The 126268-nt window shown below is 44.0% G+C and overlaps 7 protein-coding genes across 10 annotated transcripts; 4 read left to right on the top strand and 3 right to left on the bottom strand.

Moving 5' to 3' along the window:
• Positions 1-16464: 16464 nt before the first annotated feature.
• Positions 16465-21116, bottom strand: LOC139054588 (uncharacterized). 4 transcript variants are annotated; one of them, XM_070531803.1, is made up of 10 exons: positions 21048-21116; positions 20236-20323; positions 20012-20055; positions 19759-19857; positions 19309-19380; positions 19000-19079; positions 18787-18826; positions 18550-18597; positions 18377-18459; positions 16465-16776 (listed from the first exon to the last, which is right to left on the bottom strand). In XM_070531803.1, the coding sequence occupies exons 8-10, from the start codon at positions 18582-18584 to the stop codon at positions 16526-16528; spliced, it is 369 nt and encodes a 122-aa protein (XP_070387904.1). In that variant the 5' UTR covers positions 18585-18597; positions 18787-18826; positions 19000-19079; positions 19309-19380; positions 19759-19857; positions 20012-20055; positions 20236-20323; positions 21048-21116; the 3' UTR covers positions 16465-16525. The 4 variants fall into 4 exon arrangements, 3 of the variants coding, with proteins under 3 accessions (XP_070387904.1, XP_070387902.1, XP_070387903.1); XM_070531801.1 differs by lacking the exon at positions 19759-19857; XM_070531802.1 differs by lacking the exon at positions 19759-19857 and having other exon boundaries at positions 20948-21057.
• Positions 21117-25097: 3981 nt separating this feature from the next.
• LOC139053314 (uncharacterized) lies at positions 25098-28902 on the top strand. The gene is made up of 5 exons (XM_070530365.1): positions 25098-25170; positions 26962-27043; positions 27115-27371; positions 27452-27618; positions 28828-28902. The coding sequence occupies exons 1-5, from the start codon at positions 25098-25100 to the stop codon at positions 28900-28902; spliced, it is 654 nt and encodes a 217-aa protein (XP_070386466.1).
• A 3095-nt stretch (positions 28903-31997) lies between these two features.
• On the bottom strand, positions 31998-35870 carry Mthfs (methenyltetrahydrofolate synthetase). Its single transcript, XM_065441599.2, has 4 exons — positions 35612-35870; positions 35375-35508; positions 35154-35281; positions 31998-32318 (listed from the first exon to the last, which is right to left on the bottom strand). Exons 1-4 carry the CDS (start codon positions 35726-35728, stop codon positions 32101-32103), a joined length of 597 nt encoding a protein of 198 aa, XP_065297671.2. The 5' UTR covers positions 35729-35870; the 3' UTR covers positions 31998-32100.
• Positions 35871-36135: 265 nt separating this feature from the next.
• LOC135909610 (G kinase-anchoring protein 1-like) lies at positions 36136-74065 on the top strand. The gene is made up of 10 exons (XM_065441598.2): positions 36136-36713; positions 37228-37314; positions 45687-45764; positions 52405-52600; positions 56257-56390; positions 58214-58315; positions 62868-62931; positions 66845-66915; positions 69900-69971; positions 73713-74065. The coding sequence occupies exons 1-10, from the start codon at positions 36540-36542 to the stop codon at positions 73734-73736; spliced, it is 1002 nt and encodes a 333-aa protein (XP_065297670.1). The 5' UTR covers positions 36136-36539; the 3' UTR covers positions 73737-74065.
• A 3556-nt stretch (positions 74066-77621) lies between these two features.
• Positions 77622-96083, bottom strand: Pmvk (Phosphomevalonate kinase). Its single transcript, XM_065441602.2, has 5 exons — positions 95889-96083; positions 94914-95001; positions 82431-82494; positions 79160-79451; positions 77622-78000 (listed from the first exon to the last, which is right to left on the bottom strand). The coding sequence occupies exons 2-5, from the start codon at positions 94997-94999 to the stop codon at positions 77864-77866; spliced, it is 579 nt and encodes a 192-aa protein (XP_065297674.2). The 5' UTR covers positions 95000-95001; positions 95889-96083; the 3' UTR covers positions 77622-77863.
• LOC135909613 (schlafen-like protein 2) lies at positions 84221-90998 on the top strand. Its single transcript, XM_065441601.2, has 7 exons — positions 84221-84614; positions 85500-85599; positions 86162-86289; positions 86667-86763; positions 88807-88968; positions 90581-90642; positions 90732-90998. The coding sequence occupies exons 1-7, from the start codon at positions 84412-84414 to the stop codon at positions 90775-90777; spliced, it is 798 nt and encodes a 265-aa protein (XP_065297673.2). The 5' UTR covers positions 84221-84411; the 3' UTR covers positions 90778-90998.
• Positions 96084-96220: 137 nt separating the features above from the next.
• LOC135909612 (uncharacterized) lies at positions 96221-117004 on the top strand. The gene is made up of 11 exons (XM_065441600.2): positions 96221-97223; positions 100133-100244; positions 100313-100372; positions 100451-100506; positions 101497-101641; positions 102223-103152; positions 103926-104037; positions 107662-107797; positions 109511-109628; positions 113544-113653; positions 116852-117004. The coding sequence occupies exons 1-11, from the start codon at positions 96532-96534 to the stop codon at positions 116928-116930; spliced, it is 2550 nt and encodes an 849-aa protein (XP_065297672.2). The 5' UTR covers positions 96221-96531; the 3' UTR covers positions 116931-117004.
• Positions 117005-126268: the final 9264 nt, after the last annotated feature.

The raw sequence follows: 126268 nt of genomic DNA, 5'->3' as shown, positions 1-126268 counted from the left end.
AAACTGACGAGCAAGCGGTCGGCTTAAATTTGTGTACACATGCTTCGTTTGCTACAGAGCGCATCACCACGTCACAAATTTCGATCTCGTAACGCGCGTTCCTGACGAGAAGACGGCGTAAGTCTTCGTAGTTTGCAATTGCATATTTGCAATATAATGCGTACTCTAGCTTGAACGTCATGTCGGTCTATTTTATTAGTCGTTTTTTCTAAGTCTCCTTTCTACAGTGACTTCTGACATTAAATCAAACTTTGACAAAAACTTGCTCTGTGTCCGTGTGAAGGAAACAAGAAAAAAAGAAAACACACACGCACACGAACACACCAAATTATTCACTTTCCACGCAATGTGGGAGGCGATGCTCTGCGAATCATTTCATTTGCAGGTGTAGATTGATATCCAGCATCGTTTGTGGTTCTGCAAAGCGTTACCAGATGGAGCAACAAGACGACGATAGTTAAAGTCCGATAGGAAGAGAGGTTGCAAGCCCTGTATATATACGCCCTGTATATATAATGATCCCCAAGCCGGTACCATGTCACATGCACAATGTTTCTTCCCTGTCTTTAATTTCTTTCTCTACTCGTTCTCAGATGCGCTGATGTCAAGAACACGTCTGAAAGTGCTAGCTGCCACAGGGCAAGGACTGGGTAAAGTGGGCCGATCCCGCAGGCGGTGGGTGAAGCGTGACACAGCGCCTCAACGAGCTATAGCTGCGTCGAGGAAAGTACGGGCGAAACTGCCGTACTGATGCTTTTATAAGCAGCTGTGCAACGTGACGCCCGCCCCAGTCGTCTTTAAAGCGCTAGTTGGCGTTGGCACGAGAGAGTAAAACTCTTGCTTGGGCTAGTTGGTTAATGCTTGAATTAGTAAAGGCAAGGCGCAGAAGACCAGGACTGGTATATATGGTATAGCTAAGGCCGAGCTTCGGAATTGACATCGGTGTCACGTATAGGGAAATTGCCGGGGTGCCTACATCGTCCCATGATCTGCTATGGTCAACGTAGCACCTTGCATGGCCTGAAGTAAATTCTCGGACAAGTCTATCTGTCTGACGATTTATCCAAAATAAAAAAAAAGGATATTCAGTTTTGTTCGGCATTAAAGCGTGAGGAGGCGCCCCACGATATATTGACGCTAAACGTCTTTAAAATCGGTCAAAGTGCGTCGCTTGCTAAAATCGCATGTAACGAAATAAAGTATTATACTGCTTGAATATTTGCACCCATGCTACCCACGCGCCTTACTTTGGTATCATTGTGTAGAGGAAAAGAACCATTACTCGATCATGCACGTGTCGCTTGCGCAGATGGCATTGTTGTCGCGCCACGCATGATGCAATCGGAGCTAAATTGTATAATTTTGCTCGGCGTTCAGAGAGGCACAAGGCATAGTTCGGCAGTTATATGTTTGTCGATCCTAGCGGGAGTTGTCTCATTTGAAATAACTCACTCAGCCATAGTAGTCCTTTGTTCATCGTGAGTTATAAAGCCTACAAGTGTGCAACTTATTTTCAGAAGTTTCACGCTTGCTCGGTTATACATGCAGGCCCCAGAAATGGCGTGAAGAGACTCGGGCAGCACGACAGAGAGATGCTAGTGCGCGCCTATTTCGAATAGAAAGCACGATTGCAAGATTAGACCATAGGGGGTAGCTTTATCATAAGTTAAGCATGTAAGCTGAATAAACGTCATGCCCTTTTCTTTGGTATCCTTGTGCAGAGCAAAAAAGTCATTACTCGACCATGCATGTGTCGCATTTGCAGATGGCACCGTTATCGCGACGTCCATGATGCAATCGGAGCTAAATTTAGCCCGTCGGGCGGCGTTCACAGAGGCGTAGCTCGGCAGTATACATTTGTCCATCCGAGCAGGATTGGTCGCGTTTCAGAAGGCGCACTGTGCACAATTATAAAATTCATCAAACTAGCGCTATTTGTTACAAACATTTCAAACTTCCTCGGCTTTGGCGCACCTGCATTCGACACGTACACCCGTGAGCAATAGTATACGGACCAACGATTGCGCGATCAAGCTCATTTTCTCCTGCGTCTGGGAATGCAACTCGACATTAAAGACTGCATTCAAACTCGGCATTATGAATTTACTATTGCACTCGTCAGTTTCCGTTATGTGTGTTAATTACGAAGAAATTCTGTTTTTTCGGCGATCGTATGGTCCCTATATATACTTTTGTGTACGTATAGCGCCCAGAAATGGCGTGAGGACACTCGGCCAGTAATACAGATGTGTATTCAACCCCTTTGACCACGGCGGAACGTGTCCGTCCTGATAAGGAGCGCAAACAAAGACAAGCGCGGTAGCCAACCGTCTACGAGGGCGGCGGGCTCGAGCGAGGAACTTGAGATTCGAGCGCCACCAGGGTGCACATTTCTTTGCCAAACGCCCTCTGTACAACAAATGGGCCCACTACAAATAGGGCCCGCTATCTGTGACATAAGTTAAGCATGTCAGCTTTCTAATGCGCGAATAATTGCAACTTGGGTACTTACGTCATTTTTTGTAGCCTATGGTGTCCTGTCCACATACCCTCTGCTACAAGCACAAGCCCTTTCGTGAACTCCACTGCGGCTGTGTCACTGATGCAGCTTTCCTGATTTCTTATTTTTAGCGCGGCAGATTTATACCGCGGACAATGTTTGCTCACATAATTCTACGGTGAACTCGGTGCTCCGGCTGTCGCGTGTGAAGCACACATATCTTACCCACACACACGCGCACACACATGCATTTATGCTCCTCATAATTTTAGCAAGTATATATGTCTCCTATTTCTCGAACCACCTCAGTTCCCCGATGGTGCGATGTGACGAATCAAGGTTTCCGACGCAAGTTTAAACTATTTACGCAACATATATTGCATACACTTGACAGCTGCTGAGCTGGTCTAGCATACGGTCATAATTCAAAAATTACGAAGAACATACTTCTGGGAGCTGAAGTTTCGACCGATTATTGTACATGCTATACCCACCGTGTTTGCTCAGTGGCTATGGTGTTGGGCTAATAAGCAAGCACATGGTCGCGGGATCGGCAGCCGGCCACGGCAGCCGCATTTCGATGGGGGCGAAATGCGAAAACACATGTGTACTTTGATTTAGGTGCATGTTAAAGAACCCTAGGTGGTCAAAATATCCGGAGTCCACCGCTACGCCATGCCTCATAATCAGATTGTGGCTTTGGCACGTAGAAACCCATAATTTTTTTTTTATTGTGCATACTACGGTAGCAGCACTGTATACGTCGGCGGTATTGCGATCGCGACACAGCGTTAACTTCACATACCAGTCGGCCTGTTAGTACGTTGTGCTGTAGAGTCTTACTGCGTCCTTGGTCCCAGATTGTTGATGAATTCTGTACCAGCATAGTTGGCTATCAAACGTGGCCCGCCTATTGCTGACATGCGGACGGCCGAGAAAATCGGCAGCCAACCCTTTCCCAGCGTTTTGCCAATAGTCGGCCATCTTTCATCATGTTCCGTACCGACCCAACAGAATTCCGTCATTCATACTCTCGATTTCATGAAGGTTAGAAACTGCGAAGGCTCTCAGCCGCCTGCTCTACCAAGAACCATTGCAACTTTGGCAAATACAAATTCTAGGTTCTTGTGAACAGTCGCACTCTGTAAGGATCCTCGCAGTATCTACACAAGCTCCAATTAGTTCCTGCAAGGGCCTGCCTGTGGCAATTGTTGAACGTCACCTGCATACGCACACAGGATATCTGCCAAGTTGACATTTCCAAATTCCCCGAGTTTCCCAAGTTTTGCCTGAGTAGCTTTGAAAAATTTCCGCAGTGACACAGAACTTCATTCTACGTCACGACAGGCCGAGACCATGCCACCCGATGCTGTCACTCTCCAGTAAGCATGTTAAAAAATGAAAAACGAGTTAATCCGGTTTGAATAGCAAGTAGTAGTGTTTATTTTGTTCGAAAAGAAAACAAAAAGGAGGGCTTAGTAGAATGCACAGCGAATAAAGTATCTTCGAAAAAATAGTAAAACCCATTGCAAATTGAGTCGAACATTTTCAAATACGAATAAAAAGGAAATGCACGCAGAAACAAATATTTTCGAATATGAGCTATATTTATGAACTGATAGCGAGCTCAATGGTATGAGGCCCGAACTTTGCCACAAGTGAGATTCTCTCTCAGCAGCTGGAAAGTCAACTTCAACTGTCTTATCAGCCTGCCTATAAAGCCTGAGTGTTGCGTTTCACTTCTTTAAATAGTTTATTTTGGTTTGGATGAGGGACACCTGCATCTCGGCGTCAGCCAACACTTTGTTTTGTTTTTGTTTGAGCTCAAGCTCCTTCAAAGAAGTGGCAGCACGCTTCCTTTCCCGTTCATTCCTCAATGCGTAGATCCTTTCGGTTCTCATCCTCTTTCCGCCGTGCGTTCTCCCCACGGACGATTTGAAGCACCCTCTTGGTCAGTCGTATAGTTAACTTTCGATTTTTCGGACACCCTACGACCTCGAGAATGTCCGAAAAATCGGGCAGTTTGAAAAAAATGAATGCCTGTCTTTTACTGTCCTCAAGAATTAAAATAGCCACAGGCCCGTCCTAAAACACTCTGAAGGCCTGCCAGTACACTTATTAGGCATATTGGGGCTCGTACTGTGACAAGAGACGGCGGGTGCACGCGTGTATAATTAAGGAATACATACTGGGTCCCGTGACAATTGCCCCTTCCCACACTTGTTACGCTTCACCGCAATACTTTGCGTATGCTTTACCGGGTAACATTGTTATATTGAGGCGAAGCTTACTTTCAAAAACCCGCATATGAAAACGAGCTTGGAAGCCAGTGGTGAGGATTACAGAGGCTGAGTCGGTGCCATTGCTAACAGCGGCGAATTGATAACAGTGGCGAGCGTCGAAGTAGCTAGGCTTAGCGTTGCCGCGGTGGTGGCTACGACTGCCAGCGGATCTGCGTGCGAGATTGTCGGTTCGAGGCGGCGAGATTATCAAAATGGAGGTGGTGATGGCTTTGGTTAATGCCGTTTAGGAGCTGCGGTCATGGCAAAAAGTCCGGAAAATCGGATGGCGAAGGGTTCTTGCGTCCGAAATTTCATACGTTTTTATACATTGACTCTATGGGGTACGCGGTGGTGACGCGAAGCCGTCCGAATTATCAGGCATCCAGAAAATCGGTCATTGACTGTGCACTGGCAACTCCTCCAGCCGACGATGCGGCGTTAAAGACGATAAACAGGAGAAATAAACTCATTCATTCATTCATTCATTCATTCATTCATTCATTCATTCATTCATTCATTCACTCATTCATTCATTCATTCATTACGATTCCTCTCTGTTACTCGAGTCAGCATTAGCGTGACTTCCGTTTCCTTTCAATCAAATTATGACTAATTTTCCCTGATAGAAGCACAGATTCTCTGAGTTCTTCCTGAACATCTCTCGACTATTCAAAGTCCCTGAGAATTCCCAGTCTTCCCGGTTTTCCCAGTTGGTAGACACCCTTGGCCGGCTCACACACAAATCTTGGCCGACACAGAGGGCACCAACGCGTGCAAGTGAGTTTTAGTAGATGCTGCTGTTACATCTGTCAAACACGATCGATTAATCGTTTTCGGTGGAAGTGCTCATGCAAAGCTGTGAGAGAGAGAGAGAGAGAGAGAGAGAGAGAGAGAGAGAGAGAGAGAGAGAGAGACAACTTCATGTAGTCGCCTGCAGAACGACACCATGACTAAATGGCGCCGTGACGCGAGCCCTGACGTCTTCTCAGCGGGTGGTCTCTACTCAACTCCAGCGCGTGTTACTCCCGCGGTTGGTCGCCCTGTGGGGCAACGTTCCGTCGGTTTCACTCGGCCTTTGTCTTTCAAGAGCCGCCGAGACCTGCTGGACGGCCCAGGTTTGGCTTTCGTGGTCGTAGCATTCCGCCGCAGCCGCGAGTCGCGGAGGAATCGTTGTACTTGTCGAAGCCTCATTGGGGACTAAACGTAACAGCGCAAACATATAAGACGAGCCACAAAAAGAAAGACACGACACACACAGCGCCAGTGTGTGTCGTGTCTTTCTTTTTGTGGCTCGTCTTATATGTTTGCGCTGTTACGTTTAGTTCAGAAGTATGTACCAACTAGGCCCAAATGAAGTGTTGCTGAAATTCCTCATTGGGGAACTTGGTGCAATCCCATAGGATGTGCGTCAGGGTGGCCCTCTCCCGCTGGCACACGCGGCACACATCACTCACATATAATTTAGGGTATAGATGAGTCATTAATACTGGCGTGGGTAAAGAACCAGTTTGCAATTGTCTGAACAGCACCGCCTCCGCTCGGCTCAGCCCCGGGTGCGGGGGTGGGAAAGTCCTTCGAGCCAGGCGGTGGAACTGGGTAAGTTCGTTGAACGTCGTCATGCGGTCCTTGGCACTACACCACGTTGGACGGTCGGTTGCAGCGGCGCGGTTGGTTAGCGCTCGCGCCACTGCGTGTGCCGTCTCGTTGTGGTTATCGTGCTTCTCGGACGCATCGTTGCCCGCGTGCGCCGGGAACCACTTGATTCTAACACACCGATTCTGTCGTTGCAGGTCAGCCGAGCACAGAACGCGCACAGCCTCACCACACACTTTGTCCTTTGCATAATTCCGCACTGCACTTCGGGAATCGCACAACACCGTCTGGCACCCGGGGTCGGCAATGGCAAGGGCAATGGCCACCTCCTCCGCCTGACACGCCTCGCGGACCCGTAAGCTCGCCGCTGCCCTCGTCGCGCCGGACGACGCCTCGATGACGGTAGCTACGAACGCAGCGCAGTCTCCTTGGTATTCTGCCGCATCCACGAACCTTGCGTGCTCGTCCTTGGCATGAAAGTCGATGAGGGCCTTGGCCCTCGCCGCTCCTCTCTCCTTGTTGTACTCCGGGTTCATGTTTCTCGGGATGAGGTCCACCCGAATCCGGCGCCGGGTTCCGTCCGGGACAGAAACGTCGCTACTCGCCGCTTTCGCTCCGGGCGTGAAGCCCAAGTATTGAAGTATGCGCCTGCCGGCTTCGGTCATAGAGAGCCGCTCCAGCTGGGCGGTCCGTTGCGCTTCCGCAATTTCGTCGAGGGTATTGTGTACCCCAAGGCTCAGGAGCTTGTTGGTGCTCGTACACTCGAATAGTCCGAGCGCCGCCTTGTAAGCTCGGCGTATCAGGGCGTCGATTTTATGTAAAGCTGTAAAATTGCTGCCAACAAGCAGGGCGGACAACTTGAGGATTAATGGGGCTTAATGTGGCAAGGGCCAGTTCTGGCCAAAGAACGCCAAACACACGGTGCAATGAGTTAACAATGGCACATGGAGACAAGGATGTAATGTGGCTGTAAAGGGGCCTAAAATCAGTCACTCTATAAATGGGTAAATCTTATTTTGTTATAGCGCAAGCTTGACAAGGACAAAAGAAGGTACATCTGACACATCTGTACATCTGTCCTTGTCAAGCTTGCGCTATAACAAAATAAGATATGCCGTACCAACAAGCCCCTATTGCTATCCTCATCGACTATAAATGGGTAAAATATATATTTGCTTAAGATATGATCATGACAAGTGAGGTGTGCTATGACCATAAATATATGTTGCGAAGTGATAATAAGAAAAATGTAAGGATGTGCAAGTAGCACTAATGCCTCGCCCTGCCAGGCCCTTGAGCGCAAGGGCCACGAAGCATATGCTCTGAATAACATAAAAAATTGTCAGTGAGCCTTACCCGTCTTTTTCATTTTCCTGTGCTGCCCTCTGCCGCACGCCGCTGAAAACGTTTTGGAAGGGTGCTGGGGCTTTCGTCGGTTGATTTGCGTAGCTGCGCCCACGTTGAGTGCGCGTCGGTTGTGCGTTTCGAGGATCGCGAATCATTATTAATGGCTTCTTCGAGGCAGCATGTCGTCCCTAGGAGCCATGTAGCACTCACCAACTACCGGGTGAGCAGGCCTGAGTGCGCTGTTGTGCAAACAGTGCAGCCGATAAAGGCACGCTGAGTTCCGTTTGCCGACATGGCTGCCTTGGAGTTTGTTGTCGCTGATTTCTGCACTTGGAGCTCGCTTTTTGTGTTCTTTCTACACATTATTTAGACATTTCGCATATTCAAGAAGTCTTCGAGCGCAGCCTTCCGCTTCGGATTTATCAAAGCGGCATGTGCACTTGTTTACATCGACACCTACAACCGCAGATCGTTGTTAGCGTCAAATATTGCGGAAAAGGTGCGTCGCTGATATGAAATAATGTCAAAACCTAGCAAAATATGCATATCTGCGCATTTGTGCCGTGTTCTTTCACCCTGAGACGAGTCAGTATGAGCGGCCGAATCACTTAAACAACGGCAACTGTGATCCACTTCATACAATTATTATGGGCTGTTAAATTATTGCTGATTGTCGCTTTTCTTTAACTCCATCATACTTACAGTTTGCGCGTGCCATAAGGTATTATTAGAGAAAAATGTGCTCGCATAAGTACTCATTAATAGGCCGTTTTGTTCTCTTGCGAAAACGCGGATGCCATCACTGACACTTTTTGTATAACTGAGCGAGGCGGTTGTTTATGCTGCTGTATACCGAATACACCATCTCTTGTTTCCCGTTGGACGCAGAGGTAAACAATGCATCTCTGGAATTGAGAAATGTGTCGGTATAACACGTACAAACCCACCCATCATAGGCGTATATACCGGGGGGGGGGGAGGGGGGGCAGCAGTGGGAGTACTTGTCCCTCACTTTCAGGGCAGGAAGGGCATGCCCCTCCCCGCACAGTCGGAATTAAAAAGGAAAAGTAGGCCATTTATCCATCCCACCCTATGCTGACACACTTGTGAAAGCGGGCACTGTCGGCTGCATCCGTGACGTGCCTTGCAAGCCTGCATTGCTGAGAAAGCTGTCGGTAGGCTGTCCAAAACAAGTTTTATCTACCATCACTTGCATCATCCCGTGTTTGTTGGGGACGTCTAAAATAACCATCTTTGAAAACACAAAATCAAATTCATTTTTATAATTTACCGATATTTTATCAGCGTTGTTACTTTAGCGATTTTGACGCTAGATTTAGTGACGTTTTTGTCTGTTTACGGCAATGTTTGCTATTTAGCAATTAGCGACTTTTTTTATGACTTCAATGAACAGTTGCGAACATTTTAACGACTTATAAGTTAGAAAGATTGCTTGGAAAATGGCCTTCAAGAAAGCGCTTTTATATTCAAAAGCCACATTAAGTGGCCGAAACTCGCTGTACGATGCATATATGCTCCGTGATCATGATGAACCAACGATTGCGTTCACATTGGTAGCCTTCACATTGTGATTGCGCTTCACAACACAGTGGCCATCACAGCCTTGACACTGTAGTCCCAAAATTAAAGTTTTTTTTATTATTTTCAAAACCTATTTGAATGCGTTTAAACGATGCGGGTTCAGCGGTGTCACTAAATCCATTCGTTTGGTAAACGCTTGGCAAGCGTGTCAGAGAACTAATTTACCAAAACCAAGTGGAATAAATTTTATGTTCAGATTAAGAACTCAGCAGACGAATAAGACATATCGACTGTGTAAAAAAGGCGTAAATATTGAAACGGTTTAGCTCGTTCACCCGCGACTGAACAAATCGCTTCCGTTTCTCACGCCTTTCAGACCAATCAGTACTTCACGGCGGCTTTCAGCTAGATCGAGGGCGAGAATGTGGTATTTAACCTGTACATTATCATCTTCATCATCATCATCAGCAGCAGCAGCAGCCTGGTTACGCCCACTGCAGGGCAAAGGCCTCTCCTATACTTCTCCAACTACCCCGGTCATGCTCGGGTACCTGTACAAAGCTCGGGTAATTGTCATTGTCATGTTAACAACATGCGGCCAAGCGGGTTCCACAGAATATATAGTTCTACTACCACGAATGTCAAGAAGCACAAAAGCTAGGGACAATATGCAGACTAAATGCATTTTCATGCTAGACAACCTACGTTGCTTGTGTTCTTTTGAACCATACTGTATTTGTTCCCTTCCAATTTGAAGATAATGAAAAATTTAAGCTGTCATAATCCAGTATGTAAATAATAGAGGTAGGCGATTAAATATCGACTTTTTCAAATACGAATCGAATACGAATAGTAAGCATCTAATGTCGAATAGACAAGTGCAGACGTAGCTATTTACAGCAGGAATATGTGTTTCAATGTAGTTAGGAACACGCTTGCACTGAATAGACAATCAACTATCACGCAAAATTAAGATCGTTTTAAACACAAGATCACAACAGTTATGAATAGCCGCTTGACACCTTTAAGCCTGGTGGCGAACAAGCTTTCCGAGAATGACAGGCATTTGAAACTGACTAACTTTTCAAAAACGCATAATAAATAGTTCAAAAAATGTCAGAGGTATTATGGAAAAGGAAAATAAAACGCTAAGGGGGTATTTGTGTGCCCTAGACAGAATACAGAGCCTTTTACAAGAAAAAAAGAATCACTGGTTTTGACGTAAGAGATAAAACTCCTACATGACTAGGCTGCAAGAAAGACTAATTGGCAGGCCATAAGCACAATACAGCCTATTGTCAAGTATTGGACGAAAAGAGGGGAACCAAGGGACCCGATTTTGTAAGGGCACCATTTTTGTAAGAACACTCGCACGTATTTGTTACTACGAACCATATGAACCAACAGATAATGAGGAAAGGGAAAGCATAGGATAAATTGTTTGTAGTGTCTAATTGATGTGCAAAAGTGAGAAGCTAATGGGAAATGGAGGAAAACTCAGCTTGCTGACGGTGAGAGCCTAATCCACAACCTCTGTACTACGCGCGCGCTGCACTGAGAATCGTGCTAAGGCGACGTCAATTCCCACGTCCATGCATCCTTTCGTATTTATGTACGTGTACAAGATGAAACCCAAGGAGCGTTAACCAGCGCCACACTTCCACCGAAGAACCGAAAACAGAGCTTGCATTACCGATTTGTTTCTGCATTGGTTCGAAAACTTTGTCGCTGTTTTACTTCTGATAATTATAGTTTGCGATACTTTGTTCAGCAGGTGGAGAACAGTCAGCCGATTTGTAAATTCGGTGGTTGCGAAATATTTGGTTAGTTTTGATATTCGAAAATACCGAATAGCTCATTTTCGAATACGAATAAAATATTACGCACCACCTATACATATTCGAAACTTCGAGATTCGCCTATCCTATAGCAAACACATTACTAAAGCTAAAGCTCTCTATACCATTTTGGGTAAATTCATTGCGTATTCCTTCAGCTGCACGAACACTAGACCAACATGACACGTCTAGGTAAATTATTTACTTCACGCTAGCTTATATTAGAGTGTTTCAAAACACCCTGCATTCTTAAAATTCGCTTCACAGTTATAGCGAGAATTTTCGTGACTTTCTTTGTCTCACTTCAGTGACACGCTTCCTAAAATGTTGGCAACACTAGACTCTAATGGCTCATAATGTACGTTTGAAGAGCAGATCTGTCGATGACAAAGATAACTTTAACTGACGCATTTTTTTTAGCCTTCTATATTGCAATGGCAATAGGGTAATCCGCAAGGGAGGCGATCTTTACTGTATACGTGCCAACTGGTCCCGCTCTGAGTATATGCATTCTCCGTCCAGTCGGGAACGCGAACTTCCGTATAATCTCCAATCAGTATTTTCCAACAAATCAACGTGTCATTAACACATTAAATAAAAGAACGTGTCATCGTTTATTGGCCTGTGGCCGCTAAAGCAGCATCTACCTAACCTCCCTCCAAACCGCACTGCGCGCCGGCTCGCTCCGCTCCCCTTGAAAGGAGCCCTCCGTGTCGGGCGTTGTGGTGAAGCATAGGAAGAACGAACATGTACATAGAAGTCAAAGGGGAAATCATATGCAGGGTGGTGCAGCTGCCGTTGTTGGCGTGGCTTCAATGCGGGCAGAGTACAGCATATATATATATATATATATATATATATATATATATATATATATATATATATATATATATATATATATATATATATATATATATATTATTACCATCATCCCCATCGTACGTACGTGGTGGGTGTCAGCGCGCATGCGCGATCTGGCGACGCTCTGCTGTAATTTAGAACGGACAAAGCATTCCCTTGTGTGGTAACTATAAAATATCACGCCACCACCGCATGATCGATAGACCCCAGAGACCGATCTCCCTAGAGCTTTCACTTTGTCTTTGTCCGCCACAAGATTGTCTGCTGTGGAAATTAAGACTGAATCATCGCGACGGAACATCACAAGTCGCGGTAGGCGTCGAAGACCCTAGCTATAGCGAAATTATTTTTGAACAGCTCCGATAGTGTCCATGCAACAATGGTTGCTTGCGTACTGTCAAATGCTCGTATGCTGCGGCATAAAGCTCACGGCACGGTGCGAAAACGTGCTCGGAGCGAAAGCGAAACGAGGACATATGCATGCAGACGCGAAGTCGGTCACCGCGAACCCGTGCGATCGCTGCATTGCAGCTTCATTCTGTTATGCTGCATTTAGTTACACAGACAGCCATCCCACTATAAGAACGTATTTCACATAGTTTTCTCAGCGATTGCTTACGTTTCACGCAAACCGGTTCGGTGGAATCGATTGCGGCGACCGCTCGCAGTGTCCCAGCTTACTGTACGTAGTAGGCAAAGAGATAGCGTTTGTAAACCATTCTGTGCTTTCTGTTTGTCCAACATGATTATTTTATAGGTAAAATACTGCCATTTCGAGAGTAATTGCAAAATTGTTCAGGAGGGCTGCCGCGTAGTATGTTTATTTAACGCCGACGCATGTGAGGCGCTTCCGACAGATGGCGACTCCAAGTCGTCCTCGCTAGAGTCACTAGAAAAAAATTAAATTTTTTCTAGTTACTCTAGTCCTCGCCCCCAATACCGACATTGTTATAGTGACGGCCCCGTCGGTGTAGTGTTGTTGTTAAAGCGACGGGCCCCGTCACCGTAGTGTGGATGTTAAAGTACCGGGCCCCGTCACTGTAGCGCAGATGTTAAAGTGCCGGGCCCCGTCACTGTAGTCACTACCAAACTTTTATTGTACAACCAGCACTTTATGATGGCCGGGCCAAAGCCTCCCACGAAGGGACGTCGAGGGCTTGCCTCGCCGCCGCCTCGCGGGCGTGCTGGGTCGCCCAGGTTTGGTCGTCGAGGGTGGAGCTCCGTAGAGCGCCTCATGCAACCTCGACGAGAGTCGTGGTGTTAGTCTGTGTGTACTGTGCTGGGCACTCCCACAGCATATGCGGAAGCATAGCCGGGTGAATGCCACAGCACCGGCAGTTGGGCGTAGTGTACACGTCTGGAAATATAAGGTAGAGGCGGGCGGGTGAAGGGTACGTGTTTGTTTGTAGCAGACGCAGGGTGGTAGCCTGCGCCCAGCTGAACTTGGGGTGAGGCGGGGGAAGGTTCGGCGACTGAGGTAAAAGGCCTTAACGAGATCGTTATAAGTTGTCAGATTGTCCCTGGTGTCCAACTCATCTCCAGTGACCCAGGCGCGGTTTAATAGGCCTAGCGCAATGGAGTGGGTGACCGCTTTGAGATTGGGGAGGTGTGGGTGGACGGGGCCCGCATGGGCCGGGATCCATGTTAGGAGCTAGATTATGCTGTTTTTAGAGTGTGGTGCCTGGTAGAGGATACGAAGAGCTTGGGGAGAAATACGGCCTTTGCTGAAGTTCGTGACGGCTGAGCGAGAGTCACATACGATGGTGTGACAGGTGGGATCTAGAGTGGCCAGGGCGATGCACTTCTTCAGCCGTCTCGGCAGTGGGGGTAGTGACGCTGGAGGCGTGGTGTAGGACTCCATCGCGTGTGGCGACGGCCACAAATCGTGCGCCATGGGAACAATTGGGCTGCATCAACAAATGTGACGCCAAGTACGTGAGCAAGGGCTTTTATGATAGCTACGGCCCGAGCTTGGCGCCGGGGCCTGTTATATTCAGGGTGCATGTTTCTAGGGATAGGGTTTATGTAGATCCAGCTACGGATGTCGGTCGGGATCGGTTCTTTGGGGCCCTGTTGCTGATGGTAGGTGAAGCCAAGCGTGGATAGAATAAAGCGTCCCGTTTCAGTAAGGGTGAGCCGTTCAAGCTGAGCGCGTTGTTGGGCTTCAATGAGTTCGGAAAGGTTGTTGTGAACTCCCAGTTGGTTGAAGAGTTCAGTGCAGGTGCAATGCGGGAGGCCAAGTGCTTGTTTGTAGACCCCTCGTATAAGGGTGTCGAGCTTGTTTCGCTCAGCCCGGTACCAGTTGAGGTACGCAGCAACGTAGGTAATCTGACATAAGACAAAGGATTGGACGAGATTGGACGAGGCGGAGAAGGCTTTCTTTTTTGAGTCCCCCTCGTCGGTTAGAGATACGTTTAAGAAGTCGTAGGATGTTTTGAGATTGGGCACAGATCTTGTTGAGAGCCAAGGCGTTGGAGCGGCTGGTAGAGACGGTGAGACCGAGAACCCAGATACTAGGGACGTGTGGTATAGGACTGCCATGTTGAAGGCGTAGGGTGATGGCGTCACAGGGTCGGAGATCAGATTGGTGTTTGGGAGGGCGACCCCGCTGAATGGGCTTGTAGAGTAGAAGCTCAAATTTAGCCGGCGAACAGCGCAGTCCGGTCCCTTGGAGATAGGCTTCAACCGTGTCAATCGCCGTTTGGAGGCCTGACTCACTTGACCATCACTGCCTCGGTACGACCAGATGGTGATGTCGTCGGCGTAGATGGCATGGTTGATATTGTCGACTCGTTGTAGTTGCTGGGCAAGGCCAATCATGACTACGTTAAAGAGCATGGGAGAGATAACTGAACCTTGCGGGGTACCTTTGCTGCCAAGGGCAAGCTGGTCTGATCGTAAATCCCCGGCCGAGTGGGTAGCCGTATGTATTTCCTTTTCCTTTTCGGGATAGACGCCTCCTCGCATTTTTGTCGTTTCTACTTAGTGCCTGGTATATAACAAAATCTTAGAAACTTGATATCCAAATTTATCAGAGATGCTCTAACAATTAAGAGAAGCATAGCCTCCTGGACAAGCATCGCCATTCCAACGTGCTCTTTGCAAAAAAAAAAAAAGGCAGCATTTCACATTTGGCCTACTGTATATTAGTAGCATACACAGTAACTCTCTGGCGTGATATTTGCAGCGCGATGCACTGTAGTGCTGAAGTAAAATGCACAAAGGATTAGCGAAAGAAGGATGTAGAGCTAACCGTTGGTTCTTTTCATTTGCACACTTCAGTGCTTTGTGCTCCAAAAATCACCATTAACTTCGATGAACTCGCCCACATCGCTATTCGTATACAGTGACTCTACTATGGACATACACAGCAATTATCAGCCTACACAAACATCCATAAGGTATTCGAGAACGATTTCAAGAACAGAAAATTTTCGAGATTACGAATAAGTTGCACATTTTTCTAGGCAAACGAGTCTTTTGGGGCGTGTAAAATTGTTAAAATATGGGCCCCACACCAGCAATCCCTTGTCACAATGCTTTGACATGTGCAGTGAACCAGCACTATGCAATCTGAAGAATCTTGGGAGCGTAATAATGAAATAAGGTTTTAAAAAAAATAGGTATGCCTTGCTAAAGAACCAAATCAAAAGATGCACGATTTTGTGAGAAACGTGTACAAATTTTTACTTTAGAAGATATATTTTAAAAAAGCTATGCTTTCTGGCATGTAAAAGAATTGCATAAAAAATAACGGGTTCTGACAAAACACGCAAAAAAACTTTAAAGTATCGTACTGCAAAGAAAAAAAAAAGACATTCAGGACAGCTTTAAAATTTCCCGGACTTATATATAGTTATCTTACCTTGGGTTTAGACTTTTTGGGCCTCTATTGCCATCGCCATCACATTTCAGAAGGCTCATGGAGTCTTTAGTTGCCCCATGCCAAATTGCATCACTGAAGCACTCATTTAATGCGAGACGCTTGACAGAATGCAAATATCTAAAATTTTCTTCCAGTGCAGACTTCAGAATATGTTTCAATAGAATTCCTTAATCATTCCAGTCCATTGGGAACTGTGGCTTTCGTGCATTCATTCCCAGCAAACTGTCCTTCCCCTCTGCACTGATGTGAACTTCACTAATCTGTAGCTACTAGTATAATCTCTTGTTCCTTCGTTTCAAACACTGCGCACCTCCACTGCAAGAGCTTTTGTTCCTCCGCTGGAAACATGCCGAGGATGCCCACACATACTTGCAAATACTCTTTACTTGCTTATACTTAATGCTAAAAACTGAACAGTCCAGGCACCTGTTTCGGTACTTTCAGCGACACTGGACAAGGTCCGGTGTTGTCCTTTTGAAGAAACAACGCAGCACCTGTTCTAAGCAATGCTATCTGATGAATTGCGCATGTAAGCACAGATTCAAACATCTTTGAAAAAATACAGGGTATTCAACTTGGCCTTATGCTTTAAAGTGAAACTATTAAGATATGCAATTCAATATGAACATACCATTACTCAGTATCTTTTATTTACATCTTTGGCAACAATGGTAATTCAATCGTAACCATAATCTTCAAGCTTGGAAAAAGCATCTCTGAGTGTCTCGTACACACGAGTCTTAGACATGCCAATGAGTTGAGCCATGCCACGGATGGTCTGCGTTGGATACATCTCCAAGGCTCCGACCACCTTCTGGATGCGCCACCTCTCCCGATGACTAGGAAACACTTCCATGCACTGTTCGTCGGTCAGCCGCCGATATGCCTGTATAAATTGGGACCGATGTGCCTTCGAGAATCGCCACACTGCATAAGGAAAGAATGAGCCTCAGTCTAGCTCATCCTATCTTTCGAAATGTGAGCACACATTTTGGGGGGCACTTATCTGGAGACTATTTCTGTGAACCTTTTCTTGGTAACTGTTCCAACATTATCATCAAAGGTGATAACCTATTATCCTTTGGTGCTTTTAGCTGCATAATAGGGCCCAGTAGTATGACGAGTTATAAGAACGAGGTGGTGGCACGCCATTATGAGCCATACACAGCTATCTTGCATAGTGGCAAAAAATATCAGCGAATGTTCTCAACAGCTTTCTCTTGATTGCCATGACTTTTTTTTCCCACACTGTCCTTGCTCCTATGATTACAAAATCCCTACCATCCAGATAGTGTTCACATACCGCAAGACTGAATATTACAAAATTCCAGAGCAAAATTCTGAACCTTATTTCTTACCAGCTTTTTTTGTGCATGCACAGGCTAACTGTCATGGCCGACTTTCTTTTATGTAATGCATACGGAAAATATCTTTTTCACTCTAAAGCCAGAAAGAGCCTACACGAAGGAAAACTATTAAAGCAAGAGATTTTCTCAAGCAATTTTGGGTACACAACTTTCAGTATGCCAAAACTAGCCAAAGAAGCAGAATTAGATCACATGAAAGGAACTGTTGAGCAGGGTAAAAAAAAAGAATCTATTAGCATTACCTCCACAAATAATTTATGTAACTATGAGAATGGGCAGTGGAAGTGCATAGCAATTTATGCAGGACGAGCATGTTTGTCTCCCACAATCAACACATTTACATTACAGCAAGGTTACTCTGCGTTTGCTTAAACCTGTACCATGTTAATTTGTGCAGATAGTGTCATCCACATTAAGTTACAAGTACACAACTCTAAAGTGCTCCAGCAACAAAATGCAAAAGAACAATATTTAAAGTTTCATTCTCTAACAGTGACACCATGTCTAGAAGCCACAAGTGTAAATTTAGCAAACAAGCACAATACTTATGAGGGCAGAATGCGCAGCACCTACCACCAGTTAATATTGACAGCAGAATGCGTGCAAACAGAGCTGAGACAAAGGCCCACCCAAGTGCAAATAAATAAGCGAAAGACCACTTTTAAAATCACCATGGCCACTGTTGCCAAGTGCATAAAGACAATTCATTTGATCGCCTGCCAACAAAACACCACGACATTAGTGCACAAACGAGAGGGCGATATCAATGATACAGTTGCAACACATTCTGGCCCGAATTGGCTAAGAACGTGCAAAGTATATTGCCAAAGAAACTGATTATGCCATGAAAAAGAAAAATGCTGTGCAAGTCAACTTTGAAAGCATCACAACAATGAAAACCTAGTCCACAAAGCACACTGCAGCTGCATAAATGTCTGTACCATAGGTGCCACAATGCCATGTCCTAATATAGCAGTACAATAAACAACTTGCACCGGCAAGACCACCAGCAAGGCAAACCTTCATTTTGGCCTAACCTGCTAAATAAAATCAATCCACCTATACCGTGGATGCTACTAATGGTGCTTCAGAACAGCACTAAGGCACATGCAAGCCATCTACAAGTGCTTAATAACAGTGCATCAAATGCGAACACACACTATCTGCAGAAACAGGATCTTCAATGAAGAAGGTGACTTCCACGGAACTGCTTAGTTCTTGTAGATGTGCTGGAGCAAGAATGCTGAAAGGAACAAAAAACTTGGTGAAACTGCATTGGTTTATTTCGAAAAAAAAAGAAAAGGAGTAGGCATAAGTTGTCCAAGAATCTCACCAACGGGGTTCCGCACATTCCGCTGCATGGTCCATTGCCTTTAAACCCCTGAAATGTATCAAATCTATCAACTCTTCTGGAAGTGTCCTTCCTTACAAAGCCCAAGCATTGCAAGAATCAGTGGCTGATTAATCAACTCATTTCTTATCAGTGTTGGATCTCAGTATTTTTCATCACCTACAACCTATTTTCACAATACATTTCGATCTAGTCAGATCAAAAGAATTCTACACTCACCTTATTTGAAAGGGTGGTCACACTTGCACACCACACCATGCTGAAAGCAAAAGACAAAGATATTTAATATACACAAAGGCATTTTAATTTATAACCTCAATGCAAACAAAATCAGCAAAATTTAGTTCTCCTCAAGTACACTTTGGTGTTGGATTGCTCTACTAATCATCACAGTTCACTTTTGGCACACGATTTCAAAGCTCTAGAACTTACTCAGAGGTTGGTAGGGATGCTTTGTGTCAGGAATCATGGTCACTGACAAGCTGGTCAGTTTCCTGTGTCAAGACTGGCCTCTATGTGAAGGAATGAAAGGGTGTGTGTAACATTACAGTCCAAGAAATCTTGATATCAACAGCCAAGCACACATTTATCAGAAAAGTTTATATTCACCAAAGCAATTCTGAGTTGGATCTCAGATTTTTCATCATTTGAGCATACACTATAATACAACTCGGATGCATTATGCAAAATAATTAACTATGATACTCTGACAAGTCAAAATAGCATGACTACAGTACTCACATTCTGTTCACAGATGCCATTGTCAAGAATTGCGGCCATAAGTATTCACACCATAAACAAATCATGTCATGCCTGGAAAAAAAGGTGAACTTGTTCACACCCCACTCTCTGCACCTTAAGCATGAGCTCTATACACACCCGTACAACATAACCAAGCACCATGTTGATACTAAATGGAGGAAATTCACGCTTTCACCTTGCGTTTTGCAGCATGCCTCAAACATATCGTGAAAATCAGTTCTGTAAGCAAGCTTTTCAGGCATTCTTCATGACAGTGAAAACGCAAGGGAGTTATATACATGCACAGACCTGAGCGATGCTGATAAAAGTGATATGCACACAATATGAGGAAGAATATAATTATTACAATAATTTAGGCAAAATACTGATATCAACAGGAAGAGTACTGTATCAAGAGCAGAAAAGCGGTCTAGTTGACTTGCTACCCACCTAACATATTGGACGCTCAAAGATCTGCATCACTCCCATGAAAAGCAGTCAACTGCCATACCCATGTTTCATATCTACACGAACTCTTCAGGCAGTGTCCTTGTTTACAAAACCCAAACATTGCAAAATATCAGTGGATGAATAATCAATTCATTTCTTACAATATTCGAATGTCAATATTTTTCATCACCTACAACTAATTTTCACGATACATTCTGATCTACTTAGATCAAAAGAGGAATTCTGCACTCACCTGCATTGAAACGGTGGTTGGTCACACTTGCACACCACACTTTGCTGAAAGCAAGAAAGCAATGCTTTTCAAAAACACACAGAAGTATTTCAATGTTACACTGTCAATAAAGGCAAAATCAGAAAAATTTAGACCTCCTCAAGTACATTTCGGTGTTGGATTGCTCTACTAATCATCATAGTAAATACACCATTGGCACAAGATGATAGAGCGTTAGCACTCACCCAGGGGTAGGTAGTGATGCTTTGCGATTATTGTCAGGACACATGGTCACTGGCAAGCCTGATTCGTTTACTGTGACAACCCTGGCCTCTGTGTGAAAGAGAACGAAAGGACGTGTCTAAACGCAGTTCAAGAAGTCCCGATATGAACAGCCAAGCAACCACTTATCAGAAAGTTGATATTCACCAAAGCACTTCTGTGTTGGATCTCAGATTTTTCATCATACGAGTGTTCGTTAAAACACAGCTTAGATGCATTATGCCAACGAAGTTCACTACGGTGGTGCACTATAGCATATAGCACTCACATTCGATTCATGTATGTCATTGTCCAGAATTGTGTCCGTAAGAATTCACGCCATGAACAAATCATGTTACGCTTGGAAGGTAAAAAAAAATGCGTTCACACCCTTCTTGCTTTGCGTGCACACACATGCTTTGCGTACACGCTAAGCATGAGGTCTACGTTCGTCCAATGTAACCAAGAACCGTGTCGATACCAAACACAGCAAATGTATGCGTTCACCTCGCGTTGCAAAGCACGCCCAAAACATGTAATGAATATGCATTATGTAAGCAAGCATTGTAGCTATTTTTCGCGGCTGTAAATACATTTATATACGTGGGCATGATATGATGATGCATGCGATCAATAAGCGCATGACAAAATGTGGATGAATATGATTAATACAATAAGCCACGAGAAAAATATTACCATCCAAAGAAAGAATACAGTATTAAGAATAGTAAAGCGGTCACGCTGACGTTCTGTTGCAACCTAATTGATCAGATGCGCGCGGATTTGCATCACTCACCGAGAAAAACAGTCCCGGCAGCCGCCGCAGCAGTCCGCGGAAGTCCATCTAAACATGGCGGCATTGCAATATCGGCAGTAATCATGATGGCGTTGACATTGGGCTGGCCCAAAGCCCTTCGATCCACGCGCCACCACCGTCGGCGAATACGTGTATGGAAGGGCTGTAGGCTGCCCGGGGCCGAGGTAGGCGCTGCACTGTGAAGCACTATAAAAACTTATTAAAAAAATCACGAATGACATTACGTCACTTTTCGTGCCGGTCACCGTGTATAGTACAGAAAAGCAAGACTCACAAGCGCTCGCAAGACCTTCAAGATTGAATTTTGTCAAAATGGCTGCCATGACGTCTATAATATACCAAATCTATGCGTGTCTTACCCCGGCGGAAGGAAGTTTCTACTTCCATGCGTGATACCATCGTACCGTCACAGAATTCCTACAATTAAGGTGTCGTGTCTTTGAGAAAATGCGTCGAGGTAACGGGCTGATAGAATAAAGACGGGCTGTTGCAGATAGGTTCTGTTCGATTCACGCGTGCAAAATGTGCATAGCGTGTTCCATTTGCCACAGAACAACCAAATTCCCTCCATCCACGCCATGGAGTTTTATACAATACACGCGGTAGCACGGCCACCGAAATTGTGGGGCAACGTGCTGTTCAACAACAGAACTAACGGAACGGCCGCAATCGTGCTCACACGCAGGACGAACAGTGCAAAAGGAGGCTGTGGACAGTGGCTTAGTAACGGGGGGGTGTCATATTTCTGAAGCATCCATGCCCGCATCTTTCCGCCGGCTTGGCTGAGCGTAAATAGTAGCGGAACGTTTCATGTGCGATGCGCTTACGTCCCACCATAGTTTGTTCGTTTGTTTGTCGTCAGTATTCATGGGGCCTGACGGGCTGCCCAGGCGGCGCTGCGGATGGATGGATGGATGGAAGGTAGGAGCGTCCCCTTTGATACGGGGCGATGGCAGTTGCCACCATGCTCAGATTTTTATTTTGCCTTTTATTTTTATCTGTGTTGTGTGTTATTGAATTTCTCGATTTTCTTTAAATACGTCTTCCTACCCTTTTAACCTTATGTCACCTCTCTGCTTTTGAGCCACCAATCCTCCAATCGCCTTTTGCTAATTTCCACCGCACATTTCCACCGCACACCGCACGGTCAACAGAGCCCTCTATGCCGCGCTTTTAGGTTTCGGGTAGTACAAAACGCGATGGTTCTTTATTCTATGACGCGATGCCCTGCTGGTGAATGCATGGCTCCGCAGTATATCTGGTCGTCTCAGTTGCGCCGCGGTGGGAATTTTGGAGAATTTCGTGCATGGGAGGCTTTGTAGCATGCCTTCCGTCGCCAAGGAAGCAAAGCGTTGTGCCCTGTTGTGCCGAATGCGGGCACTGCGCACGAGAAGTCGCAAATGCCGTTTCGGTGCACTGCCGCTTTCGTGCGTCCGCTGATCAAGTCGCGCGATGCCAAGCTGCAACGTCAGGCTGCTGCAATGTGTATCTATTCGCTTAAGCAGGTGCTCCAACTCAGAACCGTCGCCCAATATAACAATGAATTGGTTGTCTAACTAATATAATAATCTGCTGGCGTTAGCACCAAACTCAGCTTGAGGGGTTCTGGCATGTGTTGACACTGAGACTGCCGGCCACATGCATGCTTATGCCACAAAAGCGCATTTCCAGACATGGCAATCAGTAAATACTGTGATTGAGTGTCTGTAGCGTTAGCGCCGACGAACAGTAGCTTTTTATGTATTTTTTTCAGAAGAATGATGCTGTAGCAAGTTTCGTTTGTTGTCATTCATTTCTTTACAGTAACATATAATGTGACAATGGCTGTTTAAACACCACTTTTTATATACAGTACCATATATGTTATTGCTGCAACTGACTGTGCCACCTCAGTAGGTCAATTTTCTTTCGCTTGTTCTCTCAGCAACGCATTCTGAAACAGGTTCAAGCACTCTATGTATATGGACATTTGCTTAATTAGGCGGGCTGCTTCACCATAAGAAATTGCTTTAGGTTATGTAAATTCCTGTGCATGGCAGTTTTATAATAAAAAGAAATCACCCGCATGCACCTTTAGAGACAACTGGATTTTTCATGGTTAAGCTAAAATGGGATGCACTCTTGACGAGATGATCTACAGGCTACTACTCTCTCAGCAAATGCAGGTGCCTTTTCCAATAGCTGAAAACCAAAATGAAACAATAATTGTACCCTAAACACATAAACAAAGCAAGTGAAAACAGCTGTATACAGCCCGGTAACAGCACAACTTAATGAGGAGAGCTGCGACTTGTATATTACCCAGCCATTTTGTTGGTTGCCACCAAGTCGTCACACAGTGTGTTGAAAATTCTAGCGTCTCAGGCCGACGACCTTCATGACAATTCACTATGCATCAATAATGGCGGTGATTATGCTTGGAGACCGCGCACTGCTTGAGGTAGTCTGGCATATTATTCTAGAGTTTGCTACCAATTTGCCAGGTCTGCCTGCCTTCGGCATGGTTTGTCGAACAAAAAGCGCCTACATTCCATGACCTGTGCGGCATTCGATAGTGCACAACGCCCTGCGTTCGTGTCAAACACTTTTCAAGTGCGAGAACTATGCACAAAAGAAGTGAGACCCGTGTTGCTGTACAGGACGGCGTATTTTCCATACTACCCAGCCAACTTCGTTGACTGCTGCCACGTCGCGTTCAAAACTCCAGCGCGTCAGCCCTATACAGTGTTTCATTTATCAGTTTCACAGTGTTGAATAAAAACACTGTCTCCTAGTCATAGCTAACCATTTCTTTGTCATTTTGTTGTTGTTGTCATGGTTGCATCCCACAGGGCAGGGTATTGAGCCCTATTCTCTTTAATCCAACTATGGTTGGCCTTGCTGAAATATTACCTAACACAATTCACCTATCAATCCGCGCTGATGATATTTGTCTTTCATCTCCTGCAATGACTCATCTTCAAATGCGTACAAGAATTCAGTGGGCAGCCACCCAAACTTGTTTGTATCTCCGCAAACAAGGCTTTAGTGTATCCATCGAAAAATGCAAGTTAATTGCATTAATGCGCAAACCCATGGCACCATACCCTGTTTCTCTAAATGGCTAGAGTATCAAATACCAGAGGTATCACCGCTTTTTAGGTGTGATTATTGACAGAGCCCTTTTGTGGAGCCCCCGCTACATCTACCTGAAGCGGAGACTAATTTCAATTGTACGTATAATGAGGTTCCTGTGTGGAAAAACCTGGGGCACGTTGGAACGGTTCATGCTGCAGCTGTACAGATCACTGCTTCTGGGCTTTTTACATTACAGCTTGCCGGTTTTGGCAAACATTTGTACCCTCAAAAGTTTGCAAGGCCAGGCTCTACGGACATGTCTTAGACTACCTCGATGCACCTCGACTCATGCAACAATCATGATTGCTAGAGACTACTTGGTTCCAACATATATAACGATTGACAACCTTAAAGCACACATTACCCAGTCACTATATTGCTGCTTTGCCAGCACAAAGACCTCAAGCCACATTCTCCAAACTTGCTGCGACACATCAAGGCTACCTTCCGTCGGGCTTTGCCCAGCAGCAAGACCACTGTTACCCCTCTGGTGCCTACGACAGCCACAAGTACATCTCACGATTCCAGGAATTATGAAGAAGATCCATCAATCAACAGTGGCTCTATGTCAGTTCACACTGTCATTACTGAACAAGTCATATGAACAAAGAATGCACATTTACACTGATGGATCTGTCTCAGCCACCAGCTCCACAAGTGCTGCTATCATCCCGGCCTTACAAGTTACAACTACTTTCAAAGTGTCCGATATAGCAACCTCTACGGCAACAGAGCTTGCTGCTCTACGTGCCGCTGTTAATTACATTGTACAATTCAAACCTCGAAAGTGGGACATTTTTTGTGACTCCAAGGCAGCCCTTCAGCATCTGCAGCCAGCCTTATGACACGAGACACGTGAACAACTGGTGTTTGAAATCAAAGAAATTCTCAATGAAGCCCTCATAAATGGACATGACATCATCTTCCAACGGCTTCCGGTGCACTGTGGCATCGTCAAAAATGACCTTGCTGATGATGCCGCTCGGTCAGTACATAAAGAAACCCTGACACTTCCCATATTTTTATCAAGGACAGACGCTGTGAGAAATGGTTCACTTGCTCAAACCAAGACTGAAACTTTGTGAAACACCCCGATTTTTTCCAACTGCCATCTACACCAGCTGGATCCTACATTGAAGCTGCGGATTCCATCGAACTTGTCCTGCTGTGGTGCAACTTTACTGTGCCAAGAGTGCAGATTTTTGGGCTACTTGGTTCATTGAATCAATTGCTGCCTCTGGTTAGAGGCGGCTTTTACAAAAGCCTACTCATTCCTTATTAGAATGACCGACACACCGATTTGTGACTCGTGCAAATGCAAAGAGACGATCGAGTACGTGTTGCGTTTTTGTATTCTCTACGAGATCGAAGGCGACCTTCTTCGGAGGGTGTTCAACCGATTGGCAGACTATTTTCACAGACTAAGATTCCTCGACCATGGTCACACGTGTCGCAGGCTCACGAAGCAATGCAGGCACTGCTACATTTCATGAAATCGACTGGCCTCAGTGACCAATTATAGGCATGAAGTTATGGACAATCGCACGTATTCACACTGATAGTACCTTCTTCCCTCCCTCTCCTTTCTTTTCATCAATTAAACATCTTCCCCTGTCTAGGGTAGCAAATCGGACAGGCAGCTGGTTGATCTTCCTACCCTTCCTTCCCCCTGTGGTTGTTGTTGTTGTGTGACTTCACGTCACAAATACAGTGTCCTGTTGCAGAGGACCTATGGGCCCCAGATGCCAGACGACCTAGCTACGCCACAGGGCTATGGACGTGCTCGTAGTGGTTCAATTGCACACGTGTCTCAATTGGCATTTAATCTAGTTTTCAAATAAACTGTCCTGGCATTACTTAATATCTTTAAAAGGTACAGCCACCCCTTTCCACCAGTGCAGACTTGCTGGCAAGAGGAGCATAACTATGAGGTCAACTCTCTGCCTTTCTTCCCGTTATACATTTCTCTCTCTTGGCAGGGCACATCCAATTATTTTCTGGCATCCACCTGCACTAACTTTTGCAATATGTCATTTGGCAAGGTTATTTCAGTTAATACCACGAGTACGAATAGTAATATATATATATATATATATATATATATATATATATATATATATATATATATATATATATATGTGGAAGGATCGACATTTGGCCGAGTTGGTACTGGTTGAACATCTTGAAGGGTCAGCGCGAAAAGACGATGACAGAAGGCAGGAACACACAGGACAGCGCTATATATATATATATATATACATGGAAGAGCATGATGAAGATTGAGATGTTAAGAGTGAGACTTTGTACTCAACAAAAACTTATCTCTCTCAGTGACGTCTCTTAGGCCTTGAGGCCAGCAAAGCAACATAGAGGCAGAACCTCAACAAGATCACCCACACTTACACGGGAACCAATAATGAACTTATTCACGACATACAGAACAAATACATAGAAAGCATTCTGCGAGAATCGCAGAACATGTAAATGGGCAGGGAAAACTCCGTGATAGACGAGGAAATCACGGAGGCCAAGGTGAGAGCTGAAATACTCAGGCTATGCACAAAGTCGAGGCCAGGCCCGGATGGCATCACAAATTAAAATTCTCCAAAACCTAAACAACGAATCCATCCCGGCAATCACAAAGTACTGAACAAGTGCTGGGAGCAGGGCACATTACCGCGGCAGTGGAAAACTGCACATGTGGTGATGATCCCCAAACCTGGCAAGAAATTACTGATTGAGAACTTCAGGCATGTCTCTGTGACCTCATGCACAGAGAAGCTGATGGAGCACGTCGTTCTCACTAGATTAAGCAACTACATGGAGGATGGAGGCCTGTATCCATTCACAATGCTTGGGTACAGGCTGAAACTGTCCACTCAGGACTTCCTACCCCAAATCAAACATCAAATCCTTCATTCGTGGGCAGAGGAGTGGGACTAAAAGCCATCTTAGGGCTGGACCTCACCAAGGCCTTTGATAATATTAAGTACAAGGCTGTTTTAGGGAACTTCCAGGATCTGAGGGCAAGTCAAAAGGCCTACACCTTTGTCCAGGACTACCTCCTGAACCGCACAGCTCAAATCACGATAGGAGAAATCAAGTCGGATGACATAGAACTGGGTAGTAGGGGAATGCCGCAGGGCTTAGTATTGCCGCGCTTTCTCTTCAATGTGGCCATGATCGGTCTGCCGGAAATCTTCACCAATATCCGCGGCCTCAACCACAGCCTATATATGCCAATGACATAACATTGTGGGTGACAGGCGGCGGCGAGGGCGAAATCGAGGAAACCCTCCAGCAGGCCACGGATGCTGTCGAACACTACACAGTGGAGAGGGGTTTCAGTATCTCCTCGCAAAAGTCCGAACTCTTGCTGGTGTACCCTACTACCAGGAAACAATATGGAGGAACACCAAGCATTAACATCAAGGTAAGCGGGGGCCCGATACCTTTCATAGATAAGATCAAAGTATTAGCACTCTGGTTGCATGTGGAAGGCAGAAAACTCGATGCCATCAAAGCGCTACAGAACAGCGCACAGCAAACACTAAGACTAATCAAACGGATTGCCAATAGACATTATGGCATGAGGGAGGTCAGCCTAGTTCGTTTGGTGCAGGCTTTCGTCGTCAGCCGCATCGTCTATGTGGCACCTTACCTAACATTTGGCATGGCAGAAAAAAAAGAAATATGGAATGCATCATTAGACGAGTGTTCAAAAGGCAATTAGCAACCCAGTCACAACACCCAACAACAAGCGTGCTAGGTATAGCACACTTGATGAACTAATCGAGGCGCACACCATCACCCAATACGAAAGACTCACACAGAGCCCCATGGGGCGACACATTCTATGGAAACTAAACATTCACTACGAAGCACAACACAGCACGAAACTCAGCATTCCATTAGAGATGAGGAGGAACATTAAAATTCCTCCACTGCCAAAGAACTTGTACCCAGAGCATCACAAGGAGCAACAAGAGGCAAGAGCGCACCACATTGAGCGCAAATCATGGCCTACGTAGATGCCGTGAAATATAGAGACGTAAAGGGATGGCCATCGTAGCAATAGACATGGATGAAGAACCCCTTGCGAGCAGAACCGTGAAAATGAACAACCCCGAAGTTGCGGAGGAATTAGCAATAGCATTAGCGGTGGCCTCCACCAAAGCTAAAATTATCATAAGTGACTCAAAGATCGCAGTTCATAGTTTCACAAAAGGTTGCATCTCGCCAGAGGTGCTCAAAATTCTAAATAATAGCATCGACCATCATCGTGGGAAAATCCAAATTACTTGGGCGCCCACACACTTTTCTCTCCTGGCAACGAGGCAGCTCACAACATAGCTAAAGGACTTACTCACTGAGCAAGTGAGCCAGCCCAGCCGGAACTGAGAGGAGACCGCATGGTCGGATACAAAGAAATCACCTATTACTATCGGCTGCGTAGGCCCGGTACCCACCAGCTCATCCAGAGCTAACCAAGAAACAGGCAGTAGCCTGGCGTCTCCTGCAAACAAACATCTACCCTAAACCGGTGGCCTGCAGCAGATTCTATCCAGGGCAATACAATGATCAATGTAAATTATGTGTGGGTAGAGCGGATCTGCCACATATGCTATGGGCATGCTCGAAGGCAGCTCCTTTCAAGGGCTGCAAAATTAAAAACCAGCAGCAGTGGCAGACCCTGCTGCTCAGCTCAGACCAGTGAGACCAGGTCTGGGCCATCCAGCTAGCCAAAGCAGCCGCTGAGACCCAGGGGATCTCAGCCGTCTGCTAGGTGGAGGGAGGCTGCATCCGCCCTCGTGATTGCTGGCATTAATAATGGTTGACTCTCTCTCTCTCAGTCACAATATAGTTAAAAAGCTCGTATTATTTGTAGTGTGTATTACATGAAACTAGGTACTTCCATGCATTTATATCTCTGTTTTCTTGTTTCCTTTTTTTATGTTCTGGCTCAGCATTACTGTTGTGCTGCCACATGTACAACAATGAAAAGTCATGTACATGACCTCAACACTACATATTCTTATACCCCTGCACCTCTGCCACAACAGAACAAAAAAAAATTATGGAGATCCAATGCACATGGTGGAACCTGTGAAGCGGTTAATTAAATGCTTTATAATTAACAACGATGCATACAATTTAGTTTACTTTCACCTCATTCAACAAGTAGTCTCATGGAATGTTTTTGTTGATCCACCACAAAGGTAACAACTTTATTGTCATACACTTTTAATGTTTATGTACTTCAATGTTAACAAGCTATGCCGAAACGCAAACTCCAATTTACGCAGATGCATAGTGGGGACTTGGACACGGCGATGCCACAAGGATGAAAGTGATGTACGATGATTGTTGGGGAAAGAATGGTGTAGAATATTATGAGACATAACAATGAACATATAGGCATAGAGGTGGTCAAATGCCATTTTTTTTTTGTATACGAATCGAATACAGAATACTCGAATGCAAATTCATATATTTGCAACAGAAAGATTTATGTTTTGGTATCATTAAGTACAACACCTGCACTGAATAATGCAAAAAAGATACCTAACTATCAGTGACACAAGATTAGTAGTGTCATTAAAAAATCTGCATGAATAGCCTCTCAACATTTTTAGATCCTGGCTGCAAACAAGATCTCCAAGAATAAATTGCTGTTGTATGGTTTCAAATAAAAGAATAACAAATTGCTAAAAAAAAAGCTGCTGAAGGACTTCTGCACCGTAAAAAAAGTAAAATGGCCCATTGCACAGACGACAACATCGGTTGTAGTGTAAAAGATGAAACTGCTGCATGGCTAGATGGCCAAAAATACTAAATGAAGGAATACAAGCAAAAATCAGATTGTGACATAGGTTTCTGTTGCGAAACCAAGAACAAAGCTTGATTACCCACTTTGTTTCTGTACTGCTTCAAAAACTTGTGCTGTTGTCACACTTCTGATAATTAGCAATACTTTGCTTAAGAGATGTAGAACAGAAACCAGGCTTAAACAGTCGGTTGTAGAGATATCCTTGGTTATATAGTTGATTATTGAATACGAATTGAATACTACACACTAAATATTCATATTCGTATTTGAATCTTTGTATATTTGCCTAGCCTTATTTAGGAATTCTGTACCTCTTGTGTCACAGCGAGACATACCCATTCTGAAAGATTGGCCAAGAAGAGGCAATATTTGCAGCGGCACATACAAAATGGCTAAAAAAAAAAGGTAAGTCAGAGAATTTGTCAAATATAATTAACCATTCTATTAACAAATCGGTGTGCTTTAGGGATACCTGTAAGCCGAGATAAAATATTCAGGTTTTATGTAGGTGTCATAGTGGGAAGTGCCCATTCTGGAGGAGTGTCTGAGAACAGGCATGCACCCATACTTCGTTAGTTGCTAAATAAAAAAAATTAATAAAGCAAAGCTGTTCAATAGAACTAACCCTTTTATTTATAGATCGGTGTACTTTAGAGATGCCTGTGAGCCAACATTATATGTCACGTTTCATGTAGGATGTTAATATGATAAAAGAAATTCGGCAGCATGTTACACTTCTGTAACATGTGAAGGCAAACGCCTGCTGCGCACATGGTAATGCATTAAGTTTATCAGAGGGGTCAGACTTCTTGCAAGACATAACGAGCCGCAGTGTGAAGTAAACATATGGCACTGCTGGTCTACCTCCTCAACGCCACATGCAAGTACCAAATGCTCTGCCTAAAGGTTCTTTCGTTCTTTTTTTTTTCCTCCTTTCTTTCTTTCATTCTCTTTGTTTGTTCTTTCTCCCATTCGTTTCTTCATTCATATTCAGCCATTGCATTTTTGCTTGCTTATGAGGATATGAGCCATTCCTGATCATGATATCTTTTGCATCACTGCACTAGACACCGCTTTTTTCGGGTATGAGCCATTGCAACGAGTGGCTTTCGCCTTAAAAATATATTTATTATCTGTATACTTGGTCAGCATACAAAGGTTGTATAATCCACTTTGCTGGTAGTTTCACATAACCTTCACATATATATCCGCAAATATTTCTGCCAGAATAGTGATCAACGTAGGCAAAGAAAGCTTCGATTTACAAGTAATAATAATTCCTTAATTTCAGTACTTTCAGAGGTCGCATCATGCATAAATATTTCATGTCCTTAATGGCACATTCAAATGGTCGTTTCAGTGTGCTTTGTTATCACTATGAAATGTCAGACAGCAACTAAGCCACATTGCAGGTGTAAGAAGGCTCTAATGACAAAAATGGAGCCATATCATTAATACTGGTCCCGCTTTTTCTCGAAATAGAACTATAATGTTGTTTTATATGACTTTCATAGAACCACACAGTGCTTTGGTATGACCAGGCAAAAGTTCTGTAAGTTTCAGGATAAAATTATGCCTAAATATCACATGAACACTGTCACATAACCATAATTTTTTATTACTATTTAGAAATGTTTGCGTACTGTATTTTAAAAAAAAATGTGTATCAATTCTTGCTTCATAGTCAGCACAGTAGCCTTAAAGGGTAAGGAAGTGCCACTACATTTGGTTAGAATTTGCACAAGGAAATATTTTAGCCTGCACAAGAGTGTTCTAGCCACCTTCCTGTACTGTCATTAGCACTAACTGAATATTATGAATAGATTTCCCTTTCTCATTTTCCCTTTATTAATTATGAATATATGTTTTGTTTGGTGACATACTGCTCCTCCAAAAAAGATGTTATACACCTGCCCAATCAGTCAGGCCTACATCAAGATGTACAGTTGTGTACATATTTTGAAGAACTGAACATATAAGAATTTAATAAAATATGCCTCTCTTTTATTCCCCGATGCTTGTCAGTGACAGTGGTCATGGTAGAATAAATGCGACATCGCAAAACTGGCAGAGTCCTAGCATCAATCAGGCATGGAGAACCTCATCAACAATAATGTCATGGTCATCTAATGGTATGTTTGGCACAATTTGCTGGCAGAAGCAGAGACCTAGAGTGTAAGGCCTTTGAGCTTGCGCTTTGAGGCAGCGACTGTAGTAGATATCATAGTATCCTTTTCCATGGCCCAGGCGGGCACCCTGTGGCGTGAAGGCTACAGCAGGTACCACGAGAAGGTCAATGCCGCCTGTATTCAAAAAACAAAAAAGAGGCACAGCATTGTTATAATGCTCAATCAAGCTTTTATTTTGAGTCAAGTAATGCTATAGGAGAAAAAGTGCAATGAGCTAACAAAAATATTTGTGATTACTTCCCCTTTCCTTTAAGTAGTTAAAGTGACCACATTTTGAGCGAGACAAGTAGTTGCATCGCAGAACTTCAGCGTAACCTAGCTCTTTTCTCTTTTGTTCAAGCTTTTCACAAACACAGGCCAATGCAAATGGGTCACAACTTCCTCGGAAACAGTGTGCTTTATATACCAGAATCAATGCACTATGTAGAGAGTGGTCCTTTATGAAAGGGAACACACGAATGCGTGGCCTGTGCTCTGCGGGGGCTGTTTAGAGTGCCAGCAACAGGCAGCAAGGGGAAGCACTTCCACTTGCAGCACCATCCATTGGTGACCAGAATGAGCAGACACGGCTGATAGGCAAGCGGCTGTGGATTGCCTCCCACGCCAGGTGGATTCCCAACATGCGGGGCCTGCAACGCAGCGCCTGCTGCTATCAAACCGCACTCGGCCGTGTGCACATTGTAAATGTGGAAGAACCAACATATGCCCGCTAGTTAATAGGCTCTACCAGTGTATTTCAAAGAGTAAGCATTCTTTGGAGAGTACCGCCGCAAGAACTGTCCGCCGCGCGAAAAGTGTAATGCCTTGTATCTGAAAAAAAAAAAAAGCATCATGTGCGAAGCTACAACATTTAATCATTATAATAGTGTAAATGTAGATGACTGGTAGCTTTATAAGCGATGAGGAACAATTGAAAAAACTATTATAAGAGAGAATAACCATAGAGACACATAGGGTCCACAGAAAATCCATAGGGAAGCCTATAGTAGGGGTGGGCCAACCTGAAATTTGCGTGTAGGCCAACAAATTTGGGAGAGGACCAATCTAAATTTCGAGATGCGCCCACTTAAAATTTGGGGGTGGGCCAACGTGAGAGTTGGAGTGGGCCAACCTGAAATTTGGGTAAAGACCAACACAAATTTGTGGTGGGCCAATTTAAATTTCAGGGTGGGCCAGCTTAAAACTTGGGGCTATTTCTAGCAGGCGCTTGCCTATTGGCCATGCCTGGTTATTCTTGCCACCAACAGATGACGCCACAAGCAGGTGTGCTTCTCCTTGCTGCCACTTGCTGGTGCTCTAAGCAGCCTCCGCAGGACATGGGCCACGCGCTCGCATGTTCCCTTTCATAAAGGACCACTTAAAGGTTCTTTATTCTATGAACACGCTGTACAAGAGTCATACAATACATACAGGGTTTGTCTGTAAAGTATAGATACTGTCTGCCACATGGCACTGCAGTCGCCAGTAGCATACAGTAGTGCACTTCTCAGAGGCGGGATTTGTAGTGAGGATTCTAAGCTAAGTAACACACCCGGCAGCAGTAGCGTCCAAGCTGTGATGCAGTGAGGATCTGAAGTGACGCAAAAGCTGTTTTTTCAAGTTTTTTGTCACGACAGAAAACGTAAAAAATGGAGCGTTCACTGGAGCAGCGGTGCACAATTAAATTTTGCTTTCACCTGGGCAAGACTGTTTCCAAGACACTTGCCTTGGTTAAGGATGCTTACAAAGACGACACCCTGTCAAAGGTCGAAGTTTTCTGGTGGTTCAGTGAGTTCCGAATGGATGAGAGACTGTTGTAGACATGGAGTGATCTGGATGCCCTTCGACAAGTGGCTTGGACGAAGATGTGGCCAAAATAAGAGATCTCCTTGACTCCGACCGTCGTTCGAGTGTGAGGCTAATCGCTGAATTCCTCAACATGTGCAGAACAACGATTCACAAAATTATTTCTGATAATTTGAACTTCACCAGTTTGTTCAAAATTGGTGCCAAAAGTGTTGAGTGATGAACAGGAACACCACACCCACACCGCCTTTGTTGTGACCGCCTACCTAGGCCAGATACGAGTTGCAACCTTGTCACAGCCACCACACAGCCCTGGTGAGAGTCCGGCAGACTTTTTCTTGCTCCCAAAAATCAAGAGAAGCCTGAAAGGTCACAGTTTCGACAATGTTACCGCCATTCAACAGGCTGCCACAGAGTCTGTGAAAGAGGTTATGGGAAATGACTTCCAGGAAGTCTTTGCAGCGTAGGAATCGCATTGGCAGCAGTGTATCGACGCCCAAAGAGACTGTTTTGAAGAATTTTAATAATATATACCGATCGGATCAATAAATTTATTTTACCAGGCCCAGCCTCATTACTTTATGGAAAAACACTGTATACACTACATATACAAGAGCACAATGCGCTAGCTACACAAGAGTCCTGAACGAATGAAGTTCGAGTGCCTGATGTCTGCCACATTATGCGAAGCGCTGACGCGTGAAAAGAAACATACAATTAGCCAACACCTCCTCCATATCCCTCCCTCTATGATATGCACGCAGGAAAAACAGTGTTTTGCCAGATTAACACATATGGTTCTCCCAAACATGCTTTATGTTTTAATTGTCGGTGACTGCACATTCTTCTCTTGGCGTGGTTGTTGTTAGCCTCATTGTCTCTTTTCTTCTTATTTGCCTATAAGTGACAGGGTTTTGCATTGTTCCTCCGCAAAGGAGCTTTTGAAGGTTCCATATTTTTAATGAAATTTACATGTATTATTTTAGATGGATTGCACAGTTGCTACTTCTAGGTCCAAACACAAAATACGTATTTGCTAACAGTGATACGGTGTTTACACACGCAACAGTCATCCTTGTATGCACGGCGAAGCTGTAAATGTTACATCTGTGGATCAATTATTAAGACGAAAAATCAAGTGGTAATGTCTGTAACGCATCTCACCAGTCACCAGTGCTTCTTCACGCGGGTCGAAATCAGTGTGCTGCTTGATGCGCCACTTTGTCATTGGCAGCTTCCACAGTTCTTCAAGCGATGCGAGTTTGACCATGTCCATTTGCTGTGACTGATCGCTACATAATTTGAAAATCACATTACTGTTGAACGAAGTGCTCCAAACGAAAACGCGGACGTCCAACGTTGGAAATTCTTTTTTTAATACTTACTCGTATTTTGGGATGAAGCACTCTTTGCCGTCGTTGATGATTTGTCGAATGATGGGCTCCGTCGAAACTTCTGTCTCCGTGTTCACAAAAATGGATATTCGTTTACTTGCCTTGTAGCGGGAATGGTTTACAAACTGCAGATGACAACAGTCAGTTGTAGCACACAGCCGGTGAACATACGCCGTATCTTAATTTAAATATGCTGTTTTGTGTTCAAGTTAAGTGAGTAGTAAATACCTTGTCTAGTATGATCTTAGACTGTCGCAGCCTGTCTTCTGCTGTCATCGACTTCAGCTGCTTCTTCATTTCAGCTCTTATTGCATTTTTAGCCGCCTTCAATGACGCCGCGGCCATGGCAGCAGAGCAAGTCACAAAGGGCTTAAAAAAAAAAATAAAAGACGTACAGCTGAGGGGCACCTTGTCGTCTTATCAACATCGCGGTAAAATCACGAGAAAACAAACCACGACAGCCATGACGGCGTCGGTTTGTTGCTAGCATGGTTGCTAAGGAAGTCAATGTGTGGTGCCGTGGTGCTTTTTGTTTCGGATTGCGCCAAAGCTAGTGCTAAATTTTTTTACTGTTGGGCAACAAAATAAAGTCACGCAGTGCTCTGTGTTACTGAATATAAGATAAATAAAATAAATAAGGTTTTAAGCATTACACCTTGGCAAAAAGCCGTTATTATGTTTTAAGCGGTTTGAAGAAACGAGAACTGCAAGAACTCTCAAGCGATTGTCGCGCCAGATGTTGTTGGTTGTCTTCCTTGTCATATGCAGTCATATGTTGTCGTGAGCAACGTTTGAAGCCGTCGGAGGATGACGGAGTAAGCGCGTTTTCTCTGATTTGCAAACTATAAACCTCTGTTTTGTGGATTCCTTTTCCACGGCATCTTGCAGTGTGATTTATCGGGTCAGTTAAGCGGCACGTGTTCCCACCGTGTGCACGGCGACGACGAAAACAAAGTTGCGTTTTCTGAACGCGTGGTTCAGTCGTTGGTAAAGGGTGATTCTCTGCAGTGTCTCCAGAAGCCTGTGGTCTTGTTGCCTAGTCCTCTGCAACTCCTTGATTGACGTGCGTCGTTCTGCATATTGCGCAATTGAGCCGTCCAATTCTACTTGTCGTGAGCAACTCGGTACTTTCTAAGTGCAGCTGAATTGCGGTGAAATGGCCGCTATCCTGCCTTCGCGTTTTGCCGTTCTGAAAGTTGAAGGCGAAGATCCCGAGGAGTCTAAGACAACAAAAAAACCACAGCCCGCCAAGAGTGGTTCAGCTGGTGATCGCAACTCCGTGACAACCAAGCCGAAACCCAAGAAGAAGAAGAAGCCGGCGGAAAACCAGGTATGCTCCAACTTCATTAGCTACTTTGATGTTCGCTTTCTGGTCGCTACACCTGACAGGTGAATACATATTTATTGTGCTTAGCATGTTAGCGGGGTCAATTGAATGCTTACCTATGTTATGTGAACTTGCTTCCCAGCCATCTGAAGCTGCGTAAGGCTTACGTTATGTGCCTCAATCTGGTGGCACCGTAGTTTCACTTTGCAGCCGATAACTAGTAACCAGCTCAGACCACTCGTTTTACGATTGAACTTTGCGCGTTAAATCTGCGTGGAAATTTACGGTGCCTGGGGAATGACACTGCTCAATTAAACGCACTTTGCAGTTCCTTAAATGGCTGTTTAAGCAGTAGTTACAACTGACCGAACTTTCTTGCATTTAAGGTGTGTGGAATTCTTCTGTTGTAATTCTGGGTCCTGTGGAGTACATTGCATAAATTGAGGTCAGCGTTCATGCTTGAATAATTTGAAAGGAATGATCATGTTCTCATGCACTACTGTCATTGTTCAAACAGGCCAATGCGAAACAAGCCGCTCCGCAGGCTGGCAAAGCTCAGGAACGAGGGGACGACTGGGAGTCTTGGAAGAGGAGAGATGATCAGGTAACCAGTGTTGTCTCCGTCTAGTGCTGCGCTCTGTTTTGGTTTCCATTATGCTGCACTTGTGTGTGTATACCAACTGCACCTAGTTATATAGCTAGCTTACTCGCACACTGTTTTCCAGTGGGGTTTGTGACCTTCACAGCACAAGGCAAACCAATAGAGCTCTCCATAGTGTATAGATGACAACGAACCCACCTGTGCTTCCAAAGCATCCATGTAGCTTTAGTTTCGTCTAGTCTTGAAGGAAAACTGTTGTGATGAACTTGTTGAATGGAGGCTTGCAACATATATGTTTGCCACTTGTGCCGCTCGAAACAGATCTATATATGGAGGAGGAGGAGGATTGTGCTAGCTATGGAGGAATCTCTTCATACATAGTTAGGTGCATAGTTAAAGTCACAACAATAAATTCATTCAACCATATATTGCAAGCTTTTTCGATGTTCTTGTAGAAAGCGAGCAAAGATATATAGTTTTGGAAGCAAATAAAGATTGCCCATCTTGCAGGATTCAGGCTACAAGCACACTACTGCTAAGACATTTACATTTTACCCACCATATGATGACAGATACTGTATACTGATTAAATATTGACACATGGACTTTTGTAATCTTTTTCGTGGCAGCGTGTTTCGCCATCTAACAAATGTCAACACTCAGCGCGGAATGCGCCTGCATGTATCGGAAGTTTCTGGAATGTTATCAATAGTTCTACTGCTGTCTGTTTTCACCGAACCTTGTGTAATCTGATCGCATGTGTGCGCAACACGAATGGTGTAGAACTTTCTGGAAGACACGCGGGCACCAGCGATTACTCTGGAACCTTTGATGGCTCATGTATAAAAGCCGACGCACTTGATCGGCAGATGAAATTTTCGACTATCGCCAACCGTGTTGGCTGCTATTGCTGCGCTTTGAGTGTAACTTGCATTTGTGTGCACAAGTTCGCCCAATAAAAAGTTAGTTTCATCATTCACGGTCTTACTGCTGCATTATTCACCGTTACTACTATGTGACAATATAAACTGATGTAGCCATTCAGGAGTTGATTGAAAAGAGGTGCGAGGGTGCATTGCCTGAGCGCAGTGTGCAGCTATGTCTGTGCTAATTGGTTCAGGAAGTTCATTGTGGCATACCCTTGTAAACAAACATGTCTGTACAATGTTATAACTGCAAACCTTTCCGAATATTTCATAAAGTTTATGAATTTTGGCTCGTTCTGTGATTGTACAAAGGTTTCATGAAGGTTTACGAAAAATAAACCCTGTTCACAAAAAGTTTTGCTCGTCAGCCTCCAACTATATAAATCTGAAGGAACATTAGAGGGGCTACCTGCTTTGAGAAAGTTTCTGAAAAAATTCTTTGTGAACTAAAAACAATCCACTGCTCTTCTGTCTCAGTTGTTCCAAATTTGCTGCTGCATGTGGTCTTCACCTGAAGGTAAATCATTGTTAATAAACTGAGTATGTACCAAATCTGCCCCAAAGATTCATGCAGTACTTAAACATTCATTTTACTTAAAAGGACGTCTTGTTGGGCGAGTTGGTCACAATTCATCTTGGCTACTAGGCGCGAAAACACACACGACACAAGGAAGGAGAGGCGCTCTGTCCCATCTCCTTCCTTGTGTCATGTGTGTTTTCGCGCCTAGTAGCCAAGATTCATTTTACAAACATTAAGATACAGTGATGCAGTCTCTTTCAAAATAATCCCGTTAGACATGGTGCACTGGCTCTACCTCTTTTTCTATTGCCAGGAGCACCATTGGAAGTCTTCTTCGCTTAATTGCTTCAGCAGCGATGTCTCCTTTCCAAAAGCACTACATGCCTAAAATACCACTCCCTGGAACACCAGCTTGCATTTGGGGAACAGAGTCACAGAGGGATAAATGTGGCTAGTAGGGAGGGTGTTTCTAGCACAGTCATCTGATGGAATTACATGCCATGAACTTGTGCAGAATCCAGCATCCCCCTTTTAGCAAATTTGCTCACACACGGAGTGCATGATCTTTCGCATGCTTCAGAGTCTCCATGTAGAAAGCTGGATTGAGTTTGCCCTTCTGGTACAAATCGTAGTGCACAATTTGAGGGCATTAAAAATCACGATCAAAATTACTTTGACTTTTGCTTTGTTCTGTTGCATTTCCTTTCTTTCTTTTTCTTTTTTTTTTTTTGCTTTTGCTCAGCGACCAGCTCAATGTCATGTTCGTAAATTTAAGTGTGGTTGCTGGTGATAACCCTTTACAAGCGTTCATCACTGTCATCTGAATTGTCCCATCAATGCAACATTCCTTTTTGTCACAACTTTTGCTCAGGAGCCAGCAATTTGGCACCACGTTTGTGCAAACCTTTTTCATTTCTATACTTTCACTCAAAATCCTGTCAATGGACGACTTTCCAAAATTAAGTGTTTCTTGTATCGTTCAAACAGTGATTGGACAGTCACTGAGCTCAAGAGAATGCGCATGTAAAATTCTCTGATCTTCACATGAGGTAGGGGGTTGTCCAGATCATGCATTGTTCTTCGAGTCTTCATAGCCATCCTGGAAATGCTGGGCTCACTTGAACACAGTTCTTTCCTTTAGGACATCCTTTTCATAGGCCTTTTGAGATTTGATGAATTTCTGCACCATTCTTGCCCAATTTACGAACAATTTGAAACTGATCCTTTGTTCCATCAGTTCCTGCATCTCCATTTCAACAAAGACTAAAGATACGTTGCACAGAAGTGCACACATAAATTTCTGCCTTCTCATAATGTAGTCTGGTTCATGGTAGAGGTCAGCTGGGTTTTTTTGAGTGGAGAGAGAGAGCTGCTATATACACAGCCACATTTTAGCTTACTACATGAACTTTTGGGACAGACTTCGTGTCCCACTGTTCAGCGTAGATTTTAAAAAAGAATGCAGGATATCTGCCCTCCATTTTCGGGTCTGTTTTTATGAATTGCAATGTTCACAGGTAGGCAGATATGAATGCGTAGAGCCCCATAATTTAAAAGGCGGGCATTTCAGGTCTTCATAGTGCCTGTAAACATTTTATTTATTTATTTCATTTTTTCTTCACGAATAGTTCTTTCATTTTAGGTTTTTAGCGCACGAAAAGATACGAGAGGCAAAGGTACGATGCGGGCACAGCGTGCTAAAAACCTAAAAGTTATGGAATACCAACTTGCCCAAACCTACACTCTTTCATGGTTCTTTTATGTTTCATTGACTCTGTGTGGCAGCGCTAAGAGTGCAAGAAACAGTGATGGCACCTGCTACTTGCAAGTGAAGCTGGCTGATGTAACATTTGGTTTAAAGAAGCTCTCAAGCATGCTGAAAGGCAAAGCATGAAATGCATCCAGTGGTAATATAAAGCAAAGCCCTAGTGGCTGAAGTGGTGTTTGGCAGATCCCCTGTCACTTTCGCTCCTTTCAATATTTAAGGGTTTCTTCTTTGTTTACTTCCTAAGTGAGAATCTCTAAAATTTAGATCCATTGCTTTGTATTACATTTAGTTCCATTGTATAAAAGAAGTTGATAGGGCATGCTTGGTCAACAGCTGTTTACAGCACTCAAGGCAACTGCTGCCTCATCAGCTGCCAAAACACAGTGCTGTGTGCTTAATTGAAATAATAAAAAAGCAATGACACAAAATATATTTCTTTTGTATATTTCTTCATTTCTCCTTTAATGATGGTATGGAGTCTTTATAATTGCATCGCGTTTTAATGTAACCAGTTTAGAATGTGCACAAAGTGCAGTACAGTTTCAGTGGTGAAGCAGGCACTGATAATATCATTGCTGTGTCACCAAAAGCTGCACTCGGTAGAATATAAAGGGTGATGAGCTGAGGACCACTTCATCCACAGAGATGTAACAGCAAAGGCCCAGTTTTATGATAGATGTCATGCTGAGAAGTGTAAAATCAAAAGGTATGAAAGGGGCTGACTTGGCTTGTGTGGCTAGCTTTCAGCAGCATATTAATTGTGGGGCCTTTAAAAGGCCTCTCACTAGTTCCCGAAGCAATATTCATTATACATTGGAAGTTGTAAAGCACCATCCAAGAAGCATTCCAGCACTAGAATTTTTGGAAAGGATTTTAATAGTAGCGTTGATAGAAGCAGGTGAAATATTGTGAGGCCATGGTTTGAGGAGGTGAGCTACTTTCCTTGCAGTAAAGGCATTCCTTTCCTGCCTTCTACCATAACCAAGGGCCCACGTAACATTTACGTCATAACTCCATCTTGCTTGCTCTTCTGTGACTGTGGCACATTTCCCGAGTCAGTCTATGTGCACTACGTAACTAATTCTACACATAATCAAAAGTGAAAAACTGATTCTTACTTAAAAAAAAAAAGCTCAATGCAAGGTAGCTATAGCCACACTGCCATTAAACAGACACTTTTTGTTTTCTGCCTTGGTTTGCGGTCAACGTTTTCCAGTTTGCTGTATGTGTGGCATTTCTAATGCATTGGATGGAAGTGAAGATGACTTTCTGTGGTCAGTAGACAGCTAAAAGGAGGTGTTGTCGGACTCTGATAGCGACCAGCCACTAAGATCCATCCATCTCTGTGCGTGTCTGTGTGTCCTTGCGTGTTGCATAGGATTGTTTCAACATGGTATGCATTGACTCGCGCTTCATTACCTGATGTGCACGGTATAATTGGCACCAAGTTATTTTTTTTTATATTTGGGCAGTAATATAACTGTGCGTTACAACCGGGGGTGTGGTAGAATCGTGCAAATACAGCAGGTGCACATACTGTTAGATATGGAGCTGTTTCCTGCGATTACTTCGAGTTCCCCAAACCACTTCGAATCGCAGCACAGCTAATTGAGGAATGCCGAAGCAGGAAAGCACATTCCAGAGGAGCGGCCGAGCAAACAAGTTTAAGGCAACAAGTTCACGTGCCAACAAGTTCGTGCGCCGCCGGGATTAGCAGGTGGGCCTCCGACAATGGAGCATGAGCAGCCCTCCCCTTCTCCTCGTTAGAAGTGCATTGCCAGTCTGCGAGGCAAGACCACAGAGAGCCGCCAGGTGTGACACCGCGACACGGGCGCCTACCATTGGCTGAAAGTGGCGTCATCGGAGCGGACAGTTCTGCACGGACGCGGACAGAGGGCACGAGGCTGTTAAACTCCTCGTCGTTCCGTAGTTCTTTTCATAGCTCAGCGTGCAGTTCGAAGAAATGCAAGGTGGCAGGGCGAGACCAGGTGGGGAGTAGCGACGCGGTCAATCGAGTTTGTGTTGAAAGCGGGGCGCGGGGACGCAAATTGGCAGGAGACCGTAACGTCTTGGGGGAGCTGATAGTGAATCAGCCCTTTTGTGTTTCCTCGGCAGCCAGAGTAGTTTTCAAGCCGCGACCAGCTCGGGGACGGCTCAGAGTATGAGTCAGACATAAGCGTTTGGAAAGGGAGGCCAGGAGCGCTTCCGTAGAAATGAAGTCTTGTTTTTTTATTTTTGAGCATCGGAAAGTTTTTCGCGATTTGAGACTAGGATTTCTTTCAATATGTAAACGTATGAGCTTTGTTTATGTATTGGTTTGAGCAAGCTCCGAGATTTGAAAGATGCGTTTTAAGTAAACATGTAGTCTCGCGAGATGCTCATTAATAAGTAGATAGGCTTTTTTTGTGCGTGTGAGTAACCTAAAGGTCAAGGTTATCGTTGAGAGGCCTATCGTAACGCGCGTGTGTGTTATTTAACCTTCGTTCTTTTTAAGTGTTTTTGAATTTTCTAAGGTTAAGCGCGTAGATTTTCAGTTAGTGCATAATTTGCACGGAGAAGCGTTCTTAGTTCCATTAGCGCGTGTCCTGTGTGGACGGAAGGAAGCAGACTTTATGACTGGGTTGCTAGTGTGTGTGGAGGGCAGCCGTATTCTTACTTCTATTATAAGTACGCGTGGAACGAGTTATTAAAAGACGCATTAGTTTAAGGGTTCTGCGGAGTGTGTAAGTCCTGCAATTTTAATTGTTCGTTTACGTCACGTGTCCTGTAGGACTTTCAGGAAAGAAACGCGAGTAAGCGTAAATGAAAAGTTTGCCTACAACGCAAGTACGCGTTCTGTTTAGTGACCACAAGGCTAGTGCGCTTGTGATTACGTACTTGTGAGGTTGACCCGATTGTTCAGTGGCACCAATACGTGAGATAAGTACGCCACTGCGGTAGGGTTGGAAACATGCTGTTCATGTGGTTAGGCCACTTAAGTTATGTTCGGCTGTTTTCATTTGTTGTTTGCATCGTCAACGACCCTTTTGTTTTGCAACAACAATAGTACTCTGGTCTTGTCGGCAATCGAGGAGAAATGGATAGCTGTTTGGAAGGGTGGTTGGAACTGCTTTGTCAAAATTGGGGAACTAAAAGATCAGGGTTGATTTTGACTCAGTAATAGCCTGGCGAGTCAGGGGTGAAGAGCCTGCGCTTACGCGTGGTGCAGCGCTGTGTTGTTTGGTTGGTTTGACGTATGTTCTCCAGGGCCCAGGATCCCGAGGGTTGTCAAACGAGGCTCGACCCCAGTACCCTGCAGCTTCTTTCAGTGTTCCTCATGGCCAGCGAATTGAGTTCACCGGCCATTCAGAACAACCGGGGCGAGGACGAGCTGTTAGATATGGAGCTGTTTCCTGCGATTACTTCGAGTTCCCCAAACCACTTCGAATCGCAGCACAGCTAATTGAGGAATGCCGAAGCAGGAAAGCACATTCCAGAGGAGCGGCCGAGCAAACAAGTTTAAGGCAACAAGTTCACGTGCCAACAAGTTCGTGCGCCGCCGGGATTAGCAGGTGGGCCTCCGACAATGGAGCATGAGCAGCCCTCCCCTTCTCCTCGTTAGAAGTGCATTGCCAGTCTGCGAGGCAAGACCACAGAGAGCCGCCAGGTGTGACAGCGCGACACGGGCGCCTACCATTGGCTGAAAGTGGCGTCATCGGAGCGGACTCTCCCATTGGTCAAACATGACGTGACTTACAGTGCTCGAAGGGTTTATAAGAAGCCTTCCAGAGAGACCTGAGCATTCTGGAGCATGCCCTGATTCCCTGATTCACCTCTCTCGAACTTCTTGCCGCGGGCCGCAGCGTCCGAGTTGCTGCCGGCCCGTAATGACTGTACGAATGTTACTTGACGCTCACCTCCCTGTACATAATGTAGAATAAATCCTCCCAAGTTTTGGGTTTTCATCCCGAAGTCCGTCTTTCAACCCCTACAATACACGAACCCCAGGTGGTCGAAATTGATACCCAGGTGGTCAAAATTGATGCAGAGCCCTTTACTTCAGTGTCCCTCATAGCCCACAGTGCAGTTTCGGGTTGGTAAACCATGCAGGTTAATTTAAATAAACAAGTGTCACAAAACAGGTTTATGTAGCATCACAGGGTCTCTAGAAAGGACTCCTAAACCATGTTTTACATTTTAAACACAATATAAATAAATGCATATTGTGTACACTGTACAGAATGCTGTGACAATCATTTTTAGTAAACATGGCACTGTTACCAGCCATAAAAACACAAATTCAACAATCTCATGTTTCTCTCCGAGGGACGTATTCTGTGGCAAGCACTTTCAGCAATAGTATCATAAACAGGCATGCACTGGTTGGCTGGTTGATCAAAAATGAGCTGATTGGCTGGTTAAGCACCACATCGCACGAAGGCGATAGTATTGCCAAAGTAATTATCGCAGAATATGTCCCCTGGTAGTTTCTTTGCATGCGGTGACATCACCAGGGTAAAAACTTCTGATTGGTCAATTGTCGAGGGACAAGACGCCACTGTGACCAGAGCCGACTGTATATTCCAAGAAAGAAGGGAGCTTGCATTCAGTTGACTTTACATAAAGGTTGGTGAGCAGGCGGACAATAAAAAAACCTCTTCTATTGGTTTTTCTTTTATGTTTGGCTGACATGACTCGCAGCTTTTGCAGCACTCCTAGTAATCGGTAAGGCGGAGTATATAGAATTAAACTGCAAGGAAGAGAGAGGGACCGGGGGAATGTAGTGAAAATGAGCAAGACTCTGTGGCAGCCATGTAGTCATTCATCAGACACTTGAAACTTTTTATTATAGCATCATTTCAAAAAAAATTCTGTTCATGTAGACTGGCACACAGCTGTCACTATATAACAGAATTTTGAGCTCAAAGAATGGTTTAAGGGCTCTTTAAGGTCAGCAACATTTCGTCTGTGACCATCAGGCATCAATTTGGGTGCATTTAAGAGATATGTTTTAGGCTGCTTTCACAAATGTTTGTCAGCTGGTTCTCAGTGGCACATCTAAAGCATGTGCTTCTGAATGGTACAGGTGCAAAAAGTGACATTGTAGATATCTCACTACTACATTATAGTCATACTTGGAACTGCTGGCAGTTATTGACTTACTGAATATTGTCCTTGACAGTTTGTCTCTGACGTCTATGAACAAGACCTCCAGCAAGCGCTGCTTCTGAGTCGGTTGGATTATGAAGAGAAGAAAGAGGTATGTCCTGCTTTAGATGTTGTGTGGCAGTCTCAAAAAACATGCCAGAGCAATATCTCTATGTGACACATCATCTTGCAATTAGTCTTTCTGTGGGCCTCTTTTTTTTTTTTTTTTCCCTGCAGTAAAGGCCATCACATCAGTGCATTAAAGGGACACAAAAGGCAAATATTAAGTCAACATGAACTCGTAAAATACCATTCCAGAAACCTCACAGTGCTTGTTTCGTGCCAAGAAAAGGCTCAGTTTAAGAGAAAATCGTATCCTGTCCTTGTATCTTCAGTGAAATTCAAATCACCCGCCTCCGAGTGAAGATTGGTGATGTTGCATATGCCATCACCACTGTTTACTGATACCAGTGAGTAAAACGACATCCCACAGATGGCGTTACAGTTTCTTGCACAAAATGAAAACGCACAGCCATGGAGAAATTGAGCCAAGACAGAGCATTGGATTCGCCGCTGCAGCTGCTCTTGGTCAAATGGGGTTGACCGTTTCATCCTGCAACATCACATGAATGTGCTGTTCTCTGCTACTTGCAATTTCTGGTAGTTTTGCGAGCCAGCAGAACCACCGTAACACTACGTGCTAACAAAACTACTGAAACACAAAAGCATGGACAATGCAAAGTCGCATGAAAACAACACCTTTCAATTGATTGCGTCGTTGTCAAAGTAATGTCGGGGAGTCGATGAGACCCACTGTCTATAAATCAAATAGAACTTGACAAGTAGCATTTTCTTCTGTCTTCTAATGTAATGCAATGATCATTTTATTATGAGTGGTTGAGTACTAGTGATGGAACTATAATGAGGAGTGCCTGTGTCATAGGGCTATACTGAAAATACTTCAAATAAGCATTGTTGCAAAATTTATCTGTAAAGAAGGTAGCTTCTTGCCAACTTGTAAGTACCAGCACCATCCTGCCTGTGGCATTATGTGATGCCTTAAAGCCAAACTTGCTCAATTTTGAATGAGCCCTATGTTATGCAGTTTCTGGTGCTACTTCCTTCAAGACATAACACACACTGATGACACCTATTCACTTCATCATAAATGGCTGGATGTTTTGGGTGACTTGCACTTGATAGCTAGGTCCCTCTTGCCAGTGCTGTTGGTGTGTGATTTCCAGAGCCTGCATAATTTAAAAGATGCAAACTTCCTGGCTTTTAGGTTAGGTTTGGTACGAGTCTGAAAGTGACTGTGCAGACTTTCATATTTTCATCTGGAGCAGTTAGCCAGTGCACTGCGAGAAACAGACAGACAGACAAAGAACTTTATTAATGGTCCTGCGGAACCGGCGTTAGGGTACCTCCCTTTTCATGGAGTTCTCGTAGCCGTCAAAAAAAATGCAAACTTCCTGGCTTTTAGGTTAGGTTTGGTATGAGTCTGAAAGTGACTGTGCAGACTTTCATATTTTCATCTGGAGCAGTTAGCCAGTGCACTGCGAGAAACAGACAGACAAAGAACTTTATTAATGGTCCTGAGGAACCGGCGTTAGGGTACCTCCCTTTTCAGGGAGTTCCCGTAGCCGTCGCGGGCCGCACCCACGTTGGGGTCGGAAGATCGTGGTCCTGCGCCCTGTCGCAGGCCCTCTGGACAGCCCGTAGTTGCTCTGAGAGGTTGCCACTCTTAAGGGCTGCCTCTCAGTTGGTTAGAGTGCTTAGCGATGAGCTGCATAACGCAGGGCATTGCCAGAGCATATGGGATAAGGAGCAGTACGCCTCCCTACAGTCTGGACAGTGGGGTTCTGCATTAGGCGCGAAGTGACTTAATCGGCCCCTGGAGGGAAATGACCCCGTTTGAAGCATGCGAAACGCCAACGATTGTGGTTTAGGGTGTGGGAACTGCGAGAAAGAAAGTGTAACGTCACAGCATCTGCATGGTTCAAGGTACCCGATGCAACATAGCAACTTGCGTGTGTACAATGTTTTTCTCTGGCACTCATCATCAGTACTCATATTGTATTTCTTGTAAGCACAGTTCTCAAGAAGAGTTAACTGCTGGGCTAGTTGGTGATCTTGCATACTGAAAAGATTTTGCGCCAAAAAAGAACACACACAAGAAAGACGACGCACCACAGGCGCTTTGTTAGCACTTGTGGTGTCGTCGTCTTTCTTGTGTGTGTTGTTTTTTGGCGCAAAATCTTTTCAGTATACAGTTCTCATGGGCTGTAGACAAGAGCTTGGGCATCTGTATGAATATCAAGGGGACAGGCATAGCCTAATCAATGGACAGCTTAGTTATTGCGGCCAATAAGAAGCTGCGATGCACCATACTTTTGTGTTTTGACAGCTTAAGTGACAAAAGTACAGTAAATCATAGTTATACAAAGTCATCAGTACAGGAAATGAACTTTGTTAAAGGGATGCAGAATAAATAACTTGTCACTGAAATTTCTGGGTCCAATGATAGCTATTGTATAGAGAGTGACCAAAACAACACTCTTTCTGAACAAAAATGAGTGAAAAGCAATTATTTATATAACTCGAATGAGCCTTCCCATTTTTTTCTTCAGCTATCGCAGACTGGATGGTAAATCCTGCGCTTCACAAAGGTCGGAGGACTGCCTCATTCGGTCTGAATTTAACACTTAACTACAAGAAAGACGGAGAGAGCGAGCAACTAAACATATTTATTTATTTCCACCATCTTTTTAAATGCAGTATTTTGAACTTAAGCATGCCAAAACATTTAATGACAAGTCGACTTCACTCCTCTAACATCATTGCCGACATGGTCGCTAAAAATACGATTGTGTTGGCTGATATTTGCTACATATTTGCCATAATAAAGCAACAAATTGCTTTCTCATTCACAATGTTTTTGCCCATTTCTAAATCTTAGTGTACCTAGCTGCACTCTGTACTCACCGGCGTAACTTTCCGATGCCGCGTGACGACGCTATGCAGGCTGTCGGTGTACGGCGACATCCGGTTAAATGCGCTGTATTGGGGCTCGCGTTTTTTATTGGCTAGGCTAATAATTTCTAATAAAGCACTCAAATAAAAACTTGGAGCTGATTATCTTGTCTAGATGTTCCTCCATCGACTCAGGAAATTTTGCATCCGCGCAAGTTCTACTTACCGCTAGGACACTTTCCTACGAAGGGGAAACGCGTGCAAGCACAGAGACCGGTATAACACAAATCCAAATTTTTTTCTTGCTTAAAACAAAAACTAATTTGATAAAGTTTCTCAGTTTGTAGAGAATGGATGTTTCTGATAAATGCACTATTTATCATATTTTTACCCCGAATACCTCAATGCCAAATTTACGACTAAACATAGGCTAAAACTAACTTTTTTGCGACTTTGTCGCCAGCTGTATAGACCATTTCCCGTTATATTCGTCCCAAATTATTTTTCACTTACAGCGCAACTCGCTGGCAACTAGTTACTATGAAATACAACCTTTCGGTAAAAGTTATCTTTCTGCAAGAAAATTTCCATTATGCAACAAATTTTGCATATTTAGTGCCGTATAAAAAACTCACGGAGACGTAAAGATCGATAACATATTTTTTAAGTGAAAAGCCTATCTTCATTCTCAAGGGAAAATTGTGTGCTCGCCTAACTTAAGAAAATTTTTTAACAATGCATTTTACGACTCGTACTTTCGAGCTTTCTAAAAAACTTTACATGTTCCTAGCGGTGCTCAAAAAATTTTTTTTAGCAAAAATGTTTTGCAGAAAAACTTCTAGCTTTAAATAGATAGTCCTCAATTTTTTTTTTCAAAGAAATCGCGGATGGTTGCGCGCCAAGGTTGGGACAGTTGGCGTGGAATGACCCAGACGTAAGCGGACGCAACAGGAAATTGCCCCGACTTTCTGTCGATGGCCTGCTTCTCTTCTTGTGTACGCAGTACGTTAGGACGTAGCCTTCTCTCGATTTCGAGAGACTTCGTGTTTGCTGTTGCCCACGAGTCAGCAGAATGGTTTTTGGCACTTGTCGCTGTGTTGAAGCATGCGGACGAAGCCTTTGCAATGCTTGTCATCAGTATTTGCAGTGCTCGAGTACCAGATTGCGAATGTCATAAATAGCTGAGATTTTCTATCTGTACGTTCAACAAATGAAGCGCAGATGGCAGCACTCCCGGACATAAAGCCATGTAATAAAACCGGGATTGTCTCATGCCTGCTAACCTCATGCACCAATGGTGGCTCTCATGCAGCAATGGTGGAATCGGAACTACCTCCAATTCCTTTGTCCATATCCGTGCATGCATTTAGCTCACTGTCGGTGCGGGATCAGCTGGGAGGGAAACTTGAGAAAGATACTATTTATATAATCTAGTACAGATTGATGCCTGTATGATGCACTTAGCACAAATGTGCGTCCGATAATTATGATATTACACAGAAATCACCCGCATTTCATGTGCTCTCACTGCCTAAGCAACTTATTCATGATGAATTTGACAAGTGAACATGTGAAGGAAAGAGTGCAACTCAAAGAATACTGCTTGCATGTATGTCACTGCATTTTCTGCAGAAAAAAGTAAAAACAGCATTATGATTAAACTGACAAGTGTCACTCAATGACATGATGAATATACGTATGTGCATACATAAATAATGCTTATTATATGGGTTTGTTTCAACATATGTCGTACCTCAATTGCTGATATCCAATTATTTGGTTGTTTACCCAAATATATTGCACTCGTAGAAGTCTATCACGGGACAGCAGCTGTAAATCCGAAGGTTTCAGGTGTACTGTGAAGATGATTTCCAGAAATGAAATATTAGTAAGAGTGTGCAGCATTTGAATAACGTATATAGTAATGCCCTATTTGATTCATCTTTGGTAGGATTCGATGTGAAAAGTTACTATTCGTGCACCCCTACAATATAGACAGCATAGTACACGGGGTTAGGCTGTTTTATTGGGATAGAAATTACACACTTCCAGCGCACGTGCCATGCTGTCACGGGTGTGTTGGCACCCCAGTTCGATAGCCCGCTCAGCCCGCGCACAATCTCGCAACCTGGCATTCCGTGCCAAGAAAAGACTTGGTTTACGAGAAAATTGTATCTGAAGGGTCAAAATGCCTTTTTCGAAATTCAAATCTCCCGCCATCCAACCGAGAGAGTGGTGACGTTGCATATGTCATCACCGCCCTTTGCTGCCATTGGCGAGTAAAACGGCGCCCAACAGGCGGCGGTACAGTTTTTTGCCCAAAATGCAAACATGCAGCAATGGAAAAAGCGAGCCAAGGCAGAGTTGCGGATTCACTGCTGCAGCTGCTTTCTGGTCAAGTGCCGTGGACTGTTCCTGTGCGGCATTCCACAACATCACCTGAAAGTTGAATTCTCTGCTGCTTGCAATTTGTGCTAATTTCGCAAGCCAGCAAAACCAGTGCAGCACTACACGATAACGAAACTACTGAAACGCAAAAGCATGCGCAGCACAGAGTTGAGCGAGAATGAAACCTTTCGACTACCTTCGTCATTGTCAAGGGTAGTTAGTCTCCATGAGTATTTTTTATTTTTTTTCTAAATATGAAGTAGAACTGGACCAACAGCATTTCATATTGTCTCATAATGCAATACAAGGATGTTTTTGTGTAACAAGTGGTTCAGTACTAGTGACATAATTTACCTGAGGAGTGCTTTCATCATCGGGCAAGTACTTGTCCAGGTGGAGTCTCTAATCAAGCCCTGCATTTGCCTCAATTTCTCGATTATTGAGGCTCTGTTCATGATAATATTGATACCTTAGAGATTCTTGAGCGCTAATCTATCACTTTAGCTTGACTTGATATTTGCCTTTAGTGTCCCTTCAATGTGTTGCTTCAGTAGACAAATTAAAGTTTAGAGTAATAATAAAACATAAAAACGATATGTCTGCGTGTTCTTGTTTACTTCGCACTGTAGGAAGAGAGATGTACTTCCATTTTGTCTGTTTGTTTTCACGTCATACAGTTGTGTGCGCAAAGAACAAAACTGTCATTTACTACCATGTTCCAGCATAACGATCATACTTTTTCATCTTCTCACGCCTGCCTCAGTGCTCGTGATTGTGGCACTAACTTATAGCACTAATCAGCTGTTCTCATGCAGAGCATGCAAAATTGTCTTCTGCTCAAAATGAGACAAATGCAACCAGAAGTGCGCCGCCCAGAGAAAACACGAGAGAGATAAGAAAGACGTAAGGGGGCGGGGCCTGTGACATCTTAGTCACGTGATCCTCCAGCTCCGGTATTGGAGAATACAGGGTAGGAATTTCACTTGTGGAGGCTAGACAAGGCAAGTGGAGAGTGTGTTGATGTTGGCAGTGACACTCTCCTCCTGAAATCATGGACTTGCGGCACTTCAAATATTTCTATTTCTGCTATTAATGAAGTAATTAGAAAAATTCTTGCTGTATGTGCTCCTTAAAGAGCACGTAACGACTTCCAGCATATAATCAAAATTTGCTGTGTGGCCTGGCAAGGGCCTTTTTAAGCAAGCAGTCCTGTGTGGATTTCCCATTTTGCATTTTGAGCTAAGCAGTTTTATGCAGCTCCACTTTGAATCTTCAATTCAATCTAAGATACACATGCTGCAGTCAGGACTACGTAATACTTTGAATGAAACAATATTCCATATAAAAAGATTTAGTGTATTTCTGCTGTGCCTGGTTGTTCGCGAGTGCAGTTTTATGAAGCTCATCAAAAAGAAACCACCGTGGCGAACCTGGCAGCTCCAGGCAGCCGTGGCAATGTCAACAAGAACAAGAAAAAGAGCACAGCTGCAAAGAAGGAAAAGAAGACGACTACCATGACTCTAGAAGAGTTCAACCAGCTAGGGGGAGGTTCGTCATGTTCTGAGGTGGTTGAACCAGAGAACCGAGGTGAGTCCTGTTTAACAGCCGCCAGGGTGGCATAATGGATTTGATGTTGCACTGCTAAGACCAAGGGCACGGAATCGAATCCCGGCTGCGGTGGCCACAGTTCGATGGTGGCGAAATGCAACAATGCGTGTGCACCATGCATTGGGTGCACTTTAAAGAGCCCCAGATGGTCAAAATTATTCCGGAGTCCCCCCACTATGGCGTGCCTCATAATCATATTGTGGCTTTGGCACATAAAACACCAGAATTAAAATTTTATTAGAGTCATGCTTAAAGCGGTATCCACATGGGGAAGCCCTTGATGCGGAGGGGAGCATGACGTCATGAGCCATGACAATGCTTCGCACCGCTTGCCTGCTCACACAGACTGTGTGGTCTTAGTGATCTTAGTGGCCTATACTCTTGACACCCAGCAAAAGCATGGGTGCCAGTACATTGTTGTGAGATGAAAAAGAGTCGCTTCATTGCTGAGCTTCAACTTGTCAGCATGTGTTTGTGCCACTGTTTCACAATGACTCCAAAGCAAACAAGGCTGCCAAAAAATGGGGAAGGCAGCAACGATTCCAATGCTGCCTCGGTACTGCTGGTACTGGAAGGCTACGAAGGTGCGAAGGCTACTGGACTAGTATGCAGGATCCCTGCCGTATCCCCCATCAAGAGGAAATTTTTTTTACCAGCACAGCAAAACTTATTCCAACCCCGGCAATGTCTACATCAGCCCCTGGACTCCGAAAAAATGTGAAACTTTCACAGGACGTGGATCCTGATTCACAGATTTGTCACCACACTAAATACCACTTAAGGCACTTAAAAATCAGGAAAGATCAGGCTTCCTGTTGGTACAAGAAGAGGATGAAGATTGCGTACCAGGTATAGTGGAAGCAATGGGAAAAGCAGAGACAGACATGGCAGGCAATATAGAAAAAGATATTGGGGGCGATTCAGTGGTTCACAATAAGAAAGTATTGTAGTCGGGCCTACTTTGTTTTAAGATATTTGTGTAAAGGTTCACACTTTTCAAGAATGTTGCTTTTGCACGAAGGCTTTCCCTGTCCATGTTGAAGACACTCGTAAGACTTGCAGTGCCATCGGATAGATTTATTGTAGCGGAGGTAAACTAGGTGTGCACCTCAATGCTGAAAGGCAAATCTGGAAACAGCAATGATAGTGGTAATATCTTATTAGTCATCAGTTGAATGAATTCTGGTGTTTTACTTGCCAAAACCACGTTTTGATTATGAGGCACGCCGTAGTGGGCGGCTCCGGGTTAATTTTGGCCACCTGGGGATCTATAACGTGACTCCAATGCACGGGACTCGAGCATTATTGCATTTCGGCCTCGTTGAAATGTGGCTACCACAACTGGTATTTGATCTCGTGACCTCGTGCTTAGCAGCATAACTCCGTAGTTGCTAAGCCACCATTATAAGCATTTACAGATCTCATTGATAAAAAAAAGAATAAATGTAAACGTTATCTTTGGGATAATTGTACCACAATGGACATATTTGCATTAGACGTTAAATGGAAAATACCATATTTTCCAGAAAACACGCACCTCCCTATATGCCCCCCCCCCCCCCCTACACACACACAGAGACAGACATTTTTCGCAAATTGCGAGGAAACATTTGGTGTATAGGAAGCACCTATTTTATCGTCACTCTAAAAGCAGTTGCATCCTTTGGGGTATATATTTGCCAAACAACAATAATTGGCATCTGTCTTGCTCGCATTTCCTTGCTTTAACATTGCGAGCCCAGTACTTCCAAGTCATGAACAGGATGCGTGTTATCAGCATGACTGCATTCTTGATAGGAAAGTAGCAAGCACAGCGTTTTCAAGAAAGGAAACACAAGCAAGACAGATGACGCTTAATGTTGTGTGACATACAAACGTCCCAAAGGGTGCAACTGTTTTTAGAGTGTTGGTCATCATGGTGCAATGGGCTTATGCATGCCGTACACATTGAAAAATGCCATGCTTAACCATTTTAGGGATATATTTTTGTGGAAAAATTCTACCAGAAACAAGTTTAACCAACACACCTTTTAGGTGCAGAAAACCAACATTTATTGAACTTCACTTGAAGCCGTCTAAGTTAAAAAGTTGGCCACACTTTGGCCAGCAGCATCGCGGGGTCACTGTTGTTGGCCTCTGAATAACATTTACGAGACATAGGCACGTCGCTGGCATTGCCTCTGCAGTGTGCTGTACTCAGGACTAACACATGACCAATCAAACATGCTTCCTTGAACTTGAAATATAGTCATGCCTTGCTTAACACACGCATACAAAAGCAAAACAGTGGCCGGAAACCAGAAGCACTTTGAGTTGTCATGCGGATGAGAAGTCATGGTGATGGTGACCAAGTGGTGCTTTCTGTAACAGGTATATCTCGGGTGCCACCATAGTAAGTGGAACCCTTTTCTTATTGCACCAGATCTGTGGGTTTAACCTTGTCTTTAATAAATGCTGAACTAAACTGTAGTTCGGTACAACTTTAGAATGCAGCTGCATTTGCCCCCCTCAAAGGCGGATGCACACGAGCCTCCACCAATGCGCGTGCGCAGATTTTCCTATCACTGACTCTGTGCACAAGCATTTGAAAAGGAAAAACAGAAGGGTCCGCGAAGTGTGGGACAAAAAAAAAAAAAAGGAACCTGCTTGTTATGCGGTATGTACGTGGTATTTCACACATATTCAGAAAGGTTGCAGCCAGAAACGACGTCAGTCTGGTTTGTTCTGCACCCTGTAAGCTTGCAAAACTTTGCATGAGGGTCTCGCAGCATAGTTCGCAAAGGAATGCGTGCAATAGCAAGCATGTCAAGAAGTTTCACACATGCAACACGTGTAGTGTATAGTATTCCGTTGAAATGTGGCAAAATTTACATAGGGTAAACCGGCCACCCTATGAATGATTGGATGAATGTGAGCATGATGATCTGGTACCCACAGGCATGGGAGGTAACCTTAAGCTACATTGTAAGTAGTGTGGTTGTTTTTCCATCCTCAGCCATCAACCTCAGCCCCATCAGTTGTGGGGAAGGCTAAGGCTCGGCAGGAAAGAGAGTTCATTGAAACCTATTGTTTCTATAAACTTGGCCCAGGAAGTGTGTTAGCATGCCATTCGTGTTCCTAACCAAGAAAAAGCTTCAATTTCTTTGTCAGTGTTGCCGTGTATAGACAAGGTGATTGCTGTGTATATGGTATGCTGTGTTTTGCGCATTTTCAATATGGACTTCGGGGACTTTGTTTTGAATAAAGTTCGATTGGTGGTGCAGCCACCTTCTTGTAACGTTGTCTGTGTCTGCTTCTCGCTTTTTTCCTTTTTCAAGTTTGCTGGCATTCTCCTAGTATAATCTGCACATACTATCATTTTTCTTCTATTTCCAGAAATAGAACTTGGCATATGGCTGAGCAAAACTTATTACTGCTTTATTGAATTCAGAGAAAAATAAAGCCTGTTTTAACAATCATTTTGTGACGCTAGAAGTGCTTGCCAATGTGCAAAATCAGATTTTGCCAGCGCCAGGACCTGTACCAAAATGTCAAATGGCCTTTCCACCACTGGCACTCCCAAAGATATTACTAAAGCAGTGTAGAATAAGGCATGTTCTGTATTTTTCTTTAAATTCATGATACTTTGTTTGCAGAGGCACCTGACATAAGAAACAATGAAAAGAGGTCATTGTCACCACCAAAGGAGGCCATCTTCGAACAGGTAGCAAGGGATGCCAAAAATATTCTGTCACGAGAGCAAAGGATGGAAGAACTGAAGACAAAGCAGGTAAAAATAGGCACCACTGCTGTTTCATCCAGTTGACTGAGTACTTTAGGTATTGTGACTAGCTGCATAGGCAATGCGGTGTCACAAAATTCATTAATTTATTTACTTTATTTAAAAAATTATTAAGCGTGTAGTACATTTCATGCAGTCCAGATTGGAACACTGGCTAGAAAAGAAAAGAAGAAAGGGTGATCCCAGTGTTGATGCTGAAGAAGACATGGTCAAAGTAGATTCAATAATTAAATGTTGATTATATCTCTCTATTCTGTCTCTTTTTGATGTTCATTGTTCACTCATTTCGTATCTTATTCATATTGTATTTCGCATGCAGTTATGTCAAGCTTGTTTTATTAAGCGTCAACACTTGGTTTACCCTTTCTTCTTTTAGCATTTGACACTGGAATGCGCCCCAAATGTTTACAGTTTCCTAAAAACACATGCCCAAGGCTTGGACAATGCACTTGGTGGCCAGTGGCTCTCCGCTTTCCAAAAATTTTTTCTTTTGGAAAAAGTTATCCAAGTATCTCCAAGTGACGGCAGACAATACTACTTTGGTTCCATCCAGCCGCATGGTGCCCGCATAATTTTAATGTTTGGCTCAAATTACGTAGGACACCCTATATAACCAACACAGTTATAGCAAACTAAATCTTACGAACTCTGTCAAACTAAAAATTTCATTGGCCACACATTACTTTAGTGGGTATTGTTGGTGCTATAAGGATACAGAAACTGCAAGATCTGATTATAGTGAAGCAAGTTTTTGTGTTCACATGACTCAATATGTATTCTGCTAGCAAAAATGATATTCTTCCTGGATGGGTTTTCTGACAGCCAATATTCTGGACCAGCACGATTCCATCATTGACAACTAGAACCAGTGTATAACAGCTAACCAAATTTGGATGTTGCACGGTGCGCCACTCAATTCTACAGATGGGATCTGCATGATCATCATGAACAAAATTGTCACATCAACTTAGAACCAAATGGCAGCTTTGTTTGCCAGCTGCTGACGTAGTGGCCTAAGCATTATGCCTGTGATTAAAATTTGCGAAAAGTCATTAGCTGGTAATATGCCGAGAGATCACACAAACAAGCTAGACTAATGGCTATAGTTGCTTAGCTTGGGCCTGCTCGGTATCGGCCGGTAGCATTTCTGAGCAGAAGCAACTTGAAATTGTATATCCTAGACGCGCAGGTGAAATTGCACATTCTGGATGCACTGTTGTATGTTGGCAACAGTGCAAAGTTTGTGTATGTAATTTATTATTTTTTCTGTGCCATGTATCAGCATGGAAAGGCACTGATGGGCATCGCAGTTTGCAGGAAACCCTTTGCTGGCTTGTATGAAGCAACGTGCTTGTGTGCTTCTTTTTCACAGACCGCGTAAAAAAAAAAAAAGAAATTGTGAAAATTTAGTCACCTGCAAGAAATTGAACTCGGACCTGCAGCCTTGGTAAGCTAATAACTATCCTCGGCACCGTGCTAACAAAGGGTACTGAATTGTACGTATTGTATTTTGCATGCACTGTCTCGTTATGGCTGCCTTGGGCGCAACAAATAAAGTGAACAATGATGTAAGGGAGTTTTAATAAGCGTGTCTCTCATGCGTATGCTGTTATATAACTTAGACAACCATCATAGATGGGTACTGCTGGCTTTTCCCCCCCACCTATATGGGGTGCATGCTTAGCTACAGCAGGTATAACGAAGGTATTTTCGTTTCGGATGTCGGTTCATTATAATGAGGTTCAACTCTGTGAAAGCTGTAGTGCAATGAACGGTTGACATATTAAACTTTGGCACTACTTTTTCCCCAGCCTTTCTTAGCAGAGCAAGCCAGAACGTTGCAGTTCCAGGATGAACTGGAGAAAAAGGACCAGCAGATAACTGCACTTAAGAAGCATATTGAAGCCCTGGCTGTAAGTATTCGGTGACACCTTCCACTTCCTTTTCACATTTGTTTATGATGGCTGCCTTCACTCTCTCTTTTTCTGGGGCTGTTCTGTGCAAATTCAGCTCACCACTTTCTGCTTACACACGAGCTTAGTCCATTTTGTCCAGTGTGCACACAAGCGAGCTAAGTAGGGATGTTCGCTGTAGGTGTTGGCTGGTTGCCCACGGACCTGAATGCATACCTGCCAACTCTTCAGAATTTTCCATAAAATGTACGAAATTCGAGCAGTCTTAGATTTCACAAATCTTGCTTAAAATTTTTTGGAAAACATTTTATTTGCAAAAAAAAAGTGAGAATGTAGTAAAACTACACCCTGGTACCTTGCGCCGCCACGAGAGGGCAATACGTATGCATGACATCATCAGCAGCTGCAAGGTTGTAGTGACTTCTGTCGTCTACCAAGGGGGTCACAAATCCATGTCCAAAGCTCGATAGGGCCGATATCGCCTCTAGCACCTCCAACAGCAGTCCCACGCGCCCGTGCAACAAAGGCAACAGGTTTATACCTGTTGCCTTTGTTTGCACGGGCGCGTGGGTTTGGACTTCAGTCAGCTTCAGTCACTGCAGTTTTGGTCTCGCCTTTTGTGCGACTAGCTGCCGTGTCGGACGCAGTGCGACTCCGGCCTGTAGCGGCTTCGCAGTGCAATGACGGGCTTGAAACCTCTACAGTACTTCGAAGTGTTTTTGAAATCATGCACAGCAGAATTTCTGTGCTTCGTGCTGTCAGAGAAAGGGGACAAATTCGGATTCTGCACCATGTTTGCCTGTGATGTAAATATCTCGCATGGCGACAAGTCTGACATCAAGGTCCACATTGCTTCGAAAAAGCATCAGGATTATGTGTGACCCGCGGACAGCCAGCCAAGCCTAGTAAGTTTTGTACACAGTGACAGCAACCTCGGTGTGATTTGTGCTGAATGCCTCTTCATGGCGTTTTTAGTTGAACACAACATCCCACTGAGGGTCAGCGATAATGCCGGACCGCTTTTCCGGAAGATGTTCTCCAAGTGCAAAGAAGCGAAACGCTACACCTGGGGACGAACAAAGACGACGTCAATTGTTCGAGAAATGGCCGCCAACGCGGTGACTTTGCTGGATGCCCTAAAACAGCAAGCATTTTTGATCGCTGTGGGTTGCAGTAACAATAGGGATACACAGCTTTACCCTATTGCGACATATTCCGTTAAAGAATCGAGTAGAGTCAAAAGCCGCCTTCTTTGCCTTGGGACAATCCAAGGGGAAGTGACAGGTCACAAGATTACAAATCTGGTTCTGGACGAGGTGAAGTCTCGGAATTTGCGTGTTGGAAACCTGTTGGCTATGTATTCGGACCGTGCCAATGTCATGATTGGCAAGAAAAACAGTGTTTCTGCTGTATTGAGAGAGGCTAAACCAGGTTTGATAGGGGTTGCTTTCCCGTGCCATCTCGTCAACTTGGCTGTCCAAAAAGGAGCTTCATGTCTTCCTGTAAAGGTTGATGAGGCTTTGGTTGACATTTTTTTTTTTCCTAGGCAAAAGCATGAAGTGGAAAGATTGAGTTAGAGTTCCAAAAAATGCATGATGCCGAGGTCAGAAAGATGTTGAACCATTTGCCGACACGTTGGCTGTCGTTGGGAAAGTGTTTGAAGAGGCTGCTCAACCAGTGGAAACCACTACTCAGCTTTCCTTTATCTGAAACAAAGCAGTGCAGGAAGCAGAGCTTATTTTTGGAGTCATACCAAATTCCGAAGACTTCCTCACAAACCCTCAAGAGTCCTGCATTGACCCCAAAGTCTGCTACACATCTTCACAAGACTGCTGCAGGCCTCGGGAAGAAAAGCACCGACGGTGATGAGCTCTTGCTAAAGAGGAAAGGAGCTCATTCTGGACCTCAAGCAAAAAAACTGAAACTTCATACCAAGGATTCTGGGGAAGCCAGCCATGTGGCCCGTGAAGAGCGCCTGTTTTATTTTTTGTCATCGGAGCTAAACAGGGCATGCTGTGTTTTTCTCCAAAATGTTATACCGATTTTCGAGAAGGCAAACTGCCTTCTTCAGGCACAGGCTCCTCAAATTCATGTACTGAAGGGCCGAGGATCTCCTGACTAGATTTGTGCACTCAGGTGTTGTCAAGGCATATCATTCATCGCTGGAGCTGCAGAGAACCAGAAAGGTGATGAAGATATAGTCATTGGCAGCACAGCCTACTCAGTGGTTGAGTCACTGAGCTGCATTGAGAGAAAGCAGTTCTCTGCTGTACGTCTGTGCTTGACGGCAGCATGCGATTACATTCGCCACATATTCCCACTAGAAGACGTCAATCTCAGGATAGCTGAAGTTACTAAAGTACAAGCTCTGGAAACTGCTTCCTTCAACAGCGCACGTCGTTTCATTATAGCGTTCCCTGCTATCCTACCCCAGCAGAGTGGCAGGTCAAAAGAAGAAGCAATCGACGCACTTGAAGTTGAGTTTGCCAACTTGCAAGCATATCAGGTTCCAGCCGACAGATTGAATGAGTAAAGGTGCGACGTGCAGTAGTCACAATTAGGAAGCGTTCGAAGTGTCAACGGATAGCTTAGGTGCCACAGAATTTCAATGATAATGCTGGGTATTCTCTCCATTCCCCACAGTAATGCTGAATGTGAGAGAATATTACAGCGAAACTGTATACCTCTACCATCCAAGGAAATTTTCGTGTCGTCATAAGCGAAAAATTCCCCATATGTGGGCCAATCCCGGAGATAGTGCTATACTGGCCCGACCTGCGGCTGAGGTTAAGCAGGCGTTAAGCACTCCCTATACGTGGGCCAATCGCGAAGTTAGTGAAATGCCGGGCCGACCCGCGCGGAGGTGAAGCAAGCGTTAAGCACTCCCCATAAGTGTGCCAATCCCGAAGGTAATGCAATACCGGCCCGACCCGCGGCGGAGGTGAAGCAGGTGTAAGCCATCCTCATACGTGGACCTATCCCGAAGATAGTGCAATACCGGCCCGACCCGTGACGGAGGTGAGGCAGGCGTTAGCACAGCACTCCCCATGCATGGGCCGATCCCGAGGATTGTGCAATACCGGCCCGACCCGCGGCGAAGGCGAAGCAGACTTTAAGCACTCCCCATACTTGGGCCGACCCCTAAGTTAGTGCAATGGCGGGCTGACCCGCGGCGGAGATAAAACAGGCATTAAGCACTCCCCTACGTGGGTCGATCCCGAAGATAGTGCAATGCCATGCCAACCTGCAGCGGAGGTGCAGTTCGCCATTAAGGGGCCCACATACACAGCTTCTCTGGTCATCCTTCACAGAGTGGAAGGGCACTGAGGTTTTTCCAGCTCTGTGAACAAAACTCTTAACATAGTTTCGCTCATCTGTGTTTGAGAGAACACTCGAAAGTCTGCTGATGGTCAAGGGGCACCGTACTTGCTTTGAGCAAGCCTACACGGAGAAGTTTCTGAAGCAGGCAAAGTCAGCAAAAGCAAAATCGTTGCAAAAATAAATTGTGCCCCAGTAGAGTTTTCGCCCTTTACTCTCCAAGACAGGATTCCACTTGCGGTTGTGAAAATGTGAGTAAACTTGTCGCAAAAGGTAAACCCCATAAAAAAAAGGAAGTGCCGCCGTGCTGTGGCTGTACAGCTGTCAGAAAGCCAAGAACCATGTTGTCAGTGAAAGTGGGAAGAGAAGATACTGATTGGCACCAACTTTCTTCATGGTCAGCAAGTATAACATCGTGCATATAGACCATGTCAGAAGAGTACGGCAAGAAACCATACGGCATCTGAAACCTAAGGCACCATTATACATTTGTTAAATAGCCTTGGGATGTTCAAATAATTGAGCAGGTCCAAAATTGTATGTGTTTTCAAATTTATATCTGTTTGTTCCACTTACTTCGAAAATTGTGAACACTGAAATTCAAACAGAAGTAAACACTGAATAGCTTGATATTTGATTGATATTTGCACAAGCCAAGTTTTGAAGCATGCTCATGACGCACCATTGTTGGTATGCTGGAAGTATTGTGCTGAGTGCTGCCAAAAAAGAAGTCTGATCATAAATTAGACAGTTATGACTGCCATTCACCCTTTTAGGGTCACTGCGGTATAATTGCGGCAGTAGAAACAAGTCTCAGGTAGTCAAAGGCATACATGTAAGCCAGAAACTGCACATTTAAAGAATGAAGCTTTTTGTAATAAAGTGCCACCTAGTGTTGCTAGGGTGTAGCTGGTGCTTCGTGCAAGTTGAAAAGATAATAATAAGGCGATAGCTTTGTTGGCATTACAGCCATTTTCCATGGATGTTGATTGAGAATGCGTTTCTAATCTAAAACATGTGGTGAAGCATGTAACAAAAGGTCCGTAGGCCCTCCCTCCCAGAAGTAAGAATATTTATCAGAAGTACAAAGATTTATGCCCTCGTGTGAAATTTTTCAGTGTAAGCTGTGCAAGAATCGTACGATGTACAAGATTGAGGGCGCACATTGCTTTTGTAAGTCCATCTATAGTCTGTGAAAAAAGTAACGCATGATCATCTGCCCCTTTATTCTAAGGCCGAGCTGAAGGTGGTGAAGCTTCGCAACAAGCAGCTGTGCAACATCTTGGCCCAAGGTGAAAGTAAGCATCAATTTAAATTATCATGCAATGCATCCTTAGGTAAGAGCATTTCCAGTTGTACATGCAGTTATGCAATTATCTTTTTGCTTTGTGACAGATCGTCTAGTGTTCTGCATATTCAGGCATGGAAAATTCAAATCTAAGGTTCATGTTACTCTCACTTGTGGAAAGGCCAGCTAAGGTCACTGTTGCTTGCAGTTCTTTTGTCCCGTGATGACTATAATAATGTATTTCTGTGCATGTGTCATTTGATCATAAATTCATCATGGCTAGCTTGTTGTCTTTAGTTTTACTGTCACTTGGTGTAAACCAGCTAGCAATACAACTGTGTGGTTTGTATTGCTCGGAGACAAATTTGCGCAGAAAGTCACTGTTCATTAATATAAATGAAAAAATGGCCAACAAACTTACTTTTCTATTAGACCAAATGTAGTATTGAAGCATTGTCGGTGATCTGATGGCAGCATTCTCGAGGAACTGTAAGGCAGGAAATATCTATGCTACTTGTATTTTGTGCCCGAGCACATGTCTGCATTATCCAAAGTTTCCATTGGAAAGGGTAGCAGCTGTGAGGTACTGGGGGATGCTGAAACTGTCAACTGTTCTAAGTTAGTGGGTGTGGGTGATAAATTTCGGTGTTCAGATTTGCTTAATTATTGTGATCCTATCATTGTAGGACAACATTGATTAAAAAGATTAAGGTTGTTGATAATTCTGCTATGCTTTGCAATAATTTCATACATAAAGGAACACAAGGTGGAAGTGTGGCACTTCATGCCTACAGGAGTCTCCGATATGGCTGATCAGCCATTGGGGATATTACGAGGCGTATGTTTCCGACTGCAAAAACTTGCAGAACACAAGAGCAGTGGGAAAAAATAGAGAGAGAATTCACATGCAGTCAATATGGTTGTTCTAGATGTTCTACCATACAGGCTCATGTAGGAGCCGCACCCTGAACTTGGCAGCCCAATATCTGTGCTTAAAAAAATATATCCTACAAACAAGCAATTGTGTTGAGTGCCCCAATGCCGTGCGCGTGCTCCAGCGAATATTCGCAAGTTCTGTACTTCCACATGCAGCTACTAGATGGTGAGAGCTGTGCATTCACCTCTGATACAGTAGTACATGCAAGGTGTGCATAAGTCACCGGCTGCACCAGCGCCATTTTGCCCAAAAGGTTTAGTGCCATGTAAGGGCCGCACCTCGGCAAAATTGGGAAGAAGAAAGTGTGGCTCTTACATGAGTCTATATGGTAAATGCATTCTGAACTTTTGTGTGCGACCATGTTACTGTTTTTCAGTTTCACCCTGCTGAGCTAAGCCACTCAAAACTCAAAATTTTTCATAGCTGTCTAGGCTTCTTCTCATGAGCTTCGTGGTAGTCTGTTGCAAGGAAATTATAGTCTGCCATGTGTGCAGTCGGAGGACATTGCATAATTCTGTGCTGTACTGTGCTTGCTGGCACAAGACTAGGGAAGCGGACAGAAGTGAAGAGGGGCATTTTCCATGTACTTGAACTCGACAAAACTATTGTACAATACATTATGCATCATGCAGCTATGCTAATTGCAGTGTTAAGCTGAGTCACTGGTGCTGGACTCAGATAGACGAATGCTGACATGACATTGCAACTATTTTTTTTTTTTTCACTGCTTTGAATGAACCTCCAATACCTTTGTATCCTAGAAAAATATACTAGCAAGCATCACAAGACCTGAAATAATTTTATATGTAGCGACCGTCCATCACTCCGCCCTGCCTCGTCGTGGGAGTCATTGCCCCTTGCTCCGGCGAGGCAAGGCAAGGCGAGGTGCCTTGCCTTGCTCTGGCGTCATTGCCCCCTGCTCTTTCTTGTGTAACTGAGGTGGCTGCCCGACTTGGGCTCCACTACTGCCACTCAGCAAACCTGCTTTTACTTTTGAATAAAGCCAGTCAACTCTCCGATCTCAAGCTGTCAAAACGTGTATTTCTTGCCTCCACTAGACTGAACTCCCAGCAAATATGGTTGACTTCTGTTAATTTGACCGTGACGGGAGTGACGAAATTGATCAAGTTATCCATCGGGGTGAATTAAACAAGATGCGAATACACATTGATGATTTATTTGGCAGTATTTGCCTGATTCTAACAAGCACCCATTGCTTTAGCAAAAACAAAACAAAAAACTAAAAAATTGTTGCCCAATGGCGGCCAGTTTCCTAAAGTCAGCTTTGCCAAACAGTTTGTTTGCTTTTAGGTCAGCTTTGCCACAGTATATCTGTGTGATGTGGTCAAGCCTTAAAAGATTGCAAGGCAGTTTTGGTTTCGTGTCCGATTGCAACGCGCAGGCTATTTCCGGCCCAAGTTCCTTCAAAAAAAAAAGGTGTGCTTTAGGATTATGTAAATACCATAAATAAACATTGTGAGCTATGGTTATTGTTTAAAAATCTTTCTTTCAACGAGAGATGGCATGTGTTCAATGCATTCATTGTCTCCTAAGTTCTGCCGAGACGGACGCTGCCACTAGAGGTGTCGCTATTGCAGTTTAACATAGTGGTCAGGCAGGTGCTTGCTGACAAGTTCTGATTATGCGACAAAGGCCAATTTTAGAATCGAACTTTTCCTGTCTTATGTTTGGAGGATGGTGCTCCTAGTCCAGGTCTCCAGTGGCCGTGGTGATGTTGCCAGCCTGCCAGACCAGTTCCTGCTAAAACTGAATTCCATCCTGCAGCATGGTCTTTCAGTTATTCAGGGTTAGGTTGTGGTTTGTGAAGGGTCTTTGCCCAGGCAGTGGGTCATTGGCACGTGATGTAATTAGGGTAACCCCACAGCCCGGGAAGCCACAGGAATAGGATGTGAGGTGTGAGATTCAGGAAAGTGTTGAACTGTAATTGCATTGAGGTGGTGGATGGCGTTGCATCGTTCATGACATTGACTCGCTACACTCTTACGATCACTGCAAGTGGCTGCCACACATGAGCACAGCGAGAAAATAACGGCCACAACACTCATTTCTTTTCTTAATAAGCACCACCACCATACGTAACTTCAGCGCTACACGACTTTGGAAAGTTTTGCTCTGTTTCATGACATCACGATAATACCAGGTCAGGCATTTGAAGACCAACTTTAGTATCAAGTTAAAATGTCTCAAATTTCCCAACCTGCATACTTGTCAAATGTCATCCTTCTACACACAACAATATGTTTGCAAAAAATCTTTGAGAGTACTACTTTGACAGGACTCTCAAGTCATGTATCATGTTTTACGAGAATGACTGAAGTTGGCAGCACTGGCACACTTATTATTTAGTATCTCCAGTTTACATGCTTATTGTCTCATCTGATCCTTGTTGCTTGGGACTGGCTGAAAGTGCCTTGTTAAGCGACTTGAACATTGACATGGCGAACATTAGTGAAAAAGTATGATCGCCCTTCTAGTTTAGCATTTCGCAGTATATGTACAGTGCTCACGGAATGAAACGCGTCAATTTAGGGCTAAGTAATGCGCATACTTTCGTTTCCACCGGCTGCAGCTCATGTCACATCGACGCAATTTTGGCGCGTACACCTACACCGGAGCCCTCGTTACCCTTGGCGACCAAATTCCATGCGGCATGGCATGGTTCTCTGGTGTACTTCGCATATATGCAGGGTTCTACTAAATACTCCGTGTCGCGTTTCATTCCGTGAGCACTGTACATGCTTATTGTCTTTTTGGGGCCTTGCTACTTGTTTTTGTACTTTGTTTTTGAACTGGAAGCACTTTTTTCATTCAATATTGATGTGGACATTTGTAGTGAATTATTGTGACCTAGCGCTAGTGTTATCACAGAAGAGATATTGCTCAAGAGCGTCCAAAAAAACATAAGTGCCTGTTAGGGATTCTCAATTGTTCACTGATTCACGCCTAATTGCTTATACACTTGCAGTGCAAGACAAGGCAGAGATCCTGCGGGACTTTGAGGAAGTGACACAGGTCAAGGACGAACTGACTCAACAGGTATAGCACACTCATCCATTCTTGAAGGAAGCACCTCTGATAGTATGTAACTCAGCTTCTTTGTGAGTGGAGTTTGGTGGATGGTGCTTCTAGTCCACGCGGTCAAAAGTAGTCAACACAATGCATAGGTCAAGGCAAATGTCTAGCAGTGAGGTATTAATTTGCAAATCTTCCCTTCAAATCTAAGGTGCTATGAGCACTTGAACAATAATTAGGTGCCTATCCTTTGTAGTACATACAGTAAAAGCTCGTCAATTCGAATTCCGCGGTGAGGCTACGAAAACTCAAATTATACAAAATTCGAACTAATGAAAGTCTGATAAAGAAGGCACCCGGTTAAGGCGTGTTTATAGTCCGACATAGCGTGAGCGTGCGCGCACTCGTTACGTCACGTTGGCAAGAACAATGTCTATAGTTCAAAGCACTGGTGCAGCCAACGTAACCAAATGCGGCCAACATGGTCCGACGTCAAAATGACTGTTGCTCCATTCGCACATTTGTCGCGCCGACTGTGCTGACCCACACTGCATGGCGTGAAGAAAAAAAAAAGGTGCCCATGCCGCTTCATCAACAGCTGCAAACAGCCGTTCAAAGTCATCAAAGCGGCGTGCAGGTTGGGGATCATTCAGCTCATTCTCCGAAGAGAGCAGCTGATGGCGCGCGCGTCGAAGTCTAGAGGGGGCAGCATTTCGGCTGGCGCAGCGCAAGCGGCATAGCGTGACTGGCCGCAAGCAATGCTCGCCGAAAACGTTGCGCTATAAACACGCCTTTGCTCTGCAGGAACAAGAGCTGTGCTCTAAAATGCACTCACAAAATGTACCACAACCTGCTGCGACGTTGGTCTCCGTCGTTCTACTTTCGTAGCTGCACCAGCTGCCGAGTCCCACTGTATGTACAGGCGGCAGCCACACATATCCCAGCCATGCTGGGATACGTGTAATAGCCACAAATCTCAAAGGCTATGCTTTTTGGTACTGCGAGCGCCGATAAACGTCACAGCCATTATGTTTCAGACATCACCTGGTGCCGCTTCTCAGCAGAACAACTCATAGAGAAAGAGCATAGCCTACGAGATGTAACAGAAACATGCAAAAATGTAAAGCAAGAAAAAGAAGAGAAAAAAAAACGGTGCCTCGTCCGTGTTTTTATCTTGAAGGGCTTGAGAGAGGCAACCTGCAACAGAGGCATTGGCCATGGCTGGCCAGGCGCGAACGTGCCTCTCCAGTCAGGCCTAAACAATGGGCTGAAGATGAAAAGAGCAGAGCGGTACAACAACGCCAGCGTCGCCAACGTGCTCCCGCGCACTAGCACACTCCCCCATCCATGGTGGCATGGAGTTCAAATTATTGGTGGCGGTGCGGATTTCAGTGTGAATTAGCAGGATGCATTACATATTGCTTTCAATATATTGTGGGACGAACCACTGCAGCTACTTCGAATTATCCTAAATTGAGAATTAACAAGTTGTGAATTAACTAGCTTTTACTGTAATTTGGTGCCAGCAACATTGGCGAATAAGAGCAGTGGCAATTGCATGCCATTTAAAGCACTAGGTGTGAGCCTGCATGCTGTAGGTTTGTTGGGTGCAAGATTCGCAGTGTTGTACACGGATGCCTTCAGGCTGAGGCTTTCCTTGTTAAACCACTGGCGATTACTTACCCTATGATACTATGTATCTGTAATCTTTTTTTTCTCTGTTCTTATAAAATACAGTGTTATTATTTCTTCCTTTTTCTTTCTTTCTTTTTTTTTTCAAGGTACACTTTTCAACATTGAACTACAGATGAGTGATTGTTTAAGTGGTCTGCACCTAATTGGTGATCCACACTTATAGGCATATCTATCGTTTAAGCATAACACAAAACTGTCTACAGCTGTAGCTTGAGTAGAGTGGAGTACTCGATGCACAGTAGCAAATCTGTAGCTGCTATAGGTGCCAAGGACCTGTATGCAGGATGCAGCAATTATAAGGGCCATGGCAGTTTGCTAGCTGCTTTCTCATGTTCTTGTGAAGCACTTGATAAATGGTGTACCTCTGGGGCAAGACAATACTGCAGGTGTCACCCATGCTTAAGTCAGCTTAAAATTGTTTAGCTGCTGTATTTCGTTAATTTGATGGAAAGAGGCCGATTATTACTCTATAAGAATGAAAGGTAAACTTCCCTCTTCAAATTTCGTACTACAACCTGAGTGCAAATGCATCACAGTAGCATGACGGATTTCATTGTATTTTCTTATACTTTGGCTGTTGATCCTAAGGCGGGAAAACTTCTGAAAACTTTCTTGTTGAGTCGTTCGTTGCTTTAGACTACAGTGTTTACCTTCTTTACCAATTAAAGACAAGTGGGGAAAGAACTTCATGGTGGTGCTCCGACCAGCTCTCTATTTTTACCTTTCTTTCTAGCGGACCTAACCTCCTGCCAGAGTAAGAGTGGCCACTTTGCTATTGCAGAAGCGTGGTTTACTAAAGCAGCTTAACCTAATATTCCTCTTCAGTTTCTTTAGCGACATCTGTCTATCCGCTGGCATAAGCAGTGTCCATTAACACAGCATTCATTTAAAAATAAGCATATACAGCAACATTTCTGCAGCTCTTCAGAATAACAGATAAAGAAGGGATGCTGTGTTAATTATTTCCAGTCTCGTGTTAAGCATTTCTTTCAGGCTCCTCCTAGCAGTCAGCATGTGCTGTGGCAGGCTGCAGTTTGTAGCGCTCCTTTTCAGTGTGCCTTAAAAGAAGTATATTATGGAGCAAGCGATGGGCAGCCCCATTCCCTCACCTAAGCTAATCCACCGTAGCACCCCTGCGCTGTAGATACGCAGAAAGCATATACAGCACGATGACAGTTCATCATGAAATTTCAGTTTTTGTGACCAAACCAGTAGATGTTCAAATTCCAATTGTGCCCCATGTGTTTTCATGTCATGGAGCAATTTCACATTTCTTTGAACCACTGATCAGTGGTGTGCGACTTGTGTTGCAGGTTACCGAGCTACATGCTGCACTGGAGCAAGAACGGTCAAAGGTGCGCTTGCTGCAGCAGGATCTCAAGAAGGTATGGCTGCATTTTCTTCCCATCCATGCATTAAGAAACACTAAACTCACCATTGCCATTAGTGTGGATGGATGATGGTCAGATATGCATCAAGCAAAGCATCAGCATAGCCAGTGGTAGAACAGCTGCACTTATGGCACCAAATTGTGCCAAGAGCAGGCCTTTATGCTATCCAGCTCCAGAACAGCATTTTAGTGGAAAATTGCACCAAGCCTGCATTTGATAGAAGCTTAAGAATGAAAGCCTCTGTCCATTGAAGCTGACTCGTTAGTAAAACTGATACTGTTGGTTATCCATTTGCAGTTTTTTCGCTTTTGTTACATTTCTCTGTGGCAGATACTCCAATGTACTGCCACTGTACTGTCTATTTGTTTGTCCCATTCATCTAGAATTTTGTTATTTCTTGTACTAGCATGACATAAAGTTGGCTCTGTGGGATGTTGGATAAAAGAAACCTCGACTAATGTTAGGTCGCAAATTGTTTAGAGTAGTTGTTGGCAGTGCCACTTAAAAGATATCTTGTAACACGTCTACTCAACTGCTGACATGTAATTATCTTGCAAGTGAGGACCTTTCTTGGAAACCTGTGCGATCAGAATAGCAGATTTCATGGTTGTAATTTAATCGACTTTCATGAGTTTCCTGGCAAGTTATTTGGAGATTGGCCTATTGAAGAATCATGTGGACCTCATAGCAGTAAATTTGGTTCAGTCGTGGGCATTCTAGACATGGTCTTGTTGACAGCCTCTAGTTCTGTTTCCGAGTTTTTTTTTTTTTTTTTTTTTGCTCACGTGAGGTTCACTGAACAAGCTGTGCCTGTTGCATGTGTTAATCGTAATAATGACCCCACCCATAGCACAATATACGCAGAGAAAGCCATTCTAATAAAAATAAAAAGCTAGTTCGGCCATTTTTAGCCTGAATGCCTCATGGATATACTTTTAACACTAGCATTTATTGAATATTTGTTATTTCAGCTAAGACCGTATTTGCCACATAGATGTATATTGGACACTTTGCCGAAAGTGCCTGACCTATGCCACAAGGTCTAATGGTGGTTTCACCACTGCGTAGCCAAGTCTGAAGTCAGGTGCCTTCTACCTGGTCATATAATGTTTTTTGTTTTCCCAGTTACTAATAAAATTTTTGGGGTTGTCCCAACAGAATGAGACCTCACTGTTTGTAGCAAAGCCGCTGTCCTGGTGATACACCTGTCGGGGCACTGTGGTCACCCTACCTGCTCTGTTTTCCATGTTATGTCTTTGCAAACTATGGCAGACACCAACTAGCCTAATAGTATGCTGGAGTCACCATAAGCACATTTTTCTTGCACACTAGTTAGGTATTTCGTGCGCAGTGTATGTTATAAAACGACAGCAGATGTCATTCTACCCCAATACTATATCTTGCACCTTTTTTTGCGTCAGCATTTTTTTTTTTTTCGCTTATTGTTTGAAATTGAGTGGATGTGGGAAATAGGAGCCTGCCTGAATCAGTTTATTTTGGTAACCAAGTTAGCAAATTATTGGCTCAATCTGTTACTCGGCTCCCTACCAGACCACCACGTTATGGGCTGTGCTCTCCCTCCGATGAGACGCAACTGGCTATGTATCGACTAGGGAATGCCAGTCAAGTAGAGAGAAACATGGAAAAATTGTGCAGTCTAAAAAATTGATTGTGCTGATGCTCTTGTCACCCTCTTGAAGTCTCTCCTACTGTTTGTTATGCTAGCATGCGATGGATGCATTTTCTTCTATGATGTCAGCATTATCTGGCCACACTGGAGAGCAAAGTCTAACTTTGAGCATTGCTTCTGAATGTACTGTAATTGATTACCTTGGAAGAAAATGATTGAGTAGTCATAATGAGCGATTCTTTCACTGTTTCACAGATAAGTCACTGACCGATTATTTTCTCTCTGTTGGGATTGGCTAAAAGTCTGACGAATCTAGGGTCTGAAAAAAAAATCAATTAATATGGAATTTACCACAAGAGGAGTGTCTTTATTCCTCAAGTGGCATGAAAAGCTTCTCAGCATGTCACAAACTGGGAAGTATGCAAAATTTGTGAGAAGGGAAGGGAGAGAGCAGCATAGGCAAGCGGTGAACTATCCAGAAGTTTACATGCCTCATCCGTCGTCTGCGTGCAGACACTATTACTACAAAACCAAATGTTCCTAGTCTTCCAATGAATAAAATCTTTATATATGAAGAAAAGATGTTTTTTCTTCTCAAGCTTAAACACATTCTCAAATAGCGATACGTATGGCTACTACAATTTATAGCTATTAAATTTCTCTGTGTGGTCACTAGGTGATGTCGCACTCAGCCAAAAAAAGAAAGAAACAGAAAACATGGGAACAGTGGGTCCCTCAGGACCTCAATGAAAGTTCATTGTCTGTCTGTCTGTCTGTCTGTCTGGGAACAGTGGCGTGCTTTTCAAGAGGGAGCAACAACATTCCGCTGGCTCGCTGGCACCTAATGATGGCATCGAGTTCACCTCAAGACCAACTCACTGTTTGTTTCTGTAAATGAAAGCGATGTCGGAATTCTTTTTCCCCTCTCTTCAAACGCATTTCGCACCTCCAACTGCTCTGCTTTGTCCTTGAGCAATGCCAACATAACAACCAAAGCTTCCCATTGCAAGTGCCATTTTCTCGAATCAGACTATGGATTGGATCCAAACATGCCATGCCGTAGCCATTGCCACCATTTGGATTGAGTTCAGTCTACCAGATGTGCCATGCAAAGCCGATCTCGCAATGAGCACATGACCACTCGAATTTTACACCTCTCGTCGTGTTCTGCTCCTAGGAAATGACTTGCTCCATATCAAGATGATTGGCAGAAGCGTGTCATCATTATGACGTCGCCAAAAACGTGGCCGCACACTGCAACTGACAGCATCGGCGCAGCCTAGACCAATCACGCACGGCATACAGAACAATGATTTCCGATTGCACCCCTGATTGGGCTATATTTTGGCCATTATCATGCTATCAGATACTAAGATAGACAAAAGTATGGTCATGCACCGAATATGAATTTGTTGGCAGCTTCAAACACAGGTCGACTGCACTCCATTAGCCAAATGATTGGTTTTTTTATCGCTCTCATTGACTGGTACTTCCCTGGCGTCATTGTGGCCCTCCATCACTAAAGATAGTGAAGCTTAATCTGATATGATGTCATGTGATGGTTCTGGATGACAAAAGCTCATAATGGTGACAGTCAAGTTGCCGGGGAGAATGTCACAATGTAGGACATTAAGGTACAAATGCAAATGCAGGCTTGATAGCTGGACTTGGCTTATCCCACAATTTGGACACAGTTGGTGGCGACTGGATTGTCGACTGGGTCAGTAGTGTCCTCTTGCTGGTTTTGTTTGTGTTTAAAGAAAGACACTGGCAATATGTCAAAACATCACCTTTCACCACGTTGCAGTAGTCAAATTAAGATATTACGCAGGACGAGTCCGAAGTGTTGGAACAACATGCCATAAGAGCATCCCAGATTTTGATTATATTCTTTACATCTGTGGGATGTACAGCAATTCCGCAAATGTATAAATAGTCATGCCAAAATGGCTTACAGCAGTCTAAGTGCTCTTACACCTGTTCAAACATGATATTTTACTAACCTTATTTTCTTGAAGGCATAGAAACAATGATCATGTATTATCTTGTCTGCGTTACAGTACTATCTGCTTATGAATGTGTGTTCTCCTTTTTTATTATTGCAGGGTGGGAAGAGAGAACCTCGGTAGCATTTGGTCCGGCCCCAAGTTTTTTACTGTCTGCCTGCGAAGTGCAAAGGCTGCACTGTAAATGCCAGGACAAGACACGTCGCTAATGGGGCCTTGTCTGCTGAAAAACATTGAAACTACTGCCATTGCACATCTTCTAGCGTCTAGCAGGCTGGCTCGCTTCTTATGTACATACATCAGGCGGACTGTGTGTTGGTTCTTTTTTATTTCTTACATAAACATGTGATGTGTTTGTCTGTTACTTCAGGGAACAAATGAAGTGGCTACACTTGTTAATTTAATTTAGAGGTGATGTAGAACATTGTTGATTAAAGTCACATTCTCTGTTACCTTAGTGTGTCTGTCTATACTGATGTTTGTGTGTGCCCATTGCACAAAGAATGATCAAGGCATTGGGTCCCAAGAACCAGTAAAAATGACAAACTAATGATGATGGCAGGGTGAAAATAGAAAAGAAGGCTCTAGCCCATTTCCCACCCTAACCTGGAATGGCCATTTTGATAACAGTACTATTGAAACGATAGTCAAATGATTAAGAATAATCCTACACAATGGCATCGTGATCAGTGCAATGTGAACTTTGCACATATTGCTCCAAAAATTTGTCTTTCAAGGTTTTGTGACAAGTGCGCAGGATTCTTTCCTATGTACATCTTTGGTTCGAGACTATTAAACTTGCCTTTCAATTGATAGTATAGGCAAGTCTTGCACATTTGGTTTCATTTCGGTGTACAGCAATATTTATAGTTATCATCATCAGCTTGTTTTATGTCCACTATAGGACGGAGGCCTCTCCCTGCGATCTCCAATTACCCCTGTCCTGCGCCAACCGATTCCAACTAGCGCCCTCAAATTTCCTAATTTCATCGCTCCACCTAGTCTTCTGCCATCCTGGACTGCGTTTCCCTTCTCTTGGTAACCATTCTGTAACCCTAATGGTCGAACAGGTATCCAACTGACGCATTACATGACTGGTGCAGCTCCATTTTTTTCTCTTGATGTCAATTAGAATATCGTTTATACCTGTTTGCTCTCTGATCCAAACCACTCTCTTTCTGTCTCAGAACGTTATGCCTAGCAATCTTCGTTCCATTGCTCTTTGCCGGTCCTTAAATTGTTCTCTAGCTTCTTTGTCATTCTCCAAGTCTCTGCCCCATATGTCACCACTGGTAAAATGCACTGATTGTACACCTTCCTTTTCAATGATAATGGTAAGCTTCCGGTCAGGAGCTTACAATATCTGCCGTATGCGATCCAACCCATTTTTATTCTTCTATGAATTTCCTTCTCATGATCAGGGTTCCCTGTGATTTACCTAGGTAAACATACTCCCTCACAGACTCTAGAGGCTGACTGGCGATCGTGAACTCTTGTTCCCTTGCCTGGCTATTCATCATTACCATTGTCCTCTGCATATTAATATTCAACCCCACTCTTGCACTCTCTTTGTTAAGGTCCTCAATCATTTGTTGTAACTCTCCTGCATTGTTGCTGAATAGAACAATGTCATTGGCAAACCAAACGTTGCTGGAATATTTGCCGTTGATCCTTACTCCCAAGCCTTCCCAGTTTAATAGCTTGAATAATTCTTCCAAACACGCAGTGAATAGCATTGGAGAGATTGTGTCTCCCTGTCTGATCCCTTTCTTTACAGGTATCTTCATGCTTTTCTTGTGTAAAATTAAGGTAGCTGTAGAACCTCTGTAGATATTGTCCAAGGTATTTATGGAAGCATTCTGTGCTCCCTGATTACGTAATGCCTCTGTGACTGCTGATATCTCTACTGAATCAAATGCCTTTTTGTAATCTATGAAAGCCATATAGAGAGGCTTATTGTACTCTGCGGATTTGTCGATAACCTGATTAATGACATGGATGTGATCTATTGTAGAGTATCCCTTCCTGAAGCCAGCCTGTTCCCTTGGTTGACTAAAGTTCAGTGTTGCCCTTATTCTCTTGGAGATTATTTTGGTAAATTATAAAATACTGGGAGTAAGCTAATGGGCTTATAATTTTTCAACTTTATATTGTCTCTCTTTTTGTGGATTATAGTATAATGTGTGCATTCTTCCAGTTTTCTGGGACCCTTGCAGTCGATAGACAACTGCATTATGCCTCCTCCATCGTTGATTAAATCGACTGTTATTTAATCTTCTCCTGCCGCTCTTCCTCATTTCGTGTCTTGTAAGGCCCTTCTGACCTCATCGCTAGTTATAGGAGGAGTTTCTGTATTTTGTTCATTACTGTTTCTAATGGAGGTATCCCGACTCTTCTGGGTACTGTACAGGTCAGTATAGAATTCTTCGCTTCTATTACTATATCTTCGAGATTGCTGATGATATATTACCCTGCTTATCTTTTAGTGCATACATCTTGGTTTGTCCTATGCGAAGTTTCATTCTGATTCCACGCTGCATCCATTTTTTATGGCTTCAGTCTTTCTCACATTATAGTTTTGAATATCACTTATTTTCACCTTGTTGATCAGTTTTGACAGTTCCGCGAATTCTGTCTTATCTCTCGAGGTGGACACTTTCATTTTTGTTGTTTCTTTATTAGGTCCTTTGTTACTTGGGAGAGCTTGCCTACTGGTTGCCTAGTTGCCCTGCCTCCCACTTCAATTGCTGCCTCTGCAGCCAGCCTAGTTATGGCTTCATTCATTATCTCTGTCATCCTCATGTATCGGTTCCATGGCTGCATATTTGTTTGCAAGTGCCAGCTTTTACCCTTACTGCTTCTAGGTTGACCTGTTTCTTCTTGACCAATTTTACTCATTCTCTCTTCAAATTTATGTGAATCCTAGCCCTCATTAACCTATGATCACTGCACTTTACCCTATCGCTTCTACATCCTGCACTATGCTGGGATCAGCAGAAAGTCTGAAGTCAATTTCATTTCTTGTTTCACCATTAGGTCTTTTCCATGTCCACTTTCTGTTGCTACGCTTCCTGAAAAAGATGTTCATTATTCGAAGCTTATTCCTTTCAGCGAATTCTACCAGCATCTCTCTAGCGTTCCTAGAATCAATGCTGTAATTGCCAATTGCTTGTTCACCAGCCTGCCTTTTCCCCCACTTTTGCATTGAAGTCGCCCATTACTACGGTAGTATAGTACTGAGTTTGTACTTTTCTCATTGCTAATTCAACATCTTCATAAGACTGATATACTTCATCATCATTGGAGCGTAGGCTTGTACTACCTTTAATCTATACCTCTTATTAAGTTTGATTACGACTACAGCTACCCTCTCATTAATGCTGTAGAATTCGTCAATGTTGCCCGCTATGTCCTTATGGATTAGGAATCCTACCCCGTATTGCTTCTTATCTGGCAGACCTCTATAGCAGAGGACATGGTCGTTATTCAGCAATGTATAGGCCTCGCCAGTTCTAATCTCACTAAGGCCGATGATATCCCAAACAATGTCTGATAGTTCCTCAAAGAGTCCTGCTAAGCTAGCCTCACTCGACAGAGTTCGGTAATTAAAAGTTGACAGGGTCAGTTTTCATTGGTAGCCTGTCCAGACCCAGAGATTCTTGGCACCCTCTGCTGCGTTACAGGTCTGACCGCCACCTTGGTCAGGTGCTCCGCAGCTGCTGGGGACTGAGGGCCAATGGGTATTGCAGGAATCGTCTGGGAGGTAGTGGCCGAAATACTGCACTAGGGAGGCTAGTTCCTGTTCTGGTGAGAGAGTGTCTTTGTTGAAGCTAAGTGGGCCTTCCTAATTTGGTTGTACCTGGTTTGGTATAGCCGCACATGCTCTCGGCATCTTTTGACGGGGTCAGGCATCACTCCAAGCCTGCAGATGTGCTATAGTATTGCACCTGTATCATTTTCTGCACTCTTTACCAGTGTAATTTATCGGACAATGAATGGTATCCATGATCAGTGGTGTTTAAACATGTTTAATAACAGGAAAACAACTGGAAACAGTTATACAGTTGGGTAGAATAGACCCCCCGAAGCTCAACTTTCAATATATTGATTGCCTTCGCAAATGCTTGGAATGCTTCGTTGAACATCGATATGAATGCAGAAGCTGATTGTAGTGAGCAATATAGATCTGGTTATGTTAATGAGGCTTGGCACAGGCAGGAAATGCAGTCTTGAAGAAAGCCATTGGCACATCATGAACAGTGCTCGTGCACAGCTTGAAGAACAGATTCAAGTTGGCCTTCCAAGTTGTCGTCATCGTTGTTGTTTATCACAAAATCCCAGTTGTCCACATGGTCGAGCCCACATTCAGTTGTGGCATCATCGATACCTGTCGAAAAGAATCTGTCACATGGCTCGTCGAAGACTATGTACCAGGTGTACAAGCAAGCACAGCAGAAATTTGGAGGCGATTTTTAGGGAGGCAACATAGCATTAGAGGTGGCAGATGTTAGAATCTGTTATGTAGACCAATAATGGAGACATTAACTAAAATTAAGTAATTAACATTCCAGTTGAGATTAATTCAGGAAACAAAGTTTAATACTACTACTGTAGTTCATAATTGAAGCCAGCCAGTACATAAGACAACCAATTGCTGGGAAGCCTCTTTTCTAGCATAAGAGAGATACAAAAATTAGATTAATGAGATGTGCTTGCCTGAGGCTGCTGAAACTTCACATTCTTTGGATATGGTTCATGTTGAACAGGTATTGAAGCGCACTGACACCCAAACCAAAGGTTAAGGAAAATGTCAAACCTATAGGCTGGCACCTATACAGTCTTCATGTTCCAAAAAAAGTTTCAGTCGCATGAAGCACTGTCCTGCCTGCTTTTCTGTAATCTTTTGTGTGTGTGCTGGTGTGCTTCAGGACGTGTTCAACATGAACGCTAATCAGCTCTACTAGCCACTTTGTTTAGACATGGACCTCAAGCATTTTTACACATTTTCCTTGTGCTCCAGTTTAGCCAACCTCAAAAAAATTTATCTTTGCACCACTCACTGACAGTGGACATCACCACTGTCCATTAGAAAATGTCTTTCTTTAAGGCATTTTTTTTTTTCATTGTGGGAAATAGGTGATGGTCTGCCATACATTACAAGGTCTGGCAATTAAGGCAGGCATGGCAACAGTTCAATCCCACAAGTCTTTATTGCTTCCACGAAACAGCCTGCTCATAAGGCAGGGTGCACTGTCCTGGAGGGAAATGACCTCAAGCTTTCAAGGATGCTTCTTCGCAAGGGCCCAACATATAATGGCCCACATCTAGGAGACACTTGAAACTTGTTTAAAAAATATGAGAAATACTTTGCCCCTGCTAACGAAAAAAGTTGTCCAATTTTCAGTGATTGATTCGCATTTACGAGGGAAAGTTTTTATCTATAAACCACGCACGTACACATGTGAAACGGAATGTATGGGCATTCAAGTTGGCATATTGCCACACGGAGGAGAGATCTGTGCATGGATCAGCTCGGAAGCTCTCACCTGGGGTCTGCACCCATCCGCGGTCTCGGCGTGTGCCTTCATGCGCTCTGACCCGGACAGTAAATGTGGGGCAGGTGAAGGTCTCCCGGAAGTACTCAATGTCGCTCTCCCGCCGTGCATCGCTCACCATCCACACAGGAAACTCGGGCCGGCCCCTCTTCTTGACTGCCAGGCGGCAGAAGAAGGACAAGTCCTGGTTGCGTTTCTCTTCGCCCCATGCAACCATCTTGGCGCGGTACAGCTCCTTGTAGTCGGACGAGTCGAGGAGTCGATTGTAGTCGAGGTTGTGCTCCTGCACCACGTAAGGGGAATATGTGGCCCATTGCGATCCAGTCAGATTGACTCCAAGTCGTAACCACAACCAGGAAGCCAGCTGGACTCTTGACGGACTAGGAGTCGCTTCAGATAATGTCCGCCATACGAAGTCCGCCATACGCTTCAGATAATGTCCGCCATCCTACACGCCTCCTAACAATAATTTGAACCATTGCATGGGACAATTCAGCACACACAGGCCAGCAAAGGGGAAGAAACCCCAAAAAAGACGCTAGGAAAACAAACAAGGAATGTAGGTTGCTAGTAGATTGTGTCTTCCTAACGTTTTCTATGTCCTTCCCGTTTTCTGGCAGCCCCTTACATAATAGGATCTACCAATTCACTCAAAATGCCACTTATGAAAACAAGGGACAATTACTGGTAGAACTTAAGCCTCAAAGGGTGCAAAACCGAAGTTAACCTGCACTGCGGGCAGACACATAGTGTGCAATGGAAGCGTATGTGTGTACGGGATCGAAGATAAGCGCGCTTGAATGGTGCGTAGCAATGCTTGATCTGCGCCGAGTTTGATTACAGTGAGCTATAGTTCGATGTACGTTAACGCAAGTAGCTGAACCGAGCCCTCTCGGTTGTGTAATTATCCTTCGTGTAATTGTCGCATACTTAGTTATCACTAATACTGCTTCGGAAACTGCAGCCCCCCCCCCCCAAAAAAAGAAAGCACCATCCGTGCACTTTATCTACGCCAAGACAACAGCTATCACAGCTTGTTTCCAACTAACACCAAACGCGACGTGTTATTTGGCCGAGGCACGGTAGATAAGGCACTAGCTCGATCACGATGTTTTACAGCTAAGCTGTATATGGCTAGCCGATTTGTTCGTCCGTCCATCCGTCTGTCACATGTACGCCGAAAACTCCTCTGATGCAACCCTATGTGAATGCACAAAAAAAAAATGCAAAAGAGAGGCACACAATTGGCTGCACCAGTAGTGATGTCGCGGCTCTCTGTCGCAGCCGAGCGGGCGCAGCAGGTTCTCTCCGGCTCCGACAAGTGTAGGCGACGCGTCATACATACTCCTAAGGAGCAGGCAGCTTTCGATCAGCAATACCGCGAGCAGAACCGGAAACGAGCTTGCCTACACCATCCCAATGCTGTAGCCCGGGCACAGGCAGCTGCTGCATACCGAGTATTCGGCAGCTTACCAAGCCGTCATTTAATGAACCGTCGAGATAAACGCAGTGACAAACACGAAGGCTGCACGTGTCAGCTTCGCTGGTTAACCATCCCTACGGGGTGCTTGGGCAGTGATTTTTTTATTTCCTTCATTTGGCTCTGCCTAACTTAAAAGGGGCCTGTTCAAGGGCGCTGCTTAATGATGTGGGTAGGAGCGCAGTCAAGTGGTATTCGCCATATTTCACAGGGTGTATTTATCAGTAGGAAAAAAATAGTACGCAATCAGTACGTTGCTGAAAATAGTGCAGTTAGATGTCCCTTGGCTGTGCCTACATATTATACCTCATTGACATTTTAATTATGCTAGTACGTCTCGAATTAGATAATTACAATTACCTAACAAATCTCAGTAACGAAAAATAACTGGCAGCTACTCCACTGTACAGGAAACAATATGCACTGGGTTTTCTTCGAGTGACACAGTGCTTTCTTTTTAATCTTGGTGCATGATAGCTAATTGGAACACCCTGTATATATTTATGACCACTGCATGCAATTGAAGATGTTTCAATCCCTAATAAATGTTGTAAATTATTAGAAGTATTTTTTTAATGAGTCGTTAGCTTTGCTTACTGGAAAGAGAAGCGAGACTGAGACACATATCATTCACGTGCATTACACACGCCGTTGATAAAAGACCCTACCAAAGGGGTCACTAAAGTCTACAGGTTTTTTTTTATGGTCAAAAAAGCACGCAAGGGAATTTGAAGCGAGGTGATACGTACAGCAACATATTTATTCTCTAGGCATAAGCTATCCATACCTTTAGAAATAATTGTTAATTGGCTACCTTCTACTCTTTCAAAATATAATAAACCTTTCCCTGCGCATATATTTGAATATATTGTGTATGTGCACGGTGTTTGCAGTGAAAATGTACAGTAGAACAATGTTGAAGTGAGAAAATAAGGATGAGACAGCCGCTGCTGGTATTTCTATGCGCTTGTTCTATTGTCAGGATTAGCAGAAATAAAGCAAAGTGTGAATTAAAATTCGTGCATGTACGCGCCAGCAATGTAAGCTATTAGCGATAATAACATTTTAAGTGAAAAGGTCGAGGCAAGTCAAAAGAAACCTGAAATAATGTGGTTGACAAAAGTCTGTCAATACCACGTAAGGAGATGGGGGGGTAGCTTTGGCATCGCCAGAAAGGGGCTCGGGCCCCAGAGCCTCCCTCTTAGTCGGCGCCTATGATGATGTGTCCACCTGATAACGTGCAAGCCTTTGTGACTAGGAAGTACCGGGCTCGCAGCATTAAAGAAAGGAAATGCGGGCAAGACAGATGACGATAATTGTTTGGAGAAAAAAGTGTAATCGCCATGTGCCTTGCTTGTGTTACCTTTCTTGAAAACTCGGCGCCACGCTGATATCACGCAAGCGGTTTGCGACTTGGAAGTACCGGGCTCGCAGCGTTAAGAAAATGTGTGAAAGACAGATGAGGAATGTTGGTGTGGAACAAGATAATCCCCAAAGGATGTAAATTTTTTGAAGAGTATTATTGGGGACAAGATAAGCCCCAAAGGGTGCAAATTTCCTGTAGAGTATGAGTGCTCTCATATGATGGTATTAAACTTTAGTACCGTCCAAAATTAAAATTGCACTTTACTGTTCACATGCATGCTGGTTTAAAGAACTACAGGTGCTAAAAGCTGATCTGGAGTCCGCCACTATGGCGTGCTTCATAATTATATCGTAGCTTTGGCACGTGAAACCCCAGAATTCAATGCATGCTGCTCACAACAGCAAGCTTCACCTTACCTTTGCATATGCCTCTTTTATTGGTTCCGAAAGGCGCAGTATTGCGCACTTGTCATCTCCAATCCTGCAGGAAGAAAAACGCACTTGTCATAGCACACACGCACACACAGAGAGAGAGAGAGAGATTTCGTTTACAGGAATGGTGGAGAGGCTGCATGAACTGAGCTAGCGCGAGCTCTATCTGCAGAGTTTGCATGGATTATTCGATCGAAGAATTGATTTAAGACTTTGACTGCGTCAGAGTTAAATAAACGATCGCTAAACATTTTGTGTGTTTCCTCCTGTAAGCTCTGCGTCATACATCAGGGAGACGCACGTTTTTCGAGCGAGTTGTCACGATTTTCACATATGCGCTCAATCTTCTAGAAACTTGGTTGTAGCCACGTCGTCGTAGCATATATATAATGCATGCAAGCTGTTGCTTCGCATTGTTGTTAAGAAGTCATAGCGAAATACAGTCTACTTGTCTGATGCGTCACTGTGCTGGCGAAGAAGCAAAGATTGCAGTGGGTTTCCATTTCTGCTGGGTTCACCCGAAGTGCTATTCTGGACATGGTAGAATTCCGCCATAGTTTCGGATTCTGTAATGGCGGCACTGTGTAAGAACCACGGTGGTACCACCGTGGGCACCATCGTGTTCCAGAACACGGAAACTGGTCCTTGAATACAGCGCAATATCACCCGGGCCCTGGTATGTGTAACAGGGAGTCTACACTAGTCTTCCTAGTAGCAAACACAAGTAAGAAATTGGGGTACTGACACAAATTTAGGAGGTTGTAGAACGTACTCCACCACGCACGCCATTCTCGCACGTAAAATGACATGTCGCAATACTTATAAAGGTTGAGAAATGTGGTTTGGCAATTAAAAAATTCGCGCTGCCAGCGCAAGTGAACAATTAATGTGTCATTATTTAGTATACTTTCGCGGACCCTCCAAGACATCAAAGCTGGAACCCGGAGTGGTGCGTGGTACTGGTGCATAGTGCGTAGTTGGGGCCGCCAAGGCGAGCCTTGGCGGCCCCAACTAGCACAGAGCACTGGCATGCCACTGGTGTGATACACGCCCTCCCCCTTGGTTACCCTGAAGATCCATATATCTGGTGCTCTCCCGAGGCCTCCGTTCGCCAGTAGTATCATAGAGAAAGAAATTCAATGTAGTATTTTTATTTTCAACATGGAAATTCCTTTCTACAGAAGCGCGAAAGAGGAGCGCTCTTCCGAGTTAAAGGCTTTATTCTGAGTGACTGGCTGCTACCGCCACCAGCCGGAATGGCCTGTGAAGAACCTCCCCCGTAGCAATATATATATTTGTGTTACTCAAAATTAAATTCAGTTTCATGCACGAGGCAACCGCAGCGACAGCAGGAACAAGAGCAAGTCAATACAACTTGTGAATAATGTAACAAATTGCTTCGTAGAAATAAAAGCTATGATAGATTATGTAGAGCGCTGTGACACTTGCAGAGTATTTTTTTTTATAATTGGAAGGTTAATTCATTGCAAAAAAATGAAAAATCGAAATACAAGCAGGGCATCACGCGCTCATCTAACACAATTTATTTAAATGAAGCTCAAAGCTATGCTTGCTGATGTACAATAATCTATGAAAGATCACACACACACACATTATATATATATATATATATATATATATATATATATATATATATATATATATATATATATATATATATATATATATATATATATATATAAAAGAACAGCGACCACAGGACAGCGGTCTCAAATTTAGGACGCAGCTTTCAAGAGATATGATGGATAGTCATCATCATCACGGTAATCTGTGCTGGCCTTTTTGTTAGTATTTGCCGTCAAGAAAAGCACGTGGTCGCGCGACAATCACTGCCTGTGAACCGGGGAAATCAAAACGTTTTCTGTAGAACTGTGATTTATTGAAACTCGAGCGCTAGCGCCAAGCGATCCGTCACATCTGGACAACGCGCCAGAGTGAAATTACGATGCAAGACGGCGGAAAGAATGTTGCCGAACGAGCGGATGACGCGGACGCCACCGTCGCTGCTAAGCGAAACTTCTACAAGTTCGGCGAGCACGTCCTCATGGAGGAAGATCAGCGCACAGAATTCAAGGCTCACAAGGATATGTCCATCGAAGAGCTGTCGCAGGCGTGCAAGGACCAGCACACTCGCCAGACCATCTCTAGGTAGTACATACCAAACTGTTGCAGCTAGAGAGCGACGCTTGTTTGGTATTGCTAACTTATTGTAGAAACTGTTAAACGACTCAGAGAAAATACTGCACTCCACAATTCCATAAACGATTAAAGAAACGCAAGCATTAATGTTTTCTTACGACGCTGGTCCAAGGACGAAATTGCAGCACGCCGTGTTAGCGGGGAACGCTAGTGAGTTGTCAAATGGTGCGGGCACTTCAGTCCAGTGGCGAGTATGAAGGGCGACGTATACTAAAACGGAAATTGGCGAAGTTTATTGCTTCAGCACAAGAACAATGATGTGCGACGTACGTTAAATACTGATATTTGCAGATTAGTTGGCAGTGCAGGCGCTGTAACGACTTCGATAATTCTTTAATATTCAGTGTCGCAACAGGGTGCTATAACGTTGCCTAGTGAGTTTCCTTCTTTCCTTTCTTTAGTACAGCCGTGCGCCCTCTATTAAGGAAACAAAATACAGGATCTCATTTCCAAGATAATTTTTGCTTGCAACGCAATGCGAAAGTAGCAGCGCAGAAGCACAGTAATTTATAGCGCTTTACCGGCTGTGTTCTTGCTTCAGTGTGCTCTTCGTTAACAACAATTGGCCGAAACTTAAATTGAGTCATTAAGTATTGGGTGTATGAGATATTGTGTGCATGTAGTTAAATCAGAGCGAAATGCGAACCCGTCATCCAACGAAGCTATGATAAAATACCTGTATACTGTGACAAACACATAAATTGGATAAGCACAAATTAAATATTCAGTGTTTTTCAGTATAGCGGTGCTTGCCCTATTCTTCGTTATAAGACATTTGAATACTACTGGTTTACCTCAGTTTCACATCATTATCTTGCATTTGACATTTTGCAGAACTATCTGTGCCTTCTTGAACACCGGAAGAGGTGGAACTGTCTTTCTGGGAATCCTTGACAATGGTGATGTCAATGGTCTCCATCTCACGGAATACCAAGTAAGTCACTAAAGAACTGCTTTTAGCCTCCGAGTGATTCCTTCATTAAATCGACGAAATTGCAGCAGTTCACTCAACTGCTTCATAATTTACTGCTGCATCATTCTAGAGCCATGTCACTTTTCATTATCATTTTTTCCTCGAGCTGCGAAGGACTGGAACGACCTACCCATTAATGTCGCTGCCATCACATGTCATTCACAATTTCTAGAAACTGTTGAAACTTGTATTTCAATGTAACACCTGCCTTTTCTTATGTTCACACGTTAACCACCCCTTATGTAATACCCCAAATGGGGTCTTTAAGGTAATGAAATGAAATGAAATGAAAAGGTAATTCTACAAATTTGTAGAAGTTGTACAACACTAGGGTGACACCTGCAGTGATGAAGCAGGGCCTACTTATCTGGCATTTTCTGCATGTGCTTTATCTGAGCTCACTTAACTGAACTTGTTCTCTATGGCCACTTTGGGGGTTCCAGTAATTGCTTTGCCATAAATATTTTTCCACAAGCATTATAGTGAAGGATAGCAAGCGGTCATTGATGTGATTTTCTTGCAGAAAGACCATTTGCTTTTGAGCCTCGAAAATCTGATGCTGCGGTACAAGCCACCTGTCCCAAAGCACATGTATGAGCTGCGATTTGTTCCAGTCATATCTGAGGGTGTTCCATTGCCAACAAAGCAAAGGTGTGGTACTCAAGGCAGTTATGTTTTGTGATATTGTGTAACTTAAGAGGCACTTTTCTCAAATAATACAAGAGGCGTCATAAGTGCTTGGTGGGTAATGTTGTTAAGGGTTTGAGGAGTGGCCCCTTGCCCACAGTGGCAGTCGCCACAAAGGACGAGGGTGACCAGCATTGTGCTTTCCGAAGAGACTTGGAGCCTGTTCATTTTAAGCATGAGTCAAGCTTGCCATGTTGCCTGTCTCAGTAATAGGTGGCCACTCCTTAGTAGTGCAACGTAATAACCGAGATCATTTAATTAGAGTATGTTTACTCTTACATTTTTTGTCTGGCTATATTGACCTGTTGTATTGAGAGAAGCCTGTGCTCTTGTTTGTGCAGTCATGAAATGAACAGCAAGGAGCGGTTTAGGCCACATGAATTGAGGTGTTCGAGGCCATGCTGGTGCGACAACGAAGCCACTGCTCAGCTGAACGTTGTAAGTTGCTGTTATATTGGTGCCCGGACCTGCCGTGGTTGCTTAGTGGCTTTAGTGTTGCGCTGCTAAGTACGAAGTGATGGGCTCAAATCCCGGCCATGGTGGCCACATTTCAATGAGGAAATTCAAAAGCACCCGTGTACTTAGATTTAGGTGCACGTTAAAGAACCCCAGGTAGTCATAATTAATCCGGAGTCACCGACTACGCCATGCCTCATAATCAGATCATGGTTTTGGTAGGTAAAACCCCATAATTTAATTTTTAAGATTGGTGCCTGATACGAGCTTGTTCTTGTTCCATCTCATGTAGCAGGTAATATGTGCATAATTTTATAAGAAAGCAACATAGTGACAGCAAGGGACAGGAGATGAAGTCACCTGCGCAGTCCCGAACTCCTCGACTCTGTCATATGGAGAACAGTGCAAGCCATTGCCTGAAATATTCCCTGCTATTCAGTAACACTCCTCAGCATTTTCTGAACTATAAGCTTAATGTCAAGCACTCAGAATCCACTCGAAAGCAACGTAACTGAGTGGGGCTTCTCAAACAACGATTTTTCATAGAAATTGCTGAAAAGCATTGTTTAAGTGCATTGACTATTTCAGCCAGAGGCTTCCCTCCACTCAGAAGAACTTAAGTTGGTGTGCATTTGTTAATGTGGTGGTCAGTGTTTTTTTCTAGACGGTGTTCCTACACCCTTGAGCTCTTGAGATACCCTGCTGCAGCATTTTGGTGCATGTAATAAATTAGCCTGCAGACACCACATTCATTTAGTTGATGCTACATGACTGAGCAGTATGCTTGTTGAAATGTAACCTGTTTGTGGTTGGAATTACCTGTTCATGTATTGTAAAAATTCAAATGAGCAGTTAATGTGAGCGCCCCATTTGTGTCTTGTGGGGGTTCGCTCTGCATGCGGCTAGGGCTGAAGGCGAACTCCAGATCTAGCCACATGCAGTCGTTCTGTGGTACTCCCCAACTCGTAACGCATGTATTCGCGGCTATGTCAAGTTTAAACAAATAAGACAACGAGCGGCATCAACTGTAACAATGTTTATTGCTACAAGAAATAAAGGACACTGGCAGAGGGAAGTACTCTCTGCAATAAGTAATAAATAGCATTGTTTTGTTGCCTGGGGTAGTCAGGCAGACAAGGGCACTCACGGGTTGCAGCAGGTAATCCAGTCTGGCAGGTTAGAGGTCGGGCACCAGAGAGAGAGGGTCTCCCTCGGTGGTGCTGTTTTATACCTTTTTACCTTTGCGAGGGGAATGCCCTCCTCGCCCGTCGGATACCTTCCCACGAGTTGGGGGGGGGGGGTAGGGTGCGCGCATAGCTGCGCCTCTCCTGTGTCTAAACCGGCTCTCAACACGTCTGCGATGATGTAGTGAGGCGGGGGAAGACGAGTGCGTGTGCTCCCCACAGTCTACATGATTTCATTTCAAAAATTATTAATTTCAAGGACACTTTGATGCCAAGCACCATCTTCTGGTTTGAGGGTTAGGGGTTTGGAGGAAAAGGTTAATTATGTTTGTATAAACTTGTGCTTAAATTTAAATACAGAAGTTTTATGATCTCAGGGAAAAGTAGTAGGAGGTTACCTGACAAATAAGCTCCTCAAGCCACCTCGGCATCTATATATTGTTTTGAGAAAAGGTTATGTGTATGGCAGCATGAGCAAGATTGATTTTTAAGAATATTCTGTGTGTGAAAACTCAACATGGAATTGCTTGGCCTAAAATAAGCTGAAGATATAATATTTGCTTTTAGACATCTCATGTTTGTTTTGGATGCATGCATAATATTTAAATGAATACTGCAGAAAATGAAAGACGATGCGCCCTTAATGGAAGTGACGTGTTTACTTATCGTTTTCACATAAGTAACGATTTCTTCCGTGTTCTTTTTAGCCACTGCATATGTCATGCTAACACTTGCCACATCCAACACACACTAGCCTATTGCACAAGCTGCTCGATTCACTCCATTCCTTGCATACATTGTGCAGTTGATTCTTTATCCTTAATCCGGCTGCATGAACCAGGGTGGACTGGTGCCGCGGTATGTTGTCGAGATTGACATATTCCCGTGGAAGAGCTCTGACCCAAGGAACCACATGCTCAACATCAGCAAGATGGGTATCCATCCCATGTTTGACAACGAAGAGGACATTTGCTTTGTGCGGCGTCAAGGCAGCAACATTCGGGTAATTCTATGTGTCTACAGGGTGTCTCATGTAACTTGAGCCAAATTTTAAAAGTGTGCAAATGCCATGTAGCTGGACCGAACCAAGGTAATGCTGTGTGCTGTCGCTTAGAGATAGTCAGATTATTTTTTTCATTCTGCCTAATGACATAATTAATATTGCTTAAATAATCAACTTGTCATTTATTATAATTATATGAAAAGTGCCAAGGAGAAAATTGTAGAGCAACATGAAAAACTCCCAACACGGATTTCTGTAGCTCAATATCTGCTATATGAAGTGTTTTTTAGAGAGCGAAAGAAGCCTGTAAATACACATAAATTGCGGGCGACTGGCCGCTTGAGGCACTTTGCATGCATTCACGAGCCGCCTCCTTTCATGCTTGGAAAAACACTCTTACGTAGCATGTATTGAGCCACAGAAAGCTTTATCGGGAGTTTTTCGTGTTGCTGTACAATTTTCTCATTGACACTTTTCATCTAATTACAGTAACTGAGAAGTTGATTAATTAATTACGACTAATTATCTAATTAGGCAGAATGGGAAAATAATCTGAGTATCTCCAAGCGAGGGCAAACCACATTACCTTGGTTCTGTCCAGGCCAACAAGGCAAGGAGCTGCCACCGTGCAATCAAACAGCTTCTCCTGGCTAATGCACTCACAGTTAGTGCTCTAGCTGTGCATAGTGGCAAGATCGCCTGCTGATCTCTACGAAAATAAAGAGCTCCTTTTAAAAAAGTGAAGAATATATTAGTTGTCTTTATCTACAAGTTAGCTTAATATCGTCAGAATGTGGTAACCACGGCCACGGCGGGAACATTGGAAGCGAGAGTACGCATTCAATGACCAAGTGAGTTGTAATAATTGTAAGAACGCACTACGCTGTGAGAAAGAGCAATTTTTTTAAGAGAGTGAAGAATATATTAATTGTTATTCACTAACAATCTGTTTAGTCTCATCAAAATGTGGAGACATTGGGAACGAGAGTATGCATTTGATGGCCAAGTGAGTTACGAGAATGCACTACGATGCAAATAGCATTAAGTTGTAATGTCATTCAGCATGTCCGTGTGGCACCCCACGAGTGACATTAAAGTTTAAGGCATTAGCCAGGTAATGTCATTTTCTGTGCCCGTGTGGCAGGGATATAAGGCAACAATAATTGAATGTTTGCCTTAAACATGCAAGAAAGATGACGACACAAGCGAGAATGACAGGACAAGTGCTACTTTCACTTGTATTGTCGTTTTCCTTGTGGCTTTTCAGGCAAAAATGTAAGGCAACTTCAGAAGGGGTTAATTTTTATTTTATAGTAATTTGCAGGCATATAAAATAAATTTTAAGTACATAGCATGCATCAAGTCACGCTGTCTGTTAGACCAGCACGGGCACTTGTGATAATGCATAGTAGGAACAGAGCAAAATATAGCATTTATTTGGGACAGTCAACAGCTGAGCCTGTTAATGTAATAATTATCTCTCCCCAGTAGCCTTCACTTTCGCAGTATTGAAATTGTGTGCTTTCATTTGTAAATACTAATGCAAAACGCTGCCATTGGCAGTTTCTGAAGAACATGTCTTGTTCATTCTTTTTCTTCCTTAACTTATTAGTGCACTCTTCAAGATGTCATTGACATGACTCGTCAGGAAGTTAAAGATTACTACTCTCCAAAGTAAGTTTCACACTTTGTTTGCCAGTACTTCAAAATAGATGCTGTTTGTGTCTTTGACATGTTAATTTTGTGTTTGCTATTTATTCCAGGTCAGGCACTAAAAAGCCCTTGGAGGGAGCTTCCGTGGTGACTTAGGATTATTACTTTTCGTTGTAAGGCTTGAAGTGTCATGTCTGATAAGAAAAGCCATTGGAGAAGACATCCAATGGTGCTTAAACTTGATTACACTTGAGCACATTGCATTCCGAGGCATTAAGTGTCATGCCTTGAGTTTATGTTCCATTCCATTGTATATGTTCCTTGGCACCGTTTTGACCCTGTGACCTGAAATTCATTAAAGTCATTTACCCATACAAGCATTTACTGCATTGTCTCAGATTATGCGGGGCCATTAAAGGGCCCGCATAATCATTGTCTCAGGGCCATTAAAGAGAAAGCTCACTGAGGAAGGTGCTTACATTTGAAGAACTGCCAGTGTGTATAACAGAATGACCAGTATCTCTAATTAGTGTAACCTGATTGAGGCTTGTTCTTACTGAGTCAGCCATAAAATGATATAGTAAATTCTGTGTGTGTGTTCCAGATTGTTGGAATTCATGCTGTTTAGGTGCAAAAAGAAGAGGCATTGATAATATACAGACCTCAATATAATGAACTTCAATATAACGAAGTATTTAACTTTTCCTAACTTTGTCCATAGACCACCGTGTATTTTGAACCTCAATATAACGAAATTTCACTGCCACTGCGAAGGAACATCCAGGCAATAAATGGAAACTTCTGCTGATGCAGATGGTCAAGTGGTGAAATTACATGGGGCTGTTTGTGAACGCACCTCTCAAATCGTGCCACCAAGAGCAAGGTCCACTCGAATGGAGCAGTGTCATATTCCGTATCAAGTAAAATGCAATACGATCTTATTGCACCCAGCGCGCTGTAGGCTTTAGGTGCAAGTGAAAGAGTGCCACGGTGAGCCAAGAAGTATGGTGGCATGATGAGCGCTGTCTTCCTGCGTGCTCGAGCAAGGGGAAAGGAGGAGTGAGCTCGCGGTAATGCGATCAAGTGCATACCAGAGCGTGAGGAAGAGTAGGGGGCAGGTTTCGTGCGTCGTCTCTCTCCTTTTCTAGTGTGCCGTGGTGTGGCAGGGGCTGGCTGTCAGCGTGGCTGAGCACATACGGGCACTGTTTTAGAGAACCTGCCCTGTGTGCGAAGACCAAGGAGCTGAGATGGTGTGACATCGTGCGCTGTGTACCGGTATGCTTATTGCTGGAAGTTGCGTAATCTCGAGTTTCGGAGACGCCTTGAAGAGAGAGGCAGACGAAGCATTCGCTTCCCACTGCGGGGGACATTATCAGCCGCGGGAGGGGGAGTGGACAATATTTACCTTGGCGTGGACACGAAAGCGTGGCTAGCGTCGCTTCGTACCGCCAATGTGAAGATCTTGTCGACACGAACTGCAAACATATGTTTCGTTGCCGACTCCCAATTTCAATGAAATTATTTTTCTCATCAAATTTTTTTCTGGTTAGCCGATGATTTGGAAAATCTTGCGACCCCTTCCGTTTAAGAAAAATCCATAGGCCAATGTTGTTACTCGTACAAAAGATCGAATTTAAGTATACCAATATTTCGATATAACAAAGCAAATTTCCAATCTTACCAACTTCATTATATCGAGGTTTAACTGTATTGTTTTCAAGCGTCTCTTCCCCATCATTTATGAAGGCGAATCAGAAAATCTTTTCCCCTATCTTTTCTTTTTTTTTAAAGCCACATTATGGCAGCAAATGTGAAGTCAATATATCCATTCCCAACGGTAGACCTTCCCCGGCTTTATCTGCCGGTAGCTCCGCAGCATGGCGCTGCTGTTATTGAAGGTGGTGCTTGTACTTCACACGTCCCCGGTGTACGAGCAACGAAGTGTGATTTGTTTTCTATGGAGCAAGGGACAAACGCCCATCGAAATTTACAGGGAAATGCAGCCCACATATAGGGAAAAGCGTCTCACTTTGAGAAGCGTGAAGTGGTGGTTTGTCGAGTTCACAAAAGGCCGTGAAGTGCAACGGTGGTTCCACAGTCAGCCGGACAAATTTTACCTCAGGGGCATCTCAAGTTTAGTGCTATGGTGGTACAAATGCCTGACCCAGTATGGGGACTATGTGGAAACATAGTGTAATGTATGTAGAATAGTACGTATATTTGTAATGACCTGTATATATGTACCTTATTTTTGCTAATAAAAGCTAGGGGCAAAGACTTTCTGGTTTGCCCTTGTACTTGCGACAACTTAAATTGTAATCAATGGTATTGACTACTAGTTATTGGCATTTTTATTTTCTCAAATATAATAAATTTTAACACCTTCCAAAATGCATGCAACGTGCAATGTACTTTTAAGTTAAATAAAGCGAACTTTTCTATAGGTTCTTCAAGTTAAACATTCCACTTGTTTTAAGATTGTGAATATGCATTGTGGGTTCGTTTTGAAAGAGCCATTCTCCTGTTAGCCAATATATATGTCAACTTTATATGTTTTATCGTAAAATAACTAATATTGATAGCGTTCTACAGTTGTAGTAATGACAATTTTACCATTTCTGGTAGCATATAGTTTGGTACAAAATTGATTTAAATGTTCACACAAACATGCACTTGCAGAGCGTGTCTTGTCGAACCGGCTGGATATTTTAACCTACCCACAGTGCCCAGCTGTACCAACTCTATAGAGAGCCAACACTTTTGTTTGTACATTGTACAGATCAGTCTAGCTGTAACTATAGAGCAAGTGTTACTTCAGTGGCCCTACAAAAAAGGTCATTTAATAATTTTCCCTAATTTTCACCAAATTTTATATTTCTTTTTTACAATTGCAGTAATTTCAGTCAGGTATTTGAAGGTCTGCCATATTCCCAGGCGGGAAGCTTATTTTGCCGAGGGGGGGGGGGGGGGGGATGAGGGCTGAAGCTCGACCAGCTTTCCAAACCCCATATTATATATATATATATATATATATATATATATATATATATATATATATATATATACCTTTAGTAACAGTTGCACTTGAAGAAACTTCGTGTGACCTCAAAGAATTGTTCCCTGAAGTGAGACGGCCTTATACTAGCATTTACAAGTCCTCATAGTAGGAGGCACTTCCATTTCACAGTCCGAGTCCTCATGCACCACCAAGAATCTGGCGTATCTTGGTGGTGTAATATTTCTTTGTGGAATTGTCTTGACTTCACTATCACTAATACTGCTTCACCTTTCCGGCAGAAGCGCAGCCTCTCATTTTTTAATTTTTTATTTTTATCCAAGTATAAGCTCTGCTGTGCATAACTGCTATTGATTCTGATTTCGAGTGAATCCGGCTTGATGTCATTTCGGTTACTGAGTGAATTACATACCGGGTGTTTCAGTGACCACTTCCAAATTTTTCAAAGGTTGCCTGTGGCAGATAGCACAATTCTAGTTCATGAGCTGGCCTACACAAAGGGACGAACATCATTTGCAAAAAAAAAATTGAAATGCATAATCAACTAATTAATAAAAATGCACTAATTCAGTTTTTAACTAATTACCTCATGGCCCATATTGCAATTTACAATTTCTAACCGTGGAGTTTGCTAGGCAGATACACTTGGAATAAATTCTCAGGATGACACCAGTTTCAAGATATTAATTCCCGAACTTTGCGGAGAAATGCATTGGCATTCCAGTTGCTTTCTTAACAAAGCAAAGTTTTATGCATTCAAGCACAAAAGTAACTGCAATGCCAATGATATGGGTGACGGACCTCTGGTAATGACATTGTAGGAGGTAGGGGGGCTCTGGGAGGGCTCGGGCCCTAGAGGCCCTCCTAGTCAGCGCACATGCATCCGACTGTGCTTACAACATTAAGAATAATTTTGAATTTGCTTAATCTTAATTTCAAGACGTCAAGGACGGGTTACATTTGTGCATGCGACTGCTCTTGTCAGTCGTGTTAGTCCTTCAGTTATATTCTGCTGTTTATGCATCAGGTACAGTCGAATGCAAAAGTGTAGAAATCACGGCATATGCAGAAAAAGAAACTTATTTCCTTCTAGCGCAGCCGTGCAGCGTGAAATTGTAGGCGTTGGTCAAGCATGCGCACGTGGGCAGTACGCTTGATTTCAGCCTTTATGCTTAGGCTGAGAAGGGAAAAAAAGTTTAGTGGCAACTCTGATCCTCAAACTTTTGCACTCTACTGTACATCAGCCATGCAGTGAGAAGGCATACTGTGAGCTCACCTTTTCCTCAACGTCTCTGTTATGTAGTCCTTTCCAGACTTTCTTTTTCCGCTGAACACAAGGATCACCTTGGGGTTCTCAGCCATCGCTGCACAACAAAATTCAATAACAACAGGCTCATGAGCCATAAGGGGTCTGGGCTTCTTGGTTTAGAGTTATCAATGGGTGTTGTGCGACAAGATGAGAAGGCCACAGGTGGGAAATAAAGGAAAGGTAAGGTCTCTTGTCTATAGTTGCTTTTCTCTTTGTGCCCTCACACCCTTTTGTTGCACATAACCAAAGGTTGCCACTGCACACACTTAACTAAGCAGTTTTTGCGGACAGGAAACTCATAGTTCATTGTAAAAAAAGAAATGGTGCAGCAGCATGAGAGCGGTTGTGCACAAAACTACCAAGTACTGAAATATGAAACACACACAGACTGCAGTTTTCATATTCGCAGTGCATCCTGCAAATTTGCTTACTCGTCATGTTTTCTTGAGTGCAGTATAAACTGTAGGTTGTTACAGATATGGCGTTACAGCAGCAAATAATAATCGCCAAATTCATTATAATTTGCTTTTATTATGGGAGGAAACATAGCCTGTTAAGCCACTGCATTCTCTTAAGCATCACTGCGAGCCGGCCCAGTTAAAACTGATTCATCATGAAACTGCGCAAAACAAACGGGTACCAAGAACGATACACAAGGACGAGCGCTCGTCCTTGTGTATCGTTCTTTGTCGCCCCATTTTCGAGCGCAAAGTTCAACGGTGCATTCTCTTGATTGTAGACGCCCCCCTTCTATCATAAGAAAAAAATAAAAATTCGTATTGAATGCAGGTACTAATATTACTAGGCATTCGCGCGAAATAAATGGGTGCATAAAATCAACGTTACTAGATTACTCGATATTAAGTAACGTTGTATAGATTCGCGTGAATTCAATGTTTAACTGACAAGAAAGGAATGGTTCAACTTCGCCATCTCGCTTACCGGCATTGCAGTGAAGCAGGCTTTCCTATGTACGACGAGAAATGTACACAAGCGGTCATCACTCAGTTGAGGTCGCACACTTGCAGTACACAAACGCTTCTGAGGAGCGCAAAATTAAGACGTTATAACAGGTTACACACAACTGAAGCCTCATGCCAACGCCGCAAACACCCGCCTGAATCGGTGAAGAAAAAAATGTCACGTGGTCGTAATTTTTGCAAAGCGGCAGGTGGCAGCATAATCGTTAGTGCGTTTAATTATGCCAAAAAACGTGTCTCGATGCAATTCTCGATGTCGCTTGTGTCGTCACATAGGCTAGGGAGCCGACGTTACCGAACGCAGTGAAAGTTGTCTGTGATCTTTGCTTGTGCAAAGTGAGTAGACTGGCCATCGTGCTTCTGTGGTTTCTTTTGTATTGTGTGGCGTTGTGCAAGAAACGATTTCAGGCGATTTCAACGCTTTCATTCTTGCTGCTCGTTCGGTGAAATCCTTGTCGGGCTCGTCAAGTGAGCGTAATTCTGCGACGTAGTGTTTCGTGATCGCTACCAGGGCGTCTGGACTTGTCGATCGTGCGTGAGAAAGGAAACGACCTGCGTGCGAGAGCCCACCGTGTGCTCGAGTCCTCTATTGTCGCTGCCCACTTATGAGCCAAGGAGCGGCTGGTAATACCGAGCGTGATTCTCACGATGCCGTCGGCGTAAACCCGCAAGCTTCTCCGCGCTCGAGACGACCTCAGGAGCCTGCTGCTCTGTCTGAAAAAACAGGCAAGCCTGAAGATGCCCCTAGTTGCCTGAAGTCCGCACTCCGACCACATTTTCGACGCCGTGGCTTTTCACGTCGTGCTTCGAACGGGCCGCCGTCAAGCAACGCTCCGGAAAGTGTACCCTGCAAGTTCTTTTCGAAAAATGGTCACTGTCGGAATGGCGACCGATGTCGGTACTCGCACGAGCTAGGAGAACAGTCTTCAGCTGCCGCTTCAGCTACTACTGACAAACCGGCCGAAAATGACGTTGGAGATGTTGCTCCAATCGACTGTACCGACAAAAGTGTCCAGCGGCCACCGCCGAAGGAGCCGTGCCGCTTCTTCGAGCGCCACGGATTCTGTCGCTACGGCCGCGGCTGCCGTTATGCCCACAAGCGCCGTTGCGACCAAGCTAAACGCACTGCCCAAGCTCCGCGAGAAGCCACCATGAACGACTCACCACAGCCAGAGAGCGACGTCCTTGACCCGTCGGCAAGCTATCAGAAGTCTGCTGTTGGATCCGTCAGCGAAGTTGGGCAGGATGGCTTTGCTCAGCAACCACCTAGCGAAGAGGAGTTGCTGAAACAGTTGAGGTAAATAATTGCTCTAGGCAGCCTAAACGTGTTGCCTTCTGTCGTGCCCTCAGTTACTTTGCGTAAGCGTTAGCTACAGTGCATGTTTCTTGTTGCGTCGGTGAGATAACAACCACGTTGCGATGTGAGCACGGAGGGTCTGGCTAGACAACCCGATTGACGGTCGGTGCCCTCGCAACTCGTCCTACTGGCGGGAGGTCTTCTCCTTAGCGTTCATTGCATACCGCGGCGATCTGCGTTCTCGTTGTTTCGGCTTTTCCGCCTTCGACGAGACCTGAACGAACTAGAGGAAGTGCGTCGGCGGGTCCGCTTGTTTGGTTTTTGCCTTTCCGTGCAAGCGCAGATTTATTACGTAGCCTCACGCATCGCTAAACTTTTTCCTGAAGCCCATATGCACAGTTAGTTCGAGGTCACAGGACTGACGTCTGCTGTGTGTCTCAGCACATGCCTGTTCGTATGCCTCCGGCTTTACACTTCACCTTACCTTGATTAATGTCTAGATAAATCATAGAGTGGCCATTTATTCCACATTCTCACATTCAACCAGCAGCGGGATGAATACAAGTGTATGAATAGAGCTGTTCTGAAGAAATCCAGAATCTTGGACTGACCTTGCCACTTTCTTACCTTGTGCATTCTTGCTTCACGAGCTGCGAACAAAAAACTAATTCTTATTAAACCAGCTTTGAAAAACTTTATAAATAAATAAACTTGTAGACTGAAAGCGAGCACTGAGTGTAGTCAGGGTTGAATGGAAATTTTTTTTATTTGTAAATGTTTGAGCAAAAAATAAAAATCAGTATTTCTTGTTTAAGACAGACTGCACCTTTGCACAAACATTTTTGACGGCTGGTGCTGCACATATGGGATGCATTAAACGTGTGTTATGGCGCAGTGGCTTTGTCACACTTAATAACTATTCCTACGAACTCTTAAGCACTTTTTTTAATATCACTATGACTTCCCTTTTCTTAAGTGGTTTCTTTCTTTATCACACCTTGAAACACAGGGTTATGTCTCTCCTTACATACATGGTGTGAGGGTCAGTGTTTATTGCTCATCTATTACAGATTTTACATGATCCACCATCATCTGGTGTTTCTGTACAACCACAAAAAGAGTGGTGGTACCAAAGCAGGGGACTGCGTGACTACAGTTGATAGTATTCCCAGTGGACATTGCACGCTTCCGCCTAACACACAAGCAGTCTAATCAATCTACAGTCAACAGTCTCTTCAGGCTGCATTCTATTTTACATCTTTCTGAAAACGCTGCTCCTTTCTTTCTCAAATCCACACCTGCAATTTAAACTGGAGTTGTGTGCCCACATCTGAAGGAGGAGACCTTTGGGGATCTTAATCTCAGGGAAATGGTGATAAGCCCTGAAACGTTTACAATGCAAATGCCTACTTGTTGGGTCACATTGCTGGGTTCATTGCCATCAGCAACAGTGTATGCCAGTGCTGTCATGTGTTGTTAAACAAAATGGTCAAATGTGCTTTTTAAACAAAAATGATGTCCCTAAAAAGAATTTTCAGGTGCCAAAAGCAAGAATAGGCATATATAGGCACAATGGACAGAAATAGGCATTTATGGGCAGTGTAACATTGGTGCTAACCGACTTCTGAAACTACAGTTAGTGCTTATACACTACAATATAGGAGCCCTAACACGTGGAAAGAATTAGGCACTTGCCTGTAATTCGATCTCTGATCATGATAAATGTCCCTGTGGACATTTTAGGGACTGGCTCCGGGACTGCTGGACAGAATGTTTGAATCACAATAGCTTATTTATACCAATGCTCTATGTAAATATACTATTTCTAACCATTGTCAAGTTTTTCCTGTGAGAAGAATAGCAAGCCATTGCGAAATATGTGCACGGTACACAACCAGGGATCTGATGAAGTGTCAAACCTTATTTCCGAGGCCAGTGTTTTGAAATGTAGCAGCTTGCATTCGAAATAGGCATTTGGTGAGTGAGCAGCTTAGTAATGCACTACCCTTCTAGAAATGGGGCTCATCTGACAAGTGTTCAACACTGCAGCTTACACCCCTGTCACAAAGGCACTTGTAGTCCTTTGCCTGTATCAAACTTCTCCAGGACAATTGAAGCAGAAGGGATGATGAAGAATATCCGATTCAAAGTCAGGCGTGCCTGAAAATCATGTATAGCAACACTGTCTGCATTGACTTGAGCACACTCTAGCCTGTGTGACAGTTTAGGTACCCCTTGTGTCACAGAAAGGCAAGCATACAAAACACTGACACAAGAATGAGGAGGCCAACACAAATGCATTGTCTTCCTGTGTCCATGTTTTGTACTCCTCTATATTGGTAGCTTAGCAAGAAACTAGTCTAATTTAGAGTTTCTTTAGTTACCTTAATGAGAACTTTGCCTTTTCAGAGTATTAACTACTTCAATGACATAAATAGCCAGGTTTGGTTGTACCAAGCATCTTTCAACCGAATGCACACCTTGACCAGGCAGGAGATAGCACAAAAGGATACAAGGTACCGCACAGTCTTGCTTTGCATCTCACACAGAACATCTAATTGACGAGTGTGCCCCGTGACCATCCTTGGCCACGGTGATGGCCATTTGCAAGGATTCATGGCATTTGCTTTGTGTGATTTCGAAGCTCTTTAAAAGTGGAAGTGAAGGTGCTTGCTTGTTCATTTAGTGTGGTATGCTTACAAAGCTTTGGCAAGTGACATGCCACCAGTCAAGTAAAAGCATTGTGGAGCTGCAACCACTGCTGCTATGTGGTAACCAAATTATTTCTCAAACTGTTAAAATTTTACTGCATGCTTTGAACTTGGGTGTATTTCCATTTTGACCCTGTTAACTGGCTCTGATGTGCAGATCTGTAATACTTTTGATCTGTTTTCATTGCCTCTTTACAGGGACAGAGAAATCGATCAATTTCGAAAACGATTTAGAAAAAGCAAAAAGATACTTGGTGGGGATGGCACCGACAAGTACACTTTTGTATTTGGACCTACAGATCCTGACTGGGTATGCTTTGCTTCCAACTTTCGATTGCATGAATTTGCTCGGAGCTGACATTCTATCTTTCCTTACAGCCATTTGATGTCAAGGAGCTAACAATGATGGTTACATTTCCAGAGTTCTATCCCAGAGAGGTATGCCTTTCGCTCTCTGCAAAACATGGCTTGGTATTAATTTTTTTTCTTCCTTTCTTTTGCTTCCCTCTTCTGCAGTGCTTTATGATGTCTGTGCTTGATGAAGAAGGTGTCTTACCTCCGATGCTGCTGAGGTAAATAATCTGCTGGTTTGTTACCTTGATTATAAACATTCGTGAATGTGTGACACAACATTCTGTTATGAATTTGTGACGTTGACAATGCAGAATGGGCAAAGCACAAGGTTATATACTGTCTACAGAAAAATAAAATTGTACCAAATAAAAGTGGTACCGCATTTTAGAGGCTTGATTTACATTTTTTTAGTATAGTAAGTGTTTTTTTTTTTTTTTTTGTAATGGCTGTTCTCAGCAACCTCATTCATAGGCCTTTCTTCCAAAACAGCAAGTTGGCTTTTCCATATAGTCTCATTGCCCTACTGAAAGGAACCTGTTCATACCTAGTTGGTAGATTCATTATGAAAATAAGGCCCAAGAAACATTGTCATTGCAGGATTAGGGAGGGCCTGTGTACATCATATGTGTGCCTTGTTCTGTTTATCCACGCCGATTCACTCACTCGGCAGTCATTGGCATGATGGTTATGGCCAGCACGTTACCCTAATTGCACATAAATTTGTGGAAATTGGGATTAATTGATTGATTGAAAACATCTTTATTTGCAGGATATTCGTAGAACTCGTGGGTGGGCCACCTAGTAAATTTAGTCTTAATGCACAATTTTCCCTTGCATGCTCTTTTCTCCATATGCTGGGTGTTTAATCGTTGCCCTAGCAATAAGCAGTGCCACCATGTTTTGGACAGATGTTATGTGAAAAAGCCAACTTAATGGTTTTTTGATAGGAGTCTAAAAATTACTTTCCTGTCAGGACTGCCTGACAAAGATTGAGGCATATTAGATGCAAGGCCAAGAAAGAGCCAAGTAGAAAGGCTACTTACTGATGGTGGTTTCTGGAATGTTGTGATTATACCCAAGTTTGATGAAATAGTATAGCATTATGAATGACTAGTTGTAATGAGCTCCAGTAAAGGACACATTTTTAAGGCTTAAAGTGACTATAATTTTTTTATAGTGCTAATTGTTACGGTTTTGTGCACTATCAGGGACCTCAACAAGGCCATTAAGGCATGGCTGGATGAGAAACATTCCACAACAAAACAAGTTGGCCCAGGATCACTTCATTTGCGTCCATTCCTCCGCTGGTTTGACCGCAACCTTGAGGCACTCTTTATTGAGGGCTTAAGGAAGGTAAGTTTGTCATATTTGTTCTTATAGTTATGGTATTGGTATAATTTGGTTTGGTGCCTGAATGTTTTCCACTGACCCCAGTTTCTTTATTGAAAATTTGTTTAGGCATTTGTGGGAATGATAATGTATACACAGTGCTGGTCTGTTATAAAGGTGAAATATAGCCTGCTTTGAATTTACGCATGTTGTAAATTTTCAACAATTAAGGTTCGTAGTTTTGATGTTTTGTGGCAAAAATACAGTAATAATGGGCTTTGTGCAGCTGATTCTCTGGCACATGCCGTTCAAGCCATGGGCCAGTTATACTATATTATTTTAAACACAAAAGACAGTTGTTTTATGCTCCTTTATGCTTCTTCTTATTTGTTTTTATCGCTGCATGGAATGTATTCGTGAAGCAATGCTTCGTTATATTTATTTCGACCAGATCATTACCACATTTCAAATCATGTAAGGCATAGTTGTTTGATGATTGCTTGGTACCCTTTTTCAACTTTTCTTTGTTGGAAATAATTATGACGTGAAACCAACCTAATAGTTTTTGAATTCTTAATGTGCTGATATTTTTTGCTTTTGTTTAGGTGAAAAAGATTCAACTTGCTGAAGCTGCTGGCCTTGAATTTGTGCCCTTTGAGCAACTGGCAGGGGCTACAATGGAAGTTGTGGAGTCAACTGTAGATGATGCATTATCCGAAGGGAACGAAAACAATGCAGATGCCGAATCTGCTGTCATGACAAACAGTGCTGCCAGTTTTCAAAACAAGGCACATCAGGGCACATCACAAGAAGATAACATAACAGACAGCTTGCATGTGTTGACTCTTGATTCACACGCAGAGGAGGAAAGATCCATAGAGAAATGGCCATCCGGTGCATCAAACGACCAAACTTCAGACTGCAACCAACAAGTCAGTGGTGTTACAGGTATTTTTAATGGCTTTGACATGTCCCTAAACTCAAGCTTTGTCTCCAGCACTGGAAATGGCGAGAGACCCGACCAAAAAGAAAAGAGTAAGAGGCATGAGAATGTTGAAAAAAAACAAAGTGAGCCTGCAGAAAACAAGGTTCCACATAGCATAGCCTCCTCTATTACGGATGCCGACGGCTGTTCTGAGAAGCCTGCTGCTGATGAGAAGCCCTCATGTGGTGCTCAGAAAGTGGGTGTCGACGTTCATGTCAACCAGAAGAAAGGCACCGAGGTGAAGTTTCGGCGATTAGAGCTTGGTGAAGGTGTAGCCACCTTGGAGTGCACAAAAGTGGCAGTCAGGGTGCAGTGTAGCAGGTGCCGTTGCAATGTGGATGTCGTCTCACCTGCACGTCGCCGCAATGTGGTGACGTGTGGCCGCTGCTCGCGCACCTGCAGCGTGACATTTCGACCAAATTTGATGCATCAGTTCAACTCTGTGCTTGGCTATTTTGACCTTGTGAACTGCTTAGCTGTGGACCTGGTGCTGTCTGGCTGTGCCTTTGCCCTAGACTGTTTCAGCTGCAACAAGAGGATGACTGCTGATGTGAGTTAACTGCATGTGGGTGCTAGTCTTGCAACTTGCGGTAGGGCTTAGTGCGTATTATCATTACTTATGCGACCAAACACATTCTTCCTATTACTGTTGCTTAGGGGTACATGCACAGTTCCTTTGTACATAACTTCTGTGTGGCATCTTGTTGCCATCATTAATTGTTCACAGGATGGCCTTTTGTGACAGCGCTATTACCATTAAACCATTAAAGTTGAAATTATATTCTGGAATTTTATGTGTTGATGGTTTTGATGTTCATGTGTTAACGCAGTAATGGTGGACACTGGATTAATTTTGACCACCTTGGGTTCTTTAACGTGCACCCAATGCATGGTACATGGATGATTTTGCATTTTGTCCCCATCGAAATGCATCCGCCGTGGCCGGGATTTGATCCCGCGCCCTAGGGCTTGGCATGAGGAAACCGTTTATATGCCAAGGTAATTTTGACCTAGGTAAAGCGGTAATGGCAATGAGCTGGTAATGAGGTTTTGCTGTTGAAATCGAGTTCAACCATGGGATTACCTATGAAGACATTTTCATTGCTGCATTCCTTCTCTTTTGTTTGTAACGTTGCATGTTCTTTATACAATGTAATTTTCATCTTCAATTGTAAAGAATTGTTGCATGCATGTTGCTTACAACTGAAAATTGTTTTTATTTTTATTGTTGCCAATGCACTGTTAAAGTCTTCATTGTAATGCCTAGTGCTAACAAATGGTGTTACATGCACTAAGCTTTCTTTTTCTGTTTTTCATATGCAGGGCATTCACTATGGACAACGTCGTTCCCTTTGGTGCCAGTTTTGCAATGCCAAGATAACTGTACTCATGGAGTCTGTCAAGTTTCTTCAATTGCAACCATCTAGAGAAGCTGGTTAGTATATTGATCATGGTAACACAATTCCATCTCATTTCTTTTTCTGATGCATTCACCTTGCTATTGTCGTGTTGCTTTTGAATATTCAGTTTCTTCAGCAATCTATTCAACATATTTTATTGGTCTGTGGATTTTTCTGCCCATCGATTGTTGTTGGACCTAGTGTGAAAAGCATTTATTTTTGCAGAAGTGTTGCAAATTAAACTTGTTCGTGCATATTTATGAGAATGCTTGGGGAGAGTGTGAAAAGATATGACAAGAGACAGACAATATAAGCGCAGACTAACAACCTTTATTTCAAAGGATGTGCGTATACTTTCTGAAGATCCACAAACAGTCTAATTCATGAAAGTGAGACACCAAAAAGCTACATAACAATGTAAAATGATAGCTGGAGCACACAGTTTGGCCATGTAGTCAGATGACCAAACTATCTAAATTCTACTCTTTGTAGTAAATTAAGAGGTGGCAAACCAACGCATGCCTCTCCTGTGAATTTTTTATGCCTAGAAAATTTTGTGTATATTTTGGTCTTTGTATTGCCCTAGGATTTCATTAAAAGCAAAAAGGAACAGTGAAAACCAAGACGCAGTACCAGAGGGAGACATACACACAGTCTTTCTGGTCCATCTTGGTATTCACTGTATATTTTTTTTCCCGCTTTAACATGAATCAACTGGCCCAGCAATCCACGATTGTAAGGTTTCCATTCGGCTCAAAATTTAAGGGGGGATGAGGGTCTTGAAAACTTTTTTTTTATTTCTTAACATATCTTCCTGAAAATTGGCATGCAGATATATCTTTGAATGCTGATCGCAAATATATATTCAGATTTTATATATCTCATCTATTAATGAAGATATTGCAAAATAACTCATCCCACATAGGTCTTTTCTTACGGGCCATTATGATAATTTCTTAATTAAAAAAACTAGTTTCAAAGAATAGCTGTCATTTCCAAGGGCCCACTGCACATCCTAAAGCTAAAGAAATTTTTAAAAAGTGATCATATAGGTCATGAATGAATAACAAAGTAGGAAAAAAAAACAATGCGGGAGTAATTAGCTTACATCTGACCTAATTGCTAGTCTAATGGGTTTAATGAAAAATGGAAAGCTTTAGGATGTAGTTGAGGCTTTACTGAAAAAAATGATACCTAATTCAATAAAATCAGTTGATGCAAACATTATGAAAAGTTCTGTAAGGCAAAGGCATTTGATCGAAAAAGCAAAGCTGAGAAAATTGCATTCAAAGTTTTGCTTACTCTGCCACTTTTGTTTACCTATCACATGGAAAAATTTAATGCTTTAGCATGCAGCCCAGTCATTACTGAACACAATAACACCAAACGCAAAGAAATCTGTTCATGTAAAGATTGTGAAAACCTCTGTATTGCATTGGTACTTGACAAAAAAAATAAAAAAAAGCTCAGAAAGTCGTCTTCACTTGCTGCGCCGACGTTCATTAGCTCGAACTTGCGGGAAGTCGCGAACTTCTTCGCCAATGAGGTTTTAATGTTGTCTGCGTACTTTTCACGCCCCGCGCACTCCGCGCAAAACACCGCGTCGAAGCGTTGAGCACGCGAGCTCGGTTGAGCCGCGTCCGTCGGCACCGAAGCGGCGTGCGGAAACGCCGAAGTCGACGTTAGGCTTAGGTCAGCCGGCTCGGCCGCTTCCGACGACACGGAATCCGAAGCGACTTGCAGCGTTTCAAAAGTTAGCATTTGCGACGAGCTTAGTCCAGGCGCATCCACCGGCACTGCAGAGCCTTGCGGTAACACCGAAGTTGACACCGATCGGGACTGTCCAGCCGCGTCCACCGGCGAAGCTGTTGTTGGCGAGCTCAGTCCAGCCGCATCCACCAAGGCCACAGCAGCTTGCGGCATCACCGAAGCTGTAGTTCTTGACGATGTAGCGCTCTTATTCCATGCGCGCCTCTTTTTGCTGACTGCTTTTCGCGTGCTTGCTTTCAAGCGCGCGTCTCGCGCCATCGTGACACGCGGAACAAAGACACCAGGCACGCAAAAGCAAGAAATTCGTGGTTAAAAGAGGCGACTCAATAGCCAAAATATCTACAAGGACGATAAAGAAAAAGGCAGAACGAAAAATACTAGGAAACAAAGAGGAATGCGAAAAATGACGTGCGCGCCGGCGAAAGCAGACGACGCGAAGGAGTCTAACAACGCGGCCGCGGGGCCGCGGCAGGCGAAGCATGCGTCACGGCCAATCAGAGGGCTGCGCCTCGGGGAGGCGCCCGTTTCACCCAATCAGCGGCTGTCTCGCGACGATTTCGCTCTTGAGAACGGGTGCTTGGGGTGCCGATCGCTCCGCTGCACTAGGGTCTACAGCGTGCCGAGGGGCGCCAGAATGGAGAGCGGGAAACCAGCTTTCAAATGAGACCAAGATGGCGCCGATCGGTTCGCGTCGCGCGGAGCTACGGCAGCTTGAAAATGAGGCAAACCTTCGCGCTTGGCGTTCAATTTCGGCTCACCGACGTTTCTAAATTGCCGTTTTTTTATACTTCGAGTCGGAATTGAGCCATAATATTTTGTAGAGGCATAGTTGGGACATTAAAGACTTCAAAAACGTAATTTTTGAAAATTGCCATTTTTGACCATTTTTCGCGATTTCAAGACCCGCGTCCCCCCTTAATGTACAGCCACATAAAGCAGCATGAGGCCAGGTTTTTTCTCCGTCTCGTATGCATGTTCCCTAAGACAGTGGTTGAAGCATTGGCCTATTTGTCCTATGTAGTTGCAGCTGCAAGATAGTGGGATATCCTACTCAACACATACCGTACTGCTGACAAATTGCTGCATGTGACTCTTGCTGCAAACTTCATGTCTTGGCTTGGTTTAGTTGGCTTTTCTGCATAACATGCCCAGCTTCTTCAATGCAGAAATAAAGCAAATTCCAGCTCTTCCAACAATTTTCATGAGGCTGTGGCTGAGCTCGTGTATGTACAGTATAACAGCGTTAGCCGTCAGCTTGCTTGAAGCTCTCCATCCTGAGGCGTCATCCATGCTCAGTCTTCTTAGCGATGCCTACCAGAAGCTGGCGGGAGTACCTTGCTGAAAGCAAACAGACTTTGATTTGGAAGCTCTTCCCTACTTGATGGTGGTAGCGGGGCCTGTTAAGCGTGCCCTTCAGTGCTCTTATGGCAATACCACGCTTTGCAGTCTTCGTTTAGCCTGATGAGAAAGAAGCCTTCTTTGATTGCATGGCTTAGCTCCAGGAGACATGATGCCCACCAACGAAAAACTTGAGGCACAGAAAACAGAGCTCGCCATTCACTGGCAGTTTTTTGTTAGCACAAGCCAGCCCTTTGCTTTGTTTTCCTTTTACTTCGTTATGTTGCTTACTACTGTCACACCTTACTGAATTTAGTTTGCGCATATCCCCGTAGGATAGTATGTGTGTCCTTTCAAATAAGAGTTGTTAGTCTGCACTCATGTTGGTTTATCTTGTGTCCTGTCTTTTCACACTGTTCTTAAGTATCCACATTTATATTTCTTCATTTATTTTGTATGTTTATGTGACAGGACTTGCATTTATTCTATTAATAAAAACTGCTACAACAGTCTGTACATTTTCATAATTGGCACGCCAAATTTTTCCGCAGAAAATGCAGGTTCGGCATTCTCCATAAAGGCTCCCAAGATGGTCAAAAATGTTAAAGATCCAGCCATTCAGGAAGGCAAGCCTCTTCCAGATGGGGGCATCTGCAAGCACTACAAAAAGAGCTTCCGCTGGTTGAGGTAGGAAAGGCTGGCATTTGATTCTCTTACCTCAGTGGTTATGGTGTTGTTTTAATTTGGCTGCTCTGTGCTAAAAGCGGGTGATTTCAGGCCTCTACGCAGCTGTGAAAATGTTTTTAAATTGAATTTTGTATGTAAATCTGAAGCTGACCACTCGTCAATCTTAATCTCAAATTGTCTTACTTTTATTGTGTTTATGAGAATATATCAGTGTCATCAAGTGTTAAGAGGGGAGCCTGCTTGACATGGTGTCAGTAAAATGTGAGTTATCACATTCTCACGAGTACCATGTTTTTTTCATGAAATTGTGGTTCTTGCAGCTGCTGCAGCTGTTAGGTTGATTTTGCTGTTGTGATAGCATAAGATTGGCTCTTTGTTGTTGGCACTGAAATGCCCACCAATCGAAATGACATCACGCTGCACATTTTATTTTGCCTCTGCCCATTCCAAGTAGAACTGCTATGTAATGTCGTAGGGCGAGGCGTCTTACTGGTTACCGGTTTGACATCATCTGGAATACTTTCAACCATGCATTGACCAAATCTCTCTAATATGTTTTTGCACATTGCAAAAATAGGCAATGGGCAGACGAATTTTTCAAACTAATGATACACTTTTCACTGAGTGTTTTGCCTGCTGCTGGTGGGTCTGTGAGAGCATTTTCACTTATGTACTAGGAAATGAGTGTCATAAAGAGTTTATTCAGAAGAGTTAAGTTCTTGGGTATAACTGTGGTGCTGCATGCAGGTGGGGAGAGGTGAGAAAGTATGCAACATATGTTAACAATAGTAACTTCTGATGACTGCCAATGGAGCACAGAGGCAATTTTATTGTGCGTTAACTTGGGAGCTTTGGAATTTGGTGCAGAAATTTCTACTAGTGCTATCAAGCAAAATTTTGGGTGTTCACTTGTGCATGCTGTTGACATGCACATGCCATTTTGTGGCTTGCCATGACAGCATGAACTTTTAGTTCCGCTCAAGGATTCTCATGAACCAGAGCTTGGTGCTGCAGATGTGTGGTGGCTGTACAGTGTCCACAGGTGTGTGTATGTGTACACATGCTGCAGCAAATACAAGCTGTAAAATATGTTGGCACTGCCCCTAAGCTTTGCTGTGAGGTCGCCATTGCCGCAGTAATGAGATGCAAGAACACACTTGTTCAAACTGACAAGAAACAGGCAACACTTGTGCCACCAGATGACTTTGTGACCAAAGAATACAAAACATAGCCATAGCTACACAGAATATGAGTGAAGAGGGAATGCTGGGGGCTCTAGAAAAGGCTATTCAACTACTTGTAGTGTTTTTAACTTGACATACCATCATGAAAAATTTGGGAAAGCTTCCCATAAAGAGATTCTGTTTATGTATAAATGATTCTTTTCGGTATTGTGATGGTCGTTTTTCGGACCCTTTGACCAAAACATGCCTACTTCAGAACATTTCGCAGATGTACTATGGACTTTTTGTCTTATTCTTTGACGCATGGATTCATAAACTTGTGCAAATAACTTTGTTTTTGGTTCTGTAGCAGTGTGTTGAACCTGATTTCATTTGATGTAACAAATGTTGTTAATACCTACAGATGAATCATACATGCAACATGGTTTTGTGGTCCTGTTGTGTAATTTTTTTCATGCTTTGTTGCCTTGGTCTATGCCTAATATTGTCCTAAATTGCGTTCTGTTGTCTCTGCTATTGTTAATTCCAGGTTCCCTTGTTGTGGGAAAGCTTATCCTTGTGACAAGTGCCATGAAGAGCAGGAGGGTGGCAGCCACGAAATGAAGTACGCCACACGAATGATATGCGGCCACTGCTGCAAAGAACAGGTGAGAAGCATGAGTGGAAACACACTTATGAGCAGTTAGTAGTGTCTTCCAGCATTCTGCCAGGAACTTCTAACAAAATGCTGGCCTGTCTATTTTCCATCCACCCAATCAGTTGGAGAGGGAGCTTGGATTTGTGTGTGGTCCAGCATTTACTTCTTTGTGTTTTGTAAGTGAGGAGTTCTGGCACCCATACTGTAACTCTTAATAGACTGGTTATTTGCCCTATGCATCACATGTACCTCCCAATGCCATTTTAAGATGAAAGTTTTATACGCCCCATGAAGTGAAAAATCCACCATCCGTTGTTCTCATCTCATGGTACCAAAACCCATGTGACCAAGTGAGAACATCACGTTCCCGGCGCTGGACCTGCTGCGACTTGCACCGCGAAATCCCACTGTGAACAGCCACAGTGTCAGACGGATACTGTGGCCCACACTGAAAAAAAAAATGACTTGGCCCACTCCCAATACTTGACTGAGGTGGATTAAGGTAGAGTTTTAATGTAAGGTGATTACTTAGACAATTGATTATGTGTTTGCATTCAAATCACGTAAGGATACTTAAGAGGAAGCTCTAGCTTGGGCCCAGCTTCGGTGCCGCCTATTCAAATACATGTAAAACGCAGAAACTCTTTTATGACATAACCAGTAGGCTGATTTTAATGAAATCTGTTGCATTTGAGAGAGAAAGTTGAATTCTAGTGACAGGTGAAAGCGAAATTTCTGTTTAGTGCCTGTATTTACTAAATAGAATTCTCGAAAATTGGTAGCTTTAAAAAAAATAGCACGAAGTTTATAAATTCGTAGCTCTGCAGCTAGAACAGGTATATAAGTTTTGTAAACTGCATTCATTAGAGTATTCAAAGTGGTCAAATTTGAAGCATCAATTTATATTTTACGTGAATCTGTTACATTGTTTACAAGGGTTTTGCAAAAGGGTCATTCCATGCCAACTGATCCAAACATTGCACTCTGCTATCTTCAGTTTCCTGAAGAAAAAAAAAAATCATGGCATATTGCTTTACCGTGACAAATATTAACCCAGCTTGGTTTTGGCAAAACAAATATTTTCACGCTGTGGCCACCATCTTTAAGTTTGCACGCGATCATAAAACCTAGTACAGTGAAACCTCGTTAAACTGTAGTTTGGCCGGAGCTCAGAAAAAGTACCTACTAAACGGTAGTACTGTTTAACCAAATAGCATGAGATCGCCCACTTACCTGTCAAAAACGGAACTCGGAGAGAGTGCGAAAAAAGGGGAAAAAAAACGTGCACACACACTTCGTGCGACAAAAGTGTTATTTTCATTTGATGTCGCGGCGGCCTAGCACGACGACGACAGCGGCCTCAAACTTACTGAAACTGCGTGCCAGCTCCCTGTTCTCGGCAAACACTCGCATGGCAGATTCCTCGTTGGCGTTACGTATTCTCCGTGCACATGCGCAGTAGTACTGCAGAAGTCCCGGGCGCGCCTTTTTCATTGCCGGGTGCCGGAGTTTGGAATACCTTTCATTTGGAATAGAGTTATGTTATCGCGCCCTGTTCTCGTCGCAACGATTACATTCATGAGGCTGACGTAACGCGCAGCTTATGCCACTGTCGGGGCTGAATCGCCCGTGCTGTCGCTTTCCGTGTCGTCCTCATCACTGTCGCTAGTCGATACTTCGGCAACAGCACAGGCAACGATGGCGAAAAGTCGAACCTCATAGCCAACATGTCTTTGCGGTCGCAGCAGCGCTGCCGAGCAACTTCTTCGCATTCCAAATGCCACACACTGTAGTCAACAGCAGATCCCTGTTTGCAGGCCAGTGCCGATTTCTTCGTGTCACGTTCGATAGCACGGACAATGTCTTTTTCTTCTATGCTGAGCATCTGGCATCTTTTTTAATCCGAGCTTTGAAACGACGCGAGTCCTTGCTTGCACGACGCCATAACTCTCTCTGGCACAGCGTCAAAATGATGTTGATGTTGATGTGGCTTCACGCGGAAACGCACGGGGCGCTTGGAGGCCGTTGTTTCGATCTTTGAGGCTTGTTGTTCTGCCGGGCCACCCGATGGAGACAGCGCACCGCCGTGTTTTCGCGACGAAAAGTTGAAACGCTACGTTTTAACCGATGCGTACGCAATAAGCTGGTACGGTTTATGCAGATACAGAACACATTATGTTCAATGGCTGCTGAGTCGGGGATTTGACTTTACTACTTTTAAAACAAAACTACTGTTTAAGCGGGTACGTTTTAACGAGGTTTTACTGTATAACAAAAAAGATGTACAAAGTAAAAGTTTTTACCAATGACTATGAAACTTTTTTTATACATAAAAAATACATTGCTCTTTTATATGCATTAAATTGAACTGAATTTGTCTAACCTTTGTTTACATTTAAAACATGGAAGGTACAAAAAGGGTGGAAATTCGAAATTCTTATAAAAGTCTATGTTCTCACAGTAGTCTGGAGATCGCAAGAGCCAGTCCATGGGTAACGCATGGGAGCGATTTACAGCAGCCACCACTGACATACCTCCCAGAAGACGCATGCTACTCTGGCCATCGATTGTTGCGGCACTACACTTTTCTTCTAATGCTATCACCATACCTTCCTCTGTTTTATGCGTTGTGGTTGATCCCTTCTCTCTGCTTTCCTCCTCGCGTCCTTCATCTCCTGTGGCGCTCTGTGTCTGCTCTTTCATCCTTTGCTGGTTTACTTGGTTATACCATGGGAGAACGCCAACATTCGCTGCAAGAACAGGCACCTAAGAGTTGCGCTCTGAAGACGAAAGTCTGTTGTTCCATTTAAAGGAAACTGTACGGAGGGAGATACACAGGTCACTTTTTCAGAGATGCTGTAGTTTCACAACGATTACATAGTAAACATTGCAGATATGATTTGAAGGAAGGGCAGACAAAAAGATCATCACTGCTTTTGTGTATTTGCACACTTTCAATTTATAAAATACAGAACCAGTTTGGGCTATTGAGGATAGTTGGATGATGAACTTGGATCCTTGTTTTAGCTCCCACAAAGCTAGGGGTTCTCCCCCTAGGATATTTTTTTCCAGGTTATATAGTCCATTGTTTGAGTCCTGCCTGGTGAAGCAACAGGTCTTGATATTGATTACCTTAATTGCCTTAATGACTATACTGGATGTGGTTGCTGTTGCACCACCATTGTAGAAGTCCCTCACTTTCCAGCAGCTGCATTAGAATAGGACACTTAGGAAACGTGAGAAGCAAAGCAAAGCTGACACGCACTGGCAGTGGTGCCACGAGTGTCCTGTTTTAGTAGCATTGTACAATTTAGCCAGACATTCATGAAGGGTGGAGGTATTCTACATGTTCTACGCATTAAAATGACAAACAAACTGATCCTATTGTTCAGTTTATACAACTATTTGTTAAGTAATTTTAGTTTGTGTAAATTCCACGGTATTGCTATCAGCGTTCTCATTGTAACAGTCTTTAGGAAATCTCACTTTATTGTTTCTATCACTTGTGCTTGTGGAGCATTGGAATTGGTGCTTATTTTGCACATAAATGAAAGGGTGCAGAATTAAATTCATGGCCTTGTGTGCCCGTAGAGCAGTACACTTAAACATCTCACAAAAAGCACTATATAATTTTTTTTTTCACCTTCTGCTTGCACAGCAACACTCAAAATTTCAACTAGTCTTGGTTTTTAGACCAACCTGATTTAATTCCAAAGGTGCTGGTTTATGTGGTACTTTCAACTATTGAGCACTCACATGAATAATGTGCTTTGGTCGATGCATGCTATTCTGACATTAAAGCTGCTATGGACTACCATTACTATTACCACTGCAATACTAGTACTACTACTACTGGGAAGTACGTAGCTTGCTATAAGGTTGATAAAGTATTGCACATCATGCTGTGCGTTCAACATTGTTACAGCCCTTTGCTGCTGAGAAGCCTTGCACTGGCTGTGCAAACTTCATGACAAAGAAACCCACAGCACACTGGGAAGGAGGACGTGGTTGCCGGGATAAGATTCATATGAGCAGGTATGCATTGCACTGGTTGCCATAGGCGGTATTGTATATGGCTGTAGAGCTAAGGGGCCAAAGGTTTGATGTTAACATGTTGGTGGCCACTGATGCAAGCTAGTTTACATCATTTTTCTTTGTTATTGTGCTCTACAGTCCACTCGTTATAGCTTGTGTCAGAACTGGCTCAAAAATTGCTGTTATTTATTATTTTTACATTACTAAGCAAGGCACTTCCTCTTGCTTTCTTATAATTGAGCAGTGCCATAGAGTGCACCATTAACAGCACCTGAGCCGTGTTGCTGTCTGCACCAGCCTACAAGTAGGTTTAAAGTGAGCTGTATTGTACAAGTGTTGCCTGTTTCACATTTGCACTTTCAAAGAGTACTGAAGTCATCTAGCTCTATTGCCTCCTGGCGCTAGCTTGCACAAAGGAGCCGATCAGCCTCTTGGACTTGTATGATTTTTTGTTTCAATGGTCTACAAAAGTTTGTGTGAAGCAGTAGTATTAAATTGTTAGCTGTAAAGCTGTAATTTTAGCATTTGAACAATGAATAAAATGGTGTGTTAAGCTTTATGCGAACCAGAAAGAGCCACGCGATTGATCCCAACGGAAGACTTGAAGCGCGCCACGCGATCAGCTTATAGGTGTTTCCAGAAATGCAAAATGTTGATGTTGCTAATTTTTACACCGTAATGAATTCTGGCCAATTTCTCACAGAAAAGTGAAACTGAAGAGTTCAAAAGCACAACTGTCACATCATAGTATAGACGCTCTTGAATGACATGTTCGCTTGTGCCTCAGGTAGATGAGTATCAACTGAGTGTCCTTATCAAGCTGCGATCGAGGTCACTTTATGCTCACCTGATGATGAGATGCAAGCAGTCATATCATTCATCAGCGTTAACTATGGATGTGACACTTGCACTCTTCAGCTATTCAGTTTCGCTCTCTGCTGTGTGAAATTGGCCGAAAATCATTATGGTGCAAAAATTAGCAGCATTTCATTTTTGCATTTTCGTAAATGGTAATGAGCTCATCGGATGGGCACGCTTCAAATCTTTCATTGGAATCAATCATATAGTTAAAATGCAATTAGTCTAATTTACATAATTACTTGTCTAATTACTACACTGAGTGGTAAAAACAGTATAGAGGAAAATAATATAATTTTCTCATTTTTGCTAATTTTAAGAAATTTCGAACATGTTTCATGAAACACCCAGTATGAACTTGGCATTCTGATAATTAATCGTCACGAAGAAGTTTTACTTCCCCTGATAGTGTCATAGCAAAAGAGTTTCTTTGAAATATATTTAAACTCCCTTCTTCGGAACGCAATTACCAGAATCATATTAATGGTAGCAACATATTTTATTTCCTGATATTACTTTTTCTGTATATTATGTAAAGCAGGCACTGCATCAAAAAGCATTTTTGCCAGTCGCACTATGGACTATTGTAGACCACGTAGTTTGCAACTTTAAAGGGGCGGTGAAACACTTTTTATCAAAATAAAAAAAATGCGCATGTTAAAATAGACTATATCAGACATACATTGCCGCAAAAAGTAATGTATTTAGTGGAAGCAGAGTTATTGGCAATCAATGATTGTCTTTGATTCCCGTCACGGTGTTCCCATTCCTCCTTCAATGCCTTACACTGCGAAGACTACAGCAGGGTGAGGCATGCCCACAACGTTCCACCTACTGAACCTCACTGTGGTGCGCAATTCGTATTAGATTTTGGATGTTCATGTAGATGTCACTATTTTTTATTTTGGTTCCCAGGAGACTATGCCTCAACTTATGGTTGAGTTCACGGTGTCTCATCCCTTTTCTGTGCTACATTGTATTAGATAGCTACGCATGGTTGTTTTCTTGCACCAAGTGCCAGGTAGCACATTTCCCTTGGCACTTATCTCTACACAATCACACAATTTTCGAGGGTCAAACGAAACGTGGTCTTTGTTTTCACTCATGCGAGTACGTCAACAGCGCTCACATAGGGTAAGAGATGGATGCTGCACTACGGACTCGTGTTGAAGGACTCCTAACGTAACGAAGCTTTGATGGTGTAGCAAGGTAAAGTTGTAGGCCAGCTGGTGAGACATTGTGAATAAAACCGCTACAGACACAGGACTAAGGGAGACGACAACACAGGGCATCGGCAATACATCTTGAAGGTGTGAAAACCTGGAAGCAGACGACCTGTTCCAATAGGGTGTTAGTGCTCGGGCCAGTTCACCATGCGCCTGGAGCCACATCACCCACAGAGAAACAACCACTCAGAGCACACAGTTGTTCTCAGACAGCTGCAGCAAGCTCACCAAGCTGGCCCGTTGCAGCATCCCATGGAGACCGTGGTATCCAACCATGTAGCAGACGCAGCTACGTGCTACTGCGTGCAATGTTTGGTACGTGCATTAAAGGGCTGGAGTGTGCACTTGCGCTCATGTGCTCCAATCTGGCCATGTCGTGGTGCTGACCAGCTTTGCCCTGCACCATTTTGACCGACGAATAGCAGCAACATCCAAATTGCACATTTTAAGTGCTGGCAATAGCTCAATATGAAGCAACGTTTGTCAAGGCGTCTCACAAGGAGTGAGCATCCATTGGCAAGTGTACGTGTGGTCTAAGTTTTGCGTGGTTCGAGGCTAGTTGAGCGTCTGAAGCTAATCAAAATTAGTGAGACCTGATGGCTATGACACCAATAAGCACTGTGGCCATAGTTGAATTCCTACGTGGGTGGCCACAGCTGTGTGTAAGTAGTTGGCTTCTTCTGCAATACATAATTCTTATCACAATTCTAAATCTGGATTTTTGCTTACTTCAGCCTGTTTATTAATGAGTCAAATATATGCAGTAACAGAAGAGCAATGACCCAAACACCTGTCTTGACTGATGTCAGCCATCAGCCAATAGCAGCTATATATAGGAATGTCTAATATGGTGGCATATGCAAGCCACCTGAAGCTTCAAAATGGCTGAGGAAAAGGCCTCATCTGAAAAGACGGTGTTTGAGAAAAAGGTGACTTTTCGCTCCACTTGTGAGTTCCACGAACCGCGCATGACTGAAAAATGTGGCTTAGATGTGCACAGCAGTGTATGCTATCCATGTACTGTGTTTCATTAATCCCAAGGGGTGGTTCAGAAACCCTTTAAGCTATACTTATGTCAAGGCTTCTACACAGATATTTTGTTCTCTTTTTTAAGGGACGACAATAAGAAGTTCAGTGGTACAAGTAAGACCATTTCAAGGAAAGCACAAGAGAAGCTTACTGGCAAAAAGTGATGATGGGAAAGGCAGCTAGCCTGGAACTTTTTGTGATCAATTTTGTACTGAAATAAAATTGGTTTAATTTTGTACATTGTGTGCTTCATTTTAGTTATAGGAGAAAGCTTACGTGATTAACCCTTTCAGGCGCCAATTAATTTCGTTGATTGAAAACCTACTTTCACTGCATTTCTTGCATCGTCAGAATCATAAAAGGTACACCTATTAAGCATCAAGATTAAGAATTTTCAATTGTTTAGTGAGCTTTGTAAAGTTTACAGAATGTGGACTCCATGTGATAGCTCGCTACAGGAACATCAAACATGGTAACATCAACTACTTTGTGTCCAGCAGGCTTGAAAAGCGCCTATCCAGCCACTTGAAAATTATGACTGGTGCAAAACACTAAAAAACAATTAAGTAGTGTCAGGATTGGGGGCTCAATCCCATCGTCCGTGGTCCTTTGCCAAGATTGGAGTACGGCATGAATTCGGAGGTAGCTGGCCCATGCCGTCGTCCAACTTATTTACGCTGAGATCGTTGATGAAGTGAAGAACTGCTTCTCATCGAGAACGAGGAAAAAGGGTTTATTTACAGAAATTAAATCAGTCTAACATGACTGCTTGAGAAAAAGAGTAACAGTCCAACATGACTGCAGGAGAGAAGTGACTCAGTCTAACATGACTGCTCAAGAGAAGTGTCTTCAGCATTCGCACAACCACAGTTTTTATACACTCGATCCGCCGGTCCTACGACGCGGCGACTGCTCGTTTACTCATCACCAACGCGCCGCTGCTCTGCAGAACAGTTTACGTACACCAAGGCAACCGCGCTCTGATGCCCGACGACGGCGTTGGCGGGTGCCGTTCCGGGAACTATCGTTGCCAATCGAGGGTCGCTCGTTGTTCCGTGCCACTCCGAACCGTGAGAAGCACAAAAATACGTCGTTCCCGCGGCAGCTTGTCCAGGCGTGTCAAATCAGCTCCGCGTTGGGGAACTCTGGAATCATTGTCCACACACCGAACTCGTCCCGTCACAATGTCGATGGGGCTGGAGGAAGGAAGCGGGTTTCAACGCAAAGGCCGCTTCTTTGAACGCCTCCCAGCTGCAGCGACGGAGAGGGAGAGGTGCGCGTCTTGCACCCCTTGTCGTAATCGGGTGGCAAGGTGGCAATCTTGCTTAGCGGCTCGCCATTCTTAACAGCGCCTCCATGGCCCGAAAAATCTCGACTGTCTAGCGCTGACAACCGCTAGGCAGCAAGAGAACGGCTGCTGGTCAGGGGGGGATTGATGTCTTGGCTCGCAGCGACCACTTGTGCATTGATGTCACCGCCCCAAAACATCCAACAAGGACAGGCAACTGCAAAATGAACCCCACAACACAGCTCTGCGCCGAGATACGTGCATTGGCTCTCACTTTAGACTCGCTAGGCTTCAAAAAAACAACAACAACATAAGTGCAGAAACAAAAAAAATGCTACATTTCACTATGCCAATTTCTGAAGCAAATTCCTGCTGACCAATTCAGCAATCATGGAGGGAATTCTGCTAAATGAGAGGGGATCTTCTTCGCTTAATAAAATTAACACTAGTAACCCTAAAATTTAGGCGGGACCCCCAAACGCAGAATTCAAATTAGCCTGCTCAAACCATCCGCATTGCTATGCAACTTTCCCTTCTTATATCTAACGGAGAAGTTGTACTCTTGGAGAGTGAGGCTCCATCGGAGCAAGCGGCCGTTTTTGTGTGACATTTGATTGAGCCACGTCAGAGGACAGTGGTCGGTCTCGAAGATGAACTTCGCTCCGTACAAGTAACACGACAACTTCTGGGCGGCCCAAACCAAACAAGCGCATTCCTTCTCTGAAGCGCTGTAGGCTTCCTCCCTTACATTTAGTTTACGGCTGGCATAGAGGATAGGATGCTCCTCGTTATCGTCGCCGCCCTGACTAAGTACCACGCCCATACCTCTATCGCTAGCGTCGCACTGAACTTTGAATTCCTTTGGGTAGTCTGGTGCGCAAAGCACAGGGCGAGAAACCAATAGCGTTTTCAAACTTTGGAAAGCGTTCTCTTTGTCCTTATCCCAGTGTACGTTACTCGGTGCTCCCTTTCGGAGGGCGTCTGCTAATGAACTTGCCAATTGCGAGTAACTCGGAATGTACCGTTGATAGTACCCCACAGGTCCCAAAAATGAACGAAGGTCCGTTTTCGGGCGCGGCTGAGAAAATTCTCCAATCGTAGCTATTTTCAGCTCAGCCGGCCGTCTCATGTCCTGACTGACAACATGGCCCAGATAAGTAACCTGCGAACAACCAAACCTACACTTTTCCGCTTTCATCGTTAAGTCGACTTTAAACGTACGAAGCCTCGCATTCTTGTCGTAATAGAATTTGGCGTTCCTTTGAGCTATTTCCATGTTCTTTCCGACTAGTTCTCGGGTTGCGTTTAGCCGTTCCAGTAAATTTAGCACGTATTCAACCACTGTTGGACTCTCCCCTCTTTCCTCCCACATCTCTCTTAACATTCTCAGTGGAGACCGGAGTGTCCTCCCATACACTAGTTCTGCTGGTGAGAACCCTGTCGCCTCATGTGGAACCGTTCGCAAAGCAAACAAAGTTGCCGGCAGACAGTTCTCCCAGTCCTCCTTGTGCTCGTAACAGAGCGCACGCAAAACTCGCTTAAGCACCGAATGCCACCTCTCTACACTGTTTGACTGAGGGTGATAGACAGAACTGTGTATTAACTTTACCCCGCACTTTTGCAAGAATGTGGAAGTCAGTGCGCTCGTGAATACTGACCCTTGATCTGCCTGAATTTCGGCTGGAAACCCAACTCGTGCAAACACTGTCAAAAGCGCGTCTACTACTTCGGTGGAGCTGAGCTCTTTCAAAGGGATTGCTTCTGGAAACTTGGTAGCCGGACACAGCATGGTAAACAAGTACCTGTAGCCTGATTTTGTTTTTGGAAGAGGCCCTACCGTGTCTATTACCAGTCGTCTGAAAGGCTCTGTTATTAAGGGCACTACCTTCAGTGGAGCTTTCCAAGTCTCTCCTGGTTTACCAGAACGCTGGCAGGCGTCGCATGATCTTACAAAGTTTTCTACATCTTTGAAACAGCCAGGCCAGTAGTATTCCATAAGCAATCTTTCCTTTGATTTGTTTATGCCTAGGTGGCCGGACCACCCATTTCCATGACAAAGACTCAAAAGGTCCTGCCTATACTTAGTAGGTATGACTAACTGATCTAAAATCCTACCCTTTCGATCTCTGTAATGCCGATACAACAATCCTTCTTTCTCATGTATCGTTACGTTGCGCCTAGCAATGCCTTCTTTAGCTGTGTCACGTAATTTAGCTAAGCTCTCATCATTCTTTTGCTCAGCTGCCAGTGACTCTCTATCCACGCGTAAGAGTTGATCAAAGTTCTTTGAGGCCGGTGATAATAACGACCCTGTCTCGCTTGTGGGCGCGTCTACTTGCTCTTCCTGCAGGCTAGAACTCTGACCCTCTAGTGCTACGCTCTCATTGAGCTGGTCAGCTGGCAGGCTCTCCTCAACTGTTCTTTTGTCCCTCTGGCCTAGCTCGGATTCGGGTATTGAAGCTATCCCCTTTTCTGCTTCCGCTGGAGGAGCTTGAGCATTTTCAGCCGAAAGCGCCGCGATCTTACGAGCTTGGCCTCGGGTCAATGCCTGTACTATGCCCTCTCCCAGTTTGAGCCCTCTGTCACGCAGTAACTGATTCGAACGATTCGAAAAGATGTAGGGATACTGCAGTGACAAAAATTTGGAAACTGCAGCCTCCGTCTCTAGCTCCCCGAATGGTCCACTGATTTTGACTTTGGCCATGGGCAGACACACGCTGTGTTCTTCTACAACCTGTTTTATCCATGCTACTTCTCCGGTGAAGTCGTCTACCTTCACGTAAGACGGATGGACAATGTCCAGCGTGGCGGCACTGTCTCTTAGCACTCGGCATGGTTTTCCATTAACTTGCAGGTCGTGGAGATATGGACTTAAAAGTTCCATATTCTCATCCTTTTCCTCCACGTAGGAAAAAACTACGCTAGACTTCTCGCAGTTTACAGCTATATGTCCCAGTTTGTGGCATTTGTAACAGCGAATTGGTCTAAAAGATCCGAACTTTCTTTTCTGTTCTTGTGCGGTTTCTCCGTTAAGTTTCTCCTCGCTCTTTTCTGCGGGCTTTTCCGCCATGTCTACAGGCTTCGATCGTCTAGTTTGCGCACCCTTTTTGAACGGAAATGGTTTCCGCGGTCCATTTCGACCGTCCCAGTTTCCCTCCTCGGCGTTCAATTTTCTACGGGTTGCGTACTCTTCGGCTAATTCAGCTGCCCTTTCCACAGTGTTTACATTACCTCTGTCTTGCACCCACAGTTTCACAGCTTGGGGGATGGTTTTGTAAAACTGCTCTAGACACATGCATTCAATGATCATGTCTCTGCTGTCGTACGCTTCCGCGCTTTTAAGCCACTCGACTAGGTTGGCCTTTAAGCTATACGCAAACTCCGGATAGCCCTCGCTATCTTTCTTGCCTGTGCTCCTAAACCTTTGCCGAAAAGCTTCGGCTGAAAGGCGGTATTTCTTCAGGAGACTAGCCTTAACTTTTGCATAATCATATGCATCCTGCACACTCAGTCTGGCGATTACTTCCGCCGCCTCACACGGCAACATAGACAGCAACCGCTGTGGCCATGTACTCGGGCCGAAGTTCATCTTCTCGCAAGTCCTTTCAAAATTGCTTAGGAACAAGCCTATGTCGGTCCCGACCTCAAATGGCTTTAATAGCCTGTCCATGCGGTACGATTCTGCCTCACTTGATCGACCCAGAGCTCCTTCACTTCCTTGAGGCAACTCCAAACGTTTGCTTTCAAGTTCAAGTTGCATTTTCCTTAACTGAAACTCGCGATCTTTATCGCGTTCCTCTCTCTCTCGGTTTTCTCTGTCCCGTTCTTCTCTTTCTTTTTCCCGTTTCTCTCTCTTTTTGAGAAGTTCCAATCCCATTTCAATATCTTGCTCACTGGCCTGATTGGAAATTAGCTCCAATAATTCTGATTTGAGCATTTCCTTGCGTACATCTAGGCCCAGTTCCTCACCAACAATCAACAACTCGTCTCTCAGCAGTGTCCTTAACTCCATGACTGCTGCTTTACTGCCTTGATTCTGCTCTCTAAATCTAGCTAGGAAAACACAACCTAGCTAACACACAACAATCTAGCTTCCCTACTGTTCTAAACAGAACAACCACAAAATGAAGCCTAGAGAGTCAAAGCAAAAACCAAGCACTCACCGCAGATACAGCACCATGTCGCAAAGTCCATCTCACCGCTGTCAGCCAGTTGTCAGGATTGGGGGCTCAATCCCATCGTCCGTGGTCCTTTGCCAAGATTGGAGTACGGCATGAATTCGGAGGTAGCTGGCCCATGCCGTCGTCCAACTTATTTACGCTGAGATCGTTGATGAAGTGAAGAACTGCTTCTCATCGAGAACGAGGAAAAAGGGTTTATTTACAGAAATTAAATCAGTCTAACATGACTGCTTGAGAAAAAGAGTAACAGTCCAACATGACTGCAGGAGAGAAGTGACTCAGTCTAACATGACTGCTCAAGAGAAGTGTCCTCAGCATTCGCACAACCACAGTTTTTATACACTCGATCCGCCGGTCCTACGACGCGGCGACTGTTCGTTTACTCATCACCAACGCGCCGCTGCTCTGCAGAACAGTTTACGTACACAAAGGCAACCGCGCTCTGATGCCCGACGACGGCGTTGGCGGGTGCCGTTCCGGGTACTATCGTTGCCAATCGAGGGTCGCTCGTTGTTCCGTGCCACTCCGAATCGTGAGAAGCACAAAAATACGTCGTTCCCGCGGCAGCTTGTCCAGGCGTGTCAAATCAGCTCCGCGTTGGGGAACTCTGGAATCATTGTCCACACACCGAACTCGTCCCGTCACAATGTCGATGGGGCTGGAGGAAGGAAGCGGGTTTCAACGCAAAGGCCGCTTCTTTGAACGCCTCCCAGCTGCAGCGACGGAGAGGGAGAGGTGCGCGTCTTGCACCCCTTGTCGTAATCGGGTGGCAAGGTGGCAATCTTGCTTAGCGGCTCGCCATTCTTAACAGTAGTGAACCTGCTACATACAGCGACATGCTGACACCAAGCAAAAACACCAAACCGTCTAACTTGCCACTCGTTGTACGAAAGCATTTCGCAAATTTATTCAAACTTGCAGCTTTATTCCAGTCAAAAGTGTTTCAAGATATACGCAACACACAAATATTACTTTCATCAATACTGAAATGGTTGAGGTGCCGGGTAAAGCACACTGAGTGTGCACCTTTCAGTTACATTTTATTCAGCATAGTGTAAATGATGCATGCTGTTAATATAAAAATCTGAATCCTGTTCATACAACTGCGCAATGAAGTTTTAGGCAGCACTTGCTGCATTCTGCAAAACACTACTGAGATCCGAGCTTTGATTGGGGGAGATTAAAATGTACAGTTTTATCTTGATCCATTTCAGATGCTACGGAAATGCAATTGTGCTTTTTTGCAACTAATTTTAATCACAGCTCGTTTAAGCTGTCCTGTATACTACATGAGGTCATTTGTTGGGGAGGCTTCTGTCAGTTGTCTACAAGGTGTGTTCAGATAAGCTTGGTCGGGCATGTTCGGTCAGCATTTTTAATTTTGATGAAAACATTATACAGGGTGTCGCACACGACTTGAGCAAAGAATTTAAAAATGAAAGGCACGTCGGAAGCGAAGTGAACCGAATGTATACTATCCGCAATGGGCTATAGTAACTGAGATATTTTTTTGTTTTCCCCATAACTCGCTAAATAAGTTTAGTTACCTGACTTTTTAATTATTGGCTGAGGACTCCAAGTATGTTACGCAGTATTGTGGAGCACCTTCAGAAACCACCGACCGAGTTGCTTACGATACATAGTCCTTTCTTCTGGATTGCAAAGAAAGCCCGCGAAATATGAAAAAAGCCACGTGGCGGAGCGTTTGCGCAGTGGTATTGTGCTGCTCTTAAGCATGCGTTCGGTGAACAAGGTAGGCTGCATCGTGACTGGAGACGAGGAAGCGGCAGGATGTTCTTTATCTCATCGGCAGCGCTCGGCCAGCAGTATGCATTTTCGCCGTCATCCGACGGGAGCTGACCTTTTTTTTTTCTCCTCGCTTTTTTTTTCGGCGCTACGCACTTCCGCCGACGGCGTCGCGCGCGAGCTGTTGTCTCGTTCGCGCAGCGCACGATTTTGCGCTCTGTGCACAAGGAAACATGACTAACTGTATAATTCAGGGCTACACTAATACTGAGGCAGAACAAGTGGATCGCAGAGCATGATCACATGCTGGAACACGGTAGAAAATAGCATAGTTTCGGTACCTGCGCACGTGACCGCACGACCGTGGAAACAAGCAGACGAAGCGGAAGTACATCTCTCGCTTCGGTGCGAAGTAAAACAAAAAAAAAACATGCAGACATTCCGTTTGTGCGTTTTATTATTTTTCTAAACTTCAATTCGTCAATTCAAGCAACAGATCGCACAGCTAACAGATGTCTTGAATAATTCTCGAAGTCACGTGTCACCACGAGCGACGTCACACTGCGGACACGACTACGTCACCGTCCGGCTTGGAGCGCGGCGGCCGCGAGGAGAAGGAAAAACGGCGTTCGGTTTGAAATTACAGATCTTTTCGCGGCCCGTAGCGATGTAATACTTCATTAACACGGCAAGCTGGGCGAGTTGGTGATTGAACATGTTCCTATGGGTGGGCAGCGTAACCCGTACGAATGACGAGAGGAAGTACACTCCTTGTGTACTTCCTCTCGTCTTTCGTCCGGGTTGCGCTGCCCTCTCATAGGAACATCTAATACCTTGCAGAAACGATCATTATCGCGCAATTTATGCTCTGCGCTTGTCAGCTCAAAATGGGCAGACCTGGTGAGGGGCCCTTTAAGATTGAAGGCTGGGGCCCTTAGTCTAGCGCCTCAATAACCACGGCAATGCATCAGAGCAGCGCCTACTGAGCCTGCGGGTTTCCCACTCTTAGCACAGCCTCCCAGCTATTCAGAGTTGGGATGGGGTTGGTGTAAGGTCTGTGTCCAGGCGGCGGGTCCTGGCAATCCAGTGTTACGTGCAATAGCGTCGGGGTGCCCAGGCAGCTCGGATAACGCGGTAGTACGATGTCAGGTGGAAGACATGTAAGAAGCGAAGGTTGGGGAAGGTGTTGGCCTGTGCAACCGCTGCGTTCTCTCGAAGCGGGGATGGCTGTGGGGGTGTGTTTCTGCGGCGGCCCTGCCTATAGAACTCCAGAGTCTCGATGCCCGATGAGTACGAATTATACAATAAGCCCGGCTTGTCTAGGTTGAACAGCTTTTCCTACGACGCCCGGTGAGTGAGCTCTCGGGCAGCTGCATCAATGTAGACATTTCCTGGGGGAGGCGTGTCCAGGTTTCCATGCCAGGCGGAAGGTGTGCTGGGTGGGTTTTAGCGCTTTTAGGATTCGGTGTACGCGATTAGATATGATGTCCTGCGAAAGCGCTCGGCAAGCGTTTTTGTGTGTCAGCGAAGATTGTGAATGGGTTTGCGTGGGGAAGTATTTGGGTGGAATCAAGTGACGGCGAGTGCTACGGTCCACTCCTCGGCTTCTTAGATCTGAATAGTGGGGATGATAGCGAATGCGCGGATTTCGTGGGTGCCGTCGACTACCACTGTGCACATGCTTGTGCGACATCTATGTATAGAGGACGGCGTGCTCCGGGGCTTTTTCTATTTCCCGGGCGAGGGCTCTGGCCTTTGTTTGTCTGCGTCCTGTGTGGTGTCTTGGGTGCATATTACGAAGGATCCCGCTAGAACACAGCGCACGCGAAGCCACCATCCGTCTGGGCTCGCGAGCCCTTCCCGACGCAGGTCACCCCCCAAAATAGGGAGCACCCTGCCCCAATCTGCCGCGCAGTGCGCAGCAATGACTGGGATAGAACTTGAGACGCGCGCTCTCCTGCGCCACGCCTCCTTTGCGCACAACACTGGGCGAATATTAAAGATGGCGCGCATCAAACTATCCTCCTCCTCGGCTCACCCTCTCACGCTTTTCCTCGCATCTACAGCATGCGACGCCGCGGGGCGAAATAGGATCTTGCCGCAATTGGACTTTATACGTAACATTACGGCAATGACGACGCCGATGACAACAGCGACGGCAGAAATTATCCTGGAGTGTCCCGATAATTGTATAAAAAGATACACGCACAATGTTGGGTGGGAGTTATCTAAACGATGCGTAACAACTTGCTGCTGTGTTTGGTATAACTGCGAGAAGCACCGCGAA

Source organism: Dermacentor albipictus, chromosome 1 (genome assembly GCF_038994185.2).
Source record: "Dermacentor albipictus isolate Rhodes 1998 colony chromosome 1, USDA_Dalb.pri_finalv2, whole genome shotgun sequence".
In the NCBI taxonomy this organism is placed as follows: domain Eukaryota; kingdom Metazoa; phylum Arthropoda; class Arachnida; order Ixodida; family Ixodidae; genus Dermacentor; species Dermacentor albipictus.
The sequence above is the reverse complement of the archived record's forward strand: the minus strand, read 5'-3'. Positions and strand labels throughout refer to the sequence as shown.

Coding starts and splice junctions, on each gene's coding strand:
- LOC139054588 (XM_070531803.1), bottom strand. CDS start 18,584: ATGGACCATGCAGCGGAATGTGCGGAACCCCGTTG. Junction 18,460..18,549: donor GAATGTGCGGAACCCCGTTG/GTGAGATTCTTG, acceptor TGTTCCTTTCAG/CATTCTTGCTCCAGCACATC. Junction 16,777..18,376: donor AGATCCTGTTTCTGCAGATA/GTGTGTGTTCGC, acceptor TTCCTTATGCAG/TGTGGCGATTCTCGAAGGCA.
- LOC139053314 (XM_070530365.1), top strand. CDS start 25,098: ATGACATCATCTTCCAACGGCTTCCGGTGCACTGTGGCATCGTCAAAA. Junction 27,372..27,451: donor CTTCAATGTGGCCATGATCG/GTCTGCCGGAAA, acceptor TGTGGGTGACAG/GCGGCGGCGAGGGCGAAATC. Junction 27,619..28,827: donor CACCAAGCATTAACATCAAG/GTAAGCGGGGGC, acceptor GCATGCTCGAAG/GCAGCTCCTTTCAAGGGCTG.
- Mthfs (XM_065441599.2), bottom strand. CDS start 35,728: ATGGCCGCGGCGTCATTGAAGGCGGCTAAAAATGCAATAAGAGCTGAA. Junction 35,509..35,611: donor CTAAGATCATACTAGACAAG/GTATTTACTACT, acceptor TGTCATCTGCAG/TTTGTAAACCATTCCCGCTA. Junction 35,282..35,374: donor TGCTTCATCCCAAAATACGA/GTAAGTATTAAA, acceptor CAAATTATGTAG/CGATCAGTCACAGCAAATGG.
- LOC135909610 (XM_065441598.2), top strand. CDS start 36,540: ATGGCCGCTATCCTGCCTTCGCGTTTTGCCGTTCTGAAAGTTGAAGGC. Junction 58,316..62,867: donor AGCATATTGAAGCCCTGGCT/GTAAGTATTCGG, acceptor CTTTATTCTAAG/GCCGAGCTGAAGGTGGTGAA. Junction 62,932..66,844: donor CATCTTGGCCCAAGGTGAAA/GTAAGCATCAAT, acceptor ATACACTTGCAG/TGCAAGACAAGGCAGAGATC.
- LOC135909613 (XM_065441601.2), top strand. CDS start 84,412: ATGCAAGACGGCGGAAAGAATGTTGCCGAACGAGCGGATGACGCGGAC. Junction 85,600..86,161: donor TCCATCTCACGGAATACCAA/GTAAGTCACTAA, acceptor ATTTTCTTGCAG/AAAGACCATTTGCTTTTGAG. Junction 86,290..86,666: donor CCATTGCCAACAAAGCAAAG/GTGTGGTACTCA, acceptor TTGTTTGTGCAG/TCATGAAATGAACAGCAAGG.
- Pmvk (XM_065441602.2), bottom strand. CDS start 94,999: ATGGCTGAGAACCCCAAGGTGATCCTTGTGTTCAGCGGAAAAAGAAAG. Junction 82,495..94,913: donor ACAGAGACGTTGAGGAAAAG/GTGAGCTCACAG, acceptor TTCTTCCTGCAG/GATTGGAGATGACAAGTGCG. Junction 78,001..79,159: donor CGGATGGGTGCAGACCCCAG/GTGAGAGCTTCC, acceptor TCTTTTCGACAG/GTATCGATGATGCCACAACT.
- LOC135909612 (XM_065441600.2), top strand. CDS start 96,532: ATGAGCCAAGGAGCGGCTGGTAATACCGAGCGTGATTCTCACGATGCC. Junction 100,507..101,496: donor TTACCTCCGATGCTGCTGAG/GTAAATAATCTG, acceptor GTGCACTATCAG/GGACCTCAACAAGGCCATTA. Junction 104,038..107,661: donor GCAACCATCTAGAGAAGCTG/GTTAGTATATTG, acceptor ATTTTTCCGCAG/AAAATGCAGGTTCGGCATTC.